The 144,179-nt window shown below is 41.5% G+C and overlaps 7 protein-coding genes across 9 annotated transcripts; all 7 read right to left on the reverse strand.

The window, feature by feature from the left end:
- Positions 1-1,064: 1,064 nt before the first annotated feature.
- LOC306930401 (3'-5' exoribonuclease HELZ2-like) lies at positions 1,065-17,783 on the reverse strand. The gene is made up of 19 exons (XM_079511352.1): positions 16,292-17,783; positions 15,555-15,738; positions 15,255-15,362; positions 14,634-15,148; positions 13,906-14,529; positions 12,514-13,312; positions 12,292-12,367; positions 8,643-12,099; positions 8,375-8,460; positions 8,008-8,145; positions 7,761-7,916; positions 7,503-7,647; positions 7,276-7,392; positions 6,991-7,183; positions 5,156-5,302; positions 4,799-5,008; positions 4,515-4,665; positions 3,643-3,810; positions 1,065-2,408 (listed from the first exon to the last, which is right to left on the reverse strand). The coding sequence occupies exons 1-19, from the start codon at positions 17,662-17,664 to the stop codon at positions 2,293-2,295; spliced, it is 8,763 nt and encodes a 2,920-aa protein (XP_079367478.1). The 5' UTR covers positions 17,665-17,783; the 3' UTR covers positions 1,065-2,292.
- Positions 17,784-21,663: 3,880 nt separating this feature from the next.
- On the reverse strand, positions 21,664-28,081 carry stmn3 (stathmin-like 3). Of its 2 annotated transcripts, none has more exons than XM_079510288.1 (5): positions 27,977-28,081; positions 24,172-24,267; positions 23,802-23,983; positions 23,418-23,609; positions 21,664-22,039 (listed from the first exon to the last, which is right to left on the reverse strand). In XM_079510288.1, exons 1-5 carry the CDS (start codon positions 27,993-27,995, stop codon positions 21,977-21,979), a joined length of 552 nt encoding a protein of 183 aa, XP_079366414.1. In that variant the 5' UTR covers positions 27,996-28,081; the 3' UTR covers positions 21,664-21,976. The 2 variants fall into 2 exon arrangements, with proteins under 2 accessions (XP_079366414.1, XP_079366413.1); XM_079510287.1 differs by having other exon boundaries at positions 27,923-28,026.
- A 2,715-nt stretch (positions 28,082-30,796) lies between these two features.
- arfrp1 (ADP-ribosylation factor related protein 1) lies at positions 30,797-36,113 on the reverse strand. 2 transcript variants are annotated; one of them, XM_079509337.1, is made up of 7 exons: positions 35,900-36,113; positions 35,410-35,497; positions 34,327-34,409; positions 33,066-33,147; positions 32,870-32,940; positions 32,628-32,728; positions 30,797-31,253 (listed from the first exon to the last, which is right to left on the reverse strand). In XM_079509337.1, the coding sequence occupies exons 2-7, from the start codon at positions 35,447-35,449 to the stop codon at positions 31,166-31,168; spliced, it is 465 nt and encodes a 154-aa protein (XP_079365463.1). In that variant the 5' UTR covers positions 35,450-35,497; positions 35,900-36,113; the 3' UTR covers positions 30,797-31,165. The 2 variants fall into 2 exon arrangements, with proteins under 2 accessions (XP_079365463.1, XP_079365462.1); XM_079509336.1 differs by having other exon boundaries at positions 35,739-36,113.
- A 3,609-nt stretch (positions 36,114-39,722) lies between these two features.
- Positions 39,723-51,889, reverse strand: LOC306929892 (putative chitinase 10). The gene is made up of 22 exons (XM_079510624.1): positions 51,801-51,889; positions 51,667-51,693; positions 51,309-51,516; positions 51,147-51,203; positions 50,839-51,004; positions 50,608-50,732; positions 50,376-50,499; positions 49,974-50,156; positions 49,665-49,781; positions 49,423-49,555; positions 49,007-49,245; positions 48,135-48,186; positions 46,234-46,260; positions 45,801-46,005; positions 45,051-45,107; positions 44,714-44,870; positions 42,216-42,340; positions 41,786-41,903; positions 41,377-41,559; positions 40,782-40,898; positions 40,545-40,677; positions 39,723-40,254 (listed from the first exon to the last, which is right to left on the reverse strand). The coding sequence occupies exons 1-22, from the start codon at positions 51,823-51,825 to the stop codon at positions 39,851-39,853; spliced, it is 2,982 nt and encodes a 993-aa protein (XP_079366750.1). The 5' UTR covers positions 51,826-51,889; the 3' UTR covers positions 39,723-39,850.
- Positions 51,890-56,000: 4,111 nt separating this feature from the next.
- On the reverse strand, positions 56,001-68,459 carry LOC306929893 (putative chitinase 10; the record flags this gene model as incomplete). Its single annotated transcript, XM_079510625.1, has 18 exons — positions 56,001-56,245; positions 56,386-56,518; positions 56,635-56,751; positions 56,871-57,053; positions 57,169-57,292; positions 57,400-57,524; positions 58,550-58,715; positions 58,871-58,927; positions 59,146-59,353; positions 64,563-64,799; positions 65,223-65,355; positions 66,386-66,502; positions 66,600-66,782; positions 66,965-67,088; positions 67,190-67,314; positions 67,421-67,586; positions 67,933-67,989; positions 68,269-68,459. The coding sequence occupies 18 exons, from the start codon at positions 68,457-68,459 to the stop codon at positions 56,001-56,003; spliced, it is 2,691 nt and encodes an 896-aa protein (XP_079366751.1).
- A 6,450-nt stretch (positions 68,460-74,909) lies between these two features.
- On the reverse strand, positions 74,910-81,253 carry chia.1 (chitinase, acidic.1; the record flags this gene model as incomplete). Its single annotated transcript, XM_079510626.1, has 11 exons — positions 74,910-75,118; positions 75,640-75,766; positions 76,003-76,119; positions 76,771-76,953; positions 77,577-77,700; positions 78,639-78,763; positions 79,198-79,363; positions 79,495-79,551; positions 80,499-80,703; positions 81,101-81,130; positions 81,229-81,253. 11 exons carry the CDS (start codon positions 81,251-81,253, stop codon positions 74,910-74,912), a joined length of 1,368 nt encoding a protein of 455 aa, XP_079366752.1.
- Positions 81,254-84,665: 3,412 nt separating this feature from the next.
- On the reverse strand, positions 84,666-110,734 carry cntn2 (contactin 2; the record flags this gene model as incomplete). The annotated part of the gene is made up of 22 exons (XM_079509509.1): positions 84,666-84,775; positions 86,128-86,296; positions 86,800-86,912; positions 88,842-89,028; positions 91,340-91,455; positions 93,001-93,235; positions 93,362-93,432; positions 94,552-94,701; positions 94,912-95,070; positions 95,838-95,958; positions 96,444-96,622; positions 97,645-97,772; positions 101,271-101,421; positions 101,726-101,855; positions 102,076-102,212; positions 103,947-104,128; positions 104,499-104,601; positions 106,327-106,539; positions 106,750-106,845; positions 107,117-107,292; positions 107,696-107,837; positions 110,677-110,734. 22 exons carry the CDS (start codon positions 110,732-110,734, stop codon positions 84,666-84,668), a joined length of 3,126 nt encoding a protein of 1,041 aa, XP_079365635.1.
- Positions 110,735-144,179: the final 33,445 nt, after the last annotated feature.

Here is a 144,179-nt window from a genome sequence, read left to right on the forward strand (position 1 = left end):
TTAACTTTACTTTGACTGACAAAAACAGTTTTTTGTGTAAAATAATGTTTTCTACTTTCCCCATGTGCTTCCCAACTTCACTTCGGACAAAACCTCTTAACTCCATTTCTATAGCCTAGCTATAACTCCACCACGTACCTCTCCTACCATCTCATGCAAGTCATTAAGTCACTGTCACAATACCAACTTTGATGAGGCAGCATTGCTTTGTTTTAAAAATAAGGTTTTCTTCCTTTTCTTTCCTGAAAAATGAACTCTAAAAATATATATCTTTTGGAGTTAGGTGGTTTCTTCCCGACAGCATATTGTGTGTGTGTATGTAGGTCAAAGGTAACTCTGTAGGTCAAAGGTAACTCCCAGATTCCGTAGAGTTGTTTACTGATGTGTAATGGTCTATGGTTGATTTCCATCCATCCCAAATATATGGCCAAAGATTGTCACTCACTTTAAGGTACTAGTACTACACAGTAAAATACTGTTCATTTAACTCTACATGTTGTGTTGTACAAATGTCAGTGGATGTACAAATGTTACATTTGTAAGCAGGGTTACAAAGGAAATAATTAACACGGAGCATACATTATGACAAAAACATATCATCAGTGGCCTTGTGTCCGCCGAGACTGGGAGGTCGGGGGTTCTAAAAATGGGACCCAATGCATCCCTGCTTGGCACTCAGCATCAAGGGTTGGATTGGGGTATAAAGTCCCTGCAACATACTAGCGTCATGTACAGGGGGATGTACTTGTACATCAAAGCTGCCTCACACTACAGAAACAGGAGATAGGCTCCTGCCCTATGGGTCTCATGGTTCGTCCGGGCCTCATGACCTCATGGCTCGGCAAGGCTTACTTACGGTACTTACTTATCACTCATTTTGAAAGGGTAATGTAATTAGAATCTATTCCAGTTGGGGACGCTCTTGACTAACTGCAACCTCACCCACAAAAGTATAGGAATCATTAGAGGCTATTAGTCACTCACTCATACAGGTACAAGTAGGCTAGTGAAATCTAATGGTAGTTTATTAAAAAAGAAAAAGACATTAAAGGGCTACAATATACTGCATGTTTTGAGTGAATTTATTTTACATCTTAAAAAACAAAACAACAAGACCTGAGTTGGCATATTTTTGCTCAGTAAACCATATATTTCTTTAATTCTGGTTGGCACCCAGTTGGCACGTGTAGTATGCACAGGATAATGCTGTATTGATAACCTTTCTTTCTGGTTTATTATTAATAAATCCATCATACTGTCCAAAGGACGTGAAATACTTTTATGTTTGAGTCAGTGATGCCAGACTAATTTGTCAACATAATGTAATATAATGTAATGCATTTGATCACACACTAGAATATGCAATGAAAATCACTGCAGTGACAAAAAAGTAATATAATCAATGAATGAAAGCATCAAGCATGGACAACATTCATAAAATTCATAAAAGATTATTCGAACAAACACATTTATTTGAAATTCCTGAGATCAAATGGTTTTCTCTGTGGGGACAGGCTCTGCACAAAGTTATACATCTCAGGTTGTGGTCTGTTCTCCTGAGAGTGGTGAAGGTAACAACAAGATGGGTTGTTATAAAAATAACATATTTACAGTTTGGTGTTGGCCTGCAGAGTTAAGCTCTGATGCAAGAGGTTGCAGTGGAACCTCTTGAGAGAGGTCAGAGTGGTATGTTAAATCAAACACAGGATGTCTGGTTAATTGCTTGGTGTTGAAGCGAGATGGTAAAAATGTTATGTGAGAGTCCATCTGTCCTTAAGTGACTTTTTATGGTGTGCATGCTTGTGAGTGTCTGGGAATGCTACACATACATATAATACATGCAATCTTGGGCTGAATATAGCTACTGTACATACTGTAAAAGCTTTATATAAGAAGTACACCTTTTGTCAATTCTTACAAAAATGTATGAAGATAAGGCTAAGTCACAATGCAAAAGACAATTTCACATTAATGTAATATCAAAATCAGCTACTGTACACATTTGTAAAAAAATGGGATAATAAATGATCAGCATGTTACTAAAATATTTAAAACAATTGTGCCATGGTCATCACGGTTGTGTGCTTGGACCGAGTTCTTCTACAGTGGCAGTAGCAGATCACATTATGGCTGATTTATACTTGGCTTCATTCCGTGTCATGCACAGAATATAAGTACGAGCATCCAGCTTGTTTTCTCCAATGTGCAACAAAAAAACAATTGAAGACTTCAAACAATCCTTTCAGCCAACATCCGCAAAGGTGTCCATTGTTAGACCACAGAGAAAACAATCTATCTGGCTACCCTTCGCACAGAAATGTTTTCAGCTTTTGTCACAGAGTTATTTGCTGTGTAATGCTTTAGGAGTTGTCTCCAAGCTGGACTGCAGTTCAGTAATTCCTGGTTTCCTTTTAGGGAAGACAACAGAAAAAAAATAACATGAAGAAAACTACTCACAATGGACCCTTCAACCAGTACACAGATAGGCAGCAACATTACAGTTATGGTCAATGCAAGCATTTGTGCCTTTGTGTTATTTGTGGAGTCAGATAACCCTGCTCACGGGTGCACCAACGAATAATATAGTGTTTAAATTGTGGCGATTTACAAACATAACTCGGTTTCGTTTCATCCACGGTCCTTTCCATTGGAGAAAGGGACATTGAGGAGAAAATATTAAAGTTGAATTAATAATTATTATTATCCATATATAGCCTATTTGAGGTGACAGAACACTGCAGCCGAGATCCGGGCAGCTGCAGCATAAATTAAGCCCTGCGTCTGATGTAAATTGAATCTTCATTTATACTCCACCGTGCAAAATGGTGCATTTTTTAAATGGTCCATTTATATAGTGCTTTTCCAAAGAGCTTTACATAGATTATGCATTACATTCGGCCATTCATACACCGATGGCGGAGGAAACCATGCAAGGCACCAACCTGCACATCGGCAGCAATTAGGGGTTCAGAGTCCTGCTCAAGGACTAAAGGACACTTCGACACTAACTCTGGGGGAGCCTGGGATCGAACTGGGAACCTCATGGTTGGTTCATATATCCGGCTGCTCTACCAGGCACTCTACCCCTGAGCCACTCCTGTCCCGTGCAACAGTGTTCATTGCTTGATAAAAACGAACAAGTCTACAATATATCAACATGTTGCATTGTGATGCGATGGTGGCTATAAATATGTGTGGGGTTGAAAACTGTACAACACAGTTTGTAGGGCTTAAGTGGTTGACTCTGTTTATTGGGAGCCTAGTTAGAATGGGCTTATCAAATAAGTTATGACTGTGATGACGACTGAGAGGTTCACTACCCACTAGTAGCCTTGTGTAGCGATACAAATATGACTGTGTGAATATTCTCGTCCCTCTCAGTATTCGATTTTGTCCAGCCCCATATTTGCATACTGGGCCTGGTTCCAGACAAATCTGGTCGGCTCGTCACCACTTCGGCCGTGAAGTCCTCCCACAATTGAGAGGGGCCAGACTTAATCTGCCTGGGGCAATATGCATTGCAAAGGCAGATGAAGGCTGGCTACGCGAGGCCAACACCGTAGTAAACTAGAAATACACAGTAGTAAACTAGAAATAAAAAAGTAAACTTTGTACTGTAGTACACTAGTAATAATATCTTACCAACAATGCACAGTCCTTCTTTGGCTCTGGTGATGCCTACATTTATCTGATTGGGGTCACCCACAAAGCCCACCTGTTTGGACAGCCAGGCTCTGTCTGGCTCTCTTTCAATCTCCAAAGAGGGCAGAGAGCGCACAGTGGATATGATGACATATCGCCATTCACTGCCTGGAAGACACAATATTATACATCAGTTTCATTACAGTTCATTATTACACTTTAGCGGCATTCAAGTTACGTCGTGATAGGGACAGAATCGTAAATCATCATGTCCCAAGTCAGCATGCAACATCAGACCAGGTTGTGAAGTCATAAGCACTGATCATAATGTATATTTTCAATCACTTTGCATCTTGTCTCCGGTCGGAGCCAAGTCTCTTGTCTTGGTTATCAGTTACCTCACCGAATTGGTTAATTAGTTACATTTCCATTACAGTTTCATTAAACAAACTGAAATGGCATGCTAAACTGTGTAAATATGTGGCTTTGCCCCATATTTCCCCAGGCCAACTGTGTGACAAGATTAGCTTGATTTAAGTCTATGCTGGCTGATTAAATGTTTGGATAGAGTAAGTCTTGCCGAGCCATGTAATGTAATGTATGTAATGTGGCCCATAGGGCAGGAGCCTATAATCTACTGTTTCTGTAGCGTGATGTACACCCCTGAACATGACGCTAGTGTCCTGTTTTTATAGGCTTTGGTATAACCTGGCCAGAGAATAGAACCTCGACCTCCCAATCTCAGGGTGGACACTCTAACCAAGACCACTGAGCTGGTCCACATGGGCAAGGGAGATTAGGAATTTCAATGTTTATGGAAGGAAAAAAGAAAAAAATTAATCAACTGCTGGATAGAGAAAGGCAACAGTCACCTTGACTTCTTGTAATGGTGGTAACAGTAATTTTGTCCATTTCCTTCAGGCAATCTTTGATTTCTGACACTTGGGCATTGTAGGGAGACAGAATCACAATACTTTGTTGTTCTATACGGGATTTCTCAACCAGTTGTTTAGCAAACTTTACCTGTGCAAAAACAAAACAAAACAAAAGTTAATAAGCATACCATACTAACTTTCTCCAAGCAAATGTATGACATTCAGCTTCATATAGTTTAACACTGAATAATACTGGAACAAAAGGTAGTTTAATACCATACCACTATATCTCTCTCTTCCAAGTTGGCTTTGGAGTTCTCATTGCCCTTTGCTGTGCGCACAACCTGACTGATCTCATCTCCTCGAACGTCTCCAAAAATGACCGACTTTGGCTTTTGGTCAACCATGAAGACACTATTTGGCCGCTCTACCATGGTTTGCAGACGTCCTTCATAATATTCCATCGATGGGAATTTGCATATGTCTTCATGCTATAACGGTGCATAATTCACCATCATTAACTAGAATTTGTTTGATATTATGATATTAATTGTCCATCTCACAACAGAATAAAGCAAAAATTACCTACAGTAATCATATACTTTACATATGATACTGTATCCTTGACATGGTCTCACCATTCTGTATTGGGTGTCCAGCATCACTGCCCTAGTCCTGTAGAGGGTGAAGTAACGCTCAAACAGGGATTTAGACATCCCCAACTTCCTGACGTGCACATTATTGACAATGGGTCGCAGCTGTTTGTGGTCACCAAGCAAAACAATCTAAAGGGATAAAGTGCAGTAGTTATTATTTTATCAGGCACCACATCTGAATGACATCCAAAACGACTGCTCATGCACATTAAAGCCCACATACATAATGGCTTAATGGTGCATTAGTGACAATCAGCACTCAGTCGCCTAAATGTACTCAGAACTCTAATTCGAGATCTCAAAATAGTAACTGGTCTCGAAATACTATTTTGTGCTCTCGGATTACTAATTGGTTATCTCGTGGTCTCGAAATACTATTTTGGGCTCTCAAATTACTAAATCGTTATCTCAAATTAGTAATTTGAGACCACGAGATTACGAATTAGTACTGTAACTCATAGTCTCGAATTAGTAATTCGAGATCACGAGTTACTAATTCGAGATCACGAGAAAACGAATTAGTAATTCGAGAGCACGAAATAGTATTTCGAGACCACAAGTTACTATTTCGAGATCTCGAATTAGCATTAAAAAAAATATATATCTCTCTCAATGGCCACTCCAACAGATTTTCAACTAAAATCTGCTATTTTTGGCAAGTGACACTATCACTGAACGAAGTGAACAATATACATTTACTAGGCTTTAGCCTAATTTAATCAGTCATCAACAGCCAGTCTTATTCTAGTGTTCTTATGTCCTGCTTATTGCCAACTGGTATCCATTAGGCCTAAATCAGACAGCAGTGTGGCAACACAGGTAGGTTCTGAATGCAGAGTATTACATGCAAATTGGAAGTGTTTATTAGAAAAACTGCATTATGTTGTGTAATTACTGTACTTAAAACCAGGGGTCTTCAACGTTTTTCAGGCCAAGTACCCCCTAGCTAAGAGAATCAGGGAACCCCACTACATACAGTATTGTATAAAATTCTGTTGCAGATTAACCTTTGTCATAGATTTCATAGATAGCTGGATTCATGTGTATTTTCAGATAGTTAACCTTTAAATCCTCAAAATGTAGTCAACTTGAAAGTTGGCGTTCAGGCTCTGTACGTGGTCTGCTCTTTTTCCTTCTACGCCAACTCTCAGAAAATAGGCCGTCAGCCGTTGTGAGCTTGTAGATCTGCTGTTTTAGGCTAATGTTCCCCACCACACAATGATTTGGCGGACCCCCTGTAGTAACTCTGAGGACTCCCTAGGGGTCCCGGACCCCCTGTTGAAGACCTCTGGTTAAACGCTACTGTGCCTATTTAGGGGAAACAGGCGTGTTCCCCCCGTGTTCAAACTGGTTTGAAGTGCAGTCAATGGAACGGCCAGTCGGCCACTATATACAGTATACTATACAGTATTTCCATGCAGACACAAAGTGGTCACTGACACTGAGCAGATGGGGTAAAACATGCCACTTTACCGCCAGAAACTGTGACTTTTCACTTCCACTGCGAGCCTCACACCAATCCACCACCAGCCCCAAAACCGGTCCCCATATTTCTATATATTTCTATACTTCTTCGTATAGTCATATGCATAGAAATATGTACATCAATTTCACATTGCAAAAACAAATCTTGCACATGCTCATAGACATACTGAAGAACCATGATGAGGTCAACAGTCAATTGTCAAACCGAGCCAGACGCTGTTGGAATGAAAGCAATATTGATGAACAACAATAAAAAAAATACAAAACAAATAAATAAAAAACAGATCCAGATAGAAACATCAGAATATTTACACTAAAATAGTTCAACACACCTTTTCCGGCTTGTAGCAGACTAATGGAATTAGGGCCTGCGGTTCAGTGGCCATTGCACATTCATCAATGAGTATCTGCCGAGCACTGACTGTGCTTCTCAAGCTGGGGGTGGAAGCTGCTGTACATGTGCACAGTATAATATCATGTCGCTCAAGCTCATGCTTCCGAGCTTTACTGAGAAGCTTTTTGTAGCTACAAGGGAAAGAATCCATTCTGTTATACGGTGGTCAACAAAAAAATAAAAAAAAATAAAAAAATAAGTTAAACAGTGTATGCGAGCTTACTCTTTCACTTCTTCGTCAGACAGTTTTGTCCCTTCTTGTATTCTGTGGTCAAATGCTTTTATCTCCTCAGAATGAGGATTTTCTTTCTCGCGTATGCGATGATGCAGTGTGATGCTCCTAAAAAGAATCAATTGAAGGGAAATGTGAATTATGGATAAAAAATGAATTCAAATGTTCATATGAAAATGAATAGCATAAACTTGAATACTGTGGTTACAATACAATACCTGAGTTCTGCCTTGGAGCACTCTTGGCGAAGTGACCTTGGAGAGAACTTGAGGGTGCAACCTGGATATGGGTAGTCCAGCATCTCCACTTGTTGGCTGTAGACTCTGAGGGGCTTCAGAGCATCGCCAAACCTCAACAGGTATTCTACACATTAAACATTCAAAGACATGTATGTAGAATTCACTGCATTGCATATGATTCATTGAAACTAAACAAATACAGGAGAAATGACAGTGTTAACACACAAAGTAACTTACCTGCAACAACATCAACAGATTTGTTGGAAGGACCACAGTAGAGAATAACTTCTTTCTTCTTGCTGTCATTAGGGTCAACGATCTTCCTGTTAGTCATGGAATTCATCTGCAAGAACCAGTACACAATGTATACTCCCACCACTGTCTTTCCAGTGCCTATAAAACATAATTATGTAAGTTATTTTAAATAACTGAAATTAATCCTGAGGCATCAGGGTACAGTATGCAGCATAATGTTACATTTTACCTGGTGGTCCTTGTATAAGTGTGAAGTTGTGTTTGAGAGCTTTTTCCACAGCATCACATTGGCTCTTGTTCAACCGTGGCAGTCCTTTTGGTGGTTCTTTTTTCATCAGCTGCCATCGGCCGATCTCGTATGGTGTCGCTATCAAACAAAATTTAAGAAACATTAAAACTTATCTTATGAGGAAAAATAACTTCAATGGCTTCGCCAGACAGCAATGATATGTTTCTGTGATATTGAACCCTATATACAGCAGTTGCGCATAAAGGAGAGGTTGTTGCCTGGAACAATTTCTTTCAATTTGTTTTGATTTGGTACAAATTTATAAAATAATGTAACTTTTCACTACTGTCCAAACAGATTTGCTTACCTTCTTTTTGAATGGGACGTCCAAGAGCTAGGTTCTTGACAAGGTCACAAGCAGATGCAATGTTGATGACAGCATTTTCTTTTCGTCTACACATAAACAAATAATAACATTTGTATGTTCAAATTTGAAGTGGGTTTATACTCTGCTATTCAAAAATATATTCATTCATTTTTGAACTGGATGGAATTTATGCAATCACATAAAATGTTGTACAGATCTTTAAAGAATTTTGAGCTGGTAAGATAATCAATTTGCAATTAACACTTACATGTCTGGTAGCAGCTTTGGCACTAGTTCAACTGTGAAATCAGTTTTTTTCTGAAAAACACACTCTGGAATGTTTTCCATTGGCAAATGATTGACATAGAAGTCCACTTTCTTTGCTTTGTTATTGGAGCACTCAATGTCTTCCATTTTGTATGTGACACCATGGGCCACCCATGTGAAATCGCCAGGGTCCACCTCTACAGTGTGGTCAAGAGTCGCAGTCAATGGCAAACCCCTTTTCCGTATGCAAAGGAAGCAATTCGCAAGATTGAATTCAATGGCCCATTTCTCAATGCAAGCAAGGGTTAGGACAAAGCTTCCTTTTAGCTTCCTTTTTGAATCCTGCTCTTGACTCAAGCTTACCATCAAGTCCTCAATGACTATGCTGTCACTTTCACCCACTGCAGTGGCAGCAGACTCCATCTCACACATAGGTTTCCACACCCGTATATATTCATCTGTGTCCCTATATGAAGACTTGGATGGACAGTAAGCATATTTTGAGAAACATTGGATAGGGTCATGGGCATGATCCACACAAATCTCAAACTTTGGTTTGATGAACACCAGCTGAACAGTGGGTGTGTGTTGCCCTCTTTTTATTGCTGATGTCATTTGGACCTGAAGGGTGTCACCTGATGTCAACTGGACAGCAAGGTCTACATAATGTTCTTCTTCTGAGCTGCATAAGCTGGTCTCACTGTTAAGCTTCTCACCAACATCTAGTTGTTCCTCTTGCTTTGTATCAGCATGCTGTATGAGTAACCTAGCTTGATTCCAATTGCCTTTGTCAATTGCTTCAACAATGGCTTTCCAGGTTGAGAGAGGAATCTCAGTGCAGGGACTGTGGTTTTGCATCCTTTCCACTTCATCGTGGATTTGCTTGATGGTGGATTTGCTGGCAGAATAGATTCGTCTTCTCCACTTAAGAGTTGTACCATTTATTTCAGGACATGGTTGCTCCTTCAGTTGTAAATCTCTGTACATAATTGGTAAGCTGTCTGGAAATATGCTCTTGTCAAAAGGAAATGACACGCGGAAACTCTCTTGTTCTGAGTCTGCGCTAACAACAAATGCTACCTTTGAGACATTTTGTTTCTTCATGTTCACTGCAAAGGAGATCATCTCAGCCTTTTGTTCATACTGCTTTGCAGCCTTGATGCTCTCTTCAAAATGTTGCGACAAAATGTCAATTTCTCCTGTAGAGTACTGGACTGGAACGCCACATAATATTGAGTGCAAAAGCCTCTGCAAAATGATGTCAAGGAATCGTCTTAACGGTGAGGAGGCTTGTGTGTAAGACCTTAATTTCAGCAAACAGTGCCCAACATCAGCTTTGGGTGATGAGTTTGAACGTATTATGTAAGATTTCCCGAAGCACTTTCGGAACTGAATTACTGCTGGTAGAAGCTGAGGATGGAAGTCATCTGTCGCAATTAGATCAACTAGTTTGTCTACGTCACTCTCTGTTTGGGCAGCTGACAGAATTTCATGCCACACTTTCGTGAGGACACGGAAACCTTCCTCCCCTGCCACTTCTTGTTCTTGGTCACAGTCCAGCACTCTGTGCTTCAAATGAAAAGATAATGGTATGAGATGCCCATACATCTCCTTCAACTCTTCAACCTTTTCAGGATTTGGTGGAGCCTGACATCGAAGCGGCGTGCAATTTGTCGTTTCTTGTGCATGGATCAAAACGTGAGATGTCCAACTGTTGAACAACACACTAAGCTCCTCAATCATTAGATGGGCTCTCCTCTTCCCAGGTAGTCGGTGATCATCAGGACGAGCATAAGCCCAGTCTTTAAGTCTAGCTCTTCTTTGGGCTTTTGCGAAACGATAAGCCATTGGGACACAGTCTTCTACTGTATCAAACTTGGGTTTGATACAGATCTGGGAGGGATCTGGGAGGGATCTTTTCTCAATGATGTCCTCTGCCCCGTCATAAGACAGCTGTTGATTAGAGTTGATTAGAGAGAGCTGGAATGTTGGCTCTCCAACAATCTCATCTGTTGCCTTTTTAACTTTGAATATTAGCGAAATAACTCTGCGATTGTGACCTGGCAGAAGACTCCACTCTCTGCTGAAGAATTGTGGAAACATAGGGATGGACTCTGTCACTGGACGGTAATACGTGGTACCACAACGTTTTGCTTCTCTGTCTAATGCATCCCCTGGTCTCACCATGATAGCCACATCTGTAATATGAACTCCGATTTCATAGTGGTCATCATCAAATTCCTTGACGCTGATGGCATCATCCAACACTTTGGCATTTTCCGGATCAACAGTGAATGTTATAACCTTGTGTAAGTCTTCTATTCTTGGGCAAGTGTGCCCCCACTTAGTTTCTGATCTGGTATCTTCACCATCTGAATATTCGGTGTATTCGGTGGGAGATTCAACTTTGAATTCTGCATCTAAAATCCTTAGCCCATCATCCAAAGTTTTTCCAATTGGGAGAACATCTATGACCCTCCCGAGTGGGAAAAAACTATGTTCTTTCCAGCAAACCACTTCCACCACAAACACATAGCTCTGTTTGTGCTCTTCACGAACACTCTTTTTAATGGTCCAATGTGTGTTACTATGGTCCCATACTGGGATGAGATTGCAGTCTTTCTTGCTAACCAATATGCATAGTTTGGGAACATTTCTAGCAATTGGTATCATCATCTTTCTGGGTTTTTCCTCGGGTTTCACTCGTTTTCGTTCACTTGTTTTGCAGTGATCTTCATCCTCAAGCGTGCACACAAATACACGGGGTGATTCAGCCATCTTGGTGACCCCAACAACCTTATTCTGTGTATTGCCGTCACAGAATGTTCTCTGCAACACCACTTCATCTCCATGAAAGGCCTTACCCAAGTTCTGCCTGCCTTTCAGGCTTACACGTTTGGTGGGGTTGTCAAATGGTATGACATAACCTGTGTCAAACGACTCCATAACCAACCGTCCCCATAAAAACATATTTGGACGACTTGTACATAGCTCCTTAAGGTTATCTTTCTCAGCATCTGTGACATTGTATGTAGACTCATCTTTTTTCAGAGGCTCAAATTTGTCTGAACTGCATTCTGTTTCCATCATGGCAATGTCATCTTCCAGTTCTTTAAGAATTGAATCTGTGTGAATGTCGCTATCATCTGGCTGTTCAAATCGTCGGAACCTTGAAATTTCATTGATATCGCTGTCAAAGAAATCTTTGGTGAGGTGGTTTGGTTCAACACTTTCCTTGTTTATGCAGTGGTCTATGTAGTTCTTCCAGATTCTTGAGCATGTTCCAAAGGTGCAGAGGGCAGCAGCATCTCCAACCACAAACACTTGGGACTGAGCCCTGGTCATGGCTGTGTTTAAAACACGAGGATCATTGAAGAGCTGAACACCAGGTAAGTACAATGATTTTAGGCTTTCACGTGTTTGAACAGCTGTGATTATAACGGCCCTGAATTGTTTTCCTGTAGATAAAATAGACACATTTCAGAGTAAGAAAAAATAAATTAAATTGGATATTAATACCATCAACAGTACATTTGAATACTATATTTTAGATGAATAAGCCAGATTCCATTCAATGGTTACTAATTAGTTTTCTTATCAAGATACAATTTAATCAATTCTAGGAACATCTAAGGTTAAACTAAAATCACCTTGCACATTTGCGATGTTCTCAACTTTGACTCCAACAAGGTGTTTTTTCCAGAGCTCCTTTCTGATTTGTTGAACCTATGAAAAATCCACCAAAAACAAAGAACAAGCTCATGGTAAGAAGAGTTTTGGAGGAAAGTGTTTTTCCTACTCATTATTATAAAATATCCACTTTATTCCAATGATAACAAGAGTCAACAATAAAAAACAGTGTCCTTCTTTACCTGAAATCCCTCTGATAGAACACAGATAGAGCTGTGGTCCTTGTTTCCCCATACAGATGGCCAATGTTCCAGAACATCTTGTACTATTTCAACAACTTTTGCGACCTCTGCAGTATTGTACCATGACATAGAATCTTTTTCCATGTGGCACTCTCCTCTTACATGATAGAACTTCAGGGAGTGGCCATCTGGATGCACTGGAACTTTTCCAACAGCCTTGATAGCATCATTCTTGCCGACATAGAACTGAGTGGATACAAAGTCCACTATTTCTTTGGTCGAGCGATAATTTGCGTTGAAAATTATTCTGCTTTTCATGGCAGCATCACTCCTTTGTCCTTGATAGAAGTGAAACAGTCGATTCAGAAGTGTGTGATTAGAACGCTGGTCATCCTCCACTGAGAAGAGCTTGGGTCCCATCTGCATGTGATCTCCGGCTAGAACAACTCTGGTGTTTGGCCCAGCCAGACCAAGAGGCATCAGGGCTTCACATTCCAGCATCTGGGAGGCTTCATCAATCAGAATGTGGGTGAAGTAGCCACTAGGCAGCTTTAGGTCATGAAAGTGTTGTGCCATTGAAGTAGTTGTTATCACGATTCTGTGGCGATCCAGGACAGCCTTGGTGGGAGGTAGAAAATATTGTCCATCTTTTGAGAGATGGCAATATTTCAGAGTGACTGCATCGGTAGCATTCAAAGAATTGCCATAGTTTCTTGCCTTTATTCGAATTGGCTTTAATCCATGGTGTCCTTGCTTGATGAAAGGATGGAAGTGATCTTTGACATAGAGATCTGCAGAACTAAAAGGAATGGTTGGAACTGTTAAAATGTTACTGTCAATACAATAATTACAAGCAGTATTCTTTAAAACTATATGAAGTTATTAACAGACATAAATTAATAACCATTCCAATTAGTAATGAACTTTTATTACTAACTCTGTTACAATCAAATATGGGGACAGTTCATGCATTTTATGAACAGCAATCCATTAGGACCGGTATTAGATAATCCACAGTAATGTGGGGAGGAAAATGGGGACCATATCTGTTTTTATTTGTTTTTGTTTTTTATTGTTGAGTTGTTTGTTATGATTGTATTTTTTATTTATTTGTTGTCATTGTATTTGTATTGTATTGTATTGTATTGTATTGTATTGTATTGTTGTATTGTATTGTTTTTGTATTGTATCTGTTATGTTTGTTTTTTCTGGACATTTTATTTAACAAAAGAGCTATAACTGTAATGTTTTTTATAAATGAAAAAGAATGTCAATAAATATATTGTTTAAAAAAAAAAAAAAAAAAACTCTGTTACAATCAAGAACTATGGATAAAAGGTGGTTAAATTAACTGATTCAGAACATGGTTTTCACAAACATCTGCCTAGGTACCTGTTGGTGTGCGTGCAGATCAGCACTCTGACATCAGGTTGCTGAGAGAGCTCTCTGGCTGCGGTAGCCAGTGTGAATGTTTTTCCAGTTCCAAATGGTCCATAGATAAGAAGTGGTGCCACACCTTTTCGCACATCTGAATCGCCCATGATGAAATCGATTGCAGCCTGCTGCTTGGCATTGACCTTGTCAGAGCTACTGTCATTCACAGGAACTCCACATCCTTTGAAGTCTGGCAGCACTCTCTTTGTATCTGGTAGGAGATCTACAGCTTTGTGCATCTTGCAGAACCACAGACGGTTCAGCTGAAATTGCACCTCCATCTGACGTGTTTCATTGTTTCTGAGGTCCAGCTCTGAGCAGCATCTTTTGGAGAGTAGTAGGTGCATTTTGTTCTCAGTCATAGTATCTCGTACAACGATGGCTTCATAAATCTTGGACTGGTTCCCAGCTGAAGATAATGGTGCTATGAAAGCTGACTGGACACTTCGTCTCAGTACCGATCCCTCCTGGGTGTCTGGTGTGAGCTTACAAGTAACTGAGACAGTGCAGTACAGTTCTCCATGAGGAGCCTTCATATCTTGAAGAGTGTCTGAAACAATAGCTTCTCCACAAAAATTGAGTCTAAAGTAAAGAGAAAGAATATGCACTTGTTTACATAATGCTTATATATTAAAGACTCATTAAAGACATTGTGAAAGGACAAGATTCATTGATAATCATACTACCTTGAGACAACTTTTTCCTCTGCCTTTTCCTCATCATACAGGAACTGGTGCATTCTCTCCTTGTAGTTTTCGTGACTCAGAGGTGTTTGGTTGATGTTGGTGGGTTTGTAAAGAAAACTAATCTGAGGAGGCTTGTACTCCTTTAACAGCTCTTCCTGGTCTTCTTTTCGGTTTACACATGGGATGATGACTCGGTTTCCTCTATGCCAGCGTTCAAGACTTTGAGAGGACATACCACGGGCCACAGGTGGTCCTTCGATGCCTTCTGGCTTTGGCTGTCCGACCCTAACCTTGAGCTTTTTCAGCAGCACTGGTCTCATGTCAAAATCCAGCACCAACCACTGTTCGTAGAGGCCTGGGTTGAGGGCCTCAAAGGACACAGTGATGTCATAGGTCATGTCTGTGCTCTTGAACTGTTCACCTGAGGCATAGGTGCAGGGCATGGAACTGATTTCTCCAAGGGAGAATGAAGCTCCTGGTTCCTGTTTCAGCAGCGCCACATGAACAAGTAGCCTCTGTATAAACAAAAACGTATTAGCTAACAAAGATGTACGTTTTACTTTTTGTTTAAAAGTTTTGAAACTTATTTGAAACCTATAGAAATGTATAGTTAAAATGTACCTCTGTGTTGACATGAAAGTTCCAGTGCAAGCTTGCATTTGCCTGCTCACAGTCCACATATAACTCTTCATCACACATAACACTGACATCATCAACTTGGTCAGACATCTGTTCAATGATCCAATCATTTATTTTCATTAATGATGTATATATTCTTAAAATACAATGGTTTATACTGTAGTAGGCTATCAATCAATGAATCACCTATCTATCTATCTATCTATCTATCTATCTATCTATCTATCTATCTATCTATCATATCCATATAAACAATGTAAATTGGACAAAACTCTTACTTACAACATATACTTCATTGCTGCTGTTTCTGTATTCCTCTAAGAGCTTTTCGCCATAAGGCATGAAGCCTTGAGCTTCAATGTTAAGCTTTATCTCTTGTTGTTCTTTGGCACGGATCCGCCACTCCTCCAGTTCCACCACAGAATGTGCTTTTACACAGCTGTTTCCATACTCACAAGTGTCTGGCCTTGAAAGAGAAGTAGAAGCATCATTAAATACTGTAAACTGTACAGAGTGAAAGGCCAAATCCATGCCCCAGAAATCAGAGGATAGAGGGGAAATAATCACCCGCCATAAATAATCACCTGCAGTGATGTTTTAAGGAAATCATGTGACTATTTGAAGTTAATTCATGTTTATTTTTTGCATCATGATCCTTTGAGTGTGTGTAAACTGAATGGCACATTTGGGGGCTGGGGGGGCTATAGCCCCTGTTTTCCAAATGGTGTTATAGAACCATAACCTGTGCCTAAACTAAGCTGAAGAACCAATGAAAACATGTAAAGAACCATAGAGGGGCTTAACACTTAAGCGCGCGCACACACACACACACACACACACACACGCACACGCACACGCGCACACACACACACACACACACACACACACACACACACACACACACACACACACACACACACACACACTAAAGACAATGCAAGTTGTATACCGGTATTACCTGTTCAGGAATAAAGCATATCAGTGAATGTCACATTCAAAGGTGAGCAGAGCACTTGTACCTGTCACATATGGAAAACGGCTCCCTGCTGCAGTGGGGAGGGGGGCGACATTCCCACTTGATGGTGGTATCTTCAGATATCATCTGGGCATGCTCCAATGAGGCACAATGCTTCAGGAAGCTCTCCTGAGAGGACAAGACCAGGAGGCAAGCTTTGCAGTAGATGGCCACCTGGCTGGGCTCAACCTTTCTGTCTTGACTCAGCAGAAGGAGCTCTGCACGAACGAGAGACCCACTTTCTTCTGCCTTCCACACAGCCAACTCTACCTCGCTATGGGCACAGTGGCACTGGGAGGCCCCGTGCCAACAGGGCATGCCGTGCTGAACGTGGCTACAGTATTCATATCTGCAGTTTGGGGGAAGAGGGCGCACCTGGCTGTACACTTCCTTACCCTGACCGTGTGTTACGTGATGGACTAAAACTGGGTTCCAGGCATGCATGGCATCTGATGAGCAAGTGCTGTTTGAGCTCTTAACTGTCATTTTTGGTGGACTGCCTAGAAAACAATATTGACAGAACTCAAGAAATTCACCTGAAAACTCTTTAAGTATGTTTTCAGCTATGATCTCTGGCTGCATGGCATTTTCTTCAGATTCCGTTACAAGTCTAATTAACTCTGCAGTATCTATCCCTTTGTCTTTTTCGAAGTTCCATACTGTGGCCTCCTCCATGCAGCTAGCAAATGTGCATTTCCTCCCATGTTTTGTGCAACCAGAGCCTTCCTCAAAATATATGCATACTTGATAAAGGCTACTTTTACTCCTAAGTATTGTTGGCTGGGGTGAAACCGGTCTCCATAGGTTAGAGCCTTTGACTTTGGCTAAAAGCAAATCTTTACCACAACAGTGACTAACTGACTGAAGAGAGTAAGTTATCTCCTTCTCTTGGACAGAACACGAGGAACACGCAGCTGTTAAGTCTAAAATACCTAACAGGTCGCTCAGGGTTTCAGGTTTTTGAAGTTTACCAGTGTTGAGCTCAGCAGCAACTATTTCAGTTTGAGCTATACGCTGGCAGAATGATGTGTGGTTTAATCCCTGGCTCTTTTCAAAGTTCCATACTGTGGCTTCCTCATCGCTTCTGGCAAAGGTACATCGGTTCTTGTGTTTTTTACAACCAGAGCCCTCTGAAAAGTACCAGCACACTTCATACAAACTTGGATTTGGAAGTGTGGGTCGTCGAGAAATAGGCCTCCATTTGTCACTGGCCTTTGCTTTGCCAATTAGAATATTGCGTGCACACTGGTGCCTGGCAGATTTGAGTAAATATGTAATTTCATTCTTTTTGACTGAGCATTCAGCGCACACAAGCTTAAAGTCATGTGTTGATAAAAGATGTGTTAATTTGGACCCATAAGCCCATTTATTTGCCATTGTGCTAATGGAATACTCATATCTAATGAATACCCTAGCTCTGCATAAAACAAGAACTCATATCTGGATAAAAAAGGAAGTCTGTCCACGGTAAAGTCCTTCGATTTCTTGAATCTAAAAAAAAATCTAAAACACACGCACACACGCACGCACGCACGCACGCACACACACACACACACACACACACACACACACACACACACACACACACACACACACACACACACACACACACACACACACACACACAATTAGAACAATGTATGATGGTCAACACTTTTGCCAGCAGTGTGTCCAAAAAATAAATAATACCGAATTAGAAATGTATAACATGCAGTTCTCTATCGTATCGAGACTATCTCTCCACCAACATATTTCATATGTGCGGGGAATGTCCCCACCTCACTTGTGAGGTGGGGACATTCCCCGTACATATGTGTCATGAAAAATGAAGGAAAAAAACTGCTGAACTTAAATCAATTGTTGCAAGACACTCTTCTATGTGTTGGAAATGTGGATCAAATCTTACTCCAATGTTGTGAATGCAGATATATCTTCTGTCTTAAACACCACACCTAAGGCTTAGTGGCTTGATTGATTGACTGAAAATTGTAGAATTGGTACAGTAAAGTTCAAGTAAAGGAAAGTACAGGTCAATACAAAATCACCAGAAAGACTTGTTTACATACAGTAAGGGTCCTCCATTTTCAATTCATCTGAACATTTAAAGACATACAAATATACACTTATATGCAAAAAAAAGAAATTGCCAAATACACGGTTAGAAGCTAAAAAAAAAAGAAGCTAAAGAAGAGAGAGGGAAATGAATCAATTGCAGTTAAGGAATTAATATATAAAAGAAAAGGGTCCCAGGTTCTAGAGAAGTTATTCAATGAGCCTCAGTTGAGAATTAAAATTTTTCTAGGTGAATAAAGGATGACAGGTCTTTTAGCCAGGATGTCGTGGCAGGGGGGCTAGGATTTTTCCATTGAAGCAAAATGCGGCACCTCGCTATGAGGGAGGCGAGGCGAGGGGGGGTAGGCCTGCACACACACACGCCTAGACACACACACACAGAAGAGACGCAGACGCAAGTGTGCTTACACCCTTTCTTGTGACTTTTGACAGCTGGTGGATGGAAATGATGCTCCCGCGCGGCTTCAATTTGCCGACGCGTCAAGTTGCAGCATGCGGGCGTCATTTCCATCCACCAGTATAAAAACCCGGAAGAGACTGGATGAGGCGTTTTGTGCGGCGAAGGTGTGCTTGCGCCCACTTTGCCTGAGCCATTCATTCTGATGTTGTTCTTCTGAAGTAATAAAACCTACAGTGATCCCATAATGATTAATAAGCTAAAAGCTTATGACTGCAACTTGTTCCTGTTCGCGGATGACTCAGCACTTCTGGTCTCAGACAGGCACAAACTGTAAGTTGAAAAGGCCCTCAGCTCTGAACTCGTTAGAATCTGCACCTGGCTCGCTGATAAAAAACTTTCTTTACACCTGGGAAAAACTGAATCCATTCTCTTTGGATCAAATAGTAATCTCAGCAAGGCAGACAGCTTCTCAGTTAAAGTAGGTGACAATATTATCACACGAAAAGATGAAATTAGAATTACCTATACCGTATCTACAGTAGGTTCCATCCTGGAGGCAAATCTTTCTGGTGATAAAATGGCACCAACGTCATTAAGAAAGTCAACCAAAGAACACGATTCCAGTACAGGATCTCCTCACTGGTCAACAAAAACCCCTTGAGGACCCTAACACGTGCCCTTAATTGTACAAGGTTTCTTCGACTATGCATGCACCTCTTGGTACCACAGCACCTCAAAGGCCCTTAACAAGGCTCCAGACTTCCAAAAACAAACTCCCCGAACCCACCTCACCCCTGCCCATTTTGATAGGCTGGAATGGCTTAGAGTTGACGAAGAGTACAGCATCTTGCAATGGGTCTGGTCTACAAGATTTGCTACAAGATACCCATGTACCCAAGATACCCATGTCTAAATACGTCCTTAATGTCAACGAAGTCCACACTCACAACACCAGAGGGAGTTCAACAAACCACATGCAAGCGTGCAACCCAGATTCGGCTCAAACAAGAGATTAAATTAATTTCGCTCCTATGGAGCACCCTACCGATAGCCATTAAGACATGTGAATCCCTTGACTCCTTCAAAACCGCTCTCAAAGAGCACCTACGGACGGCTGCAATTTGAAACTGGCCCCTGTAAATTTAAGTCTGAGCTCCCCCACCCCTTTCTCCCCATATTGTACATGTTTTTCCCTTTTTTACTCTCATTATATGATGATTTCCTGTTTTCTTTTAATAGAAGTGTATATTTGTACGTCTCTAAATGTTCTGATTAATTGAAAATGGTCGACCCTGTATGTGCATTACAAGTGTAATGCTTAATCATGGACCGTCCACAAAGAGGACAAAGTAACAGTTTTTTGTATTGACTTAATCAATCAATCAATCAATCAATCAATCAATCCTAAAATACTGGTTATTCTATGTAGTTGAGATATCACATATATTATATATTTGAATTGCTGTCGTTAAAAAAAATCGCCTTTGGTAAAAGTAGGCCTATATATTTTAGGTCTATATACTTCCTCTTTGTCTGAAACCAGTGCTGAAATATCCTGTAGGTCTTTAAGACCGCTAGATGGTGCCAGAGCCTATGGTGCTAAACAACCAAAACAACGGCCAAGATCTAGATTAGGCTAAAGGCTACAGTAATAACACAGTATGTTGCAATAGGCTATAATAATGTCATAACTGTCACTGTGGGAAAATTGTCTCTGTACCACCACCATACACAAGAACTTTAATTATTTTTTCTCTGACTTAAATCAAATTAACTTGTAGTTTATTTTGTGAGGTTTGGGAATATTAGAATAACATTTCATGTTGAATAGGCTATATCACATCCTCCCATGCATGCGCGGGAGGGCACCGTCCGAACCACGGAAATGAGCTAGCCTTTACATGATCATGGAGTATTAATATTAGCCTATTAGTTAACTTGCCTTAATATGTCGCACAACTGGGTGTGGCTTTGTCAAAATAATTGTTTACGAAAGTTTGTAGATCCATTTTTATTCACTTATTATTATTATTATTTACTTTATTATTATTTACTAGCCTACTAAAGGAGAAACCACCATCTTAGCCTATTAACTATTTCAGTATATTTGTGCGCTCGAATAGGCTACATAGGCCTACTGTAGTAACATATCTACAAATTTCCACTCCACACTCCACACTCACCTCATGCTCAGGAATCAAGATGTATAGCCGTTATTCCCATCCCGCCGACGACACTTGATGAAAACAGTCTGAACAGTGAGTGAGCACCGCCTGATAGCAGCAGCCTATATCTATCAGTCGAGAACATTTGCAAGTAACTCCCATTTCCTCGAGGCACATGATCATGTAGGCTAGCTATTAAGTTTCGTTTTCGCCACACTATGAAAAAAAGGAAAACGTGTAAGGGAAGAAAACAACACCTAGCCCCATATGGTCCCTCAGTCCCTCCCTATGCTCATTCTGTAGCAGGTAGGGACTAGGGACTGAAGGACCATATGGGGCTGAACAACACCATGCTCACTGCCCATCATCATCAATGCTGTTGTCCTGTGTTAACCAACAATTAGGAAGTTTTCATCACTGCAATTCTTTATCTAAATCAAATTATCAAATGAATCTGGCACTGTGGCTGATCACTATACTCAGAGTAGGCTATAGGCTACTTATTCCCTAGACTCCCTAGAATCCCTAGACTCCTTCAAAACCGCTCTCAAAGAGCACTTATGGGCAGCTGCAATTCGAAACTGGCCCCTGTAAAAAAAAAAAAAGTTAAAGCCCCCCCCTCTTATTTCTATGTTGTATAGCCTACACATTAATAACAGGATTTAATTATGAATAAACCACACAATGACTAGGAGGACATACAAAATAATTAATTGACAAATTATTGAGTTTGGCTCAGAATTTGACTTTATTTCAGGTATAATTGCCTCAGGCTCAGTGTGTCTATGAATTTGCTATGATGTCTGTGGTGTGCTGTGAGATAGAGAGAGATATGGAGGGAGAGAGAGAGAGAGAGAGAGAGAGAGAGAGAGAGAGAGAGAGAGAGAGAGAGAGAGATGATAACCTATTTTTTGTGATGATAAACCGGTTTGTGCTCTGGAATTGAACAAGAAGAGTACATTGATCACACTGAAGGTCTTGAAATGTCACATTAACTTGCATCCCAAATTTGGCCAACAAAAATAACATGGTAAAAGTGTATAAAACGTCTTCAACTGGAGAGATCAGCAGCCTGAAGTTCTTTGTTCCTGCGTACCACAGCTGCGTGGACTTCCTGTGATGATAAGAAATGAAACTATCAGACACAAATGGCAGAATGAAACTTTGAAGGGACATTTTTCTTTAAAAAAAAAGAAAAAAGAAAAAAAAGAAAGAAAAATGAAAAATACATTCTTTCTCAATAGATCTGCTATTGAACCTTTATTTTTTTGAATGTTGAAAAATGTTTGTATAGCGTTTGAAAAAGTTTAACATCATAAATATTCTCTTATGGGTTAGGGTTATGGAAATTGACACTTTTTAATTAAAAGTTGAAAACACTGAATTAAAGTGTTTTTTTCTTGTGCTCTCAGAAATGATACTGCCAATTAATTCCTGCTAAGCCTCGGTACCCGGGCTTTTATTTTCTTTCGCATTCGGCTAAAACATTCCAGCTTAACCCAGTAGCATAATTATTTACAAGATGTTCTTGTATTTTATCCCCTACGTTTCAATAAATATAATTGTGTAGCCTATACAAATAAAAATGCTTTATACCACTCTAACAAGTGCAAGCTTCAGCATGTCAAGTGAGTCTACACCAGCGGTGGGCAACTTTGACAATGGAGAGGGCCACTATATTTCAACACTCACTCCCTAGGGCCATATATTACGGTCGTCGCAAAAATAGCCGATCTACAAGCTCAAAACGCGTCGCGCTGCGACGCGTTTTGAGCTTGTAGATCGGCTATTTTTGCTATATTCGAATTGAAATTTTGAATTTTTGCTATTTTTTTAATCAGAATCCTGAAAATTTATATTTTTCATTTCAAATGCCTTTAATTATACTTGTGTTGAAGCATTGAGCTACTAATTTAGACTGAAGTAATTAAAGCGGGTCATGTTTGCATGTTGTGGAATTGTAATCAGCTGAAACCAATATTATATCAGAATTCTGACATTAACCTGAGGGCCGCATTAAGTGAAGGTGGGGGCCGCATGTGGCCCCCGGGCCGCCAGTTGCCCACCCCTGGTCTACACAATATCAAGGTTTCAAGGTTTTGTGTGTAGCTGTGTGATAGTGATAAGGAGGTAACAGTATGTCCCCGGTATGACCAAGGGCAAGATGGGAAGGGAACTTCACCACCGAAAATCCAGACTATGAATAGGCCTTAAGGGATGACACACCGCTCATTCTTTATATAATAGATTTCCACCAAGGGTGTATTTATATTCAATGAAGATAAATAGTTTAGCAATTGCAATTGTACGTCTCTAAATGTTTTGATGATGTGAACAAGGTGGACCCTCTTGTAAACAAGTGTAATGCTTTATTGGGTCGTCCACTCACAGTTAACAGTCTTTGTATTGAGTTGTGCTTGAAATGTACTGTAATTCTGCAATATTTCAATCAATCAATCAATCAATGCCATATAGGCCACTAATCACAGAACCTTCTCACGGAGCCGCTGCTTGAGTGCATTAAGGTGGGCTTCCCGGTTCTCCTTGAGGACCTCCATCTTGTGGTTTAGCTTTTCCTCTGCCATCTTGCTGAAGTTATTGTTCTCCTCGCGGGCCCTGTGGAGGACCTCCAGCTCATGCTCCCTCTTCTCTGCCAGCTGCTTCAGCAACAGAGCTTCCTGGGACTACAAAGAGATTGAGATGAAAAGTTTATGGTGAGATGGGACAGATACAACAAACTATAATTTAGCCCCATGGCTAGCTTACTGTACTAGATGATCCCATGACTAATCTGGACACTACATGGCTGGCTTACTGCATGAGTCATGACCATGTGAATATTAACCTGCCAATATTAAGATGAATTATGTGTTTACCTTCCTCCTCTCTTCAGCCACCTCAAGCCTCTTCTGGACCTCTTCCAGGGACACGTCCCTCTTCAGCGGTGAGGGGAGGGGATGGGAATGAGACTTGTCTGGGGAGCGATCAGACACGTCCTTAAGGATCACCTCAAATGCTTGGCCGGATGCACGCTTGTTGATGCTCTTCACTTCCAGATCTGACAATGGCAGAATTTTAAATTGTGAGTTTCTTCAAGTTGTCTTTTAGATCTTAAGTAAGTTCATTGTGTTTTCACTGCCCTCCTAGATAATGCACAGGATAAAATAGAGAGACATTAGCGTATAATATGTTTGTTTGACTAGACATATACAGACGGTAGATAGTCTCATCGGTAGGACCACTGACCTCCATACTGATAGAGGCTGTTCGCCTGTGGCTGTGGATAAAAGCAGGAACAGATCAAGGACAGCATGGACATCTCCTTGATCTTGTCTGTGTAGGCTGTGGCACAAGGAAAGACAAGGGTAGAGTAACTACAAGAACTGCAGCAGAGCAATCATGCCACAAGCATCTCCTGATAACCTGAATATCTGAGGTGAATATTCAGGCTTATGTCTAACAGTTTCGATGTTTCCTTCACTACGTGCATTATTATTATTAAGTATTATGATACTGTGGGTTAACATAAGTGTTAAATAGCTCTATATTCTAACTGCAATCATTTGTACTGACAATATTCACACTAGTGTGGATGCTGAGTGCATTCATATAATTTGCTATTTAAAAACGTATCATGTCTGGAATATATCACTTAGGTCTTTTGATGTACGTATGACCTCACAAGGGCATGTGCCCTGAGCTGCCTAGTATCTCAGGGAAATATGAAAGACGTCAGACGATAAACATCCTAAAATGAAGACCACCCAGACTGAAATTCTAATGCCTTCTAATGCATCTTTGTCTGAGTTAATTAATTAATTAATTAATTAAATGCTTCTGCATGTACCCCGATGCAAATTGAATAAAGGAAAGGAACTACATGCTTGCAGTTCTCTGAGTTTCAAGTTATCTTTAGATCTTAGACAAGATTGAGTATTGTGGCTGCTCGCCAGGCAAGGGCCAAAGTACAAGGAAGTGAGTTGGATTTCTTGCCATTTAACGTCAACCAGGCAAGTATGTACAGTGTAAATATAGTGCAGTAAGCAATTCCCGAAGAAGGAACATAACCAGTTTGTGGGCATTGTAAAAGTGTGTTCTTTTCCTGCAATAGGACACCTATTATAACAGGCATTGCTTTTCAGTATGCAAATAATGCCCTAACTTCCTTTTTTGCTCTATAGCCTACTGTTCTTATCGGATTTATCACAACGTGTTGATGTAGATCGGCTAGTTGAAAGGGCAGGGCATTGATGAAATGTGTGTGTGTGTGTGTGTGTGTGTGTGTGTGTGTGTGTGTGTGTGTGTGTGTGTGTGTGTGTGTGTGTGTGTGTGTGTGTGTGCGTGCGTGCGTGCGTGCGTGCGTGCGTGCGTGCGTGCGTGCGTGCGTGCGTGCGTGCGTGCGTGCGTGCGTGTGTGTGTGTGTGCGCGCGCGCGAGCGTGTGTGTGTGTGTGTGTGTGTGTGTGTGTGTGTGCCCACATATGGAGATCCCTGAACACTCTCTAGTAAGGTACGTCACACATGTTTGCCGTAATAGACTGGCCTCCGAGTACTTTGAGAATGGGTACTGCACTAATGGACTAAACACTGTCATTCACCTGCTGCCTGTACTGATCCTGTACTGAAACAAAGTTCTATATGACCTGAGTGTTCAAAAATGCATGCCTACAATGATCATCGATTCTGAGAGTCTGTCTACTTTTGGCAGGAACAGAATCATCAGTATAAATCAACCCTTAGAATGAGTTCTACACTCAACACACCAGTCAAACCATAATGTTGTCAAAACAAGGTGTTGTCTCTTTTAGATGGGGCAATCCTCATTACATTGGTGCTTATGAGGATTAAGGTCATTATGAAATATAGTAGTGGAGCTTATATTATTAAGCAGAAGAAACTGTGAGAAGGAAAAACTGTCTATAACCACCCCCACTCCCCTGTGACAATTACTTTGCCCGCTGGAAAGGATGTTAAAAGAATAAACTTCTGGGATGTTCTATGGTAACAGCAGGCTTTGAAAACAGAAGAAAGAAACAAAATTATATATATATATATATACAAATTTTGTATTTGGTGGTGTCTGTGCTGTATAACCCGAAGTGCACTTGATGTTGAAATACACACTCTGTAATTCAAAACATACATTTCAGAGATTTGACACCGAATGCCAAGCAAAAACATAGGCCTTGTAAACGGTGTTATTACAGGTGTTATTGTTTTGTTTTGTTTCTTTGTTTTTGTTTTTTACAGCAGCATTTTAATGTTCCTGGTGTTGCTGACATTGCTGATTTCTCAATATCAGGTCGCGGGACTCTGAGAGTGCAAACATTTTGTACACTCATAGTTACATTAACACTGAGGATTTCACAGTGTAGATTAGATACTGTAGTCATAGATAATAATAATACTAATATTATATAATAATAATGGCCTATTAATGCATATCAAACTGGGGGTCCTTGAAATAAAAACGGTTGAGAATCACTGGCTGACTGTCGAGTGCGTGTGCTGGCTGAGAGGTCATTCATTATTGAGATGTTCATCAGGGTTCAGCTCAGCAGAAACAAGACACAAATCTCACTGAGCAGTGTACTATACTCAAAGTGTACTCACACATTCACAGGAGCAGGCATATGTTATATAACGGAGTAAGGCTGGGTCCTTTCTGCCAGTGTTCTTCAAGGTGCAGTGATTATTTTGTGTGGGTTAAAATAAGTGTTAAATAGCTCTATATTCTGACTGCAATCATTGCTATAGTCATAGTGTTTGTTCAATAACAGGGATGTCCCTGTCTCTCCAGCTGGCAGCTCTTAACAGAAAATGCATTCTCAGATCGGGATACCAATTTCATCCAATCAGGAGAGAGACCTCATACGGGATACACGGGACTGGAAGTAGTGACACAAAGACATGAGCAGATAATAAATGATTGGCTGAAATTGGCAACCCCCCACCGAAAATGTATTTTCTTTTTATGAAAGAGCTGGAGAGAGAGAACACAGAACAGCTGTTACTCAACAAATACAACAGAACAATAGAGCTTTAAAAAGGTTTTGTTTTCACCAAACAATATCACAAATTTTACACTACCTTTACGTCACATGCCCGTTGTCAGTTCCCTGCAGTGAGCTGTCTGCTATCTTACAGCCTATTATAGCCTTGGGTGAAACAGACCCGCACCTAAATCACTCAGCTTTATTGCAATTCTAGTTGACCGTCTGCTCCTCTGGGGGTAAGACAAAACCGAGCCAGTTTTTTGCATTACAGAATCAACTTTAGCTCCTGGTGTAGGCACGCACGCACGCACGCACGCACGCACGCACGCACGCACGCACACACATCTGCTATTTTCAATAAAGATATTTAAAGTAGTGTGAAAACAGAAAATGTATAGAGCCCTGAGGGTCAAATATAGTGGTTAAGTATAATGTGCATTTAGGGTGGTGATAATGATGATGCCCTCAAAAGCGATAGCCAGATTCCATCCAGAATACTCCTGACAGTCACAATGTTGGATGCTGGATGGAATCACCTGCATGTAGCAGCAACAGTATATTTAGTTTGCCGCACTGCATGCTGTGTTGCTCAGTCATGTTTTTTTGCTTCTACAACATCTACCGTGCTTTATATAGCAAACATTTAGACACACCTTAACATAATCAGAAAATAGGCAGGTAAAGAAGAAAATAGACATGAAGATTTCTATTAAAGGAACAATATTCTACTCTCTCTGGAAGAATATACCATACAGTTTATATAGCTGTTTATGGGTATAACTAATGTACAGTATGACTTTGGCTGCATTTCAGTCCACATTTCAAGTATCTATAATGTTGCAGTTCCAGTTGCATCTGAGAGAGAAAGAGAAAATCCCAGTCACCATGACAAGCTACAAAGATAGACACCATCTTTGTAGCTTTATGCTATCTCCATCCTTAGATTGACCTAAAGCGCCGTACCACTTAAACAGTTCTAAATAAACAACCCTATCATACTCACACATTTTACCTCCGAGATGAAACAAATTATCTGTGTCGGATGCTCTGCTCTTACCTGACACTGTAGTGGCCATGGTTCCTATAGGTGGAGGAGGAGAGTGCAGACGGATGTTGCCGGATGGAGGAGAGGAGAGAATGTGAGGGAGAAAGAGGAGGGGAGAAAGGCTGGGCGTTTGTCTGTGCCCCTGAGTGGTGCAGTGCACAAGGCTCAACGCGTCACTCTGAACAATGGGCAGCCAGTGGGACTGTGTGTGTGTGTGTGTGTGTGTGTGTGTGTGTGTGTTGTGTGTAGTAGGCAAAGGGGTTGCACCCCATCATCAGTAAAGGGGGTGGGGTACAAGAAGACAGGCAGCACAGCACAGCACAGCGCACACACACACACACACACACACACACACACACACACACACACACACACACACACACACCTTAATATTTAATACAGTCAGCACATGACAGAAGAACCACACCATTTGTTTTGTTGGTGTCTGGTATGGGAAGGCTTTCAGAGTGAAGCTGACTGTAAGGAGGATGAGTGGGGGGCCAGTGGGGGGTATAGGTCATCTAGGCTGACAGCACAGGACATGACTCACCTCTTGTGACTCAATGCTATAGATTGGGGATAAGATGCAGGCAGTCAGAATGATGGTGGAATGGATTGGATTTGCATTAGAAGAGAACATCTTCAACAGAACAGGTAATAGAAGGAAGGAGAAAAACATTGATCAGCATCAGAGGTGATCATGTACAAAATTCCTAGAGTGTCTTTTATCAGATATTATCAATCTAATCTAGGCATGTCAAAGGCAGCTGTATAGCTATTACAATTTGGTGCTGCAAGTCACAATTCAGTTACATTAATCACATAGACTATCACTGTTCCAGAGCCACAATTGATTTACTGCAACATTCATGGTGCTGTCACCCATGTATATGAGGGCAATGGCACTGATTTCAAATGGAAATGGCGCATCAAAATTAGGTGGGTTTTAAATAAACCAGTCAGGTATTAAAACTCCAATATATAGTCACCTTTTTAGCCACCTATATGCTAGGTGTTTGGACGAAGTTGAATTGATACCCTGGCTGTACATCATGAAACAAATATTCCCAAAACATTTCAGTCCTGTACAATGTACTGAGCATTACTTCAAAACAATTTGTCTCTTCAGATATTTTCAGATATATCTTCAGATATGTTGCATCATGGGTTAATAAAGTAGTAGGCTATATATACTGTAAGTCTATTTCCATGTCATGTACATGCTAATATACGTTACTTAACATACATTTATAAATACATGAACAATATTTGACAGTAATTGGGGGGGAAGCCTTTTAACCATGATTCCAATGTTTTAAATGTCAATCTAGTTGAATATTATATCATATTTGATGTAATGTAGCACATGTATAACATCTGTAGTCTGTAACATATAGGTGGGGTACATTTCAAAATTGGCAATGGGGATAAAGAAACATTAACCTCAGCATCCCCCTAGCATGACCTCTAATCCACCACTCTCACAGCCAATCCATTATTTACACCCTTTGCTGCTTACTCCATTCACAACCAATGAGGATAAGGCTGAGAGATTATCATATTTTTCAGAGATCAGCATGAGGAGACACTGATATATTATTTTATGTGTCTCCCCTCCCAGTAAAGGTGTGCAAAGAATGATTCAATGCCGTTTGCCCTGTATATGTACTTTAACAGTAATCAATTTCACTTGTAATGCAGCCGCAGGATAGGCTAATTTACATATAAATACCATTACAAATATTTTTCTGATTCATACTCTTGTCCAAGAAAACACTGATCAACACCTCAACAGGATGGGGATTAATATAAAATGTTGTCTTTAATTCATTTAGTTTTTCTCTGAACTGATGCAAGGTTGTTGAGGCAAAGATGGATCCTGAAGAAGACATTATGATTAGGAGAGAAAAAAGTGATGAATTTACAAAGGCTTTTAGGATCTGTGAGTGGGAAAGGTTATTTTGTCATAACCCTGTCATTGATCCAGGTTTATGAGCATGAGCAACAATTAAGGGCCAAGGCCTCTGTGGAAGTAGCAGTAAAACATGCTGACTGGCAGGTCATTACTAGTGCTCTTCTCCTTTAGTGAATCATGTTGGCTAGACAGGAAGCCACGGAAGTATTATGAACCACACATGCAATCTAAATGTCTGAGTTCAGTGCATGCCATTAATGTAAAAGACTGAATGCAATTCTTTGTTCCATTATATTTTGTTTTCTGGACAACACTTGCGAGCAAAACCCTGGCAATCAAAGCCAGATCTTGTGTCAGATTGGGTTTTGTGTCAATCCAATGATTTCTTGACAAGATGATTCATGACGACAAGAAAGATTGATTGATGGTAGATTTCAAATTCAAGATCATATTTGTTAACTCAAGACAACATTTCTATACCCACTGGTTACAATGACAACAGGCCACTCAAGAAAAGCTCTAGTCTGGTGCAATTCAGAAATGACAAATAGTTAATTTTTTCCTTTTTAGATTTATTACAATAATATTCTATTTTTCAATTAGGACAATAGGACATCATTTCAGACTTGCTAATATATATCAAGTTAAACTTAAGTCAGTATAAAGTGATCGACTACAAGTCACTTCCAATCATACAATTAGTATTGTGTCCATCCATATTAGGCTACTGGAAAGGGGGCCTTCTTTGTGCATTTAGTAACTATAGCGTTCCTGTAGGTCCCTGTTAGCCCACACTTTGTAGTGTAGTCCCTTTGCATAAAATGCACAGAAACCATTCAATGCTCATATCAAATCCACCCAGATCCCCTATATAGAATAGATTGATGACAGGTCCAATGTTCAATATTTTAACACTAAAAAGGTGAAAATGATGAAAATCTGATAAAATGTTGAACATGACCAAACCTTGAACGAGAAAGGTTTAGTGGCAAAACAAAAGTGAATACGTCCTTTGCACGCAAAGCAGGGTAAAACAAAATACTGCTTTGAAGAAGAGAAAAAAAGGTTCAACCCGGTTGGTCTGATATAAATATCATGCAACTCAGTCCAAAAACTCTCTTCCGATGGAGAACTTCTCAAAGCCACTGCCGAGATGCCCAAACACAAGGAGACAGGAAACCTGTTCAGGCTCCAAGGGTTTAGCTCTATTGAAAGTCTTTAAGGAGGAAAATCACAGTCACAAAATGAGTGTCAAGAGCTGGGTGTTGGTTGTCAAAGACAACCTCTTATGTGATGTCCTTCTGTCTTGGAGGCTTGTGGATATTCCTGACCACACACTTCACCATCCACTCAATGCCTTCATTGACCCCTTCCCTAAAAGAGAGCGGAGTTTCTAAATGAAGACGTGGACATAGGCAAGGCAATAGACAAAGTATTATGACACTTTTGAACAGATACCTCGATATTGATATTAAGGTATCAGATTTTGACAATATATGTTGCTAATATTTTCACACATTTAAACATATAGACGATCTACATACTCACAATGAAATTTCAAACATTTTTTTAAGTATAAAACAGGGCATAAGATATCTAGTCGCATATCATGGCAACAATATATTGCCCAATTTGCTCAGCCATACACGCAGTGCACACCAACTGTTGTTACTGTCATATTATGGCTAGTCTCTTAAGACACATTGTTGGCTGACACAATTTTAAAATGCTTCTTCCATAGTCAAATAGAAGCACTGAAAATGCTAGGAAGTGGGGACCACTTTACCCCCACTTCCCTTTCCTCTTCGCAGTCACATAGATTTGTCCTACTTGCTGCTTAGCAGAAATGGATTTTTTTTTTCCAAACTAGATATTTTTTAATGTAATTTTGTGAACAGAAATGACCAACAGATGACAGCTTCCCTTCATGGCTTTCTGGAGGCTTAGTTAGTGTGGTTGCTCTAACCGCAACCAGACTATAGTAATTGTCAGAATTTTGATCGTCCGTATCGTTCGGCCGTAATCTGCTTCCGAAGTTAGTGAGAGGGGCCTATTTTTATTTTTGTGGCTTTCGCCTTTATTTTTATTTTTTTTATAGAGGGACAGAGTGACAGTAGGCTGACAGGAAACAGGGAGAGAGCGATGGGGGGGTGACATGCAGTAAAGGCCGTCGGGATCGGGAGTCGAACCCGCGCCACTCTGCCAGACTGGATTACCAGCCAAGGTGCCCAGACGGCTACGCTAGCCACCTGGGCCAGGGAGGCGCCTATTTTACCAAAAATCGCAAACGAAATGTCCAATCCACCCCACATTTGAATCACATGTCGAGGGTGATGGCATCAGCAGTCAACACAGAGTCAAAAGCAATTCCATTTCCATCCATAGGGGGCGCCACAAATGCAACAGTGTAATAAATGATTTTTGGGGCATAAATCCCATCCGAATTACTTACACATGATCACAGGGGTGACGTGACATATTAATTGGCTAGCAAAATTAGTGGGAGGGGCCTATATTAGCAATTGAGGCAACCACACTTTGCAGTTTTTCCAGAATTGCATTCTAGTTACAGACTAAGCATTTGAAGACTGTGTTGTTGACTTGCTCTGACTTGAGAGACCATATTATGGCCTAGCAGCTATTGTGGCACTACTTTGGTTTTTGAAAATAGAAGCGATGACTGACTTAGACGCGCACAAAACGTAATCCATTCAGACTAATTATCCTGGAAGAATCATAGAATCTTACCCTGTCAGGGCAGTGCAAGGCTGCACTAGACAATCTCGCTTTCCGATCTTTGGAGCGCAGTCGCTAAAAGCTGTTTTTATATCTGGGACAGATAAACAGTTCTGAGAAAAGAAAGACATGACATGATTACTAGACTAGAAGAATAAAGTATAAAATCATCAACAAGACCAGGGCTATAGGTACTGTTAACAAAACATTTAGCTTACTAGAGATTAGTTAATGACCAAAAAAGGGTACTATACCGCAACATCTTGCTTATTGGCCAGCACGAGAAGTGGAACGCTCTCCAAAACTTCGCTGCTAATCATTTTCTCTGGAAGAAATGGCACGTCAGTTCCAAAAAGTATACACAAGTCACACACACCTATTAATCTGTCCACCCCCCCCCCCCCCCCCCCCCCACACACACACACACACACACACAATGATACTACTGACCAAAGGCTTCCTTTGATTCTGACAGACGCTCTTCATCAGTTGAATCAATCACATAGATCACTCCATGGGATTCAGCGTAGTACTAAGAGCAGGCAATAAGGATATGATGATGTGATAGTAGACTAGAGTAAAAGCAGTGAAATAACTTTTTTACAGCTGACTGGAAACTGCTTGTAAGGACAATTTGGGGATCATTAACAGAGTGTGCAAGCATTACAAAGCTACAAAAAGACTGCAGTCTTATTAGTCCGGCAGCCGACAGGCTGGGAAATTTGGTATATAGTCTTTTTTATTGGCCTAAAATATTGTCTATATACATACATTCATGAATCCACTTGCTGACCGGATGTCAATATTGAGCAATTTTTTCATAGGGGTTTCTTGTGACCCTACCATTAACATCCTATGGCAGGCAAAATTGTCAAAAAAGTCAAACTTTCCTTATGCTTTAAGTAGCATTTGACATGTCAAACTAGGGGGTTTTCATGATTCTGAATCCATTCCAAGCATTAGTTTTGCACAAAAAACACTCCTTGGGCTAAAAACGGCCATAGACGGCATGACAAATGTGATGAGGTCAGCACAAATGTGATGAGGTCAGCACATTTGTTTTTAGCCCAAGGAGTGTATTTTGTGCAGAACTAATGCTTGGAATGGATTCAGAATCATGAAAAAACATGCTACTTAAAGCAAAAGGAAAAGTGTGTCATTTTTGCCTGCCATAGGATGTAAATGGTAGGGTCACAAGAAACCCCTATAAAATAATTGCTCAATACTGACAGCAAGGTCAGCAAGTGGATTCATGAATGTATGTATATAGACAATATTTTAGACCAATACAAAAAAAAACTATATACCAAATTTCCCACTCGTCCACCTCGGATGCCGGACTATATGAGATCTCCCTAAATTGCAAAATGAGCGAGTGCATTCTCCGGCAGCAGCGGACGCTGCCGGGGGGAGAGGCGGCCCCCAACATGTGTTGTCGGTTAAGGTTTGGGGTAGGGTGTCGGACCAATGCAGAAACACTGCCGCAGCTACTATTGGCAGTTGGCGGCAATGCCGCGACTGAAGCCGGTGTCGGAAAATGCAATCGCTCCCTCTCCTAAATTGGCCAATTTCCAAACGGTCTAATTAAAACATAAAAACTAAACAGGTCAAGGATGGTTTTATTCTGTTTCCAACAATATATAACAGTGTTTGCCAGTATGCCAGGGTAGTATGGATTAATATGTGACACACACAGCAATTAGCAACTTACTTTGTCCCATAATGACTGAAGTTCGTCTTGTCCTCCAAGATCCCAAAACATTAGACGAGCCTTGCCCACGTCAATCGTGCCAACTGTGAAGGGTGATTGATTGGTGGATTAATAGGTTTACTTTGACTGAGCACAAGGGCATACCCAGAAGCAAGCTAATCTACATAATAATCATGATGCTATAATAATTTATAAGTGACCGTAGCCCCTTAGTATAAGTTGTTACCGTCCCCAATCATTTGGGATATTTTTTTTGTTACTGTACATTTACACATATCCTCTGCATTTACCCATCCTAACTATTAGGACAGGGGTTCCCAAACTGTGGTGTGTGAGAACGCCCTCTAGTTTTATGGTGTTATTTAACACAAACGGCAAAATCCTGTAAACCACTGTTGTAAGGAGATGTATAGAGCAGCTGTGGGAGTATAGTAGTATACAGCAGCTGTGTGTCTCTCAGTGCAGTGACAATCTGTGATTACCGTTATTTGCCATAATCATATTAAAAAAATTATCATTTTCGGCCAAATACAACGAGCCTGAGCGTTGGGTCAGCTGCGTCAGCTAGGTCAGGGGTGCACGGCCAAAAATGTTTGGGGGCCGCTGTATTAGGAGAAGTGGGCACCATTAAGCGCCCACAGAGCAGTTAGGAGTTAAAGTGTCTTGCTCTCAGGGACACTTCGCCCAGACGTGGCTATGCCCACCCCTAATGCTGTATGATTGGAATGGGTACAGTGGGCACCTGAGACCTCTGGGCAGTGTGGGCACCCATTTTATTTATTTAGGCTATATTTAATGTTTTATAAATGGGGTCCAAATACATAAAATATATATTTCAAAATGACTAGATTGCAAAAACAATGAGGTAGATTTAGGTCTGTGTACCACACATTCAAATCATGTACACTTTACCTGCCAACTACACACACACACACACACACACACACACACACACACACACACACACACACACAATTATCATGTAGTTAAATATGCTTTAATTTACCGAAAAATACGAAAAAATAAAACGACAGAAATAATATGTTATAGGGTAAAGTTTTAAAATGTAATGGATGAGCTTACTGTTCAGGCCAACAGTTGTGGTGATCTTGGACAAATTCATTCCTTTGTAGTTCTTACTGAACTTAGTTTTGGTCTGTTCTAGAAAGGTCTGCAGGGAAAACATGTTTAAAGTAGTCATGTACAAGTTACATAAGCATCTTTATTTTACAAATCAAAACAACGATACTGTTGCCAGACCCGCGATGGGTCTAGAATATACACACACAGCATTCTACATAAAATGTATAATGTGCTAGGCTAGCCTTGGACCAAGACTACATCTATGATAGTCTGGAGATCCAAGTCTATTGTGCAACTTGTAAACTAGCCAATAATTGACTGCTACCCACCGTTTTCCCTGCATTATCCAGTCCAAGGATCAATATGCAATATTCGTCCTTTTGAAACATGTACTTATACAACCCAGAGAGTAAGGTGTACATCTTTTTTTTAAACTAAACTAAACGTAAACAATCTCGCTAACTCTGGCTAACGTTAATTAGCTACTTACTTAGCTAGCTAGCTCAGCTGTTACGCGAAGCCAAAACGAGCAGGATACTGCTCATGACTGAACCGGCCACACCGGAGTATGTTCATTTATAACAGTTTAAAGTACACAAAATGTGCAGAGAATAATAGACAGATAACTTAAGGATGTTTCTCTTGTTTGTTTGAGCCGTGGTGCTGCTGCTGCTACGTGTTATTTAAACCGGAAGTAAATAATGTGGAATTGTGGGCATTGAAGTCCAGTGGTTTTCACTGTAGGCGTTATTCATCATCATCTTCCCACTCACAATTTCGTTGTTTCTCTGTTTCTCTGTCTTTGGAGTCTCATCTCATGACTGCGGTGAAGTTGGTTTCAGGTTGGATAGGTGAGGTCATCTCATGTTTAAGTTAGCCAACAAATTACAGTTGGCATTAAACTGACCCCTGACGTGATTCTGTTCACTGGTCAGTCAGTTGACAGTGTGTAATCTATCCAGCCCAGAGACTCCAGAGACCATTGTTTTATTTGAGTCCAGTGGTTATTATTTAGTTATATATAAAACAAACTGAAGATAGGCGACTCCAGTGTGATAGAAAAAAACGGTAACAATATTAATTTACAGAGATATTTCAGGTCAATAAATTAGGGTCATGTGGCATTTCTTCAGTTGCAGTAGAATTTCTTCTCAGAAAAATCTCATTGGAGAGAGAGAGAGAGAGAGAGAGAGAGAGAGAGAGAGAGAGAGAGAGAGAGAGAGAGAGAGAGAGAGAGAGGTGAAACTCCACATGACATGAACAACTATGTATCAACCCTGTGATCTCTGAGTAGGCCTACCCTACCCTGGCCTGCATTAAGCTGCAAGCAACTTATACTAAAGGTATAGTGCCTTGGTATGTATGGTGCATTTACAGAATTACAGAATAATTCTGTGAAATTTATATAACTTGGTCTTAGATCATGCTATAATGCCACTGGCTCTGCATGGCTGAGACCACAAGACAATTGGGCTTGGGTAGAACAGCAAAATAAGTTGAGCTGCTGCAGGGGGTGTCTGTCAGGCAGTCAGGGAGACCATCCCTCTGTATAAATAATGACATCTAGATGCCAGATAGCAATGCATTATAGCATCTTAATTAGTTGCTTGTGGCTAACCTGGTATGCCAGTGGCACACACAGCATCAAGTTTGATGCCTAATGTATGAGAAGCATTAACAATAGAATAATGCTTAAAAAAGGTCAGGCTCCCACCAACGAAAGAACATTGGATGGACATTACTGAGGAACTGTATGTTATGGAAAAACTAACATTCATACTTAGACTACAAGAGGATAAGTTCTATAAAAAGTGGGAAAAGTGGGATCTCTTCTCTCAGCCTAGCGATAATGTAAGAGGATTTCAATGAATGTATGTTGTAATGTGAAAAATGCAGCTTTGTCTTTTGTTTTTTGTTTCCTCTTTTTGTTCTTTTTTTTTTGTATTGTCGTTTTGTTTTGTTGTCTGTCTTTTCATCAATACAAATTAAGTGAAAAAAAAGAAGGTCAGGCTCAGGTTATAAACATGTCATCAACAAATGCTATCAAAATAAAATCAAGTTTTACCTGCTAAACTATTTGTTTTTTGTTTGGCAAGATAGCTTCAACACTAACAGGTATTCAATGTTGATGATAAAGTTTAAGCCAGGTATGCCAACAAAGAACTTGATTTGATTTATTAGACGTTATGATTAAAAGAAAAACATTGCAACACAAGAAAAACGTTGCATGCTTCTCACAGAAACGTCACAGATAAAAACACAACCTCCTCCTTTAAATGTATTTTTTTTGTGGCTTTCGCCTTTATTTAATATTTTTTATGGAGGGACAGACAGTAGGCTGACAGGAAATGGGGAGAGAGATGGGGGGGTGACATGCAGTGGGGGCCGTCGAGCCCACGGCCAGACTGGATTACCAGCCAAGGTGCCTGGACCGCTGAGCCACGGCCCAGGCCAACCTCCTCCTTTTAGATAAACAAAACATGAGAGTCTGATGAGAAAGTAACAATAGAACAATAGAACAATAGAAAAATAAATATATACCTGTACATGATGAGGGATTAAACCGGAATGACAGGATTTTAATTGAATGCAGTGTCACGCTACCAGGCAGGCTACCAGGGGTCACATAGTTAAACAAAACCCAGATCTGTAACTGTATGTATAGTTTAGCTTTGTTTATTAACTGTTAACATGTTAAACTGTGCTGTATCTTGTCATTTCAGTAGAAAGGAAGGGAGGAGAAGAAGACGTATTATTATTACCAGTGATGCATGGAAAACAACGTCTTCTGTGCCAATCTGACCATTTGAGGGTGGATGAACCTGACCAGAATGAATCAGAGAAAGGTCAGTGCCTTTCAGGAATGTGTATTCTTTTTTGAATTGTAATTACAAAGTGCAAGGTTGGAGTAAGCAAGCAACACGGAAACTTTCCTTCTGCCAGACACACCCTGTAAGAAAACGATACCTCTGATCAGAGCAACAGAGCAATCTCTTTTTTGTATGAATCTTAGTATTACTAATTGTTGTTCAGGGTTAGCTGTGTCCTACTATATCTTTGGTGAAATATGTCTCTGAAATGGTTTCTGACCGAGCAGATATTGTAAGAGCTGTAGCAGTGCAGTCAAGCATTACTGTATTGGTAGGTTTTGAAAGGAGGTCTATTAGACATGTCTCTGTTATGACTTCCCACAGTGTGAAGGAGTTAAGCTGCGGTGCAGTACTCCCAGTTCTCTTGGCCTTGAAAAAGATAAGCTTAGTGGCTGGTAGTGCCAGCTGGCTGTTACCAGCCCATACTAGTGTATTGTGGACTGATGCAGATGATTTTGTCTTCCTTCCTTCCTGCCTTTGAAAGCGTCATCATCACTAGCTGCTGTAGTCTTTGAGAAAATCAATGACTATCCAAGTCTTTCTTGCCCTTGGTTTGCTTGGACAGCATATAAACACCAGATCAGTATCCTGAAGATCAAGAAAGATGGGTAGAGCTGCCAGGCAGGCACTCTCATTCCACCATCCTTGCACAGCCAACAGCCATGTCACAAAACACATGTGTAGTCATGTGGAATGTGTGTCTTTGATATATTCTAGTCTAGAACATCTCACTAAGGATATATCAGGGCCTGAGCATAGTTACTGTCAACCAGTCAGCATATGGCCTGGACCTCTGGCGTAGCGGTCTGGGCACCTAGGCCTGACAGCGCGTTGCAGGTTCGAGTCCCAATCCCGACGGCCTTTGCTGCGTGTCACTCCCCACCTCTCTCTACCATTTCTTGTCAGCCTACTCTCCTATCAATAATTAACACAAATAAAACTTCTTCTTTTTTTTAAAGGAAAAATTACAGTCCGAAATAGACACCCTCCTTACACGAGTGAAGATGGATGAACATTCTTGAGTAATGGGTATATGTGCCTTCATTGAGCAGTGCCCTCTCACTCCATCTGGTGGTCTTGATAAGTTAATACAGACTCCTGTGACTTTTTGCTGCAGCAAGCAAGTTGTAATGTACTCATGTTTAGATGATACAAGAAGTGATGAGCGACTGTGTGAACATTTTAACTTTATTGGACCAGTTTATAACATGTTGTGTGCCCATACCTGTTAATGTGGTTATTACTAAATGAAACCACCAAAATACAAAAGTATTTTCACATGATTCAAGTGAGAATTAAATATTTTGTTCAGTTAAAGTTCTTTGACACTTTTTAAAGAATGTTCTGGCCAAGCTCAGGTTTTAATGGAACTTCATCACGTTTATTGTACATACAGTATGATTTTTGGCAAGATACACAGAGCAGTGCAGTATTGTATACTGGAACTCTGGTCATAAAAAAATATTATTTTATTTATCTTTGGTCTTTAACTCTTTATTAGTTGCCAGTTCTGTCCACACCATGTATCCATAGCGTACAGGAGTGCTTGAATGATACCATACATTATAAAATCACCTGTTGCACCATACTGTCAACACATATGTAGCTATGACAAGATGAATTAAAACTATACTCCCCAGCTTGGCCTGTTCTCCCTTGCTGTACACCGGGTCCGTGATAACAGTGAGGCTGCCGTGGCATCTCACTGTTGATGTCTTCCCGCGCACACACTGGTAAAAGATCTTTGGATAATTTGATCTCAGGTAAAATCCATCACGTTTCTTTTGGCAGAAGCGTACATTTGGATACACAACAGTGATGTTTTGCAGGCAGGTGCTTCCTGGTCTTGTCGTGGTAATGGGGTCTCTCCCGGTGGTCTGCCACTCTTGTGTCGGACGTGTGACTTCAGAAGATAAGGAGGAAGAGGTTGTGAGGTTAGTGGTTTGATGTGGTGGTGATGTTGATGTATTCGAGTCTACAAAGGAAGGTATGGGAAAAATATATCAATATGTGCTCCTCAACACTGTAGTCAGCGATTAGTTTGGATAATCTGATATATCCTAATTTGTAGTAGTTTGTTGTATGACCACATCACTCCCAAACAGTGGCATGAAATATGAAAATGTACAAATATATGTTGTCTGTACTGTACTGTACTGTACTGTACTGTACTGTACTGTACTGTACTGTACTGTACTGTACTGTACTGTACTGTACTGTACTGTACTGTACTGTATATGACTGTGTATAGGCTGTAGGCCTTACCATTAATGAGAAGAGCTTTCAGGTGTGTTATCAGTGGGTATCTGCCCAGCTCACAGAACTCTCCAGAGAAGTCATCCATGTCCAGTGTCCACACAACGGCCCCGCCAAACGCCCTGCTCTTCAGATACTCCACCTGTATAAGGGAGAACAGAAAGAAGATGAAAATATCTGAAAATAGTTCTAAAGAGCAGATGAATTTAAAATGTATCTTGTCTGCGTCCGCCGGCAGGGTCAGACCTTGGCTTCATAGCTGTCTTGGTTGTCAAAGCCCACCCATTCGTTCCCCTTGACAGCATATGGGACACTCTGAGCATCAATCCAGTAGATGGAGGACCCTCTGATGAAAGAGCAGATCTAAAGAGGAAACAAGCATTAACCACACAAACCCTATACTATAGCATCCCCATGTCATAATAGGTGAACATTCAGCAAAAATAGACGATAAGCTCATAACACATTGTAGCGCGACGCTTTGTGAGCTTGTAGATTGGCTATTGTTTGGCGAAGAGATTTGGTGTAGACTGAGGGAAAGAATGAAGCAGCATAGTATAGACTCTCTGAGAGGACTTTAAGTAATGATTTTAGTGTATGGTAGTTTTGGTATTATAGGAATAATATTAAATATATTATAATTATAATTCATATATTATGAGACTAAAGTGTGTGTGTGTGTGTGTGTGTGTGTGTGTGTGTGTGTGTGTGTGTGTGTGTGTGTGTGTGTGTGTGTGTGTGTGTGTGTGTGCGTGCGTGTGCATGTGTGTGCGCGTGTGTTAACGAGCACACGCACACGGGTGGGTGAGGGCTGAGTTAACTAGTTCCCAGATTGCCTTACCTCATAGTAGGACCAGACACCCATCTGCTGGGTATACGGGCCAGGTATAGCAGGGCCACTGACTGGGGCACCCAGGCCACTCTCTGCTGTGGACAAGGTAAAGGAACGTCCGTGTGTGGGGAAGCCCATTAACAGCTTCCCTGCAGGGGCTCCTCGGTCCAACCAGTACCGCATAACATAGTCCTGGGAGGACCAAAGACGATGGACTGTTGTGATATACGTAGCCAATGCATTGCTTTTATTGCTGTACTTTGTTGCCGAGACGTTTGATTGTATATGGAAAACTATAGACCTGGTTCAGATCCAGTCAGTTGTATGATTAGGGGCTCATCCTACAGTACACAGTATGCAGGTCTCCTACCTTAGTAATATAATGGTTAAGCATTGTGATACATTGCATATTTCTTACTATGTTGGTATCACTTTCAGTAGACACTGTTCCGTGGTACAAGGTGCTGTGGTGGACTGTCACATTGGTTTGACCACCATGAAGATCAAATGTTTTAACGCTGATGAAGTCCAGGTACCTACACAGACACGCGTGCACACACACACACACACACACACACACACACACACACACACACACACACACACACACACACACACACACACACACACACACACACACACACACACACACACACACACACACACACACACACACAAACGATACACACAAAGCCACCTGATCAATAAATGACAAATTCCTTAACTTATAAGAAAGGACTCCTGCCCAGTCTTTTTCACATGCAATTAAAATATATTTATTGTGAACAAAAACAATGTTTTGGTTCATAGGTTCATATCTAAGGTGGTGACAGCATTGCAAGCCTTACTTTGACATCTCAGCGACTTCATATCCCATCTCAATGGCATCTATCTTTGCTGTGACTGCTGCAGATAAAATGAGTGGTCGGCTCTCTCTGGCCTTTCTTTCAGCTTCATATGCCTCTGAAAGCTCCTAGAAAGAAAACATTGTGTGTTTTTATTTTGGCTGTAAGGAAGGTACCCTGAGGTGAAGATGCTTAGAAGTTATAGGTGGTGTGAAATAGGAGGCAATGGCCCTTTAAAGCTTTTAAGCGATTCCATTGCCGTGGTTGCCCCAGGAAATGATCCAGAGTAAATTATGTTCAAGGGCAACATCATCCGTTATTGTATGACGATGCTCTGTGTCCCCATTCCCCTGAAATAGGAAGCCTTGCTTTGAACTTCTTAGTTCAATCTTTGTGACTATTATCAACTTGAATGGTACTGTAGGATGAAAGAAGGGGTAAGTGTTTAACATGTTGAAATGGAGAACAGTGTCATGTGACACCGATGTTCTTTCAGTACAAAGGAGGGTGTGTCTCCACGTGCGTCTCCAGGGACCAGCCACAATATGCCAATAATAACCTGAGATACTAATTGAACTATCTTCTGGATGAGTGTTAATTATGTTCGCCATGCTTGGGGCCGAAAACACTGTTTTTTTGTCTGTGTGTTTGTGTGTCTGTGGACAGCCATTCTTGTAAACTGCTGGATCAATCTGTGTCAAATTTACAGTAGCATGCGCACACCCAGTAGACCAAGGAAGACACTCCACCCTCTTTCAAATCTGCCTCATAGTGGCACTATAACAGGCCGCTTTACGTTTTGAGTTTGACATATAACTCTTGAATCATAGGTTGTAGAATCAATACAATATTTCCCCTGGAAGATGTGAGGGCGGAAACTATTTCTTACAAAGAACACCATATATATCATGAACCCCACATACATCCAATCAACCCCAAATTGGAATCACATGTTGAGGGGCCTTTATAGAGCACACCTCAAAAAAACGTGGGCACCACAAACACTAATAAGTTGAACTTATGTCCTAAGAATGTATATTATATTATATTCCCCCTGCGCCTTGCTCTTCTCCTGCTGGCTGGGGTTGGCAATTCCAGCTTGGCAAAGACCTGCAATCCTCTGAGTAGAGGATTGCACTTTTCTCAGTTTTATGCAATTAAAATTTGGACGAATGGATAAATTATCAGTGAAGATTTATTTATTGTATTTATCTTTATTGTTAACATATAATTAGGGGTGCACAGATGTGGAAATTCTTGGCCGATACCGATGTTAAAAAAACTATCTAGCCGATACCGATGCCGTATAGCCCAATCCAAATCCAATATATATATTTCTTAAAATCAATTATATCAAGTAGTGCTGCACCATTCTTGCTTAAATGTGAATACATTTTTCTCCACTAGAATTCTCACACGATTCTCATTTTATCCATGAATATATTCATTGTCTTTAGTTGCTGAACATTACATGCAAAATGTGGCACCTGGAGTCAACTACTGTGGCTTAGTTTAAACAGACAACATCAAAGTGCTTGACTTAAACCACTCTTAACTAAAATGAATTGGACAGCCACGATTCTTGCTCAAATTTATAAATGAGATTGCATAGGTGACTGAATCTAGATCGCAATCTTTTTTCGATTAATTGTGCAGCACTTGCACCTGATTTTGCAATAAGCTACTGTAGTTGTGTTTTTGGGTCACTAAGCCTACCAAATACCAGTTATGTCCAGTTTTTGCTGTGAGCATTTTCTTCCACTAAGATGAGCTAGCCTAAAGGACCACACTGATAGTCTGATATGTTTAGCACACTCACTACGCCTCACGGTATACTTGGCGGTACAGGCGACCACTTTCCGAAGCATGCTCTGGTATGTTTGATTGGTTCAAGGAGGCCACCCATTATATTTGACTCATTCGTCTCCACCAGGCCAAAGGCATGGGAAGAGTACAGTTTGTTTTGCACATGTGTGTGTCAGTGTGTCAGTCCGTCTGTGTACAGCTAATCTCCGGCATCGTTGGCCTGTGCACACACCCTCCCTGAATGCCAACGATTAACCTTTTTCAACAGCGGCCTGTTATAGCGCCACCAGGAGGCCGATTTATGTAAAACATTTTTTTGACTCCTTCATATTTTACCCAAATCTCACGCAAATTGGTACAAATGATCTCTATAGTCATGTGATCAAGGCGGGTCTTTTTTTTTATTTGATTTCTCATATTACATCCTGATTGGCTAAGATTGGCTTCCAAAGTTTTCAGGGGTGGCCCGTTTTGTACAAAATGCTGCAAATCATTAACACAGCGTCCGATTGTGATGAAACTGTCCACGCATATTCCCACTAGGCTGAGGAAGAAGGTGCTGTCCAAATAGTTTAAACTATGATTGACTGCAGATTACAGAGCATATACTCATTAGATTTTGATAGCAGCAGATATATTTGAGAGGAAAAATGAATGTATAGAGTATGTACTCAAGTGCACTCAAGTCACTGTACCTTGCAGAGAAGTGTGAACCTTTGCTTGTCCTCTGGGGGATGTCCAGGGTACTCCCAGTCCAGATCTAGACCATCAAAGTCATGAGCTCTCAAGAATTTGATGGTGGACTGGATGAATGTCTGACGGTTGGCTGCTTTGGACATCATTGTGGAGAAGCTGGCATATGACATGACAAACAAGGCATTACACTCAGAAGGTCACAGCACAAAACAACAAATTGAATAGATGCTGCTGTACAACAAACTTAGTTTTACTGTCACACTTAATTCTACCCAAGTGACAACACATTATGCAAATTAGGCTTTCAGAAAGAGTTAGCAAGAGAGATTCACTCACTGGGATCCACCATCTCTCTCATCTCTGACAGACAGTAAAGTCTTTAGTCTTGAGTTTCTACATTGGTTGGTGATGCAGAAGGGTGGAGAGAGAGAGAGAGAAATAGATATGAAATAGTCTATAGACAATTACAATTGTGTTAATTTAACTGTTAATTTAATTTAAAGGACAACTTTATTTTTTTTTCAACCAAGGTTCATGTTTTAGATTGTTATTAGAGAAAGTAAAAGATGAGTGTTATTTTTTTTCCATTTGCTGCTTTCTTTAGTTTTAGGGATTTTAGCTGTTTTTGACATGGGGGCGGGGGCATTCGAGCATGGGGCAAAATGTGTATTTTTTTTTACAAATTTTTATAGCGATTTCTTTTTTTATTATTTACTATGAATGTGTCAAACTGACATATTGAGCCTACAACACACAGTGTGGCAGCCCCCTAGGCCTCCTTCACATTCAGTAGATCCTGCGATCTTCTGTGGCCAAATGTAATTTCCTGGGGTCTATTAGGATTATAATAAATAATAATACAAATAAATTGCCATAATATTTTGTAAATAAATACATATTTAGCCCCATGTTCGAATGCCCCGCCCCCCTGTCAAAAAAATCCCTAAAACGAAAGAAAGCAGCAAATTAAAAAATGTAACACTCATCAATTACTTTCTCTAATAACAACTAAAACATGAACCTTGGTTGAAAAAAACTAAAGTTGTCCTTTAAGAGAGAAGTGTCTTTTGGATGTTGTATTCTTACCTCTTCTTGAGCTTATTAAATGATTTGTAGAGAGTGTTCTCATTCCAGGCAGATTCAGTGATCTCACTAGCGTAATTGATGATAGCAAAGGCATAAACCATGTGGGTACACAGAAAAGGATCAACGTTCTCTGGTAGGAATTTCCCTATGCCAGTTCTATACTGAGACCAGTTGGTGAAGTAACAAACAAGTTTGGTGGTGGTTGCTGGGATGAGAAACAGAATAGAGATATTAGTTTTTTAATGATGTGTATGCAGATTGTGTGTAAAAACAACAAAATATACAATATATTTAACTTAAAGATGACATGTACGGAGGAGGGATTGGCTACTACAGTCTGGATAGGATGCATACAGTAGATTTTTAACAGTATTACATTTCTGTTTGTGTTTGACAAAATTTATATTTATACATTTTATATTTGTTTACTCACCAATCTGAATAAAAAGTTGCAGACCTACTGTAGAAGACACAATGCAGATATCAATTCAAAAGTGCTGTGTTCAAAGTTACATACATAATTGATTTAATTTTAAGATGCAACCCCTCTATAAAACAGGGCAGTCATGCACACGCACGCACACAAGATGTGTCACAAAAGCAACACAGAAATGCTCACCAATTGTGCATGCTATTCCTGCATTCATGTTAGCAGCCCTTGCTTATTCCACAGTTTGAGCTCTGGGGAGAGGGTAAGTCCCATCATGGAACACCTCACAGACTGCAGACAGAACAACAACAATATGTATTCATACTGTAACGTCACACAAGCCACCTCTCCGATTACTCTCAGTCACGTGGTACAGCATTGCAATGGTCACAGCATTAACATTGAAATAGATGTTCCCTGAGAGACATAATTATACGTATGATGTATCGGACATGGCCTGCATGGGCCCACGGGTAGAGTTATGGCATCTGTCTTTTGTTATCGAACGTATCTTATGTAAAAGTAATATGATCTATTAATCAACGTGAAGTCATATTTGAAATGGAGTATATTATGTTGTATACGTGTATTGGGGATATATTGGACAGTGCATTACGTTTTCAGGTTTTAATCCACAGAGAAAAACATACAGCAAAAATACTAGTGATGGTAAACATGGTGTCCTTTACAATAATCTTACAAAAATCTCACATGTGAGATTCATTCCTAGTAGCAACCCATCCTGTTTGTATGAAACAGATCATATATATAGGATAGGATATATTATACATCACTTTCTAATAGAAAAGTAATGAACTTACAATTTGAATGAGGTGCTGATTACTTGAAGACTTGAGAGTAGGTGTTGCACGCTCTGGCTCCATATGCATTTCTCTTTCATTTAGGTGACGTTTTGGCCCTCAGGCCTTCTTTAAGATCAACAATTATATAGGACAGGTATATTATGTAGGCCACACAACTGACACCCAGCACACAGGGTGTGCAAATGGAACCAGATGGACCCATACAGACAACGTACTGCATACTCTTAGAGTTACATTTACCCTGAGGATTTTACTGTGTAGTAACGTGATGGTGATCAGACACACATTCCACCATGGTGTGAGAAAAAACAATGAAGAGGCCTTCAGTGAATCAAAACTCTTAACAAACAGTGAAATACAGTAATCAAATCACTTGAAGGAAAGTAGCAAGAAACATTATGCCTCATACTACAGATTACAAATTTACCTCAAATTGCTTGGACCTAGCATAGGCATATTTAAAATGGTTAGAAACATTTATTTTCAATATTTCTAATATATGAAAATAAAGTTAAACCTCACTTCTAGATGAACATCATAAATGACATTATGCGAACACTTCAAGTCATACTCATAATATAATTCAATCTAAGAGGTAACAGGGTGCTCAGAAACATCCCAGGCACCTCCTCTTGGGGGCAGTGATTCCTTCTCAATACCACTATACTGTATCTTATTAGAGAGGAAACAGGATGACTAAATTCAACAAAATGTGCTGTTACTGGATAATTTATGTTTTTGCTTCTAATAGTGCTTCCATGTTCAGCAATAAAGGCTTTCAGTGATCTATTCTCCTTCCCGACATATGATTTACAAGAAGGGCAAGTGATAAGATAAATTACCAATTTAGTGTGACACACAAAAACTCCTTTTATATGGATCTCTTTACCTGTGTGAGGATGCTTAACAAATCTCATATTATACACCACCACCACCTTGACAAAAACCAGTGGATATGGGATATTGCTTTTTATTATATTGGTGGCAGAATGTTCCCAGAATGACCCAATTTCATGCTTTTTTTCCCCCACCTAGAGCGCTGGTGACATTGTAGCCTTACATGAAACCCAAAGCCTTTACCTGTGCATTTTAATATCCAATGGCATAATGATATGTGGCTGGTGACATAGTACTTCACAGACGCAGACAAGTGAGACAAAGGAGGTGTCACACTAACCTGGCTCTGTTGGATGTACCTCTAGGGTAGCATTGTACAACTGTTGGCATAAACACGGTAGATGTTGGTGGAGGATGCATGGGAAAACAATTGTTGCTGCGTATAATTTGATAGCCTTCAATCTCAGGAGATTCTGTCAGTGAGACTTTGCTGTTGTTGTTAAAACAACTTTCTTGACCATCCAACAGAAATGTCAAAAGACACTACAAATAGCCTATGATGATGTCACGAAGGGGTCATCCAATATCTGACAGCCTTTGAGCCATGCTCGAAGATGTCATTTTGAGAGGATTTGTCTGAACTCCAACTGTCCCCTCTAGCCTGAACGTAATTCTCACACCCTCTGCTCTGTGGTGATGGTGATATACCCCCCCCTGGGCCTGTCACCCTCAGCCACGAGCTCAGGGTGTAACATTTGTGTTAAGAAAATCAGCTGTGTGCTAAACTTTGACCTGTATTATGACATCCAGCACAATGAGTCTCACTGAAGCCACTTAAGACTTGAGTAACAAGTTCATGGACAAGTTCAATATATACATATATATATACTATGTATATATTGCAGGGTTAAAGGACTGCAATTAACGACAATCACATTTGGCAGGAAACATACTTATTTATTTGTTGGTAATTTAATAGCTTCAGACACAAACAACTAAGAATGTGAATACAACATCTCAAAATGGTCTTTGTAAGATGAGAAAGATGTCTATACAGAGAGAATTAAAAAAAAATCATTACTGTATTCCCAAATATTCTAGTAGGTATTGTGTACACAGCACGAGCAGCTATTATCATAGATGGTGCCAGGGCCACACTTCATAATGTGAGTGATGCCACTTGCACATTGGTAGAAGCTGGTCTTATCATCTGGGTTAGTGTAGTAGCCATTTGGTTTTCCGTTGCAGAAACCGGATCCTGGGGCATGTGTGGTGGCGGAGGTAGTTGTTGGTCGTTTGGTGGTTGTGCTTGCACCGGGTTTTGATGTAGTGGTGGGGGGCAGGGGGGGCAGCTCTAAATGGACAGAAGAGAATGGAAACGATGGAAAATGAGTTTGAAATCGACATCTAGTGTAGATATAACATAACTGTGGCTGTGGTGGGTGTGAGGAAATAGCAAGTTAGTAATGTGACCACAAATTGAATTGATGGAATCTTGAATGAGGAAAAGCTCAAAACTCAAAACATTTACCAATATCAAGGATTTTGCGGAGATGTGACAGTAGAGGGTGGTTGCCTTGTCCACAAAATCGTCCAGCAAAGTCGTCCAGATCTAGTGCCCATACAAAGGCACCGCCAAATTTATTCTCCTTCAGGTAGCGGACCTGTGGGGTGGATCCGAAAGACATACAGTAGGATGATTCACTGAACTATGCTAACAAAAGAACCATAGAGGTGTGGAATATATGACGAAAATATGCCTCCGGCTCCTACCTTGGTATCATAGCTTTCCTGCGAATCAAAGCCAACCCATTCATTGTCCTTGGTGGCATATGGAACTTTCTGGTCTTCAATCCAGTGCAGGGTGGCGCCTTTTAAAAAGTCACAGATCTGAACCACAAAAAAGTAAGGTTAGGCATATAAACACCTGACAGTCATTCATTTCACCATGCAGACATACCAGAAAAAGCAGCTCGCTCAGCTTTAAGGGTTGTGACCTTCACAAAGCCACAGATCTGAGAAGTGCAATAAAACAGCTAAATCCAGTCACTTGTGCTAGACAAGACATTAGATTCACATCACCTCATAGTAGGCCCAGAAGCCAGCTTCCCGTGTGTATCGTCCAGCTGATGCAGCACCGTTAGCCGGGGCTCCAACGCCAGTAATTGATGATGTCAGACGGAAGGTTCGACCGTAAGTGGCGAACCCCATCCTCAGCTTCTCTACTGGGGCTCCATTGTCTCTCCAGTACTTCATAGCATAATCCTAAAAGATGAATGAAGGTAAGCAATAGAAGTCGTCATGGATAAGTGCAAAACACCAACATACTTGGCACCAGTGTGACACAGTAGAACATAGGTGCCATTCACCATTGCTTCAGCTCATGCCTCTTGCTCTATGTTAAATATACCTATAGCCTGGCTAATAAGCCAGATTCGGTCTGGCTTATTAGCCAGGCTAAAATATACCCGCATGTCTCCTTACAGTGTTGAAGTAGATGAGGTCACCCTTGTCCTCAGAGCCACGGAACAGTGGACTATTGTGTCCAGTGAATGTCTCCCAAGTTCCATGGAAGTCATAGGTCATCACATTAATAAAGTCCAGATACCTGGAAACACATGAACACATAAATGCTTAGCCACCTTAAGAATTATTTGCTGTGTAATTTACAATTCCTGCTTTTTTAAATATACACTGTTGATCATGCTAGACTGACTTTGCAACCTCCGCAATCTCATATCCAGCATCAATGGTTGGCTTTCCTGCAGCCACAGCAGCAGTCACCATGAGCTGGCTGTTTCCAGTCGCTGCAGCCTCAGCCTCATAAGCAGCAACCAGCTCCTGTAAATTTAAACCACAACTGGTAAGGCAGTTTGTCAGATCTAAAAGAGTGAATTAGTACTGTCATCCTCTGTGAAGAATTTGACAATAAGAGACAGGGCCATGCCTTGCAGAGCAGAGTGAACCTATGCTTGTCCTCAGGCGGACTTCCACGAGCTCCAGGATACTCCCAGTCCAGATCCAGACCATCAAAGCCATGAGTCCTCAGGAATCTGATGGTCGACTGGATGAACTTCTGACGGTTGGCAGCATTGGACACCATGATGGAAAACCTAGTGAGAAGAAACGTTGTTGCAGTTGTCACAAAAACAGTTATGTTCACAAAAACATGTAAAAATTACCTTTAGTCTTATCAATAAAACTTGTGATTCAACTAGTCATATAACTTGGTATGTGAGGGAAAGGAATCCTCACTGGGCTGAACCAAAGTTCCATCCTCCAACAGCCAGTAGAGTCTTCAGATGAGGATTCCTAAAGACAAGTTAAGCAAAATTAATTTGCAAAAATTAGTCGACTTGTGCATTTCAAGGAAAATTGAGAAGGAGGTGCTTTGCAAATCTGTCCTAGATAGCTTACTTGATCTTCAGGTCGTTGAATGCCTTGTAGTTAACATCATCATTCCATTCATAGGTGACCAGTTCATTGTTGCTGTTGATTACTGAGAATGCATAGATCAGGGTGGTGCACAGGAAGGGGTCCACACTTTGGGGCATGAACTTCCCTTCATTAGGTCTGTATTGGGACCAGTTGGTGAAGTAGCATATCATCTGGTGGTTGGCAGTTGCTGTACTGAGAGAAAGCAGACGTGTCACATCTTATTTGCTGTGCTCTGTCTAGTCAGGAAATGTTAAGGTAAACCTGTATTACCATATTGTTGGGTAACACATGCATGTTCAAGCTACTGCTGACGTCATAGAGTACTGGCATCACTTACCCATGTGGCATAACACCAGGCACAAGCCTATAAGGAAAGAAACAGACACCTGGGGTTAATAACTGCTGGTTACACCCATTCTACACGCAATACATTTATTCTGATTTACAGAAGGTTTATGGCAACAATTTTACCTGCCAGAATGGTGAGCTTGGTCATCTTGATATTAAAGCTCTCAAGCCTTCCCTCTCCTTTGTTCTGATAAAGATTAAAGTGATATTGTAAACATATGGTACAATTTACAATTTAGACATTTAGCAGACGCTCTTAATTCCAGAGTGATTTACAGCAGGCAAAGAAAAACACTATAATACATGAAATGCATATAAATAGTGATCTAGGATCATAGGTGAATAAAGAACATATCCTCAGTATAAACGGTTTTATTTTAGTCATTATGCAGCACCTTGTAACATTTGTTTTGAAAGGCAATTTATAAATAAATGACCCTTACCTTAACCAATATCAAGGGAAAAAAAATCAGAAATCTTTGGCATGCATTGTTATGACAATGTTTGCAGAATCTACCCGCCGGCACAATCAGCACATTAATGATGTAATCCAACAATTACAATGAAGCCTAATCTTGTCAACACAGTACAGCTCTTAACCCGTAACTACGGGTCATTGTGAACATGAGTAAACACAAGTTACTGCCCATAGAACCTCACTAGAACAAAAAACTATACTCTAGGGGACATGTTTTGAATATAAATCTCAGTAAGTATTAAGAGACATTAAGGAGAAATCTGTGCTCTACTATCAATTCCACCTCCGTGCTCACTGCTTACCTTTGGGTACTCCAATGATCAAAGAAAGAGCCAGTGAACAACCATAACATCAAGCTTTTTATACTGACTGTGTAAACTAGGACAGCATAGTGGGCGTTATCGAACCCCCACATTGTAACAGACAGACACCGAGTGGAACGGACACAGAGTGATAAACATGATTGGGTCATAATAATCTGTTGAGATAAGTAAGTTAATTAATGGTCATCATAGAAATATCAACGCTATTACTAGATTTACCGTATGTGTGTAAGTCATAAAAAAAGGGAATCTCATTTAGGGTTATCTACCTTCTTCTGTTCTTTTCCATTTCATTTTCTTACTGCCACTTCCATATGTGAAAGGCAGCATGTGCTCGCTCTTTCACGCCTAAACTAGCGATAGTGATATGATCAAATAGGGACTTGACATTGGACAACAACAAAAGTGATGTACAAATCATCATTGCATATCTGTATATGACTAAAATGATCTGAATCACACGCAAGTGCCCACTTTCCACCCAGCACATTGTTGGAGGGCCCACTCTATATTGTGTCACTAATACAATTATTACAAGTTCCAATAAAGCTTTTTTTTATGTATATAATTTAAGAAAAGAGTGGGGGTCAGTGCCATAATAAGGCTGTGTTATGTGATCTTAAGGCCATTGAAGGCCTTTGTTGTTTCATGATCGTTCCATTCAAAGATGAGCAACTGATTGTCATTGTTGGTGATGGAGAAAGGCATAGCTTAGATGGGGGCACATGAAGAGGTCCACATTTCTCTGAAAGTACTTCACTTTCCAGGTCTACACTAAGTCCAGTAGATGAAGTAACCTGCCATCTTGGTGGTGGATTCTGTGTTTGGGACGACATCCACTCATTGATGTCATGTCCCCTATTTAAATATTACTTGTCTAACTCAACAAAACTACGTCCATATGGCCTCACAAATTTGGGTCTTTAACTTCTATAAAAGTAAATGTTAATTATTTGTAAAAGTATGTGATGCCTCCCGAGCGTCTACCTAGGGAGGTCCTCAGTGAGGACCACCCACATGGGTCTTCTCCCAGTGGTACGTGCAGTGAGGACTCCTCACAGCACGTACCACTGGGAGGAGAGACCCATGTGGCAGACTAGATGGTGGGATGCTGGCCTTGGAATGCCTTGGTATTCCCCAGGAGGAAGTGGCTATTGTTGCCCGGGCAAGGAAAGTCTGGAGCTCTCTGCTGAAACTGAAACTGTTGCCCCTGTGGCGGTGTGACCCAACCCCGGATAAGCGGTTGAAGATGGATGGATATAGAACACATTTATGAACAAAAATAACTGGGATCCAACATTAGCCTAGTGAGAGTGCACCAAAATATTTGGCAAAGAGCACACATGTGTGTGTACATCTCTGTGTGTGTGTGTGTGTGTGTGTGTGTGTGTGTGTGTGTGTGTGTGTGTGTGTGTGTGTGTGTGTGTATGTGTGTGTGTGTGCGTGCGTGCGTGCGTGCGTGCGTGCGTGCGTAAATCATCAATCAAATCAAATTAGACAATGTCATTGTGCATGTCGAAATGCCTCCTTGCCTCCTTTAAAGGCCTCTCAAAAAATGGACCTTCGCAAGCTCAAAGCTGTGCAGCTGGGAGACAACCTTGGGCAAGTTTTTATATCAGTGATTTGCAGACTTTGTCCAGCAAACATATAGATGCCTAATAGATAAGAGCAAACACATGGCACTTATCAATAAGTAACAAATTATATTGTTTGTCCAGAGCATCATGACACAAAGGTTACTGATCAGCAAGTTTATTTCTTTAATTTGTTTATGATATTCTAAACCTGATATGTAAGCAGAGCCAATATAGAGCTCTCAGGTTTGTACTCGTATGATGTGCCATCTATGATCTGCTTTGTCTGTCATGAATGCAAATAAAATAGTAGTTGTGTAAGGCATTCAACACCATACATTATGTTATTTTGCTCAAGCGAATGAATCAAGCAGTGAATCTTTATAGTAATACTTATCTGGGGGGCAGGAAACAAGTGGTGGATGACGTGAATGTTACCATGTCCTCATCACAACCTTCTAACATGGGGGGCCTGACATTATTGTGTTCATGTTAATCTTGACTGGAGCCAAAAGGCATGTAAATTCATGTAGCCACATAATGGAACAAAACTGATTTGTTTTTAGTTCTTCAAATTGGTTGACTGAGTTGATTGACGATAAGCCACAAGTGGATGGGTTATATTAGACAGATGTTTGCGTGTAAGAAATGTGTACATTGATTGTGAACATATGAGAAGGATAATACAAAGTGTATTATAATTATATTATCATATTATTATTAATACAAGTGAGTTTGAGATTGAAAAGATATTTACAGATAAAGGTTGTGTAAGTTATATATTTGGTAAAAAAAAAAAAAAAAGGTTTGTTCAAAAGTTAATGCTCCATTCCAATAGTAAAAAAATCCTGAAGAAGATCCTAAGGGATCGAAACGTTGAGTCAAATAAACCAGTGGAGCTGAGTTTTCATACCAGTGTTGCAGACTTTATTTTTTCCTCTTGTACTGCCTTTTGTCCAGCACCTGGGCTAGAGTGGAGGTGCTTGCTCTATTACCTTTGTCCATTCCAATAGTAGTCATTGCTATTATTGAGTGTTTGTTCAGTTCAGTCTCTCTGTCGCTCTTACATTTTCAGTTTGAGCTACCAATTTTGTCCATTCAGATGAGAGACCAGCCCTTCAATTTAATAGTGTTCCAGTTCCAATTTCTTCTGCTCCGGATTTGATCAAATTGGTATGCTGACCTTAACATTTATTTTCTGTTCTGTAAAGAGCTGGAGAGAAGGCACCTGTTACTGAACCAACACAAATGATTGCTATCGGAATATATAACTCCCTCAACTATTTAACACTTATTGTAACCAACTTGCTCCACCGTTAAGGATGAAATGGTTTCATTGTATCATCCCTCATTAAAACAATCTCATCTCTACTGCTGCTTTAGAGTTCCCACCAATAGTACTCAGTGTGACCACAATAGACCACAACACATTGTAGATCCATGGAACATGCTTTTCTACTGTACCTCACAAAATGTTTCTCTGTAACACCAGGAGATACCTGTAGTTATGTATGCCTAATACAATAAACTATTTAATGTACGTATGCAAAACTATATGATGTGCGTTTAAGGACACAAAATACATAGAATAAAACATTTTGGTAAAAAATAAATCTGCAGAATGGAATAAAGTAATAATACTCAATATAATCAATATGCAAAGACGTACCGGTAATTTAATTTGTTTGGTTACAATCTGTAAAATATACAGTAACATTTCACAAGTAAACTGAATTATAACTGTACAAACCTAATGAAGGAAACATTGTTTACACAGTAAATGTACAATATTTTTGATCAGCCATAAGATGGGAACATAATATCTATACTACTGACAGCAAACAAACACTAAAGGTGGTTGCACACCTGCCGCGTTTTTCGGAAAACCGCAAAAAATCCGAATTCGCATCCGATTCGCGCCCGGTGTGTGGAGACCTTAAGGGATTGTTCAGGGCCAGGTGCAGCACTTGCAGCTATCAGCAAAGATGGTGCCAGAGGCGCAGGGATGCAGGTTGGTGACACCACCTGCACACTGGTAGAAGCTGCTCTTGTTGTCTGGGTTAACGTAGTAGCCATCTGGTTTGCCTTTGCAGAAACCGGATCCTGCAGGGGCGTGCGTGGTGGTGGTAGTTGTGAGTGGGTTGTGGGTGGTTGTCCTTATAGCACCGGGTTTTGGGGTAGTAGTGGGCAGCTCTAAATGGGCAGAAGAGAATGGAAGGGATGGAAGTCTTCACAGTATATATACCGGTAGGCTAACTCACAGAAAAATTTATAGAATTGTTTTTTATAAAAATTATAAATCTGGAATGAGGAAAAGCTTCATAAAAAATTACCAATATCAAGGAGTTTGCGGAGATGTGACAGTAGAGGGTGGTTGCCTTGTCCACAAAACCGTCCAGCAAAGTCGTCCAGATCCAGCGCCCAAAAGAAGGCACCACCAAATTTATTTTCCTGCAGGTAGCGGACCTGTGGGGTGAAAAGACAAAGGTGAAAGAATGATTTACTAGTGTTAGAGCATTCAACTATGCTCTAACAAATGCACTATGGATGTGTGGAATATATAGCGATGAAATGCCACCTACCTTGGTATCATAGCTCTCCTGCGTATCAAAGCCAACCCATTCATTGTTCTTGATGGCGTATGGAACTTTCTGGTCTTCAATCCAGTGCAGGGTGGCGCCTTTTAAAAACTCACAGATCTGAACCACAAAAAAGTAAAGTTAGGAATATAGAATACCCGACAGTCATGTTACACATTGTAATGTCATCAGAGAAAGGAGCTCAGTGTTTGCTTAAAAAAGGTGATATTTCACATCACCTCATAGTAGGCCCAGAAGCCAGCTTCCCGTGTGTATCGTCCAGCTGACACAGCGCCGTTAGCTGGGGCTCCAACGCCAGTGTTTGATGATGTCAGACGGAAGGTGCGTCCATAAGCGGCGAAACCCATCCTCAGCTTCTCCGATGGGGCTCCATTGTCTCTCCAGTACTTCATAGCATAATCCTAAAGGAAAAATGAACACCAACATACTTGGCACCTGCAGTATGTAACATAGTTCTGGTGCCAATAATCACCAGCTTGAGCCTATTGCTCTTGCTCTATTTGCATGTTTCCTTACAGTGTTGAAGTAGATGAGGTCACCCTTGTCCTCAGAGCCACGGAACAGTGGGCTGTTGTGTCCAGTGAATGTCTCCCAAGTGCCATGGAAGTCATAGGTCATCACATTAATAAAGTCCAGATACCTGGACACACATGAACACACAAACATTAATCACCACAGAATCATAATTATTATTTGGTAATTTCCACTTCCTGTTCCTGTTCCAGCAGCCGTTGACGCTAGACTCACTTTGCAACCTCAGCGATCTCATATCCAGCATCAATGGTTGGCTTTCCTGCAGCCACAGCAGAAGTCAGCATAAGCTGTCTGTTTCCAGTCGCTGCAGCCTCAGCCTCATAGGCAGCAACCAGCTCCTGTAAAATTAAACCGCAGTGTTTATCACACCTAGCAGTGAATGTGATGTTTGGCCGTTAAAGGACGACTTCACCCATTTTCAACATATCTTCATATACCGGTAATTGGTCCTCCCTAATTTTCATTATAATATGTTACCATTTTTGTCTACTCTGTCTGTGGACAGGTCAGAATCAAGCACATCATCAATGGTGAAACCAAGCTAATGGCAGGCTTTCTATTCCTGGAAAGTTAAGGCCTATTCATACTTTTAGGTGATAAGATGACCACCGAAAACTACAACATGAGGTCAGGCCGTGGTGGTAAAAGCTTCACCGCTCACCCAAACACATTAGAATGTGTCTCTTCTTTTTTTTACTAACCACCGTGGTGGTCACCTTGTCACCTAAAACTGGAGTATGAATAGGCCTTTAGCATGATAATGGAAGCCATTGTTATTGCATCAATAACAATTACTGGTAGGCAGGTTTCTAAACTGTCCACAGCCCTCCTCTGAGACACAGACAGAGTAGAATTATTATTATTATTTACGATTTTTACAATGAGCATTAGTGAGGACCAACTATATGAAGATAGGTTGAAAATGGGTTCAACCCTTATTTTGAAGAGCCAAAACCCGCGACCGGATGTTACAAATGTTACATGTTAACAATGTGTGTGTTGTCGCATCCACTTCCAGTCTCGTGATTGGCAACGAGAAAGCGAGGATTACATGGGCCGTGGAATAAACCTTATTTTGAACAAGGAATTGGAGATAAAGGCGATTGAAAGAAACAGATAGAGTGGGCGCGGCATGCGCAATTCAAGATGGCACACTCCAGTGCTGTTGACAACATCAGCTAGCAGCCCAATCCTAATGTAAGTAGCATTATGACTTGATCGATCATAAGCACTATAAAAGACTAATTGCCGTACATCTACGGCAATGGCGGACATCTACGGCAATGGCGGAAAGCGTGGTATTTATTAATTGCCGTAGATCTGAGGCTTTGGCAGGAAGAGGGTTAAAGAGCAAATGCCCCACCTTGCAGAGCAGAGTGAACCTCTGCTTGTCCTCATGTGGACTTCCACGGGAACCAGGATACTCCCAGTCCAGATCCAGACCATCAAAGCCATGAGTCCTCAGGAATCTGATTGTTGACTGGATGAACCTCTGACGGTTGGCTGCACTGGACACCATGATGGTAAACCTAACGAGAAGAAAGGTTTTTGAAGTTATTCAGTCGTCTACACAAACAACAGACAAATAACTTGATAGCCTTACAATAAGTAAAACTTATGTTTCAATCAACTAAGATATGCTTATAGCCATATAACTTGGGATGTGAAGAAAATAAATTCTCACTGGGCTGAACCAAAGTTCCATCCTCCAACACCTAGTAGAGTCGACAAACCAGGATTCCTAAAGAAGAGAGGAGAGAAAATTATGGAAGATTCTTGTGTTGTCAAATTATCAAACATTTATAGACATGTGCAATTGTGCATTCTTGTGTTGAAGTATTCCTATTGTATTCCTCTAGATGTGGTCAGATAAAATTAAGTGCAAGGTTTTGAATCATCAACAACAGTTCAAGGCAAATTGAGAAGTATGTCCTTGCAGATCTATCCTAGATCACATACCTGGTTTTCAGGTCATTGAATGCCCTGTAGAGAACCTCGTCATTCCATTCATAGGTGACCAGTTCATTGTTGCTGTTGATTACTGAGAATGCATAGATCAGGGTGGTGCACAGGAAGGGGTCCACACTTTGGGGCATGAACTTCCCTTCATTAGGTCTGTATTGGGACCAGTTGGTGAAGTAGCATATCATCTGGTGGTTGGCAGTTGCTGTATTGTTGAGAGAAAGAAGATGTTTCACAGATCTTATTTGTTGCATTTAAAAGCAGAATATGGATTGTAATTTAAACCACCTATTACCAAACATAGCCAAAAAACAAAAATGCAGTGATGGACAAAGTTTTCAACACCAGCACTTGACTTAAGTTAAGTGTTTGTTACTTAATATTTTGGCATTTTGTGAGCTTACATGTAGATCGGTTAGTTTCAGCATTTATTTTAATAATCAAGTAAAGTACTCAAACTCAGTGTACTTCACTGCAAATATGTTCAAGCAAATCCAAATACTTTGCATAACAGGTTGGATACCGGTAATTAGAAGCTGTTGGTTACCTACGGTATAACCTTAACTAAAACAAATATACAATACAGTAGTACTGACATCACTTACCCATGTGGCATAACACCAGACACAAGCCTATAAGGAAAGAAACAGACCATTGTTATTACCATTTCACACACAATACATTTATTCTTATTTACAGAAGGTTTATGGCAACCATTTTACCTGCGAGAATGGTGAGCTTGGTCATCTTGATATTAAAGCTCTCAAGCCTTCACTTGGAACCTTTATCCTGATAAAGATTAAAGTGATATTGTAAACATGGTAGAATATATAGTACGTATGTACTACGTATGTAATCATTCCCTTTCAGAAATCTTTGGAATGTATTTGTCATAGCAATGTTTGCAGCATCTACCCGCCGGCACATTAATGATGTAATCCAACAATTACAATGAAGCCTAATCTTGTCAAGATTAGGAGAATCAGGAGAAACCTGTGTGCACCACCACCAATTCGTCCTCCGTGCTTACTGCTTACCTTTGGGTACTCCAATGATCAAAGACAGAGCCAGTGAACAACAATAACATCACGCTTTTTATACTGACTGTGTAAACTAGGACAGCATAGTGGGCGTTATCGAACCCCCACATTATGTTACAGATGTGGAAAGGACACCGAGTGATAAACATGATTGGGTCTGGGTCATAAATAATCTGTTGAGATAAGTATGTTAATTTATGGTCATCGCAACGCTCGTATATGTGACTTGATGGGTCAGTGGCATGAGGTGACGCATGGGCCCTAGTCACATATGATCATTGAGTAACATTATCAAATGCATCCATCATGATAATAATTTATAATAATAATTTTTAGCTGCGTTTTTCCGTCGGTTTTCCCAAAAAAAAACGCGTCCAGTTTGCAACCACCTTTACTCTTGTAGCGGGGGAGTGGCCTCCACCCTGTAATCGGCCAGGAATAAAGTCGATATGACAAAATCATTCAGAATCAATCGATGAACCACAAGGCCCCATTTTCCACCCAAAATGTCGTTGGAGGGCCCTCACTACCTGCACTATTCTATATTTATGCCCCTGTGATGGGTGGTTATTTGGGTCAAGTGCATACTGAAATATCCAGCTCTGCACTGTAAGTAATTTAATGTAATCCTAATTCAATTCTATATTAATATTATATCATTGCTGTCAGGTATAAACCTTGTATGTCCAAAACTTAAAATAAAATAGTGAAAATATTCGTGTTGCTTTAATTTAAATATAGAAAGTTGAAATATGGAGATACAAGGTTTCTGCCCGACAGCGACGATATTGAAGATACAGTACAATGTTACTAGTACATTTTTTTTTACAACAAACCCAAAAGGTTATTGGCAATCTCACCCTCGAATTTGTTTTACCATATTTAGCTAAAAGAAGACACTTGAAAGTCACGTTTCAATACTCACATTAATCTTCAGATTGCTTTATCTATTTTGCATGCTAGTTCAATTCTGATGACCTTGGTCCACTATTATTTAGTAGGCCTACTATTATTAAGCATCATATTGCCTCAACAGTAAAAATGCTTCTCAGCTCTCAACTTCAATCTTGATGAAGATAGCTGATTAGAAGACTGATTTGGTTGTTTAACTGAACTCAATTCTGATGCACACTGATACCAACTGAAGACAAATAAGAACATCCTTATTGAGGCAAGTGAAAATGACATCGAAAATGTCCAAATAAGAAACCTCAATCATTAAATTGGGACTCATAAGGAGCTGTAAGGCTATGGGAGTAAACCGAGACAGAAAATCAGGAGTGGAGCCCCTAAGACCCCCAGAATGACACTCACCCCCATTTGAAAATATATGCCAAGGACCCCCATAAGAGAAGACTTTTGTGACTCTAGCAGTGATTTTCAACCATTTTCATTTCAAGGGCCCCCCCGTGGTTTGACCTGAATTAGGCTACGGTCCCCGATTTAATGGCATTTCTATCTCTGGGACCCCAATGTATATTGTAAAATCAAAGTTAATTTAACTCTGAGAGTGTACAAATGGAACCAAGTGGACCTGTTAGGGTCCATTTGGTTCCATTTGTACACTCTCAGAGTTACAGACTCATAAGGGTCCATTTGTTTCCTAACTATCATTTAGCCAGGGACCCCTGGAACTCCCTCAAGGACCCCTAGGGGTCCCCGGACCCCACTTTGGGAACTACTGCCCTAAGGCAGCTGGTTGTTACAGCTAACGTCCTGCTGGCAGCTCCTGCAGGATCACATCAGCAAGGCCGAGAGGGGGATTCTGACCACTGGGCACCCCAGAATCTCCATATTCTGCCCAGGCGTGCACACTTCAGTGCCGCTGGCCCACATCAACAGAAACTACACGGGATGCATAATTAAGGAGATGCTCAGACATAAGGGGCTCCATCTTGCGCCGGACCCCTTACCCCTTATTAACTTATTTGCCATTTTTTACTATTTTAAAACATTTAAAAATAGTTCAACTAGCCAATCTAGATCGACACGTTGTTGTCAATAAAGTGTAATGATATGTTGGGCCAAAGTATTAATGTCATAAAGGTTACTGAATCAACAACCTTATGTCTTTATTTTGCTTATCAAAAGCTGGACCTGGAATATCAGCAGATCCCATGGACCTCTCAGCTGTGTACTCACAGGTGGTAATTTCACACAGGACATGATGGTTCTTCTGCTCCAGTGGGGTTAATAATTAATGAGTTTCGTCTGTCATGGTTGCAATTAACAGTAACAGTTTGCATATACACACATAACATTTACATTAAAAGTGCTGTAAGTAAGTAAATTAAAGTAGCCTATCCTCAGATATAATGTTACTTTACTCTAAATATTTTGTATACGTCTAAAAACCCGGTGAAAATGTTACATCAATTCTGTCAACTGATACATTTTTCCCCAAACTTACCTCAGAGCCCGCTTCATCAGATGAAATACCAGTGAATAGGAATATATTTAGCTTTTTATACTATTGATTCAGGATAAGGGAGGGCTTGTAAAGTAATTCATTGAGTGGGGGTGGAGGGGGGAGTAAATTAGTCAATAATTTACTTGCTGTAAAAGACCATGCACCACTCTCAGAGATTTAGTGACTGAATTAGTGACTGGTAAATCAGTTGTTCTCTCTAACATATTGATCAACATGAGTATGTAGATAACTACCGTAAATCTGGACTACTGAACACACTTTGCCTTTGAATATAAACATACAACTCAAATACATTTCCAATTTGATTTAAGTGATAGTGACATGAATTTATTGGCCAATATTAATGCAAATTTGCTACAGTACCTGTACTGTAGCAATTTTGCATTCCTGTCAAATGAATAATATCTACAATATGCTACAAAGGAATTATACATGATACTACTTTTGCTCCAAGATTGGTAATTGACAATGTGACAAGATTGAAAAGATTGATTGAAATAAGGCCCTGACCATTGATAATGAAATATTGTTTACACCGTACGGCATGTACAGTATACATACATAATACCCTCACATGAAATCTGTTACCAAATCCACTTTATTCCACCTCAAAGACGGCCGTCACTCTCCGACTCTGTTGCTGAGACCCACATCCATGCATTCATCACCTCCCACTTGGACAAGTGTAATAGTGTCCCCTACAAAGCCTGCAGTATGTGCAGAACTCAGCTTCCAGAGCTCACCCATAACAAGCATTGGCAGCAATGCCAGCACATCACTCCCATGCACTCTTTCACCTCCCCTAGCTTCCGGTTAAGTTCTGCATCACCTATAGTATACTATACAGACCTACTCCATGGTTATACCCCAGCGCAGAAACTTCTAACTTGGGGCTCCTCTCGTAACAATAAGCGGACCTTCTGTGAGCTTTATGAAGCAGTGTGGCGGCTCTCTGCCCATGGAGATTCAGCAGTCGCCTTCATTGGACTCTTATGAATGCACTGAAGAGACGCAACTAGTGTGTTTGTTTTGTTCACGTAAAGCGTCCTTGGCTTTCATAAAAAGCGCTATGTAAATTATATTTTTTTTATGTATTATTATTATTATTATACATTGCTGCCTGCCAATTAGTCATCTACCTTTTATCCTGGCTGCTCCCATGGTATCATGCATAAGTGTTTTTGAGCAAGGCACTGAAACCTAACTGCTCCTGGGCGCTGTTTAACTTAATAGCTACACACTGCTCCTAATAGATAGGATGATTAAATGCATAGGACAAATTCTCTTCCCTAACTCTGCTAACAATACTGCCCATTGGAGTCCTTTTGCTGGTTCATTTACAGTGCACAGTACTGATGAGCTAGGCAGATGTATGGAGGATAAAGATGACTGGATACACCGCGCTGTAGGGCTCGTCTGAGGATACATTAGGAAGTGATGTATGACTATAGGCTACAGTACGTAGTAAATCATTTGTATGAGTTTGTGTGAAAAAATACTTTTGACACTTCCACCAGTATGATAAAATATTTTATTCTAATGCAATTAAATGCAATTCTCACAAAAATGTCAATTCTACAAGTCTATTCTTGAAACTATATCACGTTTCTTTAAACATTAAGAGCAGGGAGATAGCTATACAATAACCCATGGGGAACAGAACTAATAGCAGAGCCCACCGGTGGTGCTGGGGTGGCGGTAGGAGCAAACAGCGCATTACAACAACCAGGAATGAAACACCCACATAGTAATGCAGCGTATTAATCTCTTGAGTATACCTGACTGAACTAACTCCGCAAGCTACGTATCATTTATTTTCCAAGCTTGTAGCATCAAGCCAACGACTTATATGATCTGATCTAATACTCAGGGCCATACACAGCACTTGCAGCTGTCTTCAAAGACAGTGCCCACTCCACACGGCCTCAAGTAGGTTCTGCCACCTGCGCACATATAGTACGTTCTCCTGTCCTCAGGGTTAGCATAGATTCCATCTGCTTTGCCTTTGCAAAATCCTGTCCCTGGAACAGGGATGGTGGTAGGCCTAGAGGTCACAACAGGTTTGGTTGTGGTAGGCCTAGAGGTCACAACAGGTTTGGTTGTGACGGGTTTGGAGGTGGTTGGCTTATGCGTGGTAACACCAGGTTTGGAGGTTGTGGTTGGTGGAAGAGGAGGCAGATCTGAGAGATTGACAGAAGCAGAAAGTGTTTTACTAAGATATCAAGTATGGGAGTAGCCTATTAACAAGTATTAAATCCCTCAAATATTAATATTCCTCAATCCTGTGCAACATTTAAGTAGAACACTTTACAACCATATTCCATATTCCTTCCTAACGCTTAATATTACTTTTAATATACTGTATTTCATGATATAGTCATTATATTGCCATTACTATAGCCATTATAGTCATTCTATATATTTATTTTTTCTTGTAATTAATATTTTGTTATGTACATAGCACAATCTGCAGGACAAGTCCCAACAACATTTCGCTGCATGTACCTGCTTAAGTCAGTGGCATATACAACTTCTTAAATCTTATCTTATCTCATTGTACAACTTTTATGAGCACAGAAAGAAAGACGAGAAATAACTCTTACCAGCATTAATAAGGCTGCGCAGATGGCCCAGCAAAGGGTGTTTCCCCTCACCACAGAAGTCTCCCCTAAAGTCATCTAGATCCAGGGCCCACACAAAGGCACCACCAAACTTGTTGTCTTTCATGTATTGAACCTGTAGATTGCAGGACAACAACATTACTGACTGAGCAAGGTGCAGTAGACTAAGATTAAGACTTCTATTAGTATCCTCTGACCATCTCCATTTACATACACACAAATGGTACACTGACTTGATATCACACTGCTCTTATATAATAGTCTGAAGATATACCACTTTGACAAGTAGCCTTGGGCCTTAGGGAAGGACCCTATCTCATCATGTTTCTGTAGTACATCCACAGGCCATGATGTACAAGTACACACCCTGGACATGCCGCTATAGTTGCAGGATTGCTGCTGACCTTTAGACACACGGCCACGCTACACCAGGCTTTTCGCGCACAAAACGCGCGCGTTTACCCCCGTGCGTGCGTTTAATTTAGGTCCAGTCCAAAAAAAAGCCTGGTGTAGAGTGGCCGTTACACCACTTTAATGTCTTCTGAGGCAATTAGTGGTACAACACAATAGCCTAAAGTATAGACACATTTAAAAGCAATAAAATCAACAAAATAGTAAGCAAAGAGCAGCAAACATATATGATCACAGACCAGCCAAACATTTAAGGTGCAGTACATGTCAACTGTCTACCAAAAATTGTAAAGAAAAACAAATGAATAAATAGACCTAATAGCCTATAATAGTGCATATCATTACTGTCGGGAAGAAACCTCATATCTCCATATTTCAATTTTTATTGTTTTGTTTTATTTAACAAAATAATGCCCTACCTCTTACCGCATGCGGCACGCTTGTAGTCGGGCTATTTTAGCGATGTTATTGTAATGAATTAGTTATTAAGTGAAAGTGGTAAAGTGTGTGTGGGTTTTTATAAATATTGAATCCATTGGATTTTTTTCCATTTCCTGAAAACTTTGGACATACGAGGTTTCCACCTGACAGTGACAATATCCTCCATGTGTCTGTGTTTCATATCCCCTAGTAGTCCATGTATAGTTGTATACCATCCCCAAATTTCCCCATGTCTGGCTACTGTATCTTGTTTAATTGTTATTGCCATGGGAATACATTTGTTTTCTACTTACCTTGTTTGCAAAGCTCTTCTTGGTATCAAAGCCAACCCACTCGTTGTTCTTGAATGCATAGGGAACTTGCTGGTCTTCAATCCACTCCAGGGTGGCGCCATCCAGGAAGGTGCAGATCTGTAAGAAACAAAATATAACAATAATATAAAGACTCTACTAATAGTAATAATAATTAGAATGATGTTGTTATAATTGTGTTTATGTAGACATTCACCTCATAGTAGGCCCAGAAGCCAGCTTCCCGTGTGTATGGTCCAGCTGATGCAGGGCCTTGAGCCGGGGCTCCAACACCGGTGTTTGATGATGTCAGACGGAAGGTGCGGCCGTAAGTGGCGAAACCCAACCTCAGCTTCTCTGCTGGGGCTCCCTGGTCTCTCCAGTACCTCATGGCATAATCCTGAGGTTGAAGTGGAAGGCTTAGCAATATACAGTACAGTATGCAGTACGCATATAGGCCCGAACGCTTGTCTGAACAGTGAATGTTCACTAGTATTTACCTCAAAGGTTACAGGATACAGTTCACGGATCACTCAAATGATAATGATATGATCTACTATTCTTATGTTTTGCCATCCTTACAGTGTTGAAGTAGATGAAGTCACCCTTGTCCTCAGAGCCACGGTACAGTGGGCTGTTGTGTCCAGTGAATTGCTCCCAAGTTCCATGGAAGTCATAGGTCATTACATTAATAAAGTCCAGGTATCTGGAGAAACATAATAAACAGGTATAAAACGTAGGCTAGATGCTGACAAACCTTTTAATTTTCTTGCCAAAAAAAAGTTTTTTTGTTCAAATTACACCTACTTTGCAATCTCAGCGACCTCATATCCAGCATCAATGGTTCCCTTTCCTGCAGCCACAGCAGCAGTCACCATGAGCTGGCTGTTTCCAGTCGCTGCAGCCTCAGCCTCATAGGCAGCAACCAGCTCCTGTAAAATTAAACCACAACTGGTAAGGCAGTTTGTCAGATCTAAAAGAGTGAATTAGTACTGTCATCCTCTGTGAAGAATTTGACAATAAGAGTCAGGGCCATGCCTTGCAGAGCAGAGTGAACCTCTGCTTGTCCTCAGGCGGACTTCCACGAGCTCCAGGATACTCCCAGTCCAGATCCAGACCATCAAAGCCATGAGTCCTCAGGAATCCGATGGTCGACTGGATGAACTTCTGACGGTTGGCAGCATTGGACACCATGATGGAGAATCTATAAACAAAATGTGAATAGTTTTTATTTCTTCAGCTGAAGAATGATTGGGGATGCATAAGCATAACATGCATTTGTCTTTGATGCCTTATTAAGCTGTTATTTTAACCACTTAAACTTGATTTTTTTCTCGTGGCAAAAATAGCAAATCTACAAGCTAAAGGCATACAAAGGAATATACATGAAGCATATAGTCCTATAGGTAACTCTTGAGGAGTTTTGCCTATATTGCCAAAATAGGGTCACCACCCAATTTAATTACAAAGTCCTACTGCTGTTCAAAAAGTTTATTTTTATGTTTATGTCGGTAACGTAATTCTGGAACAAGAATGAAAGGGGTGCTCACTGGGTTGAACCAAAGTTCCATCCACCCACGGCCAGCAGAGTCTTCAGCTCAGGATTCCTGTGAAGTAACACACAGTACTATTAATTAATATTAATTAGTAATATTTACATCAGCAATAGACATTGCTGATGTACATTTTTTGTTTTTATGTTCATCAAATGTCTGAATAGGCTAACTCTGCACTTGAATTTCATATAAAAATGATAGTAACGTACAGAAATATAGTTTTGTCAGGTAGAACATATTCAAACACAGGAACAGTGAAATCCGGATTTTACTGTGTGTCTATACTCTATAGTACTGTACTGTACTTTGTATTAAATGACACCTGCTTACTTTGTCTTCAAGCCATTGAAGGTCTTGTAGTTAACGTCATCGTTCCATTCATAGTTGATCAGTTCATTGTTAGGGTTGATGATGGAGAATGCATAAATCAAATGGGTGCAAAGGAAGGGGTCCACATTTTGGGGGGTGTATTTCCCATTTCCAGTTCTATACTGCGACCAGTTAGTATAGTAGCACACCATTTGAGAGGCAGTTGCTGATATTGGGAGAAAAATAAAAAATATATGTATTTATTTATTATGCTGTTTTGTTACATTTAGTTTCATAACAGTCATTAACAGTAAATGTTAACGTACAAGTGAGAGTGAAGTGTTATGTAACTAGCAGAAGCAGGTGTGGTTTTATGACATATTATATTACATAGACTTACCCAGCTGGCACATGGCCAAGCACAAACCTAAAGAGGGGAGAAAAAAAAGGAAAAACAGAAAACAGTACCTGTGAATGTTAGATCCGGACAGACAGTAGCATAATATGGTAAATTACAGTATTTATAATTCCCTGAGAATACAGTATGAAGATGTGTGACATCTGGGTAGTGAAATGTACCTGCTAGGACAGTAAGCGTGGTCATCTTGTCTCTAAGACACTAGAGGAGAGGAGACATAAGATTTACAATTTATGTTCCAGTATCATTAAGAACAGCTACTCAACTCTCTCTGTCAATAACTAATAGAGCAGGACAATGAATGCACCTTATTCTGGGAAGGTCAAAGAAGAAAATAACCATCCATACCTGTACTGTAATTGATGGCACGTCTGTAAATACCAGTGACTTCCAGTCCTTTTTATATGCATAGTCTCGAGACTTTACAACAACCAGAAACGGATGTTTCACCACCCAGGAAAATGGGTGGTGGGGATTGGTCATGACTCATGAGACACACAGTAACAGAAAGGGATAAGATAGTGTGAAATCTGACCTAAAACTATATGGCTAATGATAAGGTATTGTATATGGCATAGGATAATCTTGCACATAGCATAACAGTACCGAGTATACTAGTATACAGTACTATACAGTGTATAGTGCGCACTCACAAACAATATGTGACCCAATGGAGGTCAAGTGGATTGACAACAAGACACAATGTTGACAAAATTACAATATTGGTGGCTTTACAGTACACACACACACACACACACACACACACACACACACACACACAATAATTGCATTGTATATAGTCATAGCACATCATAGTAGCCTACATATGTATAGCATAGTATAGTATATATGTATAGTTAATATGTATAGTGTCATTATATAGATATGTTCTAGTTACGTTCTTAGCTTACGCATGTTTCTTGATAAATGCATTTTATATATGTGATGTATTCCCATACTTTTGTTCCTGCCTAATGTAAGTCGCTCTGGATTAAGAGCGTCTGCTAAATGCCTAAATTGTAAATTGTAAATTGTACACACACACACACACACACACACACACACACACACACACACACACACACACACACACACACACACACACACACACACACACACACACACACACACACACACACACACACATCTCATGTGTGTGTCATCTTTATCCCGACTTCAATTAGTTCAACCCTAATTAGCTAGAATCCTCACACCAACCGCAGGGCACACATACTACTCCTGTATTAGCCACATTGCACTGGCTTCCAATTAAGGCCAGAATTGATTTTTAAATGTATTTTAACTACGTATAAAGCCTTACACGTGTTGGCCCCTTTATATTGACTTACTGCACAGTGCGCCCTAAGACCAATGTGAGACCTCTTAGGTCCTCAGACAAATGGCTTTTGAAAGTACCTGGGACCAAACTCAAAACAAAGGGTGACCGGGCCTTTGCAGTGGTTGCTCCTACACTTTGGAATGCCCTGCCCCTGGCGCTAAAAAATGCTGAGTCAGTAGACGGCTTTAAGAGAATGTTAAAGACATTTATTTCATATTTATTTTTCCCTTGTAGTTCTTGCCTGACTCAATTTTACATGCCTATGTTTTGTGATTTGTTTTGTTTATTGGTTTTGTTCAATGCATGCTATATTGTATTTTTACTTCATTGTGCTTCATTCCTGTTTGTTTTAACTTGTTGATTGCTTGTTCTGTGTTCATTGTTCAGCACCTTGTAACTTTGTTTTGAAAGGTGCTTTATAAATAAAATGTACTTATACTTACTGCCGTATATGTTATTATAGGCTACATCTTGCAATATTTGCTAAATCAGCATGTTGATTAATGGTTATGTGAAGCAATGTTTGGTGGCATTTGAGGGCAAGGACATGTCTTATCACAAAACTTGTGTTCTTTCCTCTTCGGTAGATTATGTTCCATGTCTGTACATGCATAATAACACATGCACTCAACAACCGGCCTCCTCCCAACCTCTCTGACCGACACCATCATGGTGCCCCCCAGGACCAACCTCTCTGACCGACACCATCATGGTGCCCCCCAGGACCAACCTCTCTGACCGACACCATCATGGTGCCCCCCAGGACCAACCACTCTGACCGACACCATCATGGTGCCCCCCAGGACCAACCTCTCTGACCGACACCATCATGGTGCCCCCCAGGACCAACCACTCTGACCGACACCATCATGGTGCCCCCCAGGACCAACCACTCTGACCGACACCATCATGGTGCCCCCCAGGACCAAGAACCTCTCTGACCGACACCATCATGGTGCCCCCCAGGACCAACCTCTCTGACCGACACCATCATGGTGCCCCCCAGGACCAAGAACCTCTCTGACCGACACCATCATGGTGCCCCCCAGGACCAACCTCTCTGACCGACACCATCATGGTGCCCCCCAGGACCAAGAACCTCTCTGACCGACACCATCATGGTGCCCCCCAGGACCAACCTCTCTGGTTTAAGAAGTGGTTAAAGTCCTTTGAGGCTCTCTTTATTTCATGGCCCAGCAGCAGCAACACACAGATATCTCGGCTGGAGCCTATCTCAGCGTGATAACATTCACACGATAACATTCACGAGAGAGCCTAAAAGGACTTGACTGAGTACTGGTGATTTTCTTTTACTGGATTCTGTTCAGAGCCGTGCACCCGATAAAAGAAATGAGCAACCTTTTCAAGTTGCTACTGGCAGCATACACAAAATGTTTGGTGCTGATGTTGCAGCGCCTTGGAGATCGCAGACACACACACACACACACACGCACACGCACACGCGCACACGCACACACACACACACACACACACACACACACACACACACACACACACACACACACACACACACACACACATGCACAACACACCACAGGTGGGATGAAAACTTTATAACGAAGATATCCACTGTCCAAAACCACTGCTTTGCAGCTACATTTATATGAGTTATCTTTTAATCTTTTTGTCATTTTTGTTTATACCTGCAGTCCTCCACCAAGATACATTCCTTGTATTCCTGGTTAATAAAGCTAATAGTAATAAAGTCTGTTATGAGTTATATACGCCTATCAATTCTACATGTTTTTACTGTAAAATAATGTCACTTGTTTAGTAGGATCAGCAACAATTAATAAACAAATAATATTAATATTGCTCTAGAGTGAGGTGTGTAACTGTGCATATATGCAAGCATATAACAGTTATTTCTGAATTATGACCCCTCCGCTCCATAGCGAACCACTTTCTAATCAAAGACTGCAGACTCAGAGCACTGATTGAATTTGATGCTGTATCCAACATGACATCCATGTAATCAAGCACACAATGTCATTTACAACTAAACGTTGTTATCGTTGAAAACCTACATACTATAGTATGTTGTCGAAAACCATGAAAAACGTTTTATGTATTATTATTATTATTATTATTTTCAAACACTTGAAATGTAGGAGGAATGGGACTTGAACATGGAATCTCTGTACTTAGTGTTTGATCATTAGACCATTGCATCATCACTTAGACACTCTCTACCAAGGTCTCTTGGTAATTTTGAAGTGATCTTTTGTATGTTCTCCTTCAGTTAATGAAGTTGAAACACTCCAGCATTAAACTATAGGAGAACATGTGTTTTTGAACATGGATTCTCTGCTCTACTGAGAGTCTGATTATTATACCACTGTGCCATCACTCAGAGAGTCTCAGCTACGGTCTCTTGGTGATTTTGAAGTGATCTTGTATGTTAGCCTTCAGTTTATCGCTTTGGATAAAAGCGTCTGCTAAATGACTGTAATGTAATGTAATGTAATGTTAGTGAAGTTGAAAACACACCAGCATTAAACTATAGGAGGACAGGGATTTGAGCATGGAATCTCTGTTGAGAATCCGACCTACAGTTGGAGGCCATCGATATTGTCCTTTTCTTTTTGCTGAGGTTTGCGTGATCTGCGCAAAAGGACAGTTAACAGTTATAATTTAGCTATTGAAAAATAGCAGATCTACAAGCTCATAGCGCGCCACCGAGTGGCGCGCTAAGAGCTTGTAGGTCTGCTATTTTTGAAAAATCGTGAAAATATTTATTTCAGAAAACTGGAGGATTTAGAAGGATTTTTTAAAATTTTGAGGTCAGGCCTAAATGGGTCAAATGATAAGGGACAATATCGGTGAGACCCAACTGTAGCCCTCTACAGTCTACTCTACACCATCATCAATCACACCCTCTTAGAACGTCTCACAGTACTGATGTTCATTATAGTGACACATATAATAGGAAAAAGCTTTATGGTATTTGTGCTGCCATATATAACCTATAGGGTTATAACTAAGTGATTACTCTGCATTATATTGGCATTCCACAATGTATTAATAAAATGTGTCACAAATCAAAGTTTTACACAGATTGGTGCAGTTATAGGTAAAAACACAATCGGCCAGTTATAGCACCACCTGGACAGAGAGCAAAACATACTCCCCCCATGCCCTGGTGGAGACAATTACAAAATAGCGTACATATTTAAAATACTGCTGCATCTCTGCACTAAAATATAGTAGGACATTTACAGCTTAGTGAATGAGGCCCTTAGTATTTGTGTTTATCGCTTTTATTGTTGTAACATATATACTTTAGTTGTTTCTTTTCTTTTGTACATTGTCTATATTTTGTCTTGTATTATGTAAGTCTATTAATGTTTTCTTTGTAATAGATGTGTATATTCCACATTGATACTGACATGATATTGACATGATATTGACAGTGCCGAATCAACCCCTCCGAGGGCCCTGGCGCTACACCAAATCAAAAGGCCCCATGCACGCGCGCAAAGACTTGCGTGCGCGTAACACAATCAAGACCGACTCTTTTTACATTTGCGCGTCCAGTGAATGAACACGTGTGCGTTCAGCGCACCGCCAGCACTATCGCCGCTGTTCCCATAGAGTTATAAGGCTGCTCCCATAGAGTTATAAGGCTGCTCCCATAGTTATAAGGCTGCTCCCATAGAGTTATAAGGCTGCTCCCATAGAGTTATAAGGCTGCTCCCATAGAGTTATAAGGCTGCTCCCATAGAGTTATACGGCTGCTCCCCGATGCTGGATCTGGTATTTTTGAGTCTCCTCCCACCAAGTGGTTAAGAAACTGTTGGACGACCAAAAACACTAGCTGGGGTTCCTGTGTTGCGTTACATTGAAATCGGTGATCTATGAATACGTTTTTGATCGAAGCAACAGCTGTACGTATTTGAAATAGTCTAGCATAGGGCTCCAGTAAATTCCAGTAAATTCCATTGTTAATCTGGGCGTGGATACTGACATGATATTTGACCATGATACTGACATGATATTGACCATGATACTAACATGATATTGACATGATACTAACATGCTATTGACCATGATACTGACATTATACTGACCATGATGTTGACATGATACTGACATGATATTGACCATGATATTGACATGATACTGACCATGATACTGACATGCTATTGACCATGATACTGACATTATACTGACCATGATGTTGACATGATACTGACCATGATACTGACATGCTATTGACCATGATACTGACATTATACTGACCATGATGTTGACATGATACTGACCATGATACTGACATGCTATTGACCATGATACTGACATTATACTGACCATGATGTTGACATGATACTGACCATGATACTGACATTATACTGACCATGATGTTGACATGATACTGACCATGATACTGACATGATATTGACCATGATACTGACATGATATTGACATAATACTGACCATGATACTGACATGCTATTGACCATGATACTGACATTATACTGACCATGATGTTGACATGATACTGACCATGATACTGACATAATACTGACCATGATATTGACCATGACACTGACATGGTACTGATATTGTTATTACATTATGAAGTTCTTAATGAAACACATTATAACATAAAATCCGTTATTACGTTATGTATTATGTTGAGATATGAGATTTTATAACATTTAGGTTATTACAGAGCTGAGCTGTGAAAAGACACATTACACCTTGTTATTTTATTGATGAACATACATTGTAGCCACTGTAGGCAGTTGGAGATTGGATTGAAGATTGGAGATTGTGACTAACAGAAACGGGTATGTCATTGTTGCAGTCGTGTGAGTTCTATGCTAGCTAGGCCACACCCACCACTGTGAGTTTGATGTTTGTGACCAGGCCCAGGGGGTCTCAAGCCCAGTTGCAGCACTTGCAGGAATCCCAGTAGACAAGGCCGGGTTGGCATCTGTGCAGGTACGTATTCCCTTGAAAACACTGGAAGTAGGTGGTCTTGTCAGCGACGTTCTCATACAGGCCGTTGGGTCGGCCTTTACAAAAGAAGGCCACAGGATCCAAGGTAGTGGTCGGGGCTGGTGTGGTGGTGGGCTTAGGGGGGAAGCCTATGGAAAAAATGCAAACAGCGTCAAAATGAAATAAACACTGATCGTTAAAAGTATTTGGTCACTGTAGTTTTAAGGTAATTAAGGGCCTGGCATCCCTGTGGTCAGCGACGGCTCCAGAAAATTGTGACTGGGGGTGCTATGGGGGGGCTGGCTATTTAGAGGGGGGACTAATGAATCTTGGTTTACATAGAAGTCAGTCAATTGGGCTTGTTTTGAGGGGGGGCTTAGGGGGGCTAAGCCTCCACCAGAGGGGGCTAGTAGCCATTCGGTACTTTGAGAGGGGCATTATGTGACAGGGCCTGACATCGATATACAATTCCACTCTTTCTTTCCTGGAAAGTAGGCTAAAAATGACATATTAACAATAACAATAAGAAATAAAGATTACATTTGAATTGAGTGTGAGGGGTGGTAAGGGACCTGGATGGGTAGGGGGCATTGGCACCAAAAAGGATTGAGAAACCCAGGTTTAGAGCAGTGTGCAGAGTGTGTATGTACACAGTAGGTACAGTATTTACCCATTGAGTTCCTAAGGTGGTTGACCAGAGGATAGGGCCCCTCTGAGCAAAATGTCCCATCGAAGTCATCCATGTCCAGTGTCCACACATGTGCACCACCCAGGTTGTTTTCATTCATCCACTGGACCTGCAAGATGTTGAAATAAGAGATCAAATACAGCAACAAATATAATGATTGTAACAATTAACAGTAAAGACCCTTACGGGTCGATTTCTACACTCAGGTTTATACTAACATTGATTATATTTCTTTCAGTGCAGAAAATCTATCCTTCGTCTGTCCTTTGTAACAAACACATATAGAGATTTATGAGAGATGAATGAACAATTTTATTTGGTTACAATTAAGGAGAGGGGATGTACCTTAGCAGCTACGCTGCGTCTGTCATCATAGCCCACCCAGGCACTTCCGTAGGTGGCATAAGGCACGGACTGATCAGGAATCCATTCAGCAGCAGCACTGCCAACAAAGCCACAGATCTAGAATCACAGAGATGCATCATTATCACACAGTTATCAGACTGATAACAGTCAAGTTTATTTGTATAGCCTGAATCATGCAGGTTACCCATGAAAAATAAAACTTTGTATTAGCTGTGTATTACATTTCATCACTATATATTTTCTTAAAAATTATTATCCCACGATTTTGCAACATCCATTCTTTTCACCCAGTGTCAATTATCTAATGTACACTTCCTCTGCCAACCTGGGGGGGCAGCGGACTGACCTCATGCTTCCTTCTATGCATGAGGAGTCCAAGCTGCTTCTTTTCACCTGACAGGGGAGCGTTTCCCCGGTCGGACGTAGCGTGTGGAAGGAACACGTTATTCCGACCAGTTCCTTTCCCCTCCATCGGGCACCAGGATTACTGCATGTTTTTTTGTGAGGGTACCTACCCTAGGGGACACGGGGAGAACATGCAAACTCCACACAGAAAGGCCCTTTCGCCATGTAATGCGGGGGAGAGAGCACGCCCCAGCGGGAATCGAACCCAGGACCTTTTAGCTGTGAGGCGACAGCGCTACCGACTGTGCCACCGTGCCCCACCCCCGTTTCATCACTATATCAATATATCAGCAAATATCAGGGATACATTTTGTTTTATTTAAAGTTAGTTCTAGGAAGCACCTCATAGTAGGCCCAGAAGCCAGCTGTGCGTGTGTAGGGTCCAGCATCAGCGGGTCCATTGGCTGGGGCTCCCAAGCTGTTGGATGAGCTGCTGAGGCGATAGGTACGTCCGTATGTAGGAAAGCCAAACAGCAGTTTCTCAGCAGGAGCACCATTAGCCAGCCAGTAGGAGATGGAGGAATTCTAAAAAAAAAAAAAAATGTTGAGGATGTTTGTTTGTCCTTTAAATGTCATGCATGTGTTTGGTAGAGAGACCAATCTCTATTTTCTTTCTGATGTCTTTTCCTCAGACTATGCTGGCATTGTTGGCATGACATTAAAAATCTTACATCCTTTTGCGAAAGTGAATGTGTGGCAGTGGACACCTGACACTTAGTTTAAGTAACTTTTTTACTTTTCAAATTGACTGGTGATACAAAAACAATTGAATTGGCCCAATGCTTTCATAATTGGACTTAATGCATTACAGAGAAACATGATGATGGAGAAGTAGACAGAGAGAGAGGGAGAGGGAGAGAGGGAGAGAGAGAGAGAGAGAGAGAGAGAGAGAGAGAGAGAGAGAGAGAGAGACGGAGGAAGACAGTAGAGATTGTGTCCCTGTGGGCGAGCATGCATACTGTGTGTGTGTGTGTGTGTGTGTGTGTGTGTGTGTGTGTGTGTGTGTGTGTGTGTGTGTGTGTGTGTGTGTGTGTGTGTGTGTGTGTGTGTGTGTGTGTGTGTGTACTTACTATGTTGTGGTAAATATGTGCATGCGTGCGTGCGTGCATGCGTATGAGCGTGCGTGTGTGTAGTGAGTGTGTACTTACTACGTTGTGGTAAATATATGAGCCAGAGTCAACTGCGCCTTGGAACAGTGGGCTGTTGTGTCCAGTAGTTGGATCCCAGTGGCCGTGGAAATCATAGGTCATCACATTGATGAAGTCCAAGTGACTACCAAAAGTAAAATAAATAAAACAACACATAATAAAACATTAACAACAATAAATCTATTTACCCCACCCTTGCCCTTTTCAGAGCCTCCCTCAAACCCACCTTTTCAGACTCGCTTTTCCTGCCTATAATTCAAATCTCTTTTCTGACTTTTAGTCTTAGCTCAGGTTTTTTGTCATGCTCAATTTTTTGCCTTTTAACTTTCTCTCCTAATACATTTGTTTATTTTGTTTTATTTCAGCAACTTACTTTGGGTACTACTGTACTACTGGTTAACTCTATCTGTACTGTGCTGTGCTGTACTGTACTGTACTGTACTGTACTGTACTGTACTGTACTGTACTGTACTGTACTGTACTGTACTGTACTGTGCTGTGCTGTGCTGTGCGGTGCGGTGCTGTGCTGTGCTGTGCTGTGCTGTGCTGTACTGTACTGTACTGTACTGGTACTGTACGGTGCGGTGCGGTGCGGTGCGGTGCGGTGCTGTGCTGTGCTGGTACTGTACTGTACTGTACTGTACTGTACTGTACTGTACTGTACTGTACTGTACTGTACTGTACGGTACGGTGCGGTGCGGTGCTGTGCTGTGCTGTGCTGTACGGTACGGTACGGTACGGTACGGTACGGTACGGTACTGTACTGTACTGTACTGTACGGTACGGTACTGTACTGTACTGTACTGTACTGTACTGTACTGTACTGTACGGTGCTGTGCTGTGCTGTGCTGTACGGTACGGTACGGTACGGTACTGTACTGTACTGTACTGTACTGTACTGTACTGTACTGTACTGTACTGTACTGTACTGTACTGTACTGTACTGTACTGTACTGTACTGTACGGTGCTGTACTGTACTGTACTGTACTGTACTGTACTGTACTGTACTTCGCTGTGAGACAAGAAACAGAACAAGTGAAATCCTGCTAATTTGAACTCACAGTGCGATCTCTTCAACCTCATAGGCTCTGTCTATTGTGGGGCGGAAAGCGCCCACGTTAGCTGTCAGCAGTAGCTGGGTTTTCCTTGTGTCTCTTGCCTCATCCACAAAGGCCTGGTCCAACTCCTGTTGAGAATACACAAACACAGCTCAGTGTTTCTGGCCAAAAAGCCTTGATGTCTTTGACACATTGATGAGTTTCCATGACACTATATATATTTTGACTGAAAAAACATACAAACTCACATGTAATTATGTTGTCTAATTCTATGTTGTCTTTACTAATCTCTGGAATCCCTATCTGCACTGTAAAGTTCTAATTTGTAATATAACTGAGAGTGTACAAAATAATTTGTGTTACTAACTCACTCATTTTACTGAGGACGACTGCCTAGAGACCATCAGTGGACACAAGGGCTCCTTTTAAGCCTAATAATTTTCTCCTTTGTCACTCATGTCGTTGATTCATTCCCTCAGTTTTTGTTTTGTTTTAATAGCCTATACATACCCTATATTAATTCACCAAAGAAATTGTTTGGAATGAACAAAAGCCTGCTCACCTTGATCAACGCAGTGAACCTCTGCTTGTCTTCAGGTGGACTGCCGTTGTGCCCTGGGTACTCCCATGCCAGGTTCAGACCGTCAAAGTTATGGGCACGGAGGTAGCTGATGGCAGACTTGATGAACATTGCACGGCTCTCAGGTAGGCCGACCATGCTGATGAATCTGGTGGGATGTAGAAAACAAACTATTGAAATTTGAGGCATGGCCATTAAACTTAGCCACAGAGGATCTGTCCATCATTCTGGGCTACAGGCAGGGCTACTCTGCTACATAACTGTTGTAATCAGACTTACGGGCTGAGTCCATTGACTGCGCCTCCGACAGACAGCAAAGTCTGCAGTATAGGATTACTAAGGGTAGAGAGGGAGAGACAGATCTTGGTCATTTTAATTCAGAGTCAAATAGGTGTAGTGTAAAGGTGGTTGCAAATCCGAAAAATGCGATCTGTGTACAGAAGAATTATAAAACTCAGATGTGCATTTGTAACGGGTTCCTTCGCCGCAGATTTATATTTCTTTACCATAGGTTTATGTAGAAAATAAGGTATATGATTAATGAACCATTCAATGTTTTGTTAAATTACACCTTTTAATATCCCAAACGTGAATTCTGTAGCTTTTAAAAACTAATATTTATTTTCTGTATGGTTAAAAAATATTGTTAAAGTGTGTTGATTTGTGAAGATCATCTTGTTGAACAGAATGTGTTAATATCATAAGCCTTCGTTTGCTACAGATATTTTCTTTATTTATAAAAAAAAGTTCCAAGCAGAATTTCCATTGGATATGTGCAGTGGGAGCCCTTGGTGGAGATAACTTATTGGTGGCCTAAAAAAACACATCATCCCTGAACATTATGAACAGCATGCAAATAGAAATTGTAAAAAGCTGATCACAAGCTCACAGCCAATTTGACAGCTTGTGAGCTTGTAGACTTTTGCTTGTTATTCTCGAAATAGGGCTTAACCCATTTTGGGCGGGAACCCCTTTTGGTGTTAGCATTATGTTATGCTTTAGCTATTGAAAAATAGCAGATCTACAAGCTCGTAGCGCGCCACCGAGTGGCGCGCTACGAGCTTGTAGGTCTGCTATTTTTGAAAGATCGAAGAACGACTGACCTAGAAACATAGCTTTTTCAGAAAACTGTCAGGATGTAGAAGACATTTTTAGAATCTGATCTCAGGTCAAAATGGTTAAATGGTTAAATGGTTAAAGTGGTTAAAGCTCAAATAATGCATGGCTCCAAATTTCAATGTCACTGTTGTTGTTGAAGAACCATGTTGACTACATGAACTCACACATTCTTGAGGTGGTTAAGGCTGCGGAAATGCTCTTCATCATTCCATTCTGTGTTGGTGATCTGATTAAAGCTGTTGATGGTGGCCAGGCCATAGATCACATGAGTGCACAGGAAGGGATCCACATTTCCAGCTGTGAATTTACCATTGCCAGGCCTGTACTGAGCCCAGTTGGTCAAGTGGCACACCAGCTTAGAGGAGGATACTGAGGCGGGAAAGAATCTCAAGTTTTCATTATTCATGTGACTATTTTAAATGTTTTAACGGGTACCCCAATTTATTCTTGAGGTACTTACAAATAATAATGCTGAACTAATACTAATACTGTATTAGTCACTATTCATAGCGTGCATACATACTATAGTAACAGCTCTATTATTATTTTCATCATCACAATACAGCACAGTTCTGTCACTTGTTCTTGTAGCAAATCAAGGTACTGGTAGTAAGAGTATCCAGTGTCAAACTGGGGTTCCCTGGCCATAGTTGGAACATTGATTGTTGATCAGTTACATTTACATGATGCTGTGCATTATCTCAATCTCAATTGTGCTTGTTAATCTTAAGAGTTAACATGAGATAGCAAACAGTAAAATGCTTACCAAAGTGCAGAGTAAGCAGAACCCCAAGTGCTATAAAAAGGGCATGAATGTGAGCATGAATTTGCAAGATGATGCATAAACACAACTATTAACAAATAACTGAATAACAGTATGAACAGTGTTTATACCTGTGAGGAGAGAAAGTTTCACCATTGTCTTTCTGGAATCCAGCCACTTGTAACAGGAACAGTGATGACTAAATCACTACAAGAAATACCAAACATTAATAATGACAAGGCCACAGCAATATACAGGCACTTAACAATTTTAGATTAACATGGAATTTACAAATTTCACAGACCACAACACATTGAGATGATACATTACCTTTCTTCAAGAAGAACAGAGAGAGAGAGTTCAGAGACTGTTGCTGTGCTTTGTGATTTATACTTTCCTTATTAGCGACTAATAACTGGTGGCAAAGTGCAATTGATAAGTAATCAGGGTAGTGGGACTAGGAGTTTAGCTGATTAGCTGATAATATAACTGGCTTTCCGGGAAAGGTGCTCTCATTGAAATGATTCTTTCACAATAATATAATATAATACAAGCAGGCCAACACTTAATTTGATCTTGGCAGTTATTCTAGGAGAACACTGAACACACATACACACGTCACAGTATACATGCACACACGTGTACTTATTGCGCAAAAGACACAACTCTGACAATAATAAATGCATTTACTGTATGCGTCTATTTTAAATACAATCCCATGGTGTTTATTGAATAATATTTACAGTACAAGTGATCCCCCCCCCCCCTCACATTTCCATTCAATCACACATTTGGAAAGGCGCAACGGCATTATCCAGTGCATTTCAGCCCCTGCCAGATGAAGGACCGCCTCCTTTTTTCCACCAGGAAGTGTGTGATGAACCAATAATCAGTCACTTTCAAGTTCACCCTGGAAAGTAACTGGTCACCTTAAGCCTGATTTATATTTTGTTGTATGACGGTGTTGCTGGTCTACAAGCTTGTAGATGATTTCTATCATGTGACACTGGCGTACAATGGAGCAGTCATTAGGCTTTAGACAGGGTCTGAAACAGCGATGATTTTTATAGCTGAATAAGAACGCTTCAGTGATACAAAAATAAATAAACACACTTAATACATAATAAGCATAACAAAAAAAGACAGACATTGTTCAATGGCTTTCTGACTTGTTCAGAGACTAAACAATGACATTGTACATTGTGTGTCTCTCCCTATACAGTGCTTGGTGACACGACATTTGGCTGTCATCAGTACATTTCACTAGTGAACGAATGTGTGTACAACAATAATTACCGTATTCCCTACAACTATTAGGTGAGATCCATGATACATCTGCTGCTTTAACCATACTACCCTGTGTTTGTTCATATTGTACTTTATCCTGTGTTGGTTTGGATATACCTAGCTACTGAAAATAAAGGAGATAAATCTGCCCCATTTCATTAACATGAAAACTGTAGTTTTGGCATATGGGTGCAACATACAGTAGAAATGAAACCATTTTCTCATGTAATAAAATGCAATGTCGAGAACAAGCAGCCAATCATTCACCCATCTTTGCCACTTGCAAAGTAATCTGTGTACCGCTACTATACAAACACATTTATCATAAGAAAGAAAGAAAGAAAGAAAGAAAGAAAGAAAGAAAAATACATATATTGGCTCTTCTTTCTCTTACTGTGTGTTGTTGTAAAAGGTAAGTGGTATGCAGGCAGAACCTTTTCTCTGTAAATAGCAAATAGTTGAACTTCATGGAGCTTGTATCTGGTACAGTAGCATACATACTGTAAAAACAAACAAAATAAAAACCCAGCAAAATGTAGCTGATGCTAATATTAAATGGACAGGATAATGGGTTGCTTGCTATTGAATCATTAAATATCATGGTGAAAATGAATACCATATTCCAGAGAACCAAACCTTGTATTCCAGCAAAGTAATAACACGGCAAGTAAAAGAAGATAAGCTTCCACAAAACATATTTTACATATATACTTCAAGTGTCCAGTCTGTTTTGCTTGTTACAAAGTCCAAATTGAGAACGACAAATGAATGAATAATGGTCTGAGTAACTCAAGCACAGCAAAACAAAACTATTTTGCATTATAGCTTCAAGAGTAAAGCTGATAAGAAACACAGACCAGTATGGAACAATATCCAGTTGTTAGATGTCATGTAAACAATGAACAAGGCATATTGCATAACCGCTGATATGTTGACAGGATAACGGTAGCTGTAACAACTGCGATAACACTGTACTCATTGAACACGGCGGGGCTCTTTGATCATCAATAGTTATTCTTCTCTGCTCAACAATCAACCTCTGCACTATGCCTGTACGATCAACCACCATGACAATGAGGCTGCAGCCTGCCACCAACCCAAACACACAAAGCAAGCTTATTTTTTTGATTTTTTTTGCATTCGGTCTCTGTCGGGTGGAAACCTTATATGTCCAAAACATTCCTTTTTGATTATTAATTAATAAAAAGCAAGGCTTTTGCACACCTACAATCGACAGGTGCGTAGGAGAAGGACAACCAAGTGCCCGACGTCATGAAAAAGAAAAAACACTCGCACACTGTCTTCAAATGCAGTGAAAATCTATCTTTGAAAGATAGCCTGATGAAGGTCGCATAGGCCAAAACGTTGTTTTTTCTTTTTCATGATTATTAATTTAAAAACATTTAAATAGCCCATCAGCTATTTTCACTACTTGTGTGCACACAAGAGTGTGTGCAACACAAGAGTGTGGCACGAAAACTAACATTAAAAGTTGAAACATGGAAATATGAGATTTCTGTCTGAATTATGTAAACGACGCAGGCACAAAAACTGTAAACAAAGAATACTTTTTTTTCTCCATTTTTTCTTCCCTGTCAAGGTTCTTTCAAAGAAAACCTAAATGATAGAAAATGTAAACAATCATTCGGACCAGTTATGTTTCTCTGCAGTTTTGCTGTAAATACAGCTGAAGCAAAAAAAAAAAAAACACAATCTAAAATACAGACATATAAGAGCCTAAAATTCAACAATAAAAGGTTCCTCAGTGCTTGAATGGGCGACTCTAAAATGTCCATTGTATATACTGTAGCACTTATATGTACACTGACTGGATAGAGACACGACCAATTCTTGTAAATTACACCGTTAGTTATTGACTCAGGGAAATACAGTATGAAAAAGCCAGAGGGCCACAGATACAAGATAAGCGTTAGCCACGAATGTGATGGTCCCCATAAGGCATGGTCTCTACTGACACCAGTACATAAATACCAGTACATAAATACACAATCAGGTAGTCAACCCCCCCCCCCCCCCCACTCTGTAATGCCCACAGACACATTTTTGTTTTTAAAAAAAGCCCCTCTTTGATTTTCTTATAAAAACAAACATTTAAATAATTGTTGTCATCCCACCCGCCACCCTCTCAGTGCTGCAACATGTCTTGTTGCACGCCATACCTGGCAGTTGAAACCCACCCCCTACCAAAAAAAAAAACAAGACTTTGACCAACAGGATTAGAATATGAAAAATAAAAATGTCCTGGGACTGGCAGAGAAGATCACAGGCCCAATAAGCCAATGAGAGTGAGGGAAATTGTGCTGGCAAGCAGGAGAAGTCCACGGTAGGACTGCGAGGAGCACGCTTTGTTCTGGACCATCATTCCAGTTCCTGGAGGAAGGGGGGAAATAAAAGGGTCAGAGATTGTTTATTTTCCCACCCGGTATATCTTTTTTCTTTATAGTATATTTATTGGTTTTAACAAATTTAAGGACAACAAACAGACATTACACAACAAGAACATAATAACAAAACAAAAAAAAGAAACACAGCTCAGGCAACAACACTATTATAAATAAAAAGATTGAATATACAAAGACATGGCAAGAACAATGAACCATAATGACAATAAGTGGCTTTTGAGTTTTGATAGACTCCCATTCAGGAAATACATCCCGGTATATCTGAACAGGAATAACAACTGACTGATAGATGAGAAGACCGGATGCATGATGACATCTTTCTATACCGCAGCTTACTAGCCTAGCAGCAGCGCACTGAGCGCAGTGTTCTCAGATAGTTTTCCTGCAGTGTAGGCTGTTAGGGCCATTCGCCCCGTAGCCAGTTATGTTACTGTGGTGACTGACAGCTCGTAATAGCCCGAGAGAAAACCTATTAAGACGGAATATCTGACCTCTCTGGCCATCTGTCACTCACGAACAAAATACCTGTGCGGCGGCTTATGGTCAAATAGAGCACTGGGGCTGAAGGACAGAGCTAAGGCCCCAGAGTGAATTAATAAGAAGCTGTCAGAAGTACAACATTCCTCCAGGTAATAGTGTGTTTGACCTCCGCTAATTAGACCTGACCTGAAGTGCTGTAAAGCTAATGTAAGTATCACCAGCAATAAGAAAGGTGAATGTGCTCTCTTGGACTGAATCAATTCTCGAGATCTGGCCATTCTCTTTGCAGCCAGCACAGTTGACCTAAGGGCAATGTTCAATGGTGGTGTGAAACTACCTGAATTTGAGGAGCTAAGAATTTGTTCTCATGGTCAAGTGGACCAAGTGGAGGCACTGTATGATATGTTGATATTCATTTTGTATTCATCCTTAGGGCCCCAAATCACACCTTAGAAAGCATGAGTGTCTATTTCAAACACAAAGTGTTATTTGACTGGGGAGTCATATTTTGACAGCAGAAAATCATAATTTGCACCCCCTCATAACATGTACGTTTTGTTATTCATGTATGCTCAACTTGGAAGATTTTTGACAGCCCAAAGGTTTCCATGGCTACAAGCAGATGTTACAGTTAGGTTGTTGAAGCCAAGCCCATTAACATTCAGTGGGTGGTAAATAGCTTATTACTAGAAAATGTTTTATAGTACCTTCAACAAGTCATAATGAAATTTCCTTGGTGATCGGAAATTGTCTCACTGACTTATTTTAATGTCTTCTACATCATTAAAGACCTCCCTCTTGCAATCCAACTGTAAGTGTACACGCATGCATGTGTCTCACCTGAGTCACGGGACACAATGGTTTCGTGGGCTGCTCCATCGCCACCCTCACCCCAAGATCGGATCTCCAGCACTACGTAACCGTTGTCTTTAGGCAATGGCAGGCTCACTGAAGTCTTCCCCTTGTCCAGGACCTTCAGTGCTGTCTGGCCCTCGTGTTTGTACAGAACCTGTCATTGAGGAGGTGGAAAAATATTATCAGACATAATATGAATGGTATTTTAAGGTCCCACCAAAGAAAGAAAAAAATCTTTATCTTCCATACAGTAATGCAACACTATACAGTATACATCCTGTGTTATGCTATTCTGAAAACAGATTCAGATTCTGTTAAAGAAATTTCAAAAATATTTTTACGGAATCAGTACAAGGACTTGTTTTTTCTTTGGGTGAGGTACTGTAAATGTTTTCCTCAAACTGCACTGTTCAGCTCATCCAAAATTATCTTTGGGTCTTAAATATCCATCCTTTATTACCAGCTATATCTCATAAGATTATGAGATATGTGGCCATATCTACTTTGGATTACAAGTAGCACACTGTAACTTATTGATAGGAAAACACATTTGCATTGTGGCACCACCATTGTTAATGTTAAATGTAAATGATGTAAATGAGATAGCTAATAATGTTCTAAATAATTCAGACTTGGCTGCATACAGTGTACACTCACTTTATAGCCTAACACGGCTGACTCATTGTGCATGGCCTTGACATGGTCCCACCTCACTGTTACCCATGAACCATCTGTCTTCCAAGACACGTTTCCTGGAGGACGATTTGGAGCTGTGAAGGAAACAAACACTTAGAGTATAACTACCACAGAGATACGTGAACCAAGCCATGTGATTTGAGTGAAGCAGAGTGGTTGCACATCACGGACAGATACAAATTTTAATCAATCAATCAGTCTTCCACAGTGTAGTGTATGATGCACGACACGTCCATGCTTTTGTAAGATTCCACGCTTTATTCTGAACTGATTGCTTTCATTCAAATGTGTCTGTAATCCACAAAGTCTGGTTATTAATTATTTGTGCCACTTATATTTACTGTATATCACCAGTTAATCAAAGGCTATGATTTGAAATGCATGTGTCAGGTTATCGTTACAAAAGAGAATAGAGTCTGCACACTGGTCATGCTGAAAATTGCGTTGTGGACATTTCAAATAGTTCCTAGGACGTCTGTGGACGTCTTGGGCACAAATTGTGTTAATAAGATCTTCATCAGGACATACTGGTATACTAGGATATCGTTACCCCACACTCACTTTGCGAGTCCCTTTTGAGAGTGTGAGATAGAGAGAGAAGGGGGGAGGGGGTTACAACAGGTGATTAACCGGTGATTATTGATTGATTGATTGATTAATTGACTGATTTGCAATCTGTAATTTTGTCTTTATACTTTGAAGTCTGTAGACCAGGTCAGAATTTTTGTAAATGAACGTGTAGAGCGGTAATTCAGTTTATTCCGTGTATTGTACTAGTCAATAACAATATCATAAGACTATTGTTCTTCCAGAAATGAGGTTAATTAATAATACTGCTCCAATGCAACGCCGCCGGCGTTAAGACTACCTACAGTATATAGCAGCATAATTTTTTTTGTTATTTGATAATGAATATTTTAAGAATGTAGTTTTTCAGAAAATGTAGGTCAGGATTTAGAAGGCGTTTTTTTAGAATTGGCCTCAGTCCTAAATGGGTTAATAATACTGCTCCAATGCAATGCTGCTGGCGATTTCTATCAGGAAATACATTTTTGGTGGCGATGTCATGATGTCATGATGTCATGGGTTATTCAACTGCATGTCACTCAGGGGCCTGTGGGAGGGTGGGGCTCGTTATACAGGGTTAAAGATAGCTATAAGGCCACCTCATGAGCGGGAACGGACCATGGTGTTATCACATCCACAGTTAGCTTCAGGGAGAGGAGTGGTTCCCTCACACTGACAAAGTTTAACATCCGGAAATGGACCCGATGAATTTATTTACAGCCCCCAGGGTCAGGGTGGCTGTAAACCGTGTACTTTTCCCTCACACAAATGACAGGCGAACAGGACCTCTGGACTCTACAGTTGATACGGATAAAGCTACATTTCAGCCTGAAGACAGTAAACGCAAGGATACATAACGCAGTTATGAAACAGTGTAATGTAAATCAAATTAGTATAAGCCTACCTGTAAATAGCTTGCTGCTTAGCAGAAATGAAAATTCAAAAATATATTTTAAACCAATTTTAAAACATATTTTGGTGAACAGAAACTGATGAACAGATGACAGCTTCCGTTATCGCCATTCAGGAGGCATAGTTAGAGAGTAGAGACTAGGCATTCAGAGATTGTGGAATAGTTGTCTGGCTTGATTTGAGAGACTAGACTCACTGAGAGACTCGGTATCTGTCTTGCTTAAGGACACTTACACATGCAGCCAGGAGGAGACAGGGATCAAACCGGGAGCCTTTCAATAACAAGTTGAAAGCTCTATATCCCCTGAGCTATTGTGTTTGTTTGTGAGTATGTGTGTGCCGTGTGTGTGTGTGTGTGTGTGTGCGTGTGTGCGTGCGTGCGTGCGTGTGTGTGTGTGTGTGTGTGTGTGTGTGTGTGTGTGTGTGTGTGTGTGTGTGTGTGTGTGTGTGTGTGTGTGTGTGTGTGTGTGTGTGTGTGTGTGTGTGTGTGTGTGTGTGTGTGTGTGTGTGTCAGGCAGACATACGTGGTCTCCTGGTGGTGACAGTTGCCCGTGGTGATGGGGGTCCAGTGCCGGCACTGTTGTAAGCCAACACAGCCACATGGTAACGAGTGGTGGGCCGAAGCCCTGACACCCTTGCAGTTGTTTCGAGTCCAGCCGTGCGCACTCGGTCTGCTGCTGCCTCTCGCTCATGCTGCCGCCAGTAGCGGATCTATAATGTATGTGCACAAACATACATGTTGTCCATTCTGCTCATTCATTTTTATCATAAAACTGTCATCATCATAAAAGCTGAGGTGAGGTGAGGTCCCATACTGTACCACTTCTGTAGAAGAAATTGTCAAATGATTTACTAATTAGACTTTGCGTTTTCTAATTCCAACCAACAGAGGACTAAAAGTAAAACTTTGTTGACTCAGATTCACATAATGATAATAAGGTAAGCGCCGAAGCGGTCTCTACTTTTATCACCAGAGACACTGATAGCAACCACTAAACTTTCCAAAGATAAACAGCTCCAATCTCCATCTGGCATTGAGCTAATAAATTGTTAATACTGTATTAGGTGGGGGACAAAATACTCAATGCTGATGATGTAAGACTGCACTAATATGCCTCCATAATTAAACCTAACACAGTAATTACACTTCAGCATGATGTCAACTGGAGATTGAAATGGCCCAGTTTTGAAAATTACCCACTGAAATTACCCTAACTAGACCTTCCTCTAACACGCATAGAGTGTCGTATGGTCGACTTTGCCTTGTTGCTCGCTAGGCGTGCCATTCTGCTCAAATGGAAGAATGCTGCCCCACCCGTGCTCCGTCAGTGGCTTCGTGATATCATGTCCTGTCTCGAGTTGGAGATGTTAAGGTTTTCAATTGCCGGCTCTGAGAAAAAGTTTTACAAGACCTGGGGCCCGTTTATGACATTCTACCACAACACACAAACTGCATAGTGTGCCGTGCCTATGCCTCGGCCAACGCCAAACCACAACAGAAACAAAATCTGCTCTGCTATGAAAAATCTGCTTTTTATTTTATTTTATTATATTTTTATTTTTTGTAATTATGTATGCATGTATTTTTGTGTATGTGTATATAGATATATTTGTTTATTTTATTTCCTCCAGACTGTTTTTCCGACTATCCTTGGGATTGTGGGTGGGGGGAGGGTGGGATAGGGGATTGAGTTGGATGTCTGTTTAATACTTGCCCCTGGGCTACTGTTACAAAAACCTGAATAAAAAGATTTTGAAAAGAAAGAAATTACCCTCACTAAGAATTTTACCCTTTACACCAGCGGTTCCCAAACCTTTTTGGCCATGCACCCCTTGTTACCTCCTCCCGATGTAGCTGACGCACCCCCCCCCACATGGAAATATAAATGGCATAAGCTATATAGAGACATATATTTCATATTTATCCACATATGTGACTAGATTTGATCGAAGGACTGCCATTGGATTTTTTTGAATTTTCGTTTTTTCATGTCATATGAAAGCAGGGAATCATAGCTTCAAATTGACATATTGGTTGTTCAGTTTGACCCACCAGTTTTGGAGATATGGCTTATAGAAGAATGTCTTAGTAGTAGTGGAAAAAAGACCAAGCAGAGAAATGGACTTCTAAGCTTTAGTTCAGTGATCTGTGACTTTAGGGGGCGCTGTTTTCCCTTAATTTCTCCATTAGTCAACCAGCAGTGTTGCCATGTCTGCTTATTATAATTAGTTGGCCTTGTTTCTAAAGAAAAATAATGCATAGGCCTACTGTACCAATTTTATAATAATTTATAACCTGTTAATAAAAATGTATTTGACAAAAATAAAGTGTAGTTGATTATTTGGGCTTGTTTTTAAAGTGTAGTTGATTATGGAGAGTTGGTAACCAAGTGGACCCTTATTAGATCTTTAACATATGCACATATATGAACCTGAATATGGCATATATATGCAGCATAGGCTATATTCTGCATATACTGCCATATATTGGCATAATATGTCAATACATTTAAAATAAAACCATAGCACCACCATTAGCCTTTTCATGTCGCGCACCCCCTAGAAGGCACTCGTGCACCACAAGGGGTGCACGCACCACAGTTTGGGAACCACTGCTTTACACCAATTCATGTTGACTTCTAAAGAAAACAAGACATGGTGGACAGGATGTGACACTGTAACTGAAGATCATGAAATAGGTGATGAAAATAAACAATTACGTTAAGTTCAGCTATACAGTATCACATTTTATGTGACAGGCTTAGACTCAATCCTCCAATAAGGGCAAACACAAACAAACAAGATAGGAACATTAGAAGGCATTACAGAAAAAAACAACATGAAAGATGATAAGATATTACAGGATTCTAAAATAAAAAATATTCTCATTAACCATACAGCCTAACTAAAAGCTTGCAAAAAGTGATGTGTGTTACTTTTGAAGGAAAACCATATATTGTAGTCACTAGTCACTATTACGAGGGTATCAAGAGGACAAGCAAAAAGGCAAGTTCGCACAGACCTCGTATCCCCTGAGGATGCCGTTGGCACTGAGCTGCTGGACAGACTCCCATGACACTTGGATGTCGAAGGCACTCAGCGCTGTGGCGTTGATACTGGATGGTGCCACTGTGGGCTCTGGAGGTGGGGGGACAAGGGTCAGCAGTGGAATGAAGGTGTATTAGTACAGTACATATAGGGCTCCATTTTTGTCTCATCTTTCTAAAGCCACTATTTGGGGCGTTACCCGTTATATTATGCATAGGTGTGGTTTGGGCGTTACAATAATTAAACGAATCACCAGTCCACGTGCCATTGCCTTTAAGAGATCCCTTATGCGTTGCCCGTTATAGTGCTATATTGCTTCATAGCCTAAGCCCGCTGCTGCCTTGAAGTCTCACTTGTGCTGAGACCCCCCCCTCCTGCCGTTTTTTCTCCACACGCACAGAGCCAAGAACACTCGTCTTTTCATTGAGTCACAACTCGCTCAAATCTTGCTCATTTTTTAAATTTCAAAGTTATATGTAAACTAGGAAAGTAGGGCTTTCATTTGGTATATAGATCGTCTCTACGGAACGGTATGAAGCGAAAAGGAAAGTTCGGAAAGTTCGGATTTAGACATCATTAAACCCCATTTGCTGCTATGGGGTGACTGAATGAGCAAATGGAATCGCGCACGCCGCACGCCTGGCACAAATAACTTCTTTGACTATACAATTATATAAACACAATGGACACAAGGAAGTGGCAGGCACTCACTTCTGCTGATTATAGGAAAATTACAAAGAGATGCATAGGAGAATAAGGAGAGATGACGCAGCCTGCCCTGCACTCCGCGGACATCTCCATTGAGGCGCGGTGCGCGCCGCTCTATACCAAACTAGTTTGGCATACGGTTTACGGGTGCTTTTAAAATGCATCGCTTTCCCAAATGTGTTTGACCAAAATAGCAATTTAGGGGAAAGCGTGCCAACACGCCCATGACCACACCTCTAGGCGCAAATACCGCTGTCTGCAAAAAAGATAGCGGGTGACGCGGGACGAAAATACCATTAAGGGACAGAGAAAGCTCCTATATTCGTAATTTTCGGGCCGCGGCTGAATTGCGGGCCGCGCTGCGGGTAAAGGATGCAACAAAATTGGAGCCCATAGGGCCCTATCGTATACCCCATGCTACAGTATATGCCTCGCACTATCCATTAATTGCGCACAAGGCAGCTGACGCTGCCCTAAGCGGTATCACACGGCAGCATTACCCGCTAGACATTATGCCGACTCCCTTATTTGCGGCTGGAGGTGTGGCTGATGTGGGCGTGTTATTGCGATATCCCTAAACTTTCTATTGTGGGCACACGCATATGGGAAAGCAAATTGCGGGTCCTCAACAACCTACAAGAGTGCGCCTGCAATGGAAATGCGATGCGCAATGCTAAATCCCCAAATGGTGAGTGTGCAACTTTGGTGCAAGATATGGTTCATAGTATACGGTCGGTACCGTAGGAGCCACCATGAATCATCATGAAAGGTTAATAATTGAAATAGCTCTCAAACTAAGTGAGTCACAAGGTGTTCTACCAGGGCCACAGGGATTTCTAGATCTTCATCACAAGGTATGACATTTCATCTATTAAAGTCATTATTAAAGTTATTTCCGTAAACTGTTACACAGTGATGCTGACTTACCCTCCTCAGCTGAATGCACCACAGCGATCTGGCTAAAGGGACCCTCGCCCTTGCGGTTGTAGGCTTTGATCTTCACCTCAAAGGGAGTGTAAGGTGACAGGCTCTGGTTGGAGTAGACATATCGTGATGACTCCACGTGGGGAACAGATACCACTGTCCATGTCAGGTCGTCCTTCTTCTTAAAAGCCAGTATGTAGCCAAAGCCATCTCCATTTTGGTACTCTCTGGCCATGGTCTGGGGGATTCAGGAAAGCGTAAAATAAGTTTTTTTTTTGAGGAGCTATTAACATGGCACATTTCCCAATGCCACGCTCCACTGATTCAGTGCAGCACTCATGCTGACACCTTCTGATACACTCACCGTCCAAGTGATGATGATCTCATTGCGGTCCCCTCCTCCTCCTCCTAGTCCACTGGGGGCCACTGTGGGAGCTAAGGGAGCACAAATAGAAAACCATAGGGTTGGCCAACAGCCAGTATATCTCTGCTGTTGGGAAGAAACCACCTAACTCCAAAATGTTCATTTTTCAGGAAATGAAAATAAATAAATACAAAAAATTAAAAAAGAATCATCCAGCTCAAGTGGAGTTAGGAGGCTTTTGTCAAAGCGCTTTTTAATACTTTTCATTGGTTGCTTTTATTTTTTTAACCAACACAGAGTTGTAAAGGGTTTAATAGCACTGATTTATGGGGAAACAAGGCCAAATGGATTAAATCAATTAATTACCAGCTGCATTAATATTATCTGCGGGGGTCCGCTATAACTGGCTGTGTGCGCACACACGCGCACAGCACGCGTAAATATGCAGACACACGCGCGCGCACGCACGCGCGCGCGCACGCACGCACGCACGCACGCACGCACGCACGCACGCACACACACACACACACACACACACACACACAAACACGTGTCTGCTGCTGCACACAAACAGCACAATCCCGTGGTGAAATAGTTAGTTTCAAATAGTTGCAAGTGGGCGTGTGACATTGACAGTATAGTTGGCGTGCACAGTAGCATATGACTCCAAATGCCATTGGCTGCAATGCTCTCCCATTGGCTGAGAGCAAAAATGCTCTACCATTGGCTGCAAAATGCTCTCCCATTGGCTGCAAAATGTGTGTGCAGCTGACTAGAGGACTAGAGGACTAGCTTGCACATCGATGATAGACTCAGCTTGCTATTGCATAGCAGCTGGTAAAAAATGGCTAAACGGGTGGAGTTAGCTGGTATGGCAGATAGTTTGATGATTCAATGGAGTTAGGAGGTTTTCGCCGAAGCACTTTTTAATACTTTCCATTAGTTCAATATTTTTTAACCAACACACAGACGTGTTCAATAGCATTGATTTATGAAAAAACAAAAATCTAAAATGGACTTAGGTGGTTTCTTCCAGACAGCAATGATACGCTACTTCAAAAAGATATTCAACACAATATTCTGCTTCCTGTACAAAAATACAGTGGAGTAGGAGATTGGAAATAGGAAACATTGGCCGTCTACTACAAGCATCACACAGTGTCACATCATTATTTCCATGGTTCCCTCACCTGCTTGCTGTGTACGGACGGTGTGTGAGGGCATGCTGGGCTCTCCGCTGCCCAGGATGTTGCTGGCGATGACCTGGAACTCATAATCCATCCAGGGCATCAGTCCAATCACACGGGATGACTCTGCATTGCCCTCAATGTTAACAGGATCTAACGGATGCGGGAGACACGCATTAAGCATACTAACTCACACCTGCAGTTACAGTACTAGTAGGAATGCAGTCTGACTCAACGTAAGGCTCTCACGCACGCACGCACGCACGCACGCACGCACGCACGCACGCACGCACGCACGCACGCACACACGCACGCACGCACGCACGCGCACACGCGCACACGCACACACACACACGCACACACCTGTTCTCATCCTCTTCCACTCGGATGAAAGTGATGATCGTCCCAGGATGATGTATTTCCCAATGGGACTGTGGTTGTCATAGCCGCGACTCCACCTGAGTTCTACTGACGACTCTGCGACGTTCTTTACTACCAATCCTCCAGGGGGTCCTGGAGGGCCTACACACACGCACGACACACACACACACACACACGCACGACACAGACACACACACACCCACACACACACACACACACACACACACGTGCGCGAGCGCACAATGCCAAACCGTTACTGCATAAGATCACAAAAATAGAAAGACGCATTTGCTTATTTAAACCTCTAAGCTATATCTGTACCAAATCCCTTATAGAAAAGAACAGGTGTAATAGTCCAGTAATAATGTAATTTGACTTCAAACTAATTGCAAAAAAAACAAACTCAGCTGAATTGTATCTTCAATATGTCCTGAATAACAGAAAAAAAGTTGCCTGGAATTGTCTGAGGGGAAAGTGTTGAAAATGGACTGTACACTGTGTACAGTATGGCCACCATAGACATCCTATATAAGGCAACATTTTTCTAGATTTCCTTTTAATTTAAGTAGCATGTGACATGTCAAACTAGGGTGTTTTCATGATGCTGAATCGATTCCAAGCATTAGTTTTGCATAAAAACACTCATTGGGCTAAATTTGGCCATAGCCACTTATTAGCCCAAGTGCAAAACTAATGCTTGGAATCTAGAAAATATTTGCCTTATTTGTCTATGGTGGCCATACTGTACAGGCCATTTTCAACACTTTCCCCTCAGACAATTCCAGGCAACTTTTTATTCAGGATATATTGAAGATACAAAATCAGCTGAGTTTGTTTTTTTTGCAATTAGTTTGAGGTTGATCCTGTATTTTCCATAGATTTCCTGTACTATAAAGGGTCTGCCTTACCTCGGACCACCAGTTTGGCCGAAGCCGAAGAGCTGTCCACCACCGTCTGAGCCGTACAGGTGTACAGTCCTGCCTGGCCCAGCTGGCCACTCACAATCAACAGGTCACCTATGGTCTCCTTCTGAAGGCACGCAGACAGAGGACGAGAAGGGACAGATGAGTGAAGACAAGCATAACAATCCACATAAGAGTAGAATGGGTACTATCGCAGTTTTAGACATGAACTGGCAGCATGTATTGGATACCTAGAGGTTTAATTCTGTCTGGACTGGTGCTCAGGTACCATGGAATGTTTAACATGCCATGACCAAATACTACATTCAACCAAGCATGGAGTCTCCCTTTATCTGTTTAATACACTCCTACAGTGCTACGGTCCACAAGGGGTACTGTTAGAATGGAGTCTACTTCAACCGCAGTACAGTACTGTACATTTCACTATCAATATTGTGCCTCACTCCAACACAAGTCCCCCCAAAGAAATGCCTCATTCACACAAATGTACGCTTATTCCATTTGGCACAGTCCAACGCAATCCCCAATTTATCATCCCAGAAAAACCCTTTCCTCTGAGTAGTACAGTCTATCATGTGTTATGACACTTACCGCGGCTTGCACCCGATGGAATGGCCCAGCAGGATCCTCCAGGTCCAACAGGACTCCATTGAGGGCCCACGTGAAGGTCAGGTCCATGGTGGGGTCGTGGGAGGCATGGCACTGCAACGTGACATTGTCTCCCTGATTAATGTCAGCATTGGAAGGGGCCAGGGTGATCTTGGTGGCATCTGGACACAAATAGATAGGTGGGGGGGTTAGAGATGGTGGTATGAAGAGATGTTATTAGCTTGCATGATTTGTGTGTGTGTGTGTGTGTGTGTGTGTGTGTGTGTGTGTGTGTGTGTGTGTGTGTGCGTGCGTGCGTGCGTGCGTCCGTGCGTGCGTGCGTGCGTGCGTGCGTGCGTGCGTGCGTGCGTGCGTGCGTGCGTGCGTGCGTGCGTGCGTGCGTGCGTGCGTGCGTGCGTGCGTGCGTGCGTGCGTGCGTGCGTTGGCATACATATGTATTTGTGTGTGTGTGTAACATGCTTTACTATGTTTGTTGGGACCATAAACCATAAAACATGGACCTAGTGTCCCCACTAGACATTGCCCTAGCCTGAGCAAGAGAGGAATAAAACAAATAAGAGAGAGTGGGCCATGGTCATTAGCCCACAGATTGCTGTGTCAGTATTATTCAAAAAACAAAGCTTTGAAGCTCTAGTTGCATGCTGGTGTCTGATCTACTGTACAAGCTCACATCACAGTGCATTGCCGTGCCCAACACAGCGTGCAACTAAGTCAGGCATAATAAAAGGGTTGTAAAGCCTTTTGCAACAGCGTCGCTGTCCATGGTGCTTAAGGGGGCACAGGAAGTAGACTATAGTCACGGCTGGACACTGTGATTATAGGGTAAGTGTTCATGTCGAATGAGCACATTGTGGAGAAATGGGCGTCCAAATGGTATTGCGTGTGTAATTAGGCTGAAACAAAAATGCAGTAAAATGGATTTAGTATTTTTTTTCCACTGTGAGAGCTGTGAGTGAGAGGGGGATATAGGAGCAGCAGAGAATCACCAAACAACAGAAAAATGGAGAGAACACCCCAAAAAGTGTGTGTGTGTGTCACTGTGTGTGTGTGTGTGTGTGTGTGTGTGTGCATGCGTGCGTGCGTGCGTGCGTGCGTGCGTGCGTGCGTGCGTGCGTGCGTGCGTGCGTGCGTGCGTGCGTGCGTGCGTGCGTGTGTGCGTGCGTGCGTGCGTGCGTGCATCTACCTCTAACAGACAGGTGTCCAGTGCTGTTTGCTTTGCCCAAGTAGTTTTCAGCAAAGCAGGTGTATTTTCCCTCATCAGCTCTGCTGATGTTATGGATCCACAGAACCCCATCTGGAGTCACCGTCACCCTGGAAAAGTCAAGTTTCCAAAATAGGTCCAGAGAAGCATTTTCCATTGGGAATTTGTCATGATCAGCGAGTGTATGCATCTAATAATAACCAGTAAGACGCCCTGAGGGCGAGAAGCGGCCTCGTGTGCACGCATGGGGGGTCAATATATGGAATGAATTCTGTACTGGCCATGATATATGGAGCGTGTCTTGAGTGTACAGGGTTTGATGAGGTCAGATCAACATATGGAATATCAGAACAGGAAGGACGGATGGGGATGGATCAACATATGGATTGTCAGAACAGGTCAGCGCCGTATATGTTGATCTAAGTTTGAGGTCAGATGTAGAGTTGCTGGCCGGCTCCATATATGCAGATCTAGGTGATGATCCAGTCTTCTCCATGTATGGTTATCCAGGGTTAGATGAGGTCAATGTCGTGATCTTCATATACTGTATGGAGATCGCCATATATGGTGGCGTAACGTGTCACAAGGTGTGATGTCATGAGGCGTGACCATATATGGAGGCGTGATGTCACAAGGCGTGATCATATAGGGAGATGTGATGTCACGAGGCGTGACCATATATGGCGTGGGTGACTAACTAACTTTGAAAATATTTCTGTTAATCACATTTTGCATTTTGGTTTGATTCAAATCCCAAATGCAGTACATCCACATTACCGGTATTCTCTATAGTTTAATGAACCGTTCCTTTAAATGTTACCACTGATTACAGTAAGTAAAGATCCATATTTTTGGTTTGGTATTGTTGTTGTTTTATTGTTAACACTAGCGCGTCGGAGCGGTCTGGCTGACCGATTTTGAAATTTTGAAGTGGATTTTCTTTGCCCATGAAGTCCTGAGAAAGTTCCCCTTGCATGACTTTTTCTAAATGTTCGATTCAAACCATCTCTGTTTTTTTTTCATCTGAAACGTTTTGGAAATATGATTTTAGACATAATTCTACTACAAAGTCTGCTCTTTTTCGGTCCGTGGAACCGCTCTTAGACTCCTCACCCTTTCTCCCCCGCAAGCAGTGAAGTTCACACGTCCCTCCCGGCCCGGAGACGGGCATTGTTCAAGCTAATGTGTCATTTGCATTCCAACTACTTCCACATGTATAGGCAAACTTACATTACAAATGTACTCACAACATAAACTAAATGTTGTTTTAGATGTTATATTTGTTATATGCGGTTTGCAGAAATAACAATGTCTGACTTTATTTTTCTCGAAACGGAAAAAAAAAATATGGTGAAATATGGTGTGTTGACTGACTGGCGTATTGTTTCCACCAAACGCATAGCTCAATAGATATAAATACATGTTGACTATACACGCCATCTTTATAGCATAATTATGTAAGGTGGTGATGATAAAAATGAATCAATTATCCTGGAATAATAAAGTTTATAGCATGGTCTGTTTGACCCGACCGACATTTCCTTTCCTTGGAGCGAGAATGCTTGCCGATGCGCGATTCCAAATAAAAATGACAGTGTTTGAAATCAGTCCAACCCGATAGACGTCCTGAACTTCTAAATGTTTTGTCAGTCAGAAGAACAGTTCTGTCCGTCCTTCTTTGTCTGTAAACTTTTCTGCACGCGACCAGTGGAACTGATTTGCACGCATCACGGCCGTGATATATGTTCATGGATCCAAGTAACTGACGGTGAGGTATGCGGAAGTGCATTTTAGATAACGCTGTAGCACTATTTGTGGCGGTGATGCGTCACATGACTTGATCTATCCTATGGTGTATATATAAACCGTGCTGCTGCTACGGACCTCTCTGCTGGCACAATCAATACAATATATATAAATTACATCGATCATAGACGGCGGGTATGTAAGGCTAGGCCAGGCTTAGCCTTCCCAAAAATTATGCTGGGTATTTTTTAAATATATATAGGCTAATATATGTGCGCAGCATTATATAGAAGGCTAGCCGCTCCCAAACTCCCAACTCCTTTGTCTGTAAACTTTTCTGATTTGCATGCACGCACGCACGGCTCTTTCCTTTTTTTGGCACAATCAATCAAATATATATTAATTACATCGATGTTTCCCCCTCTATATAAAAATGACAATATATAACTAATGTCGTATTTCGTCTGACTCTGAGCAATGTGCCTGGCTCTGGCTGTTACAATAACGTGCGGTAGCCTATTTTATTGGCTCAATACAAAGTCGGACAGTGTTTGCTGCGCAAGGGTATTCAATATAGCGCTCACACCGTCACTATAATTATAGTTTGGTAAACTGAAATAAAAAATAAAAAATAACTTGAGTTGTCCTGTCGAGTTGAAACTGCTGCCTTGAATTAGTTGGAATGTAACATTTAGAGGACAATGGCAAGCCGTCAACGGGTGCAGAGAGAGGTGTGAAGATCATTAGACGAGTGGGGGAGAGAATGGCCAATCAAATAGCACGAAAAACACGGTCATCCTGACCGTTAGCCGTCATAGTAGTAGTGATTTTTTTCAGACATCCTAGTGTTAATGTATACTGTACCTCTAAAATACATTGACCTTTCTGTATACAGAAACATCGCCATTACTGTACATGCACACTGCCCACATATTGTGTTGTGTTGATTTGTGAAGATTATCTTGTTGAACAAAATGTGTTAAAGGGATTGTGAAAGTTTTTGTATTTCTTCTTATTTATTTTTAGGTTTTCAATTGCACCCAAAAAAACAGTAGAATTCAGTAGATTTTCTGTGTTCTGGGGTTTTCTGGCTCAAGCAAGTGCTCTGATCTTCCTGTTGTTTGTGATGTCACAGCGTGCAAATCCCATATATGTCAATGGGATTTGCCAGCAGATGTCACTGTTTTCACTGTTTTGCCTGTTTTAATTGCAGCTCAAAAGGCTTCCAAACCCCAGAGAAAACTCCAGACCACAGAAATCCACTGAATGTTCAAAGTTCAGGTTTTTTGGGTGTAATTGAGGTCATAGAACCTAAAAGAAAAACGAAAAATAAAACTAAATGAAAATGTATGTAATGAAACCTTTAATTACATGACGGGACTAATTACAGCTCATTTTCTTTTCTTAGCAAAAACCCAAGGCAAAAATCCCTTTGTTAAAGCTGCTATAAGTAATAATAAAATAAATTTGTAATTACCTTTTTTTTTTTTGGTATTCAGACAGCCAGCAATGGGTAGAATGCTCCCAAAAAAAAGTATCTGTGACATATCTAGGGGCCGCAATCTGCATTCAAAGATGTTCCTAGAAGCTTTGTCATTGGTCGAAAAAAACCTGGTCGCAATGACTAACCAATCAGCAGACAGGCAAATCGACCAATGACAAAGCTTCTAGAAAATCTTTGAATGCAGATTGCGGCCCCTACATGTGTCACAGAGACTAAATTTTTTATTGCTGGCTGTCTGAATACAAAAAAAAAGAAAAATGGTCATTAAAATGTTGACATATTATTGCTTATAGCAGCTTTAATCTGAGGTAAAGGACTTTGACAATAAAAAAGTCACTATGGGCATACAGTTCAATACCTGCTGCTGTTGATGAGAAGCTCTGTGCCACGGCTCCAGAACAGGGTAGGTTTCGGGGCAGCCCGAGGTCGACATTCCATCATGACCTGACCGCCCCGGGCGGCAGGTACCAGCTTCCTCACTGGGTTCAACCTGAAGTCCGGGGCCTGTACTGGAATGGACGGAGGAAGAGAGATGGGAGAGGGGGCTGTCAGCTGGCCAACTCTTCTTTGACATTATTGTTTTTTCATTTATTTTTGTGTAAGAATAATGTTTGAGCATCCCTATTGTTATAATAAACTATGAGAAACAGAGAAGCTGGGTGAAGCTGAAAACTCACGGGATGAAATAAGTCTAATTATTATCCTTACAAGTTCTGATCCAAACACATGACTTTGTGACTCGGTCTCACTACCTGGTACATACAGTATATTATATGTTTACTCACAGCAGTCCATCCAACCCTGCTCACCTACCTTGGACTCTGAGTTCGGCATTGGAGTAGATCGTGCCGTGTTTGTTCTCAGCTACACACTGGTACATCCCAGAATCCTCCAGGGCCAAGTTATTAATCTTTAGGCGACCCCCATTTACCTCCACTCGGTCCTGGTGTCAGACGTAGAAGGAATTGAAGATAAAAACAATAAAATAGAGAGATAGATAGAACTTCAACACAACTGCAACCACACCCCTGTGTGTGTGTGTGTGTGTGTGTGTGTGTGTGTGTGTGTGTGTGTGTGTGTGTGTGTGTGTGTGTGTGTGTGTGTGTGTGTGTGTGTGTGTGTGTGTGTGTGTGTGTGTACTATATATATGATGTGTGCTATACCTGTGTACTGAGGGGCTGCCCGTTGCCTAGCCAGCGTATGGAGGGCCGTGGTTTGCCAGCTGCAACACAGCTCCAGTGCAGCTCCGAGCTGATCTCCACCTCAGAGTCACTCGTCACCTGCACCCAATCTGGCTGGGCTGAGGGACGAGAGAGAGAGAGAGAGAGAGAGAGAGAGAGAGAGAGAGAGAGAGAGAGAGAGAGAAGGGGGGGTACCATATATTTAACTGCCAAGATAAAGGCAACACATTAATGAATAAAATATACTGTACAGAGCATAATTCAAGTTTAAAGGGGTAATGTGGTATGTTTAGGCCCACCCAACCTCAACATAAAGTGCATGCCAACCAAGTGGGGTGGCCCAGTGGCTCACCTGTAAAGCCCTAACCACACCAGAGGGTCGCCATGCAACTCCTTGCAACATGCAACTACTTGCAACTACTTGCGACCATTAATCCCAATGGCATGTTGCAAGGAGTTGCAGCTGGTGTGGTTTGGGCCTAAGAGTGCATACTGCATACCACATAAATAAGACTAAATAAGTCCTTCCCGCAGCTGCCTCGGGTATGAATCTGACCCAAGGCTCCTTGCTGAATGTCATCCCTTCTCTCTCTCACCTGCCTTTCCTGTCTCTCTCCACTATCGCTATCAAATTAAGTCATAAAATGCCAAAAAATAATATAAATGCCAACCAAGCAACACTCCCTCAGAATGCCCATCAGCAAGACCCGTAAGCCCCAATAACTGATGTGTAACTATGGGAGTGTCAAGTAGGGCATTTCTGAAAAAGAACATGGTCTATCTAGATGAGCTAATATCTTCCAGCATGACAATGCCACCATCTGCAGGTCGCCGAAATGTATTATGAACATTTGTTACCCTGCTGTCCACAACTAACACAACAGCACACTTGATTGGAGATTGTGGAAACTGTATCTCTATAAAGTGTCTTGATATGGGGCCTAGGCATTACAGGAACAGCTTCCGTCAACAAATCAATACCAACTGTTGGGATTAGTTGGGCCACCCTTTCATAGGAAAATCCATGTTTTGGGGGATACAGTGAGTATATCATAGAGGTATAACATAGTGGTGTCTCCCGCTTGGCCACAACAAACATAACTGGCGGTGTTTGCGGGTAGGAAACCAACAAGAGACCACATCCTTGTCAATGCATTAGCGACCCCTGCTGTTTGGTCGGGCACCTTGTGTATTATGTTGAAAAGCTGCAGCTGGAAACCCCATGCATAACGGATTAGGCACAGGATTATCTACACTATACACCCTACCCAGCCCAGCAGTGGGTGGGCTGGCAACGCCAGGGACCACAGTACGTATGGGGAATTGGCAATGACTAAATTTGGAAGAAAATGGAAAAAAATCTAAAAGAAAATGTTTTGGATCCATCATTTGGTTTATTGTGTCAGGCAGGCACACATAGGAGCTAACCAGTGCCCGAGCATCTGCCCGATTGTCTTCATAGGACAAAGTGGCTTTTTATGCCTACATACTGTGTATTTATTTTTTAATTAATTTCTCTCTTGCTGAACCGAATCACAGTTGCTCACTGTATAGCTGTCATTCAATAAAAAAAACTAGGCTACAACAGTAGATATAGCTACTGTAGTTTCTCTGGCTTTAGGGCATGGCTAGCATGTCCATCCCATGCACAGCCCACATGTTTGACATTAATGCACCAAAAAGTCTGTGCACGGCCTGTATTTGCCATCCAAATACTAAGATGTTACTTTAACTTTGACAGTAACTGCAACATGTTTACTGTGGGAGTCGATGGAGAATGCCATGACGCAAATGTACTGTAGCTGGAGATGTGTAAATGTGAGTGTGAATGCAATCAATGCATGTCTCCCCACCTTGCACAGTGATGCGCCCCTGGTGCGTGTCACTTCCCTCTGAGTTGTAAGCTTCACACTCGTACACGCCTTCGTCGTCAAAGGACAGTTCTGGCAGGGTGAGGATGGGGCTCTCTGCGCTGGCCCCTGACTTGGCAGGGAGCAAGCCATCCACCTTCCTCCAACGCAGCTTTGGGATTGGACTATGGGATGAAGGGTTTGGGAAAGTGATGGATGGATGGTTGGATGGTTGGATGGTTGGATGGATGGATGGATGGATGGATGGATGGATGGATGGATGGATGGATTGTGAAGGAGAGAATAGAGTTGGGAACAAGAGAATATGCAGAATAAAGCGAAGCAAATGGTTTGAAAAAATATGTTTTAATGAAATGGTGGTATTTAGAGTAAAAGAGAAATAGGGCACAAAAACAAAGAAAAAAACTGAAGAGATAAAAGAGACACACAAAAACAGACATTTAAGTCTACTTAAACCTAAAAGACAACCAAGCTCAGGTACATTAAGATTAACTTGACAACACAACACATAACATGCTTGGACTGAGAACTTACTTTCCATAGGCAAAGCACTCTAGCTGGGCAGTTTGTCCTGCGAGTGCATAGGTCTCTGCCGGGAAACGCACTTTGATGCTCGGAGCCGACTTCCTGGGATTTGCTATTGTGAAGGAAATGTATAACGTTACTTATGAAATCACATTTGGGTTGTAAATGTAATATACTGTAGATTACTGGAGGGTTGAAAAAAGTGTATGTTGTGCATTCATATCCCGACAAGTCAGCGGTTATTAACACAAATGCTCCAGTATTATGTGAAGCATTTGTCACCAGAATTCAGTGGAAAAGGTCATTCTAATATACTGTTGGGTTGGGTACATTACTCATTGTTAAATAAGATCTTTATCTGGAACAGCCAATTTTCTGTGCAGCAACATTCTCATCATACGTGAGTGATAGTTTTCAAGTCACTACTTTGTCCTCTCCACTGATAACATGTTTCTGTTGTTTCTAGATGTAGGCTATATATGACTCTGCAGAAGCTTGTCCTTGTCCTGCTACCATATTAGTTTGCAGTCTGACTCTCTGTATTGTCGCCGCTGTTGTGCGTAAACCTTGTATGTCCGACTCCAAACCTATTACTGTTCATGAAAAGATGAAAAAATAACCTGCAGTTCCAATGGATATAATTTACTGGTGTAGTGGAAGGAATATACTGTAGCTATGATGAATCTCGATGCTGATTTTATTGTTCACTAGGTTCATCCATGCGTCGGCCAGAACACCACTTTAGACCCTTAATACTGTTTTACTTTTTTTCTTTTTACTGCTGTCTTTTGCAGCAACACACACAGCTCAACAAATTATAGTGTATAAGTGTGTGGTTTATGGCCATTGATGCACACAGACACACTAGTTTGGTGCAAGCTCAAACAAACTGAATTAGCGACTTAATGAATTACTCTTAATACTTCTGAATTGACATGAGTAACATCTCTGTAACATCTCTGGCTCACTGTGATCACGTGAGATCGGTAACTCCCACAGGATTTGGCTCACTATTTTAGGATAAAGGCACTGGCTTGGCAATAAGTGTCAATAGTCAGAACTCATTAATTCAATATCATTACCCATGGCAATGAAAATAGCACATAGAATAAAATACTTTGGGGCATTTTCTACAACTGTAGTTATAATATGGTCACAAACACTTGATAATGACTCGTCATTGGTTGAAAATGTATCAAACCCACACAGACAGACTTAAGCACTTTTAACCTGGGCATCCCTATATTTCCAACCTCAAAACACATCACAATGCGTGAATGCGATCATGCATTGTGAGATTGCAGATAAGCTATTTTCGCTAGTAAAATAAAAAATAGGCTAGAACATTCAATTATGAAAAAAAAAAAAAAAGGGTTTTATATAAAAAGATGAAATTATGGAGAAAACAAGTTTTCTGCCTGACAGCAACAATATCATTAGTGAATACAGAACAGTCTCCTGCCGGGCCGTCTGAAATAATTATGTTGTATAAAATCTATTTGGTCTGTGAGATGTGTTGATTCTGCAAGGTCCTTGATAACGATCCGTTTTATTTCTTCACTACCAACAACTGGATAGGATTGATGTATAGGCACTCTTTAAAAGTTATCCATCTTGCAAAAATCTTGTCTTATCCATCCAACAGCAAACGTGCAAAGAGTGTTTGTGTAAATCATCTATGACGCACATCAAAAAACTACAATATTGTTTCAGGGGTTGAACTTACAGTATGTGGGTTTTAATTTTGTGATACAACCACGCACGCACGCACGCACGCACGCACGCACGCACGCACGCACGCACGCACGCACGCACACACACACACACAGTCCCGTACCGTCTGCCATGACAGTGAGCTGATTGGCCTTGCTGAAAGTGCTCTTGGTGCTGATGTCCAGGTTGATGGTGGTGAAGCAGAAGTAGTTTCCCGTGTCATTAGGCTCCGCCTTGGCCAGGTACAGGTTCCCTGTTACCTGGGAGACAAACCACCTGCCATCCACCGCTTTGACGAAGTTGGGAAACTCATTGATGAACCAGCGGTAGGACAATGCTGGAGAAGACAGGAGAGAATTATTGTACAATTAAATCTTATAGTGCAATCGTATTACATGAGTCTTACAGAGATATCCAATGGTGCTCGTAGGTGTAAAGAACGGTTTAATGTGATTATTAGGCTGATAGAATTGTTTATTTGACATAAATGCGTTATGAGCTATACTGTTAAGCATTGTTTGTGGAGGCAGTGGACAGCTCACAGTACCAGGGTAATGGGGAGGGGGCTGACAGGCCAGGAAGGTCCCCACGCCCTCATATGCTGTCTGGGGACTTCTGCTGTCTGGAGGGAAGTCATGGAGGTCTGGAGATAGAGAACATAGATTAAGAACTTAGAATAAAATAAAGATGTAAATATTAAGAAAGCAATCACATGTATTTGCGAGGAAAATCATTAACAGTGTATTATTGACAATGTTTAAAGTTGATTTACAATACAAATCGATAAAACAGGCTCATAGCCATCCCAAAGTGACTGAAACCAGTTCTTGGCATGGCCAAAGAATTATCAGGTGCCTCCACTACACAATAATGGGCCAAACGGGTCAATGCTGTTTTGACCTGTTCTCACTTACAGCCAAATTTAAGGTTGGCCGCACGGCTAATGATGGTGCCACAGCGGTTGATGGCCAAACACTGGTAGGACCCTGCATCGCGGTCATGCTGAGGGTTGCTGATCACCAGGGTTCCTGCGACCAGAGTGTAGCGAGGATCCAACCCCAGGGGGACCTCAGTGCCATTCACACGCCACCTGGAACACAAAGAAGGGTGCAAGGGTGCACACTGCAAAATTATGTTTTTGTTTATTATTATTATTATTATTATTTTAACAATTCGCAGATTCCCCTAACAATGTAGGTCAAACTTTTAGGTGGTAAGCCCACCTTGAAAGTATATGCTTCTACGGTTAATCTCCGTATCGCCATGATGAAGTCATGGGATTTCATTCATAAAATAATATTATATTTAATATAATATTTTCCAGATAATATTTTGGCTAGATAAGACTCAATTCACACTTTCAACTGCATTAAAACAATAACTTAACTAAAATAAAAGTGAGGTAAGGTAAGGTTAACACATGGAAAACAATGACTTCATGGACTTCAGGTCAAGAAACTGAAACATTGTGTGTGTATGAGTGCATTACTGACCTATAGGTAGCAGGAGGGTTGGCTCTGGCTTGACAACTGAGTGTGACCTTGCCCTCACTCAAGCCTTCTGGGTAAACCAGACCAGTTGGCTGCTCCTCAAACACCGGCCCACTGTCATGGCCAGACACACACACATCTCCGCCTGGCAACACAGCACAAAACAGCTGGTCAAAAAACAACAACAAGCCACCCAGCAGGTTCTCAGTGATAAGATTCTATCGCATTGCGATTCATTTGATTTGATTTAATTGATTTTGATTTGATTTATTTAGCACAGTATAAAAACAGTACAAAAGGGAAGATACGCAGAAAATAAAAATAATTAAAGTGCTAGGAGGAGGCAAGAAGCCCAAAGGGCTCAACCTGTGATTAAGATGTCTGTTTTACTATCTTTTGTGTTTTTGAGGGGCACTAGCCCCTCCTATATATAGGTTGTTTTTAGTTCAATGTTTGTTTTGTCACCGTTTGTTTTACATCGTCATTACATCACCTAATCATAGCAACATGAGTTAGATTATACGAGCGCTCCTCACTTCACACAGGTGTGATTTTTGAACATCTAGAAGGCAATCCAAATTTGGTTGCAGAGGTAAAGACAGGTTTTTGGAGATCAAGCAAAAGTAAGAGCAGAAGAAGAGAGGGAAAGAGCATGAGAAAGAGACAAGGGTGGTATCTTGTGTGATTAACACATAAGATAACGAAGTACTTCTGTAGAGGAGGAAAGGGAGGGAAGGAGAATGGTGAGAACACCTTTAGGTACAGCGAGAGGAGGAGTATGTGATGATAAGGGTGGGGGCAACAGGTGGAGAGCAGGGAGATGTCAGGATTAGAGAGGAAGTCGAAAGAGTGAGATAGAAACGAATAATTGAGTTTCTTGAAGGGGGAGATTAAACAAGGAAGGAAGATGAGAAAGGAGCGAAGGAGGCTACTTTGGAGAGGAAGTGTATGGACTGGAGAGAGGTGGGAGAGAAAATGTTAATCTCAATAGCTCAACGGCTCAATAGCTCGAATAACGCTAGGTTCCACAATTTCATTGTTGTTTTAATTTCATTTTATTTGACAAATAAAAAAAACACATGGCCTAATGTTCTACATTTATAAATTAAAATCACACCCATGTGAAGTGAGGGGCGTTCTTATCCGAGTGGAATAGTAAGAGAGTGGCGACACTAGCGTTGACTCCCATTGTAACAATGGAATGCGGAAGTGCTCATTCTATCTCAATGGGATAGTTCCAGCCATAGGAGCAATGTTTGGAACTATAGCCCATAGGTACCCGCTTTGAGGCGAGATCAAACCGTGTCGCTACTCTCCTACTCTACACTCTGGTTCTTATCATCATACATCATCTCATTCTGGCCAATCACAATTTGCGCCTTTGCTTTTCCGTCTTCACTTGTCTGTCACTTTTATCTTCAATATGTACTTTGCTCAGCCAATCAAATCATTGCTATGGGGTGATCAGCCAATCACAAGCCAATGTTTGTGTTTACACAAACCCAGAAAGCTGGGCATAGGAGGGGCTAGCGCCCCTGAAAAATAATCGAGAATGACAAAATATATTCAGAGAGGGAGAGACCATAACGTCTTAATTAAAATAATTTAAAACAATGTCTCTAACACACAAAGCACAATTCCTAAGTAGTCATTAGCATGTTTATTCTGCAAAACCCTAGGCTTTACTTGGAAGTGATGAAAAAAATGAATAGACAAAATTTGAATTGGATTTGGGATACTAAAAAATTTAAACTGATAAATGGGTACTCTCTCCTGACTGGATGAAATTGGTGACCCACTTGAAAATGTATTTTGTGTTTACAAAACAGCAGGAGAGACAGAGAACAGGCTGGGCTGTTGGGCTGGTGGGAAATAGAAAGCAAAACTAGAGTTTGAGAAATATTGGTAATATATTTGTGTGGCTTAGTATTGTCCAGGTGTACAGAAAATCCTCATACGCAATAAATTGAGCTCGTCTTTCAGATGCACAAGGTCTGCGACTCTGCGTATTGTACGAGTGCCTCAAACATGCACAGGTATGCATTTATGCATGCGTGCATGTATGGTATATATACACAAGGGGGTGTTATGTACAATTGAGATGCATCATGCAGTGCACCTTGGCTTCATGATGTATAGCATCTATGTAAAGCAGGCTGCTGCCTTGGGCTTTTGTTGTCATTGCACTCTCTCTGTCTCCTACTCTCATTCAAAACATGGGAAAAATGTCATTCAAGTATATTGCTGCAATTCAAAAACATACTTTTTTTCCCCCCAAACCTGTCTGAATGTTTCCCCATTGAACGTCAAACAGTGTTATTGTTGGTTTTTTGTTTTGTAAATCTTTTTATTTATTTTTTACTAAGTTTCACGTGTGTGTGTGTGTGTGTGTGTGTGTGTGTGTGTGTGTGTGTACAGTATGTTTGAAATTATTGAATTATTGTTTGAATTTGAAAATACTTTTGTGGTTCTGAGTCTATCTTTGACATGAAAGTGTGCTTGCATGCGTGCGTGCGTGCGTGCCTGCGCGCGTGCGTGCGTGCGTGCGTGCGTGCGTGCGTGCGTGCGTGCGTGCGTGTGTGTTATTCAGCCCACCATTGACAGATAATGAACAGCTTTCTCGTAAAATGTGTTGTGCCCAGGGGGTCTAACTATGCATGACTGCACATTTAAGTACTTTGGCAGAGCCTGTTAATTTCAGCAAAGGCTGCACCTCATTGTCATCTATCATTCATGGGAATGGTGAATTTCAGTGTACAGAGCTCCAATGGAAAAGGGCATCTCAGTGAAAATCGAAGTCCTCCTTCTCCCTGCCTGTCTAAGACAACAATCATGAAATTTTAATCAGTCCCCCCAACCATCACTATAACACCCCCCAACCCCCCCCCCCCCCTACCCCCCCGCCGTGCCATCAATCATACCCAATTTCAAAATGATATTTCTAGTATGCCAGCTTGTGTGTGAGCTAAATGCAGGCTACTTACCGATGGCATAGCTGAGAGCCAGTGAACTCAGAGCAAGAAGGAACAGCAAGTGGCCCATTGTCAGAGTCACACCAGTATTAGAACTGGATCACAAAGGGATCAGAATCGGATGTGGTCAGACCTGGTGGCAGACCTTCGCAGGTGGAGCGCTGTCTGATCCGTATCTGTGAAAAAAAGTACAAATCACTTCAATCATTATGACCAACTATCATATGCGCATGCGTGTGTGTGTGTGTGTGTGTGTGTGTGTGTGTGTGTGTGTGTGTGTGTGTGTGTGTGTGTGTGTGTGTGTGTGTGTGTGTGTGAAATAGTTGACAAAATTCTTTAAAATACAACCACACTTATACTGTGCAACACCCCCACACCAACCAGTGAACATATGAACAGCACACTATCAGACTGAGACACATACAATAGTAACTAGACTGCCCAACAACCCGCAACCCACACACCAGGCACCCCCACAACAGCAGGTGTGCCTGGTTTATTGGAGCACAAAGCCATGGGTTATGGTTTCCTTTTACTCTCCCCCCATCGATCTGTTTCTTTTATTATCTCAACCTCACTCACTTTAGGTTCATGGTATTCCCTCCACAAACCACTGCATATTAACATTTGGAGGACATCTGAAATCCTTCTCCTGCAGCCTTGCAATTCTGATAAAAAATGCTTCAAATTCCATGGCCTTGGAACTTCTACAAATTGTCAACGTCAATGTCTTTTCTCTTGGGTTGCTTCCCAAATTACCTGAAAATTGTGATCATCAAGCCACTATTAAAAAAGTCTAGAATCTAGATAACATAAATAAAATCATTTAAAAAGCTGTCTTTCAACAACGTTGACAGTCCTGAGAATGCTCTTGCTGAAGTCTTTAATGACATCCTCGTGACAGTTGCATAATTTAGTATTGACTATATCTCATTGCTGCATGATATGCACACGATACTAGTCAGAACTAAACATGATTATGATGAACATTCAGTTATTATTATGCACCACATATCTGTTACAAACTCCCACACAACGATCAGTTAATTAAATCAATGCTGAAGACCTTTCTGGTAGCCTCTGCCTTTTAATAATAACCAGGCCGAAGGCATGTGGAGAGAGTATGTTTTGCACTCCGTCCGTCCGTCCGTGTGTCCATCCGTCCGTCCGTCTGTGAACAGCTAATCTCAGGCACCGTTAACCCGGTCGATGCCAAATTTTGCACACACACTCCCTGGATGCCAACGATAAACCTCTGCCCCAACATTTCCAGAACGGCCTGTTATAGTGCCACCAGGAGGCCGACTTTTGAAATATTCCATCCAAATTGGCTTTCAAAGTTTGCAGGATTGGCCCTTTTGAAACAAAAAGCCTCAAATCATGAATGCAGCGTGCAATTTACGTGAAATCTTTCACAGACGTTCCTACTAGGCTGAGGAATAGATCCCACCCTTTTAACATTAGCCTGTTATAGCGCCACCAACAGGTAGAGTTCACAGGTAGAGAACACATTTTTGGAACAAAATGCCTCAAATCATCCAATTGCCATCAATGGTGTAAGGACAAATGGCACCCTTTTCACATTGGCCTATTATAGCGCCACCAGGAGGCCACAACCTGATCTGGCCTGGTGGAGACCTGTTCCCCGAGGGGCACTTTTTCTAGTTTACTAATAATTTCTTCTGCACTGTAATTTCATTCTCTCATCTTTTTGTTTTACTTTAACGTCCACTTATTTTTTGTCGTTTGATAACGTCATGGAGATTCATTTTTATATTTCCAATATGTAATCATAATGATATTCCCATTATTGAATGAAGAGGAAGGTGTCCGTTCTTCTTGCTCAAAAATTCACTGTTCACTTTATTTCGTTTTTCAGTTTATTTTTACAGGGGGACTTTAATTCCCCGACCTGCCAGATCCTTTTAGAACGGGTGTTCTTCTTGGGACATTTGTGGTCGTAGTGGCTACATCAGTCATTCAAATTAAGATTTCTTTTGCAAATATCATAGTTTTAAGGGTAACTGTTATATATTGTTGTATAATTGCAATATTACACTCGAGGGTGTTCTTTATCGTCATTAATGCACTTCTGCTCTGCCTTTTGGAACTCGGAGTTCCTGTAGCATCGCAGGCGTGCATTAATGACGATAGGCCTAAAGAACACCCTCTCGTGTAATATTGCTTAATTATAACACTACCACTCAACCTTCCTTTCCATATTCTATGGCTGTCATTTGGTGTTGCCTCAATTCCCTTGCGCCATGTGTTCACCCATCCCAACTCCACCCACCACCACAAGGGAGGCAGTCGAACCTGACAGAATGTCCCAGAGAGCAAACTCTCTCTTTGCAGCTTACATGAGTTTCCCAGTGGGAATTCTTGGTGATTTCTTGGACTGCAATTTTTTCCTCGCAACATTGGGCCCCAAGACGGTTCAGTCTCAGCCTGTGTCTGGGCTCCCTACTAGTACTACCATACACACACAATATATACATACACACAAATCACTGTCAACAGCATGCACTCTTGCACAGCTGGCTGCCGGTCTCGAGTATATGGCTAATAAGCTGGTGGGGGTGGGTGGGGGGGTGGGTGGGGGGGTGTTTTATAGTTAGTAGTAGAGATAGTAAAGTGTGTAATAATATTAGTGGTATTAAAATAAAACAGTAGGAGTGTAAAGTGGATGGCAGAGAAGGTACAGAAGAAAGAGCGACAAAGCTGAATGATGAATGAATAATGGGAATGGAGACTGTGAGCCGAACTGATAGTAAAGGAAAAATGAAGATAGAAAATGAGAGATAAAAAGAGAAATTGGAAGCAACAGAGGAGGGAGACAGACTGAGAGCGATAGCGCATCAAATCAGTTTACGGTGTAATGGAGTAGCGAGACTAGAGAAGAGACCAAGCATATCACATATAGCTCCAAATGACTCCTTGTTGTCTATGCATCACACACTATAGCATGGATGCGTCACTGCAGGTCAGGATCCATTTGTACACTCACAGAGTTCAATGAAATGTCTGTGTAATATTCAGCCAGTCCTATTATAGAATACCGTAGATGCAGCAAAGAATATTGAAATATTGGTACTCGACTCATAGTGAAATGGTTCAAATGGTTTAATATTTATTAACCAAAGCCCTTACAAAAATACATCACAGCAGCAACAAAACCCTTTTGAACCAGAATTATCACACATTTTTAAATGAGGTAAAGAGGGAGAGATTGCGTGCGTGCGTGAGAGAGTGAAAGAGAGCGAGACATCAAGCTATGAAGAAAGAGATGCACAGACAGATAATGAAAACTATTTGATAGAAAAGACATATCTTATTATATAATAATATACTATATTGAAATAATAATGTGTGTGGAAACTGTGGATGTCACAAAATCCCAAGGCACACCTGGCCTAATGTCAAAGCACACCAGTGTGCCTCAGCACACCATTGGGAGCAACTGCTTTTTCATTAAAGGGGATAAAGGGTTTGACTGCGGTTTGACTCTTCATTTTTACCCACTACTGGGGACAGATTGCTTTATGTACACTTTGACAATTTTACTATTATTTATACATAATAATATAATAATATACAGTATACACTGTGACTATACATTGAAATTCATTATGTTTAATGGCTCATACAAAATGCAAGTGGTCCAAGTGCAAAGGGCCAAGCTAGAGTACTGTAGTAGGCTATAGTATATCTCCTTTGGTTCTGGTACTTTATTCCTATCCCTCATTAGAACCAGTTTACTTTTTGTATTATTATTATAATTATTACATGTATTATTATTATTATTATTATTATTATTATTATTATTATTATTATTATTATTATTATTATTATTATTAGTATTATTAGTATTATTAGTATTAGTATTATTAGTATTATTATACTTTCTGTATCTGTGATACGTTTCATGTGGTACTGCCATGACAACTGAATTTCCACCACAGGATCAGAGGTCTGTCTATATTCTATCGACACATTCTACACACAATACTCAAGTACTTAGGGTGCGTTCGGAAATGCGCACCGGGAGCGCACTCGCCTATTAGTTTGCATTGCACAGTGCGCTCAGTGCGCTATTTCCGAACGCGCCCTTAAATTGTCACTAGATTGTATCTGTATTGTACACACTTATACACTACACGTACAATATATAATTCCATGATGCAGCAATAATCAATTATAGAACACCAACATGTCCTGCATGTCTGCAAAGTGTACCTTTGATAGACTGAAACCCTTTTGCCAATGGGTAAATCTCAGAGCTGGCCCTGACATTGTCTGAAGTGCCAGGAGGGTTGAGTTTCATGTTGTTACCCCTCAGTGCCCACCTATCTCATTCTTTGTCTGTCTGTCTGCCTGCCTGTCTGTCTGTCTGTCCGTCTGTCTATCTCTCTCTGTCGATCCACTCCTGCCAGACTAACAAGAACTCAGTGTCCAGAAACAGTGAGAGATAACACAAATGGAACGAACATGTCCCACTGTGCATGCAGGGGAGACGGCTGCCCTTAGGACCTGATTTAGGAACCTGCTTCACTGAACGGTAATAAAACCTTCATTCTTCAGTTACCACAGCCAACACTGCAGCTGAATAACGTCTAAAGCCCAGGTGCTCAAATAAATGCAGGATTGCTTTTTTTCCTTCTTTTTTTTTTCCTTCAGTTTGGCTGGCTCACACAGCATTTAAAGTTGTTTGTCATTTGTTTTCAAATGATGACGTTCTGTGATCATGACTGTTAGCAAATAGTGGTTCAATCAAAATCTTCTCAGCAAGAGGAAAAGGAAATGGTTGATACCTGAAAATTATTTTATGGCATTGACACCGAATTTTGCTGGATGCTAATAGGGAGTTGAGTATTAATTACTGGTGTTTTGGTGTTAATGGCTTTGAAAAAAACTGCTGCTTGCTTTCTGAATGGGGTCTAAAGTGGTGCTTGAGTAAAACGACAATGTGCAGTAGAACTGGCAGCAGTGGCAATAGCTGGCTAATTACAAACATATGCACAACAGCGCTCTTGGTAATGAGGTGAACATTAACAAAGTATCTCATTACTTTACACCACAGGTAATGCAACATGAAGATAGAAGATATCTTTCATAGAGAAAAATCAACTCAGCATAGCTAATGGGGAAACCATACAGAGTAAAACTTTCAAGGAACCATATAATATATCCACTCCAGTGCATGTGCTTTTAGGCGTGTTGTGTTACATAAAAAAACAAAAGGGGCAAGATAACTAAACATAAAGCAATAAAATCATGGCATGAGGATGACACGATCCAAGCCAACAGGTTACTCCCATTTATAAGAAGGCATGGAAAATAATCATTAAGTCCTTGGGCTCCAATTTCGTCGCAGCCTTTACCCGCAGTGCGGCCCGCAATTCAGCCGCTGCCCGAAAATTACGAATATATGAGCTTTCTCTGTCCCTTAATGGTATTTTCGTCCTGCGTCACCCGCTATCTTTTTTGCCGACACCGGTATTTGCGCCTAGAGGTGTGGTCATGGGCGTGTTGGCACGCTTTCCCCTAAATTGCTATTTTGGTCACATACATTTGGGAAGTCGATAGTGGAGTTTAAAAGCACCCGTAAGCCGTGCCAAATTTGGTAGAGTGGTGCACGGCACGCCGCGCGCGCCTCAATGGAGAACATGTCTGCAGGCACAGAGTAGGCTGCCTCATCTCTCCTTATTCTCCTATCTCTTTGTAATTTTCTTATAATCAGCAGAAGTCGAGTGCCTGCCACTTCCTTGTGTCCATTGTGTTAATATTGTATAGTCAAAGAAGTTATTTGTGCGTGATTCCATTTCCATTTGCTCTTTCAGTTCATGATCACCCCATAGCAGCAAATGGGGTTTATTGACCGAACTTTCCTTTTCGCTTCATACCGTTCCGTAGAGACGGCCTACACGCACGATCTATATACCAAATGAAAGCCCTAATTTCGTAGTTTACATAGAACTTTTTTTTAAATGAGCAAGATTTCAGCGAGTTGTGACTCAATGAAAAGACGAGTGTTCTTGGCTCTGTGCGTGTGGAGAAAAAAAAAAGAACGGCACGAGGGGGGGGTGCAGCAGTGAGACTTCAGGGCAGCGGCTATGAAGCAATATAGCACTAACGGGCAACGGATAAGGGATCTCTTAAAGGGATCTCTTAAAGCCAAGACTGGTGATTGGTTAAATTTGGTTTAATTATTGTAACACCCAAACCACACCTATGCATAATATAACGGGTAACGGAGGTGTTTAAGGGATTTAGACAGGTAACCAAAATACCAACTTTAGTAGGGGAACACCCTTTCCCCACTCCTAAATCCCCAAATAGTGGCTTTAGAAAGATGAGACAAAAATGGAGCCCCTTGTGTGGCTGCATACTGTGGTTTAATAAGGGTGAATCTCCCTTTGTGTCAACTTGGGGAGGTTACCCCATCTAGGGGCAGTAACTTATTCTACACCTACAAATTACAGAGAATGTATGGTTGATCATGATTTGCTTAAAGATCATGTTTTGCTGTGTCTATTCAACATGTACTGTGCATGTTGCAGACTTGTACCACCGTGTTTCATGATGCTCTGATCAAATGCGTAAGTATCCTCTAAGTAGCACAATATAAAATGTGAACCTGAGCTAAAAGCATTTTTATTTTGGAGTGCCACTATTTCCACTCGAAAATAGTGATGTTTTTCTATAAAGTATTGACTGTAGCTGGGCAACTACACAGCCAAGGACGTGCATATCTGCATCTCAACATAATGACGAACAGGATGACTCTATAAGTACCATACCACTCCAGCATTCATCACACTGTTGCACTTAGCGAGCCTGCATAGCCATCCGCTTTATATAAACTCAAGTTGAGGATGTTGAAGGGCAATTTAGGACACTAACAAGAATGAAAAAGAAGAATAAGCGTCTTAATGAAATAAAATGTGGCTTAAAGGAGAATTCCATACTAAAAGGCTTTCTTACTTTTCTTTGTAGTTGTTACGTCCCCACCAAAGGGGTCCAAAAAAGTGCAAAAGCTCCTTATTGGCTATTTCCCCTACCATAAGCCCTAAATGAATTGCATTGAATCGAATGGGAATTGAATGGGGCTATGGGGTGTTGTGCTAATTCGCTTATTTCCATCGCTCAAAATTATTATTTTGTTGTATATATCCTCTCTTCATAATGTAAATAATATCCCAAGCGGCACACTTGGGATATACTACTTATTTCGATGGAAATAAGTGAATTAGCACAACACCCCATAGCCCCATTCAATTCCCATTCAATTCAATGCAATTCATTTAGGGGGGTTATGGTAGGGGAAATAGCCAATAAGGAGTTTTTGTACAAAAAAACACTTGGACCTCTTTGGTGGGGACGTAACGACTACAAAGAAAGGTAAGAAAGGTAAGAAAGCCTTCAAGCATGGAATTCTCCTTTAACTTACTGCTGTCCTTCATCACAAAGACGTTCTCTCCCTCTGTCTGTCTGACTCTCCTGTCTGTCTGTCTGTCTGTCTGTCTGTCTGTCTGTCTGTCTGTCTGTCTGTCTGTCTGTCTGTCTGTCTGTCTGTCTGTCTGTCTGTCTGTCTGTCTGTCTGTCTGTCTGTCTGTCTGTCTGTCTGTCTGTCTGTCTGTCTGTCTGTCTGTCTGTCTGTCTGTCTGTCTCTCTCTCTCTCTCATGCTCCATAAATAAGTATATGACACCGCCTGAGGCCATGGAGCTTTTTGGGGTGTGTGGACATCTGCCAACAGAGGACACACATTCCCACCAGGACCACAGAAAACACACACACACACACACACACATACACACACACACACACACACACACACACACACACACACACACACACACACACACACACACACACACACACACACACACACACACACACACACACACACACACACACACACACACACACACACACACACACACACACACACACACACACACACACACCAGCAGGAGGGCTGAACATAGCAGGACAGTGATGGGGGAATCAAAGCCAGAGAGGACACGGCTGGGGGTGGAGCAGAGGAGGAGAGTCTGGACGGATGACCCTCAGAGACCACCCACTGTCCGAAAGCTTTTTTCACCTTTCACATAATAGGTTATGACTTTACAGTCTGTGCACACACACGTACACAACATACAGTATGCGTTCTACACATGTACACTACCTACAAACACATTACAGCAGTACCTTCCTCCCATACAGTACTGTACAGCAGTGTTGATTTTGACAGCAATGTTTGATTTAGTTTTAGTCATAGTCTTTTGATGGTATTTGAAATGTTTTAGTTTCAGTCTAGTTTTAGTCACTAAATAACATACGGTACGATTTTAGTCAATTAAATCTACAGTTGATTTTGTTGACCAAGCATACAACGAACATTTTTCAGTTTTAGTCGACGACATCAAAACTGCAGTACATACATGTGTAGCTAACTCCTCAGTGTTCATTTAGTGTTAGTGTTAAGGCCTATTCATACAGTTTTAGGTGATAGAAACGGTGGTTAGTAAAAACAGAGAGAATGTGAGGAGGGATGAAACCACATGTAACACTGAGGAGGAGGAGGAGGAGGAGGAGGAGGAGGAGGAGGGATGAAATCAAATGTGTGTGATGTTGCCGTTATATACAGTCGAGGATGTAACTGACCACCAGATCAGCTACAGTAAACACTTTTGACACAGCATTTATTTTCTGTCTCTTCTTCAGACACCCCATACACGCACGCACGCATACATGCAAGCACACACGCACGCACAAACACACCGCCGCGTGCAAACACATAACCAGAAAGTAAACAGAAAAAGCACGCTCAATCAATCCCAAATCCAGACACATGTAGTGGAGCATCAAACACCAAGAATAGCCCCTGCTGCCTCATAGATTGAGATATTGAAACACACACACACACACCACACACACGCGCGCGCGCGCAGAAACAGCCCGTTGATTCGAAGATAGATATGCTTCCATGGGGAGACAGACAGCTCATGTTCCGTTTCGAAATTATGAGTACGATTAGACTGCAGCCGTGACTGGAATTCTGACATTCACATACCCACACATGCGCTCGCAGCCTCGCACTCGCACACGCACGCACACACGCACACACACTCAGACTCACTCTCTCTCTCTCTCTTCTATCGTGTCGTGTTAAAGATATCATTACCATGCTCAGTTAACTAGGCCATAGACTCCACAAATTCCAATTTCACACGTAGAACAGAAGCTGTTCTAGCACCTTATGATGGCAAATTAAAATTTCACAGGTATGTAGAACAGGCTATAATAATAATAATAAAACAACAATAATCATACTATTATTATTATCATATATCAACAACTATTTATAATAACTCAGTCAGCGTCAATTTACATTTCAGTTGTCACTCGACAGAAGTCACATTTGGAATACAGTGTGCATATATATATATATATATATATATATTGAGACAAAATATATATATATATATATATATATATATTTTTTTTAAGTGATAAACAATCAGCAGTGATTATAGATATTTTTTATGAAAGTATGCAGTTTTTTATGAAAGTTTTATGTAATGGTATTTACTCTCAAAAGCAGATAGCCTTATGTTCCACCGGGAACAAAGAGGATTAAGTAAGTAGGTAATTTACTCTCAGACCCACAACAGTTTGCATGCTGAGCTCTCCTTATAGTGAGCTCTCCTTATAGTGAGCTCTCCTTATAGTGAGCTCTCCTTATAGTGAGCTCTCCTTATAGTGAGCGCTGTTAGCAAAAGAATGTGGACGCGGCTGACAAAACATTTTTTCCACATGCTCTCCGTCACCATACGTTTCATTTTGGAAGGGGAGCCATGTCATCAAGATGGCAGAAGACGTTCAAAGATGGCCACCATGGGCCCAGGCGGTGGCGTAACCGTCTGGGCACCCGACTGGTAATCCAGTCGCAGTGTGCCGCGGGTTCGACTCCCGAGCCCGACACGGCCTTTACTGCATGTCTTCCCCCATCTCTCTCCCGTTTCCTGTCAGCCTACTGTCTGTCCCTTCAAAAACCAATAAAAGGCGTAAGCCGCAAAAAATATCTTTAAAAAAAAAAAGATGGCCACCATGTAATAATATCCATAAGTGCCAATATCATAGACATAGACAGGAGCGTAGTGCAGTGTTAGCTCAACGTTCATGGATAAAAGAAGCCTGGGTGGTTGTCCAATTAAGGGCTGGTTTGTGTTCACATGAAAAGCATCGAAGGAGACTGTATTGTCACGTATAGCAGTTACAGAGCAGAGGTCATATCCTTGACTCAGGCACCCAGTGGTGTAAAGTAAGTAAGTACATTTACTTAAGTACTGTACTTGAGTAAAATGTTGAGGTATTTGTACTTACTTAAGTATTTCCAATTTCAGTACTTTTACAGTACTTCTACTCCACTAAATTTCAGAGCCACATATTGTACTTGTACTCCACTACATTTATGTGAAAACCTTAGTTACTAGTTACTAGTATCTTTATTATTACAAAACATACTTCAGCCCTATATATAGGCCTATTTCGGCCATTTGAAATTAGCAGATCTACGAGCTCACAATGCGTCGCATCGCGACGCATTGTGAGTTCGTAGATCTGCTAATTTCAAAATATTTGGATACCATAACATTCTGCACAACGAGTACTTTAACGTTTTGTATACTTTGTGTACTTTTCTACTTTTCCCACCACTGCAGGCACCTGAGTAGCAGAATGTGTGGCTGTTATTTATGGGTTATATGACTGTCAACGAAATACCATGTCATGAAGTTACGCTGGCAGACTGGCTAGAGACCGAAGACAGCCGTGGCAACGGGTCACTGCTGCAATGGCAGAGTGTCAACGAAATGCCATGTTAATGATGGCATATACTGGCTGGCTGGAAGCCTGTTAACACATCACCTCTAAGAAAAAAAGAGCGCCTTCATACAGTAGTACATCCTTATTATGCAGCTTGTGTAAAAAAAAAGATTTGCTTTATATTTCTCTGCAAAGATGAGAGGCCCGTCCGTGTCTTTGGGGCTAACAATCTTACCCACTGCAGATGCTTTCAAATGCAAAAACCCCATTCAAATCTGTGTGCTGTACCATGAAGGCTACAAACAACACAACATCAAATAATGTTCTGCTTTATTTGTACGGATATGTCCAGTAAACCCCATTGAGTGCCATAGCAGTCATGGTCTTTGTCCATTTTATTCAGTGAGTAGTACCTTGCTCTTGCTGTGCTAAACAAACTTCATTTTTGATTCTACGATGACTGTAGTTCCCGACAACTTTGAACCTCCCCTCCCTCCCTCAGTCCCAGCCTTATTGTCGATGAATGATGACACCACAGTTGGCTAGAGCATCTCCATCACGAGCCCTGACACTAAGAGAGACCGGCACTGACTTCAGAGCTGACACACTCACACACACACATGCACGAGCATTCGCATGCACACACACACACACACGCACACACACGCACACGCACACACACACACACACACACACACACACACACACACACACACACACACACACACACACACACACACACACACACACACACACACACACACACACTGAGGAGAAGAGACTAGAAGGGAAGGGACTACACTAATCCCTTCGACGAGAGAACAGTAAGAATCAATAGGGTTCTACAAGCCAAACCTTCCATTGGTGTGAACCTCCCAACAGGCCAGCCACAGTCTGCCCAGAAATAAATAAAAGGAGACTGATGGATTAACACCTAAATCCCTCACTAGCCAAAGTTTGACTGGCCAAGTCTTCACACTCTATCTGAACCTCAGAGAAAAACTATACAACTCGTCTGTTAGCTGTGAAAGAGAGAAACGGAGAGAAAGACAGACAAGAGGTGTGATCTGCAACAGCAGATGGTGGACTCACTACTGCTTCAGCAGAAAAGTGAAAGCCAATCTGTGGGCTCAGATTCCACCTCAATGCAAACTCTCTTGAGTCTCTTCCTCCAACACTTTGCGATAGGGTTTCAAAAACTAATGTTTTTCTTCCACCTGGAAAATAATACATTACCTTTCCATATATTTTATGCAGGGGAACGACTTTAGCATTCAAATAATAATATTGTTTAATGAACTGTGTGCCGCGCCAATACACTATAGTGGAAATTAAGTGATTTGTACATTTCAGCTTGTGGTATAATTTTGCATGTTAAGACAGCATTTCCACACAAAAAACTGTAATCAATTATTACCATTGTTATTACAAGAATTATAACTATGTGACTCTACCGTGCAAAGACACACCACTGTTGTCAGAATAGTCTTCAATATTCAAAAGAAACATATTCCTAATCCCAACCCTAAAACCAGACATCAAATCTCTCTTATAAAGTGACTCTGAATTGAAAGCATGATCGATCAAGTGCTTGCATTCTTGTAGGTTTTTGGTTCTATTATGTAGAGATTGTAGACTCTCTGAGGGACACAGCCAGGTGACATTTTGTACCATGTATACTAAAACATGTAATAACACACAGTGTCAACCAGTGTGCAGATGGCCAGTAAGATGCTCTGCAGAGTCTGCACTGCTCCTCTGGGCCATACTGAACACATGCATGCATGGTGGAAATAGTTTAGCAAGGTCAGTGTCTGTGTACGTGGATTGTGGATGCATACGTATGTGTGTGTGTGCCTGAGTGTGATAGAAGAGCCAATGAGATGTGACAGCCGAAGCTGTTCTACAGTCAAGTGCTGTTGTGTGAAGTAGCCCTTTTGAAAATGATGGAAAAAAGAGCGTGTGACCTTTGAAAGCAATGACACAAGGGATTATTTTGCATTCAGTTCAAATGTCTGTTTGTTTAACTGTACCCACTTGGTCTAACCTTGGGATTTCCACCTACAGTATCTGACAGTGATTTAAATATCTGTCTGAAAAGTGAATAGGGACTTTATGACATTTGTTTATTAAATTTAAATGTCAGGACACTTCTGCAATCTCTTCACAAGCCGCAAATCTGTGTACTAATTACAAAGTCTTGCTATATCTCTTTCTCTGGTCTGTTCATGCATAATTTGGTTATGTGTATGACCGTCACGCAGCCATACTTTATGGATTTCATTTATTTAAGCGCAGCCTTCTCCAACTCCACTAAGGTTTGCCTAGACAATGGCCTTACTGTCAAGGGAGAGAGAATAATCAACCGATTGCTTTGGCAGCCAAAGGAACGTTTAAATGTGTCAATATATGTTATTAATGACACATTCTTTAAATAGCTAAATATTGTCCTAGCATTGCTATAGAATAGAAAATAGAAAATAGAAATAGATTGCTATGTTTGTTCAGTTTACAGAATATTTCCAGGTCAGGATACTGATTTCATATACTGTAGGCTACAGCAAGACAGAGGCAAGAAGAACAATAAGAAGCATTGTCAATACAGAACAATAGTATACAATAGTATACAGCTATACAACTATTTTCTTTGTTTGTTTGTTTATTTTCACTTACAAAAGATTTAAAAATGTTACACAAAGTCAATACAAAATGTGAAGGAGAATGCCTAAAAACCCTACAGGGGCTTAAGAAGTGGCATTCTCCAAGAACATCTGTACATTCACAGGACAAGAACTACATAAACTATCCTGCACTACAGTATGTAGAAAAACAACACAACTGTACTTAGCTGCACGCCGCTGTCTCACACAACGGAAATAGCAAAACGAGTCACACAATGTGCAACCAAGTGCAACAAGGGGAAAATATATAGATGAGCAGACACCTGCACCCATTAAGCCAGATAATGCTATCAGCTCCTCCTGATTTAAGCAGATCTACAAGCTCACGTTGTGTTGTGATGCGAATTGTGAAGTGTTGTTACCGCTTGTAGATCTGCTATTTTTGGTGCGTGACACCGGCGTGGTGTTACAATTACGCATTAGTGTGAGACAACAGTAATGCTTTTATGATACCCGCCGGCAGTGGCTTGATACACACAGTGTGACTGGCTTCATCTCAGTAGAAAGTATAATCGCATTTGTGAGCGTGCGTGCGTGCGTGCGTGCGTGCGTGCGTGCGTGCGTGCGTGCGTACTGTATACTGCTCACTAGGGAACAATAGTTTTTCTATGAGTCCCCTCTGCCACTTCTGGCCCAGTTAAACAGAGGACCATTTACTGCAATGCACTTCACACAGCAAGACGTTCAGAACACGACCATGCTCTCACACACACATGTAGGGGCACTTTACACTCCACACTTACCGTGCGCACCACACAGACACCTGAGCACACAACTGCACAAATAGGTTGACACACATTTGTGGAAAGAGGCTTTGTATCTTCTGTACTCCCAATGGTATGTAGAAGGACAACCACCTAGCACGCACGCGCACACACACACACACACACACGCACACACACACACACACACACACACGTCTGCAACAGTTTTTAAACATAGCCTACGTGCTACGTCACACAATGAGGAAATGTTACTGTTCTTTGTTTTTGTTTATTGCTTTGAAATGTTGTATTATGTGTATCTCGACGACACTGCAAATGAGGATGACCTCTTTCGAGAATAAATAAAGGTTTGAATGAATGAATGAATGAACACACACACACACACACACACACACACACACACACACACACACACACACACACACACACACACACACACACACAGTCAGACAGACATCTGCTGAGTCTGTAGAGTTTGCCCTTCAGCCAGGACAAAAGCGAATGGAGATTGTGTAGCAGGAAAAGGGAAATTGTGTGTCACAGTGTGTGTGTGTGTGTGTGTGTGTGTGTGTGTGTGTGTGTGTGTGTGTGTGTGTGTGTGTGTGTGTGTGTGTGTGTGTGTGTGTGTGTGTGTGTGTGTGTGTGTGTGTGTCCAATGCCCATGCACATACTGTATGTAAATGACCGCTCATGTGTGAATCCTATGCACAGTGCTGAACGCTATGTGTGAATTAGCAGATGAGAAATGTATTGACCCCTGTACTCCGGATGTGTGACCTCTAACTTCTGACATGAGTCCTCTCAATGAACCACACACCCCCCCCAACCCCCGACAATACTCTCAGGAATACATGCAAACAAAGGCCAAAGTGCACTGTCAGGTCAAATAAGTTCATCACTTCAACCAGCAGCCAGATGGAGTTTGACGACCAATCCTTTACAATGACAACCACACATATGCCAGCAGGTTTTTGGAAACAAAAGATAACCTAAACATATTAGTTTGGTGTTTGTAACACCCGGAGGAAGTCAGCGTGGCTGCCGAAAAGGTTGGCTTCTGTTTTTATAATTCTCTCTCATCATCCTAAACAAAAATAAATAAATTGTGGCATGGAAGCTATGAGTGTGAGGCTATTATTACTTCTAATTTTGAAGGAAAATGCTGCCCATTGCATCAAATTGCCATTCAGACTGACAGCTGTGAGGACTATAAGCTTAGATAAACCTTCATTAATCCCCGCGGGACATTCAGGTGTCATGGTAGCAACAGCAGAAAGAGTAAAACAGAGGACCCTGACACTGACACACCAAGCTGACATCGAGCAGGGTTTATGTGGTAAAACCTGAGCTTGAGAAGAGAAACAGAAGTTTCTCGACAGACAGAGGACACGCAGACACAATATTGACATCAACGATTTTTCTCCTCAGTCTCTTCGCAAAAGACCTAGAGCAGACAAATCTACAGGCATATTTTCTCTATTTGTATTCAAAGCATACAAGACCTAGTATACAGGATTCAGAGTAGCGTGAAATGCTTAGTTTAGTTTTTTTCCCTCCATGATGCCTGATCTCTGGTATAGCAATAGAGGGGAACTTTCAAGATGATATTGGATCGTAATATGGATTGTTGGCTTCCACGACATTCTATTTTATTCAGTAAATTAAACCTTAAACGTATTTATTTATGCAAAGATTTAATTAAAATGACATGGAGGATTAACAGTCCTAACATGAATGCTTTCATTTGGTGCAATAGAAATGCCACCAGTCACACTTTGACTGTTGGCTAGTATCTCAAAATATACAATATATTGATAAGATATAATTTAATATCATTACAAGACTGTTGGCTGTGGCTGTGGCTCAGGAGGTAGAGCAGGTCGTCCAATGATCCATGGGTCGGCGGTTCGAATCCCGGCTCCTCCTGTCTACATGTCGAAGTGTCCTTGGGCAAGACACTGAACCCCAAATTGCTCCCGATGTGCTGGTTGGTACCTTGCATGGCTTCCGCTGCAATCGGTGTATGAATGTGTGTGTGAATGGGTGAATGCAATGCACAATCTATGTAAAGCGCCTTGGATAAAGGCGCTATATAAATGCACCATTTACCATATTTACTATTTGTGTTAACAGATCATACACCAGTCTCCATGTATTCCTTACACTCTGCCAATACTAAGGTATGCAGAAGCTCTTACTGGAAGCTCTCCGTTTGTTACAGACAAGATAGTTAAATTGAAAACAAAATGTAAAACAAAGCAAACTTTGACATTTAATGTACCAGTAAATCTATCTAGGTTGGGTTGAGAGTAGATCGCCCACCATGTCGGATAATAAACCTTATAATCATCTGAAGTTATCGGCTATTTTCGCATATGGTAATGAGTAACCAGCTCATTTAAATTTCAATAATTGCACAAAAAGTATTGCCAACACTACCAGTTACGCTACTGCAAAATAGTTTTAATTACAGTAATTACATGTAATTACAGCAATGCATTAGACCCAAGGGTGAATATATGAATATTATCTAAAAACTTTTAGAGGCTGTTTTCACTCACTGTTTGTAAGTATACAATACTAGATTTTCAGGCCTTCAAATCCAGTCCTATATTGCAGTGATCAGAGCAGTATTCACGCACGCACGCACGCACGCACCCACGCACGCACGCACGCACGCACGCATGCACGCACGCACGCACGCACGCACGCACGCACGCACAAGTCCTCTACAGTAAAAAGGTTGGTCTTAAGCATATTTTTAAAGCCCCTAGGGTGGGGGCACGGAGTTTGTTCCACAACTTCGGTGCCAACACAGCAAAGACATGGTCGCCTGTCCTTACTCTGCTAGACTGTGGAGTCTTCAAATACAACTGGGAGCCAATGGAGAGAGACAAGGACCGGTGAGATGTGCTCTCTTAGCTTGGTGCATGTCACAAGTCTGACAGCAGAATTTTGGATCAGCTGCTGATGTTTGATAGCGAGTCCTAGTCAAGCCGTGAAAAGATTAGGACAACTCTCAAAAGATCACTGGAAGAGAGGAAGTGCTTGATCTTGAGGTGCTTGAGATGATGGTGTGCAATTGATAGAAGCAGGACAATGTCACTCTTGCTATCATTCAGCTGGAGGAAGTTCTGAGCCATCCACTCCTTGATTTCATACAGGCAGTCTCTTAGGCGGTCCGAACCGAGTGTGGTCTTTGGCCTTCAGTGGGAGATACAGTTGCGTGTCATCCACGTAACTGTGGAACGAGATGCCATGGCGTGAAATTACCTGACCAAGGGGGAGTATCTATAGAGAAAATAGTATGGGCCCCAGGATCGAACCCTGTGGGACCCCATGCTTGGCAAGAGGAGCTAGCCAATTCAGTTCACTGTGAATGTTCTAGTTATGTTCTAGTTTGTTACATGGCTTAGTTGAAATGATACGAAATGTCATGCACAGTTGTTTTGGTGCATACTCCTACAAAATAACCATATTAAGCTTTAAGGGGGTGGAGCTTAGCAACTCAAAGGTTATCTATCGATGATCGATCTCTTTTTCACAAATGTACTTTCTGATAACATCTTCTGATAATATGATATCTTAGATCACTTTTAAACTAGGCAGAGGGTGCCATCAGAAGCAGTCGGACAATATGTGAGGCTCACCTGAGTGAGGCAGAAGCCTGTTGTCGACTCAGTGCCATCCAAGTTGCATACTGACAGCATAGGAATCAGTTGTAATTATTTTTCTGAATTGCATGTACTGTATGATGTAATACTTTACAATGAAATTAAAAGAGACTACGGTATGTCGATGTTGAGCGCCTTGAGGACAACATTTATAATCTAGTTTGAAATTGCACACAGTAAATTAAAGTAAATTAGACTACTGTATGTATGTCAATGCTGAGTCAACTACGTCAAGTTTGTCAATGATGATAGTAAATGAGACTGCGTTGATGTTGAATCCAGACATTTTGAGAAACATTCCTGCTGAGCTCCCGAATATTTTTTGTAATGCTAAACTAACTGATAAAACATCTACATACTGTGCTCTGCAGACTCCCCTTCTAGACTGCAGCCTGCAGCATAGGCCACGTGATCACAGCCTCTGGCTCACAATTATAGTACCGGTATGTGGGTTATTATTTTATTATTATGAATTACCTATCATATCCTATATTAAAATTGCCTAGAGGGTGGGTGGATGAGTGGGTGGGCGGACCCACTAATCGGACCGACCGTCACAAACTTAGCATGATGCAAGTCTGCATGATATAGCCACAGCATGCGCCACACGCCACATCAGGGGCTCCTGGGGGTGCTACAGGCACAACATTGCTCTAATCCTCACCAAATCTGGCACAAACACTGTTCAGGGGTTTGCCATCAGTACAGGGGCCACGTGTGTCCCCCAGGGGTCATATCAGGGGCACCTTGGTGCCACAAGCACACCGTTGCTACAATCTGCACCAAACTTTCTGTTCAGGGGTTTGCCATGACAAAGATCACACCAGGGGCCACAGGGGCTCCAGGAACCAAGTTAGGGCCCCCGGGGGCCACGGGCACAATTTTGCTACAATCTGTACCAAACTTGACACAAACACAGGTCAGAGGTCTGTCATGACAATAGTCCCACCAGGGGCCACGTCAGGGTCCCCCGGGGGCAAGAGGCACACCGTTGCTACAATCCTCACCAAACATGGCACAAATGCTGTGTCGGGCATCTGCCATCTGACAATGGTTCCAACAACCACCCGTAAAGAAAACGCTAAACGCAGACCACAGCACATGGTGAAGAAAGAAAACCCACAAGGAAGGGCAGTTCAATTTCACATCATCATCACAAATAGCACAGTTCCTACATCTGCCATGACAATGGTCACACCGGGGCACTAGCAGTGTTACAGCAGTGCCTAACATTTCAAATGACCATAACTGTGTGTGTGTGTGTGTGTGTGTGTGTGTGTGTGTGTGTGTGTGTGTGTGTGTGTGTGTGTGTGTGTGTGTGTGTGTGTGTGTGTGTGTGTGTGTGTGTGTGTGTGTGTGTGTGTGTCTGTGTGTGTGTGTGTGTGTGTGTGTGTGTGTGTGTGTTTAGTTTCTACTCCCACCTGTTATTGTGCTAGTTTAGTCTCCTTTGTCTAGTCAGAATGTTATGTCAAAACAAAAACAAACCAGTAACCACTGCACTATTGCAGAAACACTCTCATTGAATAATAATGTTAGCAGCACTTCTTTTTAATACTTTAATCTAATTTCTCCCAATGGTATTAAACAGAAACTTGAGGTTGCAGTAGTGTTAATGCTATGCCAGCTAGGCGTCTACTCCATAATCTTTCTTAAAAAAGAGTGGATGGTATCAGCTGTGGTTCCAACAACCACCCGTAAAGAAAACGCTAAACGCAGACCACAGCACATGGTGAAGAAAGAAACCCCACAAGGAAGGGCAGTTACATTTCACATCATCATCACAAATAGCACAGTTCCTACATCACAAACTCACAATACAAGAAATATAATAAAATGTGACATTTGTGGTACACAGTGTGTGTGCCCTAGTGCCAGTGGCACTATACAACGGCAGTTTCATCGAAGCAATTTCCTGCTAGTTGAACTGAATGGCACCGTCTCACCCAGTAGGGTTTTAGATAACACCAATAGAAATATTGCGAGTGCCCCACCCCTCTCCTCCGAAGTCTCCCCACCTCTCCTGAGACCATTACCCAGACAGCATGACCTCCAGAGCGGGAGAGCCACTGGCGCCACCGGGGTCCCAGTGGAGAACCATCCCTCATATTGCACACCCCCAATCTGTCACATCAGACATACAACTGGTATCAAACGAACTCTGGGAAAGAGAAAGTGGTACAGAAACTTTTGGGATTAAAAGCGAGATAGGAAGATACTGGAAGAGATGGAGGAAGAATGTCACGTTTTTCAGTTGAATAAATTCCTTTCAGAAAGCAACAAAGTCATATGATGAAGTCAGTGTGAATTAGCCATCAGCCCTAGTAAACAAAACATGGCTGAGAGTATGGCAACATAAAAAGGAGAGATGGACGAAGAGGGATTAGGGAATCAACGTAATTGGCAAGCCAAGGAGTAAAAGACTTCAAGAACTGCTGCCAATATATACTATCATTCTTCCAATGTATCGTTTGTCTCTATGATTAATTTGCATTGGAAACATACTAAACTCTTGTGCCATTTCTGATGGACTAATTAACTGACAGATGGCAATTTTGAAACATTTTCTTAACTCATCAACGGTAATAATTAACCATAAATGTACTTTTTAGAATGGACAAATGACTGTACATATCACTAAGGATCCCAAATCAGGAATGGATTTGTGGTCAAGAAACAAATAGTCTTTGTTGAGTAAATTATGGAGAACACCCGCGACTCTGTACAGTGTAATACAGTACACACACAAGACGTTTGCTGTAACAATTTACTACTGTAGGTCATCATCTGCATCATTGTGCGCAGACTAGTATGCAATTGCCACAGGATATCTTTATCAACAAAAAGCTAAAATATTGATTCAGATCATAATGTTATTGTAAAACACAGTGTTCTAGTTCAGTATTCTTTGTAACTTCCTGAAGTTTAAACGTTTATTTATTTTCCCCTGTGTTTACTTTTGTAAGGCAGCACGATGGGAACCAATCAAAAAGCAGTTGCAGCTTTACATGGTGGCTGTCTGCAGGCATCACTTAGGAGTAAAGAAAAGTATCTTCTTTATACAGTGCCAATAATACTACTAATAATAATCATAATTGTGACCACAGGTCGCATTTACTATGAAATCGTGCATTTCCCGTCAGTCAGTTGGTTGGTTGGTTGGTTGGTTGGTTGGTCAGTGGTCACCCCAGGCATGATGGTCATGCCTCGTGACATCACGTGACATCATCAGGGATGGAGATCCCTGATATCATCAATATTAAGCCCATATGGGAATGCCCATATATGGAGATCCCTAATGTCATCAATATTGGCCATCAACTCTACATCTGACCTCAAACCCTTAGATCTCCATATATGGAGCTGACCTGTTCTGACATTCCATATGTTGATCCTTCCCCATCCATTCTTCCTCTTCGATGTCTCCCTTTTGACTGATACCCCGTCCATTTAAACTCTAGATGGGCCTGTTATTAGTTATTAGTGCAGCCGTGCCCGGCAGCCGGCGAAAACTAGAGTTCTCAACAGGCCCGAAAATGAAGGCCCGGCCCTATCTGGGCCCTCATCAAACCCTGTACACTCAAGACACTGCCCCCGCTGCCACACTAGAGTTCTCATCAGGCCCGAAAATGAAGGCCCGGCCCTAACTGGGCCCTCATCAAACCCATGCTCCAGACTGTATGACGGAAGCATTTGAAAACTGCGAAAGGCAACAGTCTGGCCACACGAGACTAGACTACCTATTATTATCTTATATCACACTGTGGCAGCACCTCTTCTTACTTAAAATTGTAAAATAGAGTGGAGAGAAAGGTCAAGTAACCAATTACAAAAAAATCACACATGTGTGAAGAGAGGGGCGCTCTTATCATTATACATCATCATACATCATCTCATCAACAACTGAATTTACTGTATGTGATTGGTTAGCTGTCATATGTCATATGTATTGACAATGAAGGGAAAATGTATGTCATATGTAATATGACATACATATGACCGAATTTCTCCTTTCATTGTCAATGGCAAATATGAGACGTGTGGAAACAAAAGCTGCATATAGGAGGGGCTAGCGCCCCTCAAAAAAAGGATTACTGGCCTGGGCTGTGACTCAGCGGTCCAGGCACCTTGGCCGGTAGCCCAAGCCTGGCAGTGTGCCGCGGGCTCGACTCCCGATCCCGACGGCCTTTACTGCATGTCACCCCCCCATCTCTCTCCCCATTTCCTGTCAGCCTACTGTCTGTCCCTCTATAAAAAATATAAAATAAAGGCGAAAGCCAAAAAAAAACATAAAAAAAACTTACTTTTGACATGTTTTAGCTTTTATCCAATTTGTCATAAGTTCCATGATGTGGAAACTGGGAGTTAGATCCAAAGCCTTTTGAAGTGTCCATTGTCCAAATAGATTTTTGATACAACTGTAACTGAGCGGATTGCCTTTTCTGTGTGGGTTGTACCCTACATCAAAACATAATCACTATCTCTGTTGCATAGGTGTTTCTTTGTTTCATAGTCTTTAAAATAATACACAGGGGGTCCCATGCGGGTAACTTTTTTCACTCTCAGTTAAATTAACCCCCAAGATTTGACTGTGTAGTCTAACGTATGCCTGCTGCCTGTGTTAGCAGCCACACTGTCTTTTTGATTCAAAGATAATGCATGTTGAATGCCATGATAAAGCCCACTGCTTGTGTGAAATTGACTGCTGCCTAGAGGTCCCAGGGTGTAGGTGGATATTATATATTATTGCGTCACAGTTTACTATTTGCGACTGTAGGTCGCAGTTTACTATGAAAACCTGCATTTCATGTCAGTCAGTCCGTCATGCCTCGTGATACGCTCCATATACGGATGGCCGTCTCCATATATGAAGATCACAACACTGACCTCATCAAACCCTGGATAGCCATACATGGAGAAGACTGGATCATCACCTAGATCTGCTTATATGTAGCCGGCCAGCAACTCTACATCAGACCTCATGGACACCATGTTTGACCTCATCAAAACCTTAGATCTCCATATATGGAGCTGACCTGTTCTGACATTCCATATGTTGATCCTCCCCACCCGTCCTTCCTCTTCGATGTCTCTCTCTTCGATCTGTCTTACTCTTTTCCCATTTAAACTGTCAAAGTCATGGCCCGATCGATGTGAAACTGTGCATGTACACACTCCATGGATGCCATAGTATAACCTTTACCGTTATAGCGCCAACAGAAGGCCGGTTTTTACTAAACATGTTGGCCAATAATAAAGGCTGTTTCCTCCGTTTTACACCAAGTGCCTGCGGATCATCAGTTGTTTTTTATCACCTGTTTTTATCTCCACTTTGTTGTTTTAAAATGCACATTTTGTTTGCCTTGCCTTGCGTGATTTTGCCTTGATGTGTTTTTGATCGCCTAAAATGGAGACTTTTGAATATGCTGCTTACCCCATGTTTGTCTGAAAACTGGGTTGCGTTTGGGGCTACGTACATCTACAAAATATTTTCATTCAAGGTTCAAGGTTGTACTTTGTTACATCTTGTGTACAGGCACCTTCAGACAATGCAGCAGCATAGAAAATAACAACAACAACAACAACAACAAAAAGATAGAATCAAGAGAGTGCAAAAAAGAGAATATTAAGAGCACCAATCTTCCGCCGTAGTCTGAAAACTCACATTATTCAGACTCCACCTTAGCACACAGCACTTCCTAGCCTTGACGACCTTGCAGGCATGTGCAAAGGCTAAAATTATTTAATTTAGATTGCATATTATGTAGACATAGCATTCTATAGTGTATACGTATAGTTTAATTGTGCAGATCTTAGACGGATATTATGGTAGGTTCTTAGCTTAAGTTTAGGATCATTGATGACTATTTTTATGTATTTGATGTGTTACCATGTGTTCTTGCTTACTGTAAATTGCTCTGGATTAAGAGCGTCTTCTATGACTGCTAAATGCCTAAATTGTATATATTGTATTGTATACACCAACAGCATTTCTTATTTGTATTCATTTTCCCTGTAGTAGCTGCAACTTAACTTTGTGTAAACAGCTTCACAGTATATTCTATATACAATAGATTTAGGTACGTAGGTGCAAGCGTAATAGTGAAAGAAAAGGACGGAGGTGTGAGGGATGGGGGAGATATCAAACAGCGTTTCTTTTTTTTAAATATCATTTTTATCCCACGATTTTGCAACCCATTTTTTCCACCAAGTGTCAATTATCACTTATCAACTGTAATCCTGGGCGCTACACTTCCTCTGCCAACCTGGGGAGGGCAGCGGACTGACCTCATGCTTCCTTCTGCATGAGGAGTCCAAGCTGTTTCTTTTCACCTGACAGGGGAGAGTTTCCCCGGCCGGACGTAGCAAGTGGAAGGAACACCTTATTCCGACCAGTTCCTTTCCCCTCCATCAGGCGCCCTGGCCAGGGGCGGTAGTTTAGAGACCAGGATTACTGGGGAGCAGTATGGGTTAGCGCCCCAACCTGCATCCTCCGTGAGGAGGAAGCCCAAAAAACCTTCGTGAGGCCTTTAGGAGGGCCATTCGAGCCGCAAGTGGAGCCTGCAGAACCATTGCTGCTCAAGAATCCACCACTCCTGAATGAAGTGTCTGGTGCTGGGAGTCTGGTCCAACGCACAGGTCCTCGCTGTACTGTGGACCTGGTGAGACGTAGGAGGGGCCCGGACAGGAGTCAACCCACAGAGCCTAGTCCCTCCACATGCCAGAATTGTACCTCTCAGTCCCGGCATAGTAGATCCGGAGTGGTTCCAACGGATTGTGTGGCCCTGTCTTTTCCTAGTGGGTCTGATCGAGGGTAGCTACTGGGACGTAAGTCGGGACTTGATCACCCCGGCTGGGTCACCCGAGTGAGGGGTATGATGTTCGCGAGACCCGAAACCCAGATGACCGTGGGATACATCACTGAGGATACGTCCCAGTTGCATCCATGCGATGTATTTTCGTTTTGCAGCACTACCCTCAAACAGCGTTTCTAAATGAAAACCATCTCTATCCACACAGGTTTTTGAGTTGTGCAACCACCCCATTACACAGCTATGTGTGTCCCTGGGTCTGTCCCTGGGTCTGTCTGTCTGTCCCTGGGTCTGTCCAAGTACGAAAATAGCTTGGTTGGTAACTCTGCCATTTCTCGACCATTTCGGACGCGGCGGCTCGCCGGAAACGGCTCGCAGGAAACGGCCCAGCCGCCTGGCCGCATTTCTGGGGGTCTGGATGTTCCAGGGAGGGACCCCCAGGGACTCCCACACGGTAACACTGTAATTTCTCGACCGTTTCAGACGTGGGGCGGCTCGCCGGAACCGGGCCATCCCCTGGGCACGTTCCTGGTGGTCTGGATGTTCCGAGGACTCCCCGGGGACCCCCAGGGACCCCCACATGGTAACTCAGTCAATTATCAACCGTTTCGGACGCGGGGCGGCTCACTGGAACCGGGCCGGCACCCTGGCCGCATTCACCACCACTCACTTCACACAGGTGTGATTTTTTTAGCACATTGTCAGGAGTAATCACTGTCCAGGTCCATACTACAAGCCTTAAAATATGTCACATTTGACAGTAATTGACAACGTCTATGAAATAGTACTTGCAGTCACACTATGCTTAACTATATTCAAAGAATAGCCACATATACATAGATCAACAGCTGTGCAAAAAGAGCTGTCATCATTATATTAATTCTCTCCCTTTCCCTCCATTCTCTTTCTCTCTCTCTCTCGCACACACACACACACACACACACACACACACACACACACACACACACACACACACACACACACACACAGTACATGCACACACTAACACAATTTGAGAAGGCTTACCCACCAACCCTACGCTTATCCCTAATCTACTTGGGTGTTGGTAATAATATAACAATTTGAGATGTTAATTGAAGTCAATTAATCACATTACGCTGGGTGAGCATGCACATTACTCCACATACTGTACAACCCAATGTTAGCTTAATGCCAGATTATATATTCATGAACATGACAAAATACCTAAACTCATCCAGCAAGCAATAGAAATGGTTCAAATAGGAATACAATCTAAGTTTGTGATGAACATCAATATTTAGAAGCTGTTATTCAAAATAGAGGAATCTCATATGCAATCTCACTCACATGAATGAGAAGAAAGGAATCCTTTGGCGAAGTCCCACAGCTTCCGACCAACCAAAATCAGACCCGTCTGGACTGAGTGATGCTCTACTGTACTTGTGCTGTAGTACTGTTACTGTACTGTACAAGCCCTCCTCCCTGGCCTCTGTGTGCGTGCGTGCGTGCGTGCGTGCGTGCGTGCGTGCGTGCGTGCGTGCGTGCGTGCGTGCGTGCGTGCGTGTGTTAGGTTGCGCAACAGTGACACTTGATGGTCAACAAACGTTATTTCCGTACGGACAGACAAGACACAGGGACACACATAGCTGTCTATAGGAGTGACTATAGAACTAATCAAAAATTCCACAAGGAAAGTTCCAGCACCTAAGAATGTTCAATTGCCTGAGCCTGAACAGCATGTTCACCTGCATGCTCAGTAATTCCCCTGCATCCCTAGTTGGCCATTTAAATCTGTCTTCATTATATTTTATAACCAACTGATAGCACACACAAGGCATTCTACTTCATATTCTCATAAATCTGAATATCTTCATAAATCTCTCTGTAATTAAAATTTAAACCACACCTTGTTTGAAGATTTAAAATAACCCTCTTTGCTGACACTAGTCAACAAAGCATTTGAAAGCCTATAGCGTTTTTGCTTATACTTGTACTTTCCCCCACGTTCATCAATTTAATTTGTTCTTGTTGTTCTTTAAGGTGAACTTTTCCCCCGGATACAAGTATCCACTCCTTTTGTTGTTGATTTCACCTGGACCAGCCAGATCTATAAGTCATTATAGAATGCTTTATAATGTGTCATCGTGATTGTTATTAAGCATTATGAGTATTTATGAGTTCTTATAACAATTATACAGTGCTATAAGCAGATTAAAATGCATTTATAAGTATATGCTTATGCATTATAGATACATAGCAAGTGTTATCGTTCGTTTTCATTTTAAACTGCTGTTTTAAAATACAAATAAAACATTATTTTCTGAGTGATTCACAGACATTCGGCCATTACATAAAGTCAATTTTATTATTAACAATTAAGAAGTTGCGGCTACCGATTCATTTTTTTCTCCATGCTAAGTATAGCCAAGTAGCCTATGCCATGTCCACAGAAAGTGTTTTTTCAGACAACTTTTGGAGCCAGTACAATGTCATCCTGTCCTGGCTATGTCTAACAACCTGGTCCTTTACGAAATGACGAATCGTTACCAAAACCATGAGAAGCCCATGTTTACCATTGTTTCAGTTAGACTATTTGTGATAACAATGCAGAATTGCAGATGACACACAACATTCGACTTCGAGCAATCGGTTGATCTGTGCGAGCACTCTGGACAGTAGACATGATACACCTCTGCTAATAAAACACTTTCTGTGGACACACCCCCTATTAGAAGTTCCGTTACCTTCATATAATATGACAATGTATAAAATAGGGCTTAAGTGGTTAATGTCTGGTTTGTAAAATCCCCCATGTGTTCTTGTTGGGTTTAGTCGTGCTGCGCTAGCTGCCCGAACATTATCAGTGTTACATTGTAGCTTCCTGCCCCTGTTCCAGCATTAGCAGTCTGCAGCATGTTCTCTTATAGCGCTTCACTGGCTTTTAATTTGTACATGGGCTGCTGCTAAGCCTGTATCTAGTGCCCTGACAGTTAGCAGACTATACAAGCCTTCCAACACACACACACACATACACCCACACACCCACACACACACACGCGCGCACACACACACACACACATTTAGATACACCTCCCATTCAAACTCCCAACGGTGATGTGCGTGACTAATCGTTTGCCGTTGGCTTCCTCCGATCTGACACTTGCTCTGCTCCAATAAGATGATAGCTGTAGATTATGTCTGGAGGCGTGACCCCGAGTGATTGGCTTTGACCTGCTGTCCCCCTATGATGTCATCTGCACAGTGCCACAGACCAGGAAAAAACGAGTGCGACAGTGATTGTCAGTGTATGCGTGCGACCGTGCGTGCGTACATGCGTGGTGTGCACATGTGCGTGTGAGCAAACACACATTTGATAGGGGGCTATACCATACATGCATATGATGTATGCATGTCTATCTTTGTACATGTTTCGAAAGAGGACGGCAATGCGCAGGACTCAACATCCAGTGCACACTATCTGCTCCAGAGTTTGTGGTAATTGAATCCTTCTGAAGGCAAATATCTCGGCAGTCTGTGGTTTCTGGCCAAAACCCCATCCAGTCCCTATAGCTCTATGCTGGGGGTTAGGCAGATCAAACAATCAACATTACAGTCAGAGCAAATGTACAAACAGCTCGCGGATGTAGATTAGAAGGACAGAGTTTTTGAGAAAGCACTGCGGCACAAGAGAGATATAGAGAAAGCCAGTAGAAAGATAGCATTCATAGACAAAACAGCATTCACACAAATACCAAGTATTCTTCAAATTCAGAAGCTGACCAGGGGCCTATTTCTGACAAAACACCCAGCGCATGGTATAAACTATCTCTATCTCTATGAGCCAACTGATTTATTTGCGTAAATGGGCATTACCCCTTTTGTGCCCATATATTGAAAACTCTGTATCTGTCAGACCCTCTTAGAGACGGCTATACTCCTGCAGAGCCATGCCGTAAACATGTAACTATATATCCCTATTTGAAGGCCCATTAATATTGAGTATAGTGAGTGTAATGTGATAATGTATGTAGCCTATCTTTGTTTCTTATGATTTCCTGTGATGTTGCAAACGGAGCTCATGTGATGCAAGAACAATTTCAGATATTATTATTATCTAATAATAACAATAAAGTAGCCTATTTTCATCATCATCATCATCATCATCATCATCATCATCATCATCATCATCATCATCATCATCCTCACCACCACCACCACACTGGTGGTGGTCAGTTAGAAACGGACGTCGGACACTGTTCTCAGATCAGTGGTCAGTTAGAAACGGACACTGTTCTCAGATCAGATAACAGGGTGGCTTCACTGTGCAGAACAAAGCATTCCTCCACTTGCTCTGTATCTCCACATCAATCTCACACACTGGAGCCACTCAGCAGTTCCACACACGATATAGACCGTGTCACAGACTAAAATCTTTCTGAGATGGAGGGATTGACCCCAGCACTCTTGCCCCCTAATTAGAGGCACAAGGGCTCTTTGAGTCGGCCCTGATGCTGCGCTCAGCAGCACTAACCCGAATGTCTAGCTCTGGCTACAGCTAAGGCAGGGTGCGATGAAAGGCTTGAGCATTTCATTCTAGGTCTAAGCATGCTATATGAACCACGGATAGGGTCAGTTTACGTTTCAATTCAAGTCGCGGATCGATGGCACCTTGCATTTACAGAAAAGCCTTCGAGGTCTGAGATCTGTTAAAGGCAACTGTGAGTTATTATTCCTGTTGCCGTAGCCTATTTTTATACCTTTTATGCACATTCCATTACTATTTTACTTTTATTATTTATAATATTTATTTAACAACTTCAATCATGGGAATTTAAGCTTGCACAAAATAATTTCACCCACTTGGTGTAAACTTGTGATGTGGTGTTTTTTTAAGATATTTTTTGTGGCTTTCGCATTTATTTTTTATTTATTTTGTAATAGAGGGATAAGTATGCAGTATAGGCTGACAGGAAATGGGGAGAGATGGGGGGGTGACACGCAGTAAAGGCCGTCGGGATCGAGAGTCGAACCTGGATTGGATTACCAGCCAAGGTGCCCAGACAGCTACGCCAGCCGTCCAGGCCAATGATGTGTAAAGCTGTGTTTGAGTTTTGATATTTGTCACCGCAAGTTGCAACAGTTTTTAAATCTTGAATCCTTCAGGGATTCACATCATCACATGGCAGGAGCAAGGTGCTCTCAATGGGGAGATGCCAGACAGTGTAGCTATAGCCCAATGCCTTCTCTGACATACTCAGCATCCTGAGGGGCTTACAAATGCCTCTGTTTAGTGTAACAATGCCACAGTATCACGCTCTGCCAAACACTAGATTACTGCTTTGAGCAAAACAAAACAAAAATCCCTCTTCAAGTATATTTTTTGTTGGCTTCAGTTCAAGTCTTTTTATTGGCTACACAATAAGCACAGGATTTCAGAGTCACAAAAGGGGCTTTTTTCAAGCATCTGGAAAGAAGAGTCAACTGCTGGAATATAAGTCCTCTGATGTTGATCAAATAGACCGTAGAAAGTTGCCTGTAGCCTATATAAATTATAAAATAAATAAATAAACGATTTCTAATCTAATGTTTGATGAAGTTGTCATATGATATAAGGTATTATTAATTTTGATCTGAAATGGCCCACAATATAGAGCATTAACAAAAAACAACTTATAGCATATTTTCTCTTTTCTCCTGTTCTCAAATCTTATCCAAATCCGAGGCTCAGGACTCATGGAGGGCAGGTGTATAACCCTATGTGCAAAATCACCCGCGGCAGAACCAGCCACAGTGGCATCACTGATCATGATGCGCGGGTAGCTACTACTACAGTATCTTTTGGATAATCTTTTCTCTACTATACTACTCGGCTCGGCTCCAAAACCTGCCTGAGCACAGTCAGGTACTAAACCATGCACGTTCCTTTTGACAGGAATGGCAACTAGCCATCAGCATAGGCTACAATTAAGCTTAAAATTATTGTTAGTGGTGCTGATAGATTATAGCCTATTAACTGACCGTAGCTGACTGTGTTCTAGCTTGTAGTAGCCTACATTGCGTCAAAAAATAATAAGCGGGGGACGAATCAAATTAGTGAAACAATCATATAACCAGCTTTAAGAGGAGCTAAGCATTGAGCTTTCAATGTTTGTGCCACAACAATTAAACGTCTCCCGTAGTAGCCCAATCATGTAAATGACAAACGGGTTGATACATAGCCTAATGGACGTTTCAAATGTTCGCTTGTTTACCTACCTTTGTCGGTGGCGTAGATCTACGCGCAGCGTCCCTCCTCCCTCGCAGAGTCGCTGATAACCGTCAGGAAAAAGAGAAGAGATGCGTAGAGTAGAGTGCTGACCATGCGCAAGAAGCGGAGGTGAGGTGATGGGGATGCTGCTGCTGCTGCTCGCTCTCTCTCTCTCTGTCGAAGGGACCACAGTGTGTATCACATAACAGAAGCGTCCCCTCATCTGACAGATCGTTGTTATGGTCCCTCCCTCTCTCTCTCTCTCTCTCTCTCTCTCTCTCTCTCTCTCAGACTAGTACGAACTGAAGCCCCCTTCTGCGGTACAGAATTTAGTCAAGCCGCAGCTCTTGACGCATTCGGATGTGCCCTATAAAAGCAGCGTCCCTCCCTCCCTCTCGTTGGCATGATATACCACACCACTCACCTGCTTCCACCCACCTCCGCCTTCCCTCCCTCCCTCGTCGGTCTCTCAACTTTTTTGGATTTATCGTTTGCCTTTCTTTTTTAGAAAGCGGATGAACAGTGACAGAGGCTCGATCGCCCGGTTTCTGTGCAGCAGCAGCGGTGGTGGTTTAATATTTATTTGGAACGAGAACATCGATATGCCCTGCCCGGCTGCCCTACACACAGTCACACAGACACACACCACATAGGCTAGATGTCTTTCTTCTGTTCTTTTGAATTGAGACATGATACCCCTCCCCCCAACACCGCCCAACCCCACCCTTCACACCTCCCCATCCCCAATTGAACATCATCACACGCCGCCACCACCATACGCCGCACAATCTCATCACGGGATACGCGAGGCGGGAGGCGCCCCTTTAATGATTAGTTTTATTACATCCGCTTCAACCCTCCGCGCACCTGAGCTCCCGCGAGCACATTGTTCACCGAACAACGTGCACACGCGCGCGCACAAACCACTACACATGCATTGAGCAAGGGGTCATTAGTGCACGGCCGGAACAAAGCGCTGCCAATTAGACGTGCAAGGTTAGGTTATGAGTCATGACAAAACGTACGAACAGACATGAACTAGCAAGCATAGAGATAATTGGTAATTACTCAAGTGACATTAGGTACCTTGATGTTTGCCTAATTAATCAGCAATTTAGGCCCACATCCCAATTTACTGCAAATAATGAGCCTTATCTGCAACATTATGCATGAAACACATGAGGGATATCCAAATGAAATGGTTTGAGGGAAGGTAAGATAGAAAGTATGAAAAAACAAGTCTGGAGGAATTGATTTATTAACTATTCAGCTATGGAAAAAAAAATCACACTTGTGTGAAGTGAGCGGCTGTCTTATCATCATACATCATATACATCACATTCCGTGCTCAGCCAATCAGCTGAGCACATTCCGCGTTATTCCGTCTATAGACACAAAGCTCAGGAACATTTGTCCCTCCACCCATTATGCAGGGCCAAATTAGCCATTGGGCCGGTGGGGGCGTGATGTAATCTGTCCCTGCCATTATGGTCACTGAAGGACGGAAAGAGAAAGAGAGAGAGAGAGAGAGAGAATAAATTGGGGTTAAGTTCAAGATAATAGTGAAATATCTGTGATTTGATTTCAGTGTGCACATCTAACCCACCTTGCAAAAAGATGGGTTGGATTGGGGGGTCGAAACAACTAATCAGATGACTTTGACTTTATCAACATGTCACAAGGGGGGGGGGGGGGTATAGACAATAAGACAATTTAGTCTATTTGACTTGAGTGCCACCTGACGTCACGGGGGAGCTAGACAAACAAAGCCGGTTAGCACTGCTCAAAAAACGTAAACACACACTGCGCGCACGCACGCACGCACGCACGCACGCACGCACGCACGCACGCACGCACGCACGCACGCACGCACGCACGCAGACACGCAGTCAGATTAGCCTGGCCCAGCTAGGTCTAGAGGGGTGCCCCTGGGCCCTTCCCCCCTCTGCCCCCGCCCCCCTCCGCACCTCCCCTCCCTGGAAGAAAACAGTGGCGACAACCAATATTTTGAGCCATGCCCCTCTGCACTGTAGTTCACTCCCACTTCTAGACCAGGAAATGTATCTTGTTCCCCCGGGCTTTCATTTTTTTGAGCAGACAGACAGACAGACAGACAGACAGACAGACAGACAGACAGACAGACAGACAGACAGACAGACAGACAGACAGACAGACAGACAGACAGACAGACAGACAGACAGGAAAACAATAACATACTCACCTGGCATAGAGAATAAGAATAATATAAAATGTGATGTTTTTAGCCATACTGGATGTACGTATGTATGCTGGCAGTGTAAAAAAAAAGGAACGATTTAAACTTGGCTTAAAAATGGTCAGAGAAGGGCTGGTTGGATATTACATGTCTGTGTTGCATGATAACAAAACAGGACAACCAGTATAGCACCAGATGTCCAAATTAGGGTTCTAGACGAATACCAAAACGACTCGCCCCTTTACCAACTCGCCCCGGGCGTACAGCCAGCGGCCTGGTACTCGTAACCTACCTAAGTATATTATGCTTAAACGGTTAAACCTAACCTTATTCCTAACCGTAACCTCAGTA

Source organism: Electrona antarctica (assembly GCF_951216825.1).
Source record: "Electrona antarctica genome assembly, chromosome: 9".
NCBI classification, from domain to species: Eukaryota; Metazoa; Chordata; class Actinopteri; order Myctophiformes; family Myctophidae; genus Electrona; species Electrona antarctica.

Excerpts from the sequence above, each read along its gene's own strand:
- LOC306930401 (XM_079511352.1), bottom strand. The coding sequence starts at position 17,664 with ATGGCAAATAAATGGGCTTATGGGTCCAAATTAACACATCTTTTATCA. Across the intron at positions 14,530-14,633 it reads GAGGAAAAAGTTGTCTCAAG|ACTCAATTTTTGTGGAGAAG; the intron begins GTAGTATGATTA and ends TCTTTACTTTAG. Across the intron at positions 7,917-8,007 it reads ACTTATACAAGGACCACCAG|GCACTGGAAAGACAGTGGTG; the intron begins GTAAAATGTAAC and ends TATGTTTTATAG.
- stmn3 (XM_079510287.1), bottom strand. The coding sequence starts at position 27,995 with ATGGCCACTACAGTGTCAGGTAAGAGCAGAGCATCCGACACAGATAAT. Across the intron at positions 23,610-23,801 it reads TGGCTGAAGAGAGGAGGAAG|TCCCAGGAAGCTCTGTTGCT; the intron begins GTAAACACATAA and ends ATCTCTTTGTAG. Across the intron at positions 22,040-23,417 it reads AGCAGCGGCTCCGTGAGAAG|GAAGTCCACGCAGCTGTGGT; the intron begins GTTCTGTGATTA and ends TTATCATCACAG.
- arfrp1 (XM_079509336.1), bottom strand. The coding sequence starts at position 35,831 with ATGTACACCTTACTCTCTGGGTTGTATAAGTACATGTTTCAAAAGGAC. Across the intron at positions 32,941-33,065 it reads AGAATCAAAGGAAGCCTTTG|AGAAAATGATTAGCAGCGAA; the intron begins GTCAGTAGTATC and ends CATTTCTTCCAG. Across the intron at positions 32,729-32,869 it reads CCAATAAGCAAGATGTTGCG|AACTGTTTATCTGTCCCAGA; the intron begins GTATAGTACCCT and ends TTCTTTTCTCAG.
- LOC306929892 (XM_079510624.1), bottom strand. The coding sequence starts at position 51,825 with ATGACCAAGCTCACCATTCTGGCAG. Across the intron at positions 50,733-50,838 it reads GGTTCACTCTGCTCTGCAAG|GAGCTGGTTGCTGCTTATGA; the intron begins GCATGGCCCTGT and ends TTAAATTTACAG. Across the intron at positions 45,108-45,800 it reads TTTAATAAGCTCAAGAAGAG|AAACTCAAGACTAAAGACTT; the intron begins GTAAGAATACAA and ends CAACCAATGTAG.